Source organism: Tachypleus tridentatus, chromosome 12, assembly GCF_004210375.1.
Source record: "Tachypleus tridentatus isolate NWPU-2018 chromosome 12, ASM421037v1, whole genome shotgun sequence".
Taxonomy (NCBI): Eukaryota; Metazoa; Arthropoda; class Merostomata; order Xiphosura; family Limulidae; genus Tachypleus; species Tachypleus tridentatus.
Genome location: NC_134836.1, coordinates 41,816,780 through 41,960,958, shown reverse-complemented (window position 1 = coordinate 41,960,958; position 144,179 = coordinate 41,816,780). Strand labels below are relative to the sequence as shown.

The window sequence follows — 144,179 nt, the reverse complement described above, 5'->3', positions numbered from 1 at the left end:
TTCTTTCTTTTTATTAGCCTTATGTTTGTGCACCGCAATACTCAATGGAGGACGCACGTAAAGTTGATTGAATTTTATTACTCTTCAAAATCTCTACCCTCAAACTGAAATTACTTTAGGTGGAATTGAAAGAAATTAATCTATGAGATCTCGAGTTTTGTTAAATATATCAGTCCGAGAGGATTGACCTCCTGAGGCCCGGCATGGCCAGGTAGTTAAGGCATTCGACTCGTAATCTGAGGGTCGCGGGTTCGAATCCCCGTCACACCAAACATGCTCACGCTTTCAGCCGTAGGGGCGTTATAATCTTTTGGTCAATCTCACTATTCGCTGGCAAAAGAGTAGTTCAAGAGATGGCGGTGGATGGTGATAACCAGGTGCCTTCCCTCTGGTCTCAGACTTCTAAGTTAGGGACGGCTAGCGCAGATTCCCCTTGTGTACCTTTGCGCGAAATTCAAAACAAACCAAATTTGACCTCCTGAGTCCAAAACTGTAATTAGCTCTCAAATCGGTAACGAGATGAAGGAGCTATAAAGTTTGTACTTGAAAAACTCGGAGTCATTCTGTGAGCTGCTATCCAGTGGCTAAGAAAATATTATAGATACATTGTAAAACAGTCGAGTTTATGGAGTATAACTTCGATTAACATTAGATCTAAAGACGTTTTTGAGTCGAAAAGTCTTTAGAGCACAAGATCTGAAGATCCTGTGACAGTGATATGAAATCTTTTAATCGTTCTGACCGACCAATGGTTTCAGAATGTGAACAAATGTATGAGTAGCTGGGCTGACAGTCGGTTCTGATGAATACTAGGCCCAGCATAGCCAGGTGGTTACGACACTCGACTTGTAATCCGAGGGTCGTGGGTTCGAATCCCCGTCGCACCAAACATGCTCGCCTTTACAGCCGTAGGAGCGTTATAATGTTACGTTCAATCCCACTTTTGGTTGATAAAAAGTAGTTCACGAGTTGGCGGTGGATGGTGATGACTAGCTGCCTTCCAACTAATCTTAAATTGCTAAATTATGGTTGGCTAGTGCAGATAGCCCTCTTGTGGAGCTTTGCGCGAAATTCAGAACAAGCAAACAAACTGATGAATACTCCTACACATTCTCAGGCTCCATTCCAATTTTTAAGTGGCATTTTATTTTACACGAATATTTACACACGATTTAGTTTAGGTAGTTGACGTTTGTATTTAATAACTGTTTAATGTAGAAGTTAGATATACATGCTAGTCTGAGCTGAATTTGAGGGTAAAAGTTTTTTTATTGAAGAAGAAAGCTTCTGTTTTTTTTACTTTTTAATTTTGTGAATCCATAAAAGGAAGGGAGATAATAAAGGGAAATTTGGGAACGGTGTGCACATTAGCTGGTGGTTGAAATTTATTATTAAGAGAAATTGCGGGTAATCTTTGTTTGTAAAATCAGTGGATAACTATTATATAACATTATTGTTATAAAAAAAAAAGAATACCTTACATAGTTTCGTTTTGAGTTTGCTTACTCATTAAGTATATTCTATTATAAGTTACAACTTTTACAGCAAGTACAGTCATGTGAAAAGTTAGTTCACCCTATGAAAGCCTGTGTACTTTTGTAACATTTTTGGATATATAGATATTTAATCTCAATTTTTAAAATACTGAGAGATTATAGGAATATAACTAAACAATTAAAACTGAAGAAAAGACTTTTCAAGATCTTCTGTAAATGTAATTCTACAAAAATGCATATTCTAAGTGAGAAAAAGTTAGGACACCCCCACATTTATTCCCACTTAAAATGGCTCAACTCACACACAGGTGTATCACACCAGGTGCACATGATTAGAAGATCGTTACTCAGCATTTTAAATGAGACTTGCTCTACTTAAATCTCAGACCTTAGTTTGGTGTGCTCTTAACTGTTGAAGTGAGAGTGAGCACCATGGTGAGAGCAAAAGAACTGTCAGAGACCTTTAGAAAAAAATTGTAGTTGCTTTTGAGCCTGGTAAAGGATTTAAAATATCCCAAAAATTTTGAAATCAGCCATTCCATTATTTTGAAAATAGTCAATAAGTGGAGGGCTTTCAAAACAAGTGCCAACATGCCCAGGTCTGGTCGTCCAAGCAAGTTCACCCTGAGAGCAGACCGCAAGATGCTAAAAGAGGTCTCCAAACACTCTAACATGTCATCACGGGACCTACAGCAGGCTCTGGCTACTGTTGATGTGAAAGTGCATGCCTCTACAATCAGAAAGAGACTGCACGAATTTAACTTGCATGGGAGGTGTGCAAGGATGAAACCTTTGCTCTCTAAGAGAAACATCAAGGCCAGACTGAAGTTTGCCAGAGAGAATGTAGACAAAGACCAGGACTTCTGGAATAATTTTCTTTGGACAGATGAGTCCAAAATTGAATTATTTGGACACCAGAACAGAGGACATGTTTGTCGTAAATCAAATACAGCATTCCAGGAAAAGAACCTCATACCAACTGTAAAGCATGGAGGTGGAAGTGTCATGGTTTGGAGCTGCTTTGCTGCAGCAGGACCTGAACAGCTCACAATCATAGAATTCACCATGAATTTTACTGTGTATCAGAGGGTACTTGAGGATCATGTGAGACCATCTGTACGAAAATTAAAGCTGAAGCAGAACTGGACCCTGCAACACAACAATGACCCAAAACATACCAGTAAATCCACCAAGGACTGGCTGAAAACTAAGAAATGGAGAGTCCTGGAATGGCCGAGTCAAAGCCCAGACCTTAATCCCATTGAGATGCTGTGGGGTGACTTAAAACTGGCTGTACATGCAAGAAACGCCTCAAACATTTCACAGCTGAAAGAATTCTGCATTGAGGAGTGGGGCAAACTTTCTTCAGAGCAATGTCAGAGACTGGTAAATGGCTACAAGAAGCATCTGACTGCAGTTATTTCAGCCAAAGGGGGTAACACTAGCTATTAGGGGGTAGGGTGTCCTAACGTTTTCCTCAGTTATAATATGCATTTTTGTAGAATTACATCTACAGAAGATCTTGAAAAGTCTTTTCTTCAGTTTTAATTGTTTAGTTATATTCCTATAATATCTCAGTATTGTTGAAATTGAGATTAAATATCTATATATCCAAAAATGTTACACAAATACACAGGCTTTTATAGGGTGTCCTAACTTTCTCACATGACTGTACGTGGTTTATTATATTATGGCCAAAATGTCATGCAGAACTAACACAAAACACAAAACAAGGTGACTAATTTAAAATGTACAACACATAAAAAATATTAGTCTTACAAACCATGAAATTTAGAAATTATAAAAAAAAATACATTGTGCATTGGGCAGATTGACTAGCTTTGCTACGAAACCCTAAGAATACAGGATGACCTTCAAAATACATCACATATCTTTGGGAAAGAGTCGGTCTTCGTACAAAGTTATTTGACTTCAAGTGAATGAACTTCGTTATTCTAACACTAAATCAAACATAAGGTGGTAATTTTAGCAGAAACACAGATAAATTTGCTTTTTATTTTTACTTTGTTTTTGACAAAACGTGAGATGTGATATGAAGATGACCACAAACAAAAGCAACCAGACGTGATATGCCAGCGAATACACTATGAAGGTTGGACAGTAATATTTCACATTCAACAGTCTTATCTATCAGTCTGCATGAATGATGAATAATAATTGCACGATATTCGCAAATAAGAGCGTATAAAATAAGGAATTACTTATATTCTCATCCATGAAGTGAAAAAAAAAGAAATAAACATTAAAGTAGGAGGTAAATAATTTCTTTAATCTTAAAGCAATAAAAGATAAATTAGATGATATGAAATATCCTCAAGCATGGTGTTCTCTTTATAACATCAGTACTCGAAATATTCTCAAGTTCAAAATGTTTACATGTTTTAAACTTATTTAAATTTCTCATTAAGGTTGCTGACTACATGAATATGACAAAACTTATATTACTCTCCTTCATAAAAATGGAAAATAAAAGCGACAAAAACTTTATACAATAAATAGTTGTGTATATCTGTCTTTAAGTAAGCTTTACGGCATTTTTAACTTGTATTTAGGCAAACAAGTCATTATTGTTACTTTAACTATCCGTTGACTTCCACAAGATACTACTCAAAATTCAAACAAACTATATTTCTCTAAATACCTTTTATCTATGGCTTGTGGAAGTTTCATGTAATTTCTGTGATATATTTCCTGTTTCTAGTGAAAGAGGTCAGTATCATGATGTAACGTTATGGTTTATATATACGTTCAATTTAATTAAACTCTGTGTTGAATCTATTTTACATCAAAATACAAACATATTTTTATTATAAGAGAAAATATAACTTAAAAGATATTATTTATATCATTAAAACAGAAATTAGAAATATTACGTGTATCTTTTTATGTTTGTTTGAAAAATATTAACATTTTCAAGATAAAAAACTATAGAATATTAAAACTATCCCTAGTTGGTGGCAATCAAAGCAGAACTCAATGGCGGTTCCTCTTTCAAGAACTTTATTAAAAGTTTCTTTTTTCTTTCTTTTTTTTTTGTTATTAAGGAGACAAGCAGCTTGAAATATTGGCCTACACTTCAGCTGTTGGATGTCAAAGCGGCATTTTAATGCATAATTTATGATGTGATAAAGTCTGAAAATTTTTTTCTTGTTTTGACGTATAAGATTTCTCTGTAACTACAGGGTTCGATAAGAAATATTCTGTTAATTATTCTGCAATTGAATACATACCGCGTGAACGTTTTTAAATTTATTTTTCAGCTATTTGTTTAGGTTTCAAAGATATATCATATCCATTAATTAAAATCTTACTTTTATTCAGTAATTAAAACTTTTATATAATTAACCAAACATATCAAGTTTTACGAAAATATCTAGTTGAGTATGTATTTCATATAATTGTAAAACCATAAAAGTAACTGGCATTAGTAATGTGTAAATGCTCATTTTTTCCTATATGTTGCATAGAAATTACTCTTAGTTTGTTGTTTAAGCTGAATAAATAGATTTCGATTAAAATCAAAAGGCAAGAATTTCATTTGCATCAAACCACAGAAGTGAAACACATTCAGTTTTGCTTCTCTCATAAGGCAATCTGTCCCTGTAAGATACCAGCTTGGACAAACATGGAGTCTTTCATATATCTGCATAGATTTAACTCCCAATCAAGAATAAACATTTCTAACTCTCAAGTAAATACATATATGACTTTTTCCAGGAATCCACAAGCTTTTAAATATCTTAGATCTTTAAGCTTACACAAATATTTGTTTTGAAGTTGTAGGTTGATGTCTGTACTCCGATAAAGTTTAACAGGTACCGCGTGCTTTTTCCAATTGTTTCTCTAACAAATGCTGTATATATGTATATATATATATATCATTTGGCATGTCTTTTTTTTATTCCGGTTTTCATTATTCTGTGAAAGTCTTTTTCACTGTTTATATCGCTGTATTTTATGCGTGTAAATGTATGCAAATATTTCAATATTTATGCACAGAAACGTAAATAAAAAATATATAGAAATATGACTGAGCTGAATTAAGAATATTATTTTTTACTTTTGTTAGACATCTTCAATATTTAAAAGTAGTCTGTTGTCTGAACTATAAACTTTTATTTGAGCAGATTTTATGCGTGACAACAAGAAATAACATACCTCTCAATGTCCAAACATCTAATATCTTAATATGTCAATTTGCTAAGAGAAAACGAAAACATTTGATAAGAGTTCCATAAATGTTTCCCCGTCTCACCAAACATGCTCGCCCTTTCAGCCGTGTGTGCGTTATAATGTGACGGTCAATCCCACTATTCGTTGGTAAAATAGTAGACTAAGAGTTGGCGGTGGATGGTGATGACTAGCTGCCTTCCCTCTAGTCTTACACTGCTAAATTAGGAACGGCTAGCGCAGATAGCCCTCGTGTAGCTTTGCGCAAAATTCAAAAAACAAACAATCCATATTGTTTAAACCAAAACAAAAAAAAACAAAAAACATTATAATATCGATTTTATGATATTTATGATATTTCAAAATGTACTTGCTCTGGCTTTCAAATTAAATTGAAACATTTGTTTCCTCATATTTGGTTATATTTTATGTTGTTGTTTCAAACACTCCTGTTATAATAATTGTATTTAATAGTGACACTTGAGTACAATAAACTTGAGTTTCTTACTCGACTGTATCAAACTTGGTCACGAGAGGGCACTGATTTCTCTCGAGGCACGTGACCTGTTAAGAGAACTCGTGGCTTTGAAAGGGTGCATCCTAGTGTCGAATAATCCACCTTTTCTGAATAAGGACAAAAGGTTATGAACATTTCGATTTGAGTAATGAATAATCGTCTTTAATCACAAGGGATGAATTTTAAAATTATCTAAATTTATCTTACGCAGTTTTAAGGTGGTATAATCCTTTATCTACACTTCATGTTTTGATGGCCTTTCAAAATAACTTGGGGCTATTCCCTTATCTAAGTGTCTACGAAAACATAATATGTTGCAGCCATATACCTTAATTTACAATCCTAACCAAGAAAAAACAAAACCTAACATGTAATTTCATCAAGCTGTACAATGAACAAAGTCACTAGTAAATCAATCATCGCTTCTTTTGTGTATTTCGTCATTAAACTAACTCTGACAATTTCGTGTTCAGAATTATTATCAAACAAACCAGTAATTTAATATTCAGTCATTTCAACTAAAATAAAAACCGTAATGAGCATTAAAAACTATCTATATTAAACACAAGAAATTATACCTCTCTATTAAGAATATTTTTAAGCACGGATAAAATTTGGTATTTAGAAGTCATCAGGATTATATGCTAGAATTCTGACGAATGTAATATACTTGTGTCGGTATTGGTAGCATATTTAGAAATAGAAAATTAAAACAAAGTTATTTTATCAGTATATAACAAAAGTATATCCTTTCTAATTGTGGCAAAACAAATAATATTGTAAATTAGCTACTCCTGTTTAACTGTTGATTCTTCAGAAGAAAGAACACGATAGTGTGTTGTTTAGTGATGTCTCCCGCTAGTACAGCGGTAAGTCTACGGATTTACAACGCTAAAATCAGGGGTTCGATTTCCTTAGGTGGGATCAGCAGATAGCTTGATGTGGCTTTGCTATAAGAAAACACACAAACTCATGTTTGTTGATTTACTGTATTTCGTGCAAAGCTACTCGAGAACAACCTGTGCTGACCTTCCTTAAGTTAGATGTGAAAGAAAACATGAAAAGCAGTTAGTAAACACCACCCACAGCCAACTCTTGAGCTATTTTAATCAAATAGTGGAATTAGCTGTTAAAGTAAATAAGGTAAACCGATTGAATTTTTGTGAATGATGTTTTTGGAGAAAAACTAAAACGACTGCTTTTATATATAATTCCTCCCCTCAACCATAGACGCCTCGGTTGCAGAAATCGAATGTAAAAAATCCGGGATTTGAACGATTTATTATACGAGAGGATTTTAAAAAATTACACTTTACAGTTTTCAAATCGGAAGTTCATAGTTCAAAGTTGATTATAGTAATTTTTGTGGCTTGCTTTGTTTTTAATTTCGCGCAAAGCTGCACGAGGGCTATCTGCTCTAGTCTTTTCTAATTTAGCAGTGTAAGACTAGAGGGAAGGCAGCTAGTCATCACCACCCACCGCCAGCTCTTGGGCTACTCTTTTACCAATAACAGTGTAACTGACCGTCACAATATATAACGCCCCCTCGACTGAAAGGGTGAGCACATTTGATGTGACTGGGATTCGAACCCGTAATTCTCGGATTACGAGTCGAATGTCTTAACTATCTAGCCATGCCGGGCCTTTTCTTATTGTGTCACCTATGGGTCTACTATGTGAATATTCTTCTTCAAGTGTTGCATCTGTTTATCAGACTTCAACAGGTCTTGAGTGGATGGATAATCTGCCGTATCATGATCAATTACTATAGTTACCTCCATTACTTGTATGTGCAAGACTCCGAAATGTTCAACTTGAAATCAGTGCAGCTACTGTGGATGTGATCATGATGGACGTTTTGACTGCCTTCGTGGTGACATATCTATTTATGAAGACCAAAGATACTATGGTTGTACTCAAGCTGTATAACGAGCAAAGTTACGAGTAAATAATCATTTATTTTGTATATTTCGTCGTTAAACTAACTTTGACACTCTCGTGTTCATAATTATTATCTAACAAACTAGTAATTTAACAATTAGTTGTTTCAACTAACATACAGCCTGTAATAAAATTTTAAACAATTTCCTCTAACGGTACTGTAGATGGCGGTTCTCAAAAATAGGTTTAATGTTAAGAATGTTAATGATAGTAATGGTAGGTTTTATTTTTCGTGATGGTAAATTTCTCTCAACAGTTGCAATCTTCTAGCAGGTCACAAGATCGAGAACCTTGTATCCAACTTGAAAGATAGAGTGAGGAAAGATCGAATAATATGGTAATCAGTTAGTGTGCGACCATTCCTGGTAAAGACGTGCGGCTACACTGAAACCTTTATTATACTCCTAACTAACATATGGTACCAGCACATAGCTTGCATCTTTGGATATCTCAGACGTCAAAATTCTCAACGATATATGCAATAGCTCCAAGAAACAATTCCCGACATTTCTTATTACCTTGTCGTTCAAAAACGTCATTTCGCTTCTGATTAAGCGAAATCCTGAGTTTGAAACGCTTCAGAAATGTTTTTTGAGACTATCTCCACTTTAACTTTTTATTATCACAAATTTCAGATTCATTTATCGACGTAGAATTCTTTTTTCCTGAACAACGACAATAACAACAATATAGAACATTATAAAACATTATAGAAATAAACTAAGTTGTAAATTTAATGATATTGTATTAGCAGTTACAAAAATGGTGAAGAAATAAAAGTTTTAGGTATATAAGTGATAGAACTAACAGCTTTATAAGTAATAGAACTAATAGACCTTTAGTTAATAAAACAACAGACTTATAACACCAAGCGTGTCATGACCTAGTTATTAACGAGCCGGACCGTGATTCAAAGGGTTAAAAATGTACGTTCCGTTGCCACAAAAACACGTTCCGCGATTTGAGGCCTTGAATGCGTTATAAGAGTGACAGTCAATTTGTTTTTCGAGCAGGGCAACCCACGTGTTGATGCTAGGTTCTGTTGACGAGCCGCCTACCCCATAGCTTATCAGTAAGAAAATTGGGATGAGTAAACTTGTGCAAAACTTTAAAAAAAAATGAAGCTTGTGGTGAAAAACACAGATTTTCATCAGTGTAGTGGTTAAGAATGTAAGATACATGCATTACAAGAAAATGATCAAGTACGAATGTAATTATTTTTGAAACACTTTCTATACAACAAAAGTTATATGATTAAATGCGTAAAGAGTTAATACACAAATTAAACGAATGCTCATAATTACTTGCTGAATTTAATATTTACTCTGAGTAGCTCAGCGATCCCACTATTATTAGATTCTAGTATCTCTTTAGCAACACGATGTGACTTTAAACGTCATCGTAAGATAATCATGAACAATTTTATTTATGTTCAAATAGTTCAAACTAAAAACAAGAAGAAGGATTATACATGATTACGAGTTGAAAATCATGGCTGTAAAATCTCACGAATCGGCCTTGTTAGCGCTGATTTTATCTACAAATAAAAAGCAACGGAATCAGGCACAGTGCTGTAACCTGTGTGGTTTACTTGTCGTGAAGACGTTACTTAAAGATTTTCCAGATGAGGTGACGTAATCAGAAAGATAGCGAGTCACTGCCGCTCACGTGCCCTCTCCATTGGCTACAGGCGTGTTGACTTATCATGATAGGTTTCCTTCAATCCCTGCAAACTCCAAGGTCGCTAGACGATGGTTATTGTGCTTACAAACTGTGCGTTTCATTATTTTATACACGACACATGTCTATTAGGAAATAACATAAACGCATAAGTACACTCGCCCATGACCCCTGTAGGCGAAGACTATTTTGCTTAACGAGCCATCAACAAATACATGAAGAAATAATGGGCGTTCGAAAAACAACATAACTTTCAGAGAAATACTTCTGTATATGTATTACAATCAGACTGTTTCTATCGCAGTAGTGTTTTCATAAATCCGTATACAGTCTGAAACACTGAAACCAACACTGAATTAGAATACACTAATTTGTGAATATCATGAGAGATTATTTTACGTCGCACATTATTAATTTTTTCTTTACGAACCAAAATACTATTGAAATCTTTCTTATGTGTTAGTACAAGTTACCATATATTGTGGACATTGAAAAACTACAGGTTTTTCTAATTAATAGAGACATTACGCGCTTGTATATTAAATAAACCAATTCTGTGATTTTCTCTTTTAAAAAGAAACAAATTTATTTGCTATTGTTTCTCAAATGAACTAAATGCAACTGCTATCATACAGCTATGAACCATATGGCTGTACCACTGACATGCTCACGTCAACTAGCAGAAACGGTTCTAGCTTATGCGTTATAGGTAAAGTGTTTTTGTTTGTTTGTTTGCTTTGAATTCTTCTCAAAGTTACATGAGGGCTAATCGTCCCTAATTTAGCAGTATAAGACTAGAGGGAAGGTAGCTAGTCACCAATAACTCTTGGGCTACTCCTTTACCAAAATAGTGGGATTGACCTATCATAATAACGCCCCCATGGTTGGAAGGGCGAGCATGTTTGGTATAACGAAGATTCGTACTCACGGCCCTCAGGTTTTCAGTCAATCACCATAACCACCTAGCCAGACCAGGCATAATCTTAGGTTAATGGAAACCTAAGATATACACTGCTGGTAAAAACCTTAAGGCCAATGAACATAAAGAAAAAATAGGCATTTTGCGTTGTTAGAGTCAACCACTTATTTGAATAGAGCTTTGAAAGATGAAAATAAGAAAACAGAAAATAAAAATAAAAAAACTTTTTTAACATTTAATAGGGAAAATGTGAACACTATGAAATTTGCCTAAATACTAGCTAAATAATAAAGAAAAACAAACTTATTATACAGTAGTTGTTTTCTAAAGTGTAAAATGTAGCAAGCAAACATTTAATCTGTTTAATAAATATAAAAATCAGCTCAGTAAACAATGATTGGATGTATTCAAAATCTAATATAAAAATCGAATCATATTTGTTTTTATTTGTCCACTTTCCAAGTTGCACAATAATAAGACTTTATTCGAAATTCAATACAAAATATGTTAAGTTTGTTTGTTTGAAACTTAGTACAAAGCTACACAAGGGGCTGTCTGTGTTCTGTTCACCATAAATATCAAAACGTGGTTTCTTTTGTTGTCAGTGACAGACACCCACTTGCCACTGGGGAGCATAAAAGACGTTAAAAAATCAAAATTAACAAGGTATACATAAGTTTAGTTAGAGTGTAATATTATGGCTACTAAAGCAATACTACTGTCAATTTTCAAATATGACAGAGTTAGGTAGATATCAATTAACAAAATATTTATTACAAATTCAGGAGTAAATGCGATACCTTATCCCAGAACATAATGCAATTTCTCTGAACCCAGCCCTTTGATCTGTTTAAAGAGCGACTGATATACAAATTAACAAGTTGGCTTCATTGTACTACAAGTGAAATGGATGTAAATCATGCTGAACATGCCTGGTTTAAAACTTGAGCATCACACATGCAAGTTGCATCCTTCAAAAGCTGTAGCAACAATATGTTCCATTTTACTATGTGGTTATTTCGATAATTCATTTTTGTTGTAATATGTAGTTATTATTATTTGAAATTATAGTTACAGTTTCGAAGGTTATTTAGCATTATTGGATTAGTATCGAATTTAGCACCTACCTATGTTTTTTTGCAATGTATTGAACATCTAAAATTATTATTCATGTTAAGATTGAATAATTCTTAAGAATGAAGACATCGGTTTTCATATATTGTTCGATTCATTTAAAACATTAATTATTTCTTTTTTTTTGTTAACGTTATTGTCTTCGTGAAACATACGCTACTTTAAAATTAATGTAGGCTTGATTTACATGGTCAGAAGTTCTTAATAAAGCCATGAACTTTTTTGTACTTTCGATTAGAACTTCTAATGATCACCTGACGATTTTAAGGGCCAGAGGAAAATCAACTTTGAAATGAAAACAGTTGTTTCGCCCGTAATTGATTTAGTCTTCAAGCAAAATTCTACGAATAAAGAGAAATGAAAAAAAGAGAGAGATTTAAAACATTCCCACTTGATTAATTTTTAACTGTGCTGCTACAAGTGAAATATTCTACGAGCCTGTGTGGATAGTAACATATATATTTCTTTAAACACGTCAAAGTTTTCAATATCCCTGAAGATTAAAATTAATTATAACATTGGTCAGTCATATTCTGAAATCAATAGATGCAACCTAATTAAAACAATGTCTAGAGTCAAACGCTCCAATCAACACCTACATTTTTGCAAACAATAAAAAAAAGACAAAACAAACAGATGTTATTGAAAGCGACTTCATTTTGAACACCAAGGAGTTGTACTATTTTCGAACTTGTAAAACAGAATAAACTCTGTCAGGATGTCAAAATGCATTAGGACTCGTTTTCCTTCCAAATTCTCTTGCGTAGTTTTCTACTAGACAGTTCTCCAGACTCAGGCTTATAAAGATTCATTATGCAAAAGAATACAGAATATGGAAATTCCAATTTGTTGCAATTAATGCGAAAAATCCTTCACAAATTGTATTAGCATATATCGTAGAGTGTGTGGCAGCTATAAGTTTAGCCTCTACAAACTACTGTGTACGTTTTATAAAAACATTTTTGGGGCCTCACCAAGTAACTACAGTTCATGTCGCCACGCCTAGACGTGCTCTATCTTATGGTCGCTCCTTTTGACAATAACTTTCCAGAGTAATTTCCAGTATGAAATCCTCCGTTCTAAGGTTGTTTTGTTCAAAAAACACAAATCCTGTCTGCTTGTTTTCTCTAATGTATCTAATGTGGAGATCCCCAGTGGCTTAGCGGTATGTCTGTGGACTTACAACGCTAAAAACCGAGTTTCGATACCCGTGGTGGGCAGAGTACATATAGCCCATTGTGTAGCTTTGTGCTTAATTCAAAAAACAACAACAACAACCTAATGAGGATAGCGGGTTTTTTTTCCACAGTACCTATCTCAACAGCCCTATTATATAGAAATCTAAAAGCTCTGTATCTGATTATGTGACGACTATGTAGATCTTCATACGGAGTAATATGAATGTCTGGTTTCATTCTCTAGCTGCTTGAGTATGCCACAACAGAATAGATATGTTTTGGAAGCAACTTGTGTACATGTGACTTAGGTCAGTATTCCAGATAAAAATTCTGCTTGGTTATATTGCATGCTGTTTCCAGAGGCACATAGATAGCTTTTGCTACTGACTTTTGTGTTTGTGTATTCTCACCTGTTGCACAATGCTGTACTTTGCTTACCACGTCTGGGATAAGACTTACTGCTAGTCTCTTGTGGGTGGTCTATGTTCCCATGTTGATACATATTCCTTTGTTTTCCAACGCTATTATATACAAGGTATAGCCTAATCTTAAATATTCTAAGTCCCAGACCTGAACCATCTTTCTGTCATGATTGTATGAGTATTCTGCTGCAGAAAGTGCTGCTACATACCTTTCCCAAAAGCGATCAGTTTTCACTGTCATTACACTACCTACAAATGCCAACCAATGTCAAATTATAGTTTTGATATATTCCGTTCAATTGCTACTTTATATCGGCTATGGTTGTCTTGTAACTTGTTGATTTTCATATTCAAAATTGTTTCAATAGAACATAAAACCATACCGATTTCACAACTTATAACTGCTTACACCAAACAGTAGTAATTGCTATTATTTGATTTTATGGTGTCATGAAAATAGTAAAAAATAACAACAATGTTTACAGATACTCTGTGAGAGTGGCTTGAATAGAGTACAAAATTATTATTGTAACACACTTTAAAGTTTTAAACCGTGCTCGGCATCCCTTCTGATGTCAAAGAAGTGTTTTGAATAAGCTTCTATTTGTTAGAACCATACGTACGTACGAAACAATAAACTTTTGGGTAATAGTAATAATACATACAAGAAAATCCCCTCGTTTTTAATATTTTTCTTATCAATGTGCTATTTGATAACTATGAGATTAACAAAGGTTTTGTTACTTCAAAAAGTGAAAAGTTAAAAACATAGTCTTATTTAGTTTCCCTCGCTTTTACGATATTAAGTACAACTTTGCTAGTGATTTATCAACACAATACAAACAATAGTAACCGAAGTAAAACGACTGAGTTTTTATACTACGTTTACAAACAACTTAATTTTAAGAAGTTCTAATGCGTCTCTGGAGCATTAAGAGTTTAAAATTCTAATGCTGAAAAATGGAAAGAACAATGAAAAAATCGTATAATTTAACGGTATTTGTCTTCATAATTCTTCATGTATTCTTTCTACTTCATTTGCCCTTTAATTTGTTAGATGTTAAGTTGATGTATCAAGAAGTTGACAGAATGTTAAATTTAAATAATTTTAATGCAAAATACATTAAAACAATAAAGAGGGAACACAAAAGATTTCGTATTTCCTTTACCATTCACACAATAATTTTGACCCGACAAGGTGTAACATTATTTGTTATAGAAGGATAACTGTAAATTCAGATTCAGGTAACACATTTTCATGTGGCATGAGCCCCTTTATCATTTGGGAAAAAAAAACGTATGTCGTAAAATTTATCGTATATAGAAGTGAATAAACACAATAAAGAGAAAATTGTTATCGACATCCAAAAAATAACGACTCGTATTAATACTTTCATTTGCAGATCAATCAAAACTTCCCGAAGGCTTAAGCGTATTTTTGCTAATACAATAACATCTAAAACAATCATTGGATATGTTATAAACTCGTACGTAAGAAAGTTATTTCATAGGAGAATTAGATTTCACAAAAAAATAATTTAATCAAATCTTTAAAATACCTGTTTCTGTTTTAGGGAACTGAAAGAAATCACTTTTTCTTTAATTTTGGAAAAACATTTTATAAACAACTTTCTGCAGTACAACTTGCGTATGACAAAACATGGATATTAAATACACAAATTGAAACACGAGGAATTGTAATTTCGAAATAACTTTTACATATTTTTATAGATCACTGAAAAGAAAGAAATGAAGAAATTGCTAGTATTTGGAAATTAAATCCATGTATTTTATCAAAAATTTTAATTTAAAAAATTCATTCACTGTATTTAATTTTACATCAAATTGTTACGTTCTTTGGAAAAATAATATGTTGGGATCTCTCCAGTTTCCAGGGAAGTAGGATCAGTTGCATTAAAATCTAAAATAAATATCGGATTGCTGATTGGCAAAGCACGTTACGAATGGTAAAAAATACAAGTAAAGATTTAACCAGGAATTACATCTCATTTTCATAGAGATGTCTTTAATTGGTTTGTAAATTTCTATAGCAGTTAAATGTATATAAATGTTTCGAATGCAAAAATGTTTTGGTTTGTTTTGAATTTCGCGCAAAGCTACACGAGGGCTATCTGTGCTAGCCGTCCCTTATTTTACAGTGTAAGACTAAAGGGAAGGCAGCTAGTCATCACCACCCACCGCTAACTCTTGAGAAACTCTTTTACCAATGAATAGTGCGATTGACCGTTACTTTATAACGCCCCCACGGTTGAAAAGGCGAGCATGTTTGGTGTGACGGGGATTCGAACCCGCAACCTTCGGATTGCGAGTCGAGTGCCTTTACCCACCTGGTCATGCCGTACCTGCAAAAATGTGTATATACATTAACAACAGGGCCGGCATGACCAGGGGAGTTAAGGCGTTCGACTCGTAACCTGAAGGTCGCGGGTTCGAATCCTCGTCATACCAAACATGCTCGTCCTTTCAGCCGTGTGTGTGTTATAATGTTACGATCAATCCCATTATTCGTTAGTGAAAAAGTAGCCCAAAAGTTGCCGGTGGGCGGTGATAACTAGCTGCCCTCCCTCTAGTCTTACACTGCAAAATTAAGGACGGTTAGCAAAGATAACCCTCATGTAACTTTGCGCAAAATTCAAAAAACAAACAAACAAACATTGACAACAACACAGTAAATATAATACATTATCAAAGAATTGTATAATTTCAAGAATCACAACAGTATATAGTACAATCAATACAAATAACCTTATGATCGTAAAATTAATAGCACGTGAAAGAACATTAACACAAATGCTATTAACCCCTTTGATCTGGATTATCTTCAAATCGCACACTCGTAATGATAAACTCCAGTTTAACACTATTTTGTTTTAGCTCTTCATTTGGTTTTAAAATGTCAATGGGATATGATCAGCATAAATGACATTAGACTGTTGTGATGAAAGCACATACACAGTGGAATGTTCTAAAGCTAACACTAAAGCCACTTTTAGTGAAAATTACACTTTTTAGAAAAGTTAAAACAGGGTGTTTAATACTTTTTGGTACAAATAAAAGAATGGTACCAGCATAACAATCGCCAGCATCAACAGTTAATGTGAAAGGCTTGTCAAAGTGAAGTGCAATCAATACAGGGTAAGTGCAAAATAAAGATTTGATCCTTTCAAAAGTAGATTGACTCGTTTCTTACAACTTGAACTTTCGATTTTTCTTCAGTAGTTTTGTCAATGATACAGCTTGTTTTGTTTGTTTTTTTGGAATTTCGCACAAAGCTAGTAAGACTAGAATTAAAGTAGCTAGTCATCACCATCCACCGCCAACTCTTGGGCTACTCTTTTACCAACGAATAGTGTGAATGACTGTAACATTATAACGCCCCCACGGCTGAAAGGGCGAGCTTGTTTGGTGCGACTGGGATTCGAAACCGCGACCCTCAAATTAAGTGATGTCAGCAAAATTTTTAAAAACTTTCTGTGATAACCCATCTTTTCCAAAATTCTCATCAAATTTTATTTCTTGGTAAAAGTTGGATATTTCACAATGCAATTAACTTTCATACAACTGACGAGGCTTTTCGAAAGCTGGAATAAGTTTCAAAGGATTAACAGGAATTTTTTGTTTATATTTTCTGACCAGTTGACACGTATTACACATTTCTGAAAAGTGAGGAACATCTTGCCAAATTTGTGATCAAAATAAATATATCATACTTTTGTCACATGTTTTGTTGACACCTAAATGGCTTCTCGTGCGGAGTTTATGTATGAGTAACTCTCAATATTTCATTACAATATGCTTTGGAAACAACGATTTGGTAAACCAGTCCTTTGAAGCTAGCACATCTAGTGGTGTCAATTTTCGTATAAGCTCACAATTTTTGAAAAAAATAACTATTTGGAACTTTCTCCAGCTCATCTTTTGGAAGTTTATATTTAAATAGTGAAGGGATCAACATATTCTTTTCTTGCTCATGGATCAATGTACCTTCAGCAAACGGAACTTCACCATTTAAAACAGAACCCTCATGTCCATCAAAAGTCGTCAGTAGTACAATCATCCACAAGATCCCTGCCAAATGAAAAAATATATCGGTGACAAATCTATAACGTTCTCCTCTGAACACATGTCTATCTTTTTTTTTTACTTAATTTCTTAGCCTCAGCTCGAGTCACATTACAAGGGAAACACGTCCGGATTCTCCCCAACAACAACACCATCCTTGAATCAAACATTGATCAGCTCATTAACCATCTCGAGTTCAGCAACAACTTTTCACCCAGACAAATTATTTTCCAACAATAACGACGTCTCCTTAATTGGCAGATTAGATCTTACATCAACCACAACTGGTTCCGAAACTAGGTCTGATGCTGAATAAATATTATAAAGGGGAACATTAACCAAAGTCACCCTCAATAGCCTGAACAATAACAGAGTCACCAGTGGCAGAACTCGAATCTAAAAGCAATATACACTCTAACAACAATGACTAAGTCGACACAGTATCAGATATAATACGTATGGGTATGAGATTAGGAATGTCATTTGTCCAAGACACAGATCCAACAGACACAAAAAGTTTAAATTCCTCAGTAACTACATCAGCCTTTATATAAATGGCCGAATCAACAACATCATGTGATCTGGTAAAACTACGTCCATATATGGACATGAACCAGCAGGGTGTTGCTTCCTTTTCTTTTTTAAACGAGGCCCGGCATGGCCAAGCGTGTTAAGGCGTGCGACTCGTAATCTGAGGGTCGCAGGTTCGCATCCCCGTCGCGTCAAACATCTTCGCCCTCCCAGCCGTGGGGGCGTTATAATGTTACGGTCAATCCCACTATTCGTTGGTAAAAGAGTAGCCCAAGAGTTGGCGGTGGCTTCATTCTAGTCTTACACTGCTAAATTAGGGACGACTAGCGCAGATAGCTCTCTTGTAGCTTTGCGTGAAATTCAAAACAAACCTGTCCCCTGCTGGTTCAGCGGTAAGTCTACGGATTCACAACGCTAAAATCAGGGGTTCGTTTCCTCTCGGTGATCTCAGTGGATAAGCTAATGGGGAGCTTTGCTATAAGAAAAGCACACACTCAAAACAAACCAAACTTACGCTTAGTTTTATGAAACGTTATTGGTTATATTGTCCAAGTCAATTTTGAAGAGAGTAAAAGTTAAATTGGTTACCACATTTATGAAAATTACTTTTCATTGCTGGCCTAGTATAAGGATTTAGAACTCATTAAAATTTACCAAGTTGACCGAATCTCATGAGTTTTAATTAGGATTATGGCTGAAAATACCATTAGCAACGATGGAATTCAACCGATATTTAATGCATTCTATACCATTATACGTTTGTCTTTTGTATTGGTTTATAACATTAAGTACTTTGCAGTCACGTTGTGATATAAAAGTGGCGTTAATAATTAATTTATAAGTTAATTTTAAATTATAATCTGTACGGATAACTTACTTTTCCTCAGGAGTTCGTATGAGCATAAATGTTATCCTTTTTGACAGTTTCCTCAAGAAAACAAGAAAACAAATTTTATGAAAAATAAAATCACCACCCATTTCGTTGCACGTACGTCTAACTTTTACTTGTTTTATACTAAAGCTATCTGGATTCACCGAGTTATTTTTAATAAAATTACCCTCAGAGCAGTCATATAAAATTCTAAATATTTTTACCATATGCCTAGCATTAAATTCTTCTCCTATATTAATAAAATCCAAAGGTTCGAAAACATTCGGATCAAAAAAGTTTCTTGGTTTTGTCTTTCACTGATTTCAGGTGATTAGAAGTTCATGAAAATATGCTCCAAATAGAAGTTGACAGATTAACTCAGATTTACACCAGGATACAGTACCAAGTGTAATCTTCTCTTCAGCTTACAGCTATGAAGAATTTCTTAAAGATGCCAATGTCCGGGCCAGATCTTCGTAGAACTGTTCTTGAAATTAAACCTTGTTATTTATCAGACGAAATCCACCCTCGATCATTCCTGCTAGCGGGCACGCCCTTATCCCATTTTGCACGTGCATTGTTCCCGCGAGCTGTTCATGGGGCCACCCCTACATCAGCCAACACATCAGCAAAGCCTGAGGGTGCTTTTATTCTTGAAAGCCACCTACAGTTGATGAAAGTAGAATGTAAAGTCCATAACGCTTGAGTACCGGTAGAAAACTGGGTGTGACACTAAAGTCGGTAACCTACGGGCACAGGCTTAGGGGCCATCTTGTAATGCTACTATAATTGATTAAAATCATTAAAAAGTTCAACAAACTAATATTTAATCGAGTTATAATAAAGCAGAAAAATATGTCATAATATATAACAACTGTAAGCAACATTATCAATATTACCACTTCTTTGTTTCTTAACCTGTAAAAGGTGGGGAAAAAATCTAGAGACAAATTTATGACAATGGAAAAAAAAAAAAACGTTATGTTTCCGGGAATCATTTCCATTTCACATTCCTGTATAAAATAAATTCATTTGAGGTTGAAAAACCTCATTAAAATTTTCAAATTAACAAGAATGTAAGGAGCACACTTATATAAGACTATTGTTTCTGATAATAAATTAAAATAATCAAAAGGTAATACCTTCTCCATAGGTCATGTCTCATCACAGGTATTTCGTCTTAGAAACAGCATAATAAAGGAGGAGTAATGATAACACGCTTTATATTAAAATAGTTTAATGCAAGCAGCCAAGAGATGGCGTGTTGGGCAACTTGCGACGCTTTTGAAGACTTCATTCTTAAGCGCAAAGATACACCTACAATAGTTCTCTCACTGTGAATATCGAAACCAGATTTTTAGTGTTCTAGTTATAATAGAAGGCTTTGCTGAGTGGTATGGTATGTATTTATAACCAAAACGAAACACCTCTCGCTACGTTTACCGGTAAATAAAAAGAAAACAAACATAGGTTTAATTCGTACCATAAACTCTCACGATCTATTTTTATTCGGTTGAAAATACATACAATGTTTTGTGAATTGCCACACGTTTGATACGCATCAATAAGCAATATTAACAGCTGAAATCTTTCCTTCTTGAGGCAACAATATTTATGGCAGCATGAAAGGTTATATCTATTATATAACCCTCTTTAAATGTCCAATTATCTCGAGTCATCAAACTTAAATATATCGATTAAGTAAAATAATCTATCAGGTACTTAAATAGATTGCGGTTTTACTGTATGTTACCAAACATATAAAAACTTAATCTAGAATATCAAAACTTTACCTCCAAACGAGTTCCAAAATGATAAATGAAGTCAATTAAAACCTTTCAGATAAAATATACCCCCTTTCAACTAAACTTTCATTTTTTAACAACTGCACTGGTTAGTAATTTGTTTTTTACCTTTTCACGTTCCTCTAGTATGTGACGTTCCTGGTGTTCTTATGTGGTAATGATTATCATACGTGAGTAGCAATGGTTAAGATGAGAGGAATGCCGGTTTTCATTCTCAACAAAATCTGTACACGGCTATTCGTACCTACCTGTTTGAAGTTAATGTGGATAAACCTGAGAAGGTAGCAGGAGCATAATTTCTGTGAAACATGAAAGTAAAAAAGTGATTATGCGACTTACACACAAATATATCAACACAATTCTGTGGTATTCAAGTACACACGGGGAGTTCGCTAAGAGCCAAAGTTTGTTTTGTTTGTTTTTGAAGTTCGCACAAAGCTACACAAGGGCTCTCTGTGCTACCCATCCCTAATTTAGCAGTGTAAGGCTAGAGGAAAGGCAGCTAGCTATCATCACCCACCGCCAACTCTTGAGCTACTCTTTTACCAACGAATAGAGGAATTGACCGTCACATTATAATTATAACGCCACCACTGCTGAAAGGGAGAGCATGTTTGATGTGACAGGAATTCGAACCCGCGACCCTCGGATTAGGAGTCGAGCACCTTAACGACCTGGCCATGCCGGGTCTGAGAACCAAACTAATGTAATGAAAAATATATATGTAAAAACGGCTCGTTTGGGTTGAGAAAATATTTTACATAGAAGAGCGAACAACGTTTCGACCTTCTTCGGTCATCGTCAAGTTCACAAAGAAAGAGGTAACTGACCGGAAGCTAACCACATGTTTGAAAGGGGTTGTGTAACTGTGTGTCGAAATGTAGAGGGCGGTATTAGATGTTTGAATATATAATTTTATTTATTTTATTATATTAATATAGGTATAAAGGCGTTCCTTTATATTGGTTTATTTTGGGTTTAAGTTGTTGCATAAGTAAGGCTTCTTTAATTTTGCGTTTGTTTATGTTTGTTTCTTTATTTAGTATTTGAGTGTTTTCTATGGTTATGTTGTGTTTATTTGACTTGCAGTGTTCGAAAACGTGTAAAGGTGACTTTTTGTGTTCATTGAATCTGGTTTCCATTTTTCTACTTGTTTCTCCAATATAGAAGTCGTGGCAGTTATTACACTGTATTTTATAAATAATGTTGGTGTGGTGTTTGTCAGTGTAGTTTTTACATAGCATAGACCTCAGTTTTGTGCCTGGTTTTTGAATAAATTTGGTATTAACTGGAATGTCATATTTTGTGACTAGTTTTTGCTAAATGTTGGTTATTTTTCTGCTGATGTCGGGAATATATGGTATGCAGCAGTATATGGTTTCGAGATTTTTTGATTCGTGAGATATATTTACTTTTTTTGGTTGATTTTGCTTTCTGTTTAAGTGTGTGTGTACAATGTTTCAAACGGTTTGTTGAGGAAACTTATTGATGAAGTTTTATTATTTTATTCTGTTGTTGTTGTTTTGAGTTAAGCACAAAGCTACACAATGGGCTATCTGTGCTCTGCCCACCACGGGTATCGAAACCCGAATTTTAGCGTGCAAGTCCGCAGACATACCGCTGAGCCACTGGGGGGCTGTTTTATTCTGTCTAATTCATCGTTAATTTTATCTGGTGTGCATAGTTTTATGGCTGTGTTTATTTGTTTTCTTAGTATGCTGAGTTTTTGTTTTGTTTCATGTGCTGAGTCCCAAGAAATGTATAGTCCAGTATGGGTGATTTTTCGGTGGATTTCTGTTTTGAATTGTGTGTCGGTTCTTGTAATTTTGAGGTTAAGAAATGATATTTGATTGCTTTCTTCCTGTTCACATATGAAGTTAATGTTGGGATGTATAGCGTTAATGTATGCAGAGGTTACTTATATAAAAATCACTAATAAATGTTTAGGATATTTCGACAACCGGTTAACTAAACTGTCATAATTACATGCAAAATGCTTGAATGAACATTTATAATTACCCGAATACACCTAACTACAGATATATTCTGGGCTAATTATAAAAGGGAAAAAAAATAGGGATTTCAGCTACGACAAACCTACCTCTTTCTTATCTTAGAGTATTTCAGACTTAAACATTAAAATTAAACACTAGTGGTAGAAACGAAGAATTAATTATTATAATCATCATCCTCAGATGACACGCAGAAAAAAAATGAAACACAAACCCTAACAACCAATTAAATTAAACATATAGAATGCACCTTCAATTGGGCACGGCATGGCGAGGTGATAAAGCCACTCGACTCGCGGGTCGTGGAAGAGTTATAAAGTTGCTGTCAATCCCACTATTCGTTGGCAAAAGAGTAGCCCTAGAGTTGGCGGTTGGTAGTGATGACTAGCTGCTTTCCTTGTAGTGTTACACTGTTAAATTAGGGAGGGTTAGCGCAGATAGTTCTCATCTAGCTTTACGCGAAATTCAAAACAAATAAACACCTCAAAAGAACGAAATCAGGAGGAGGAAGAGGTTCAAGTGAACCTGACCCTCCTAGTTTATAAAACCAAAATCCCAGCAACGAAAAGAAGCTAACGAAATCAGTAAACTGCAAATAATTAAATCAAGGTACAATACACAAAGACCTTAATTTAAGAATTCAAATACAACTTATATGGATTACAACAAAATAAATAAAAACAGAATAAAATCATGGGAGAAAATATAATGGTACAATGAGAATAAACAGCTCAAAATTAGGTCATAAAAACGTAACAATTACACTATGAACAAAATTGGAAAAAGAAGACGTTTTAAATCCAAATAGAACTACAAACCAAAAAAGCACAGATACGTTACTTCAAAAAGTAAATATAATCACAATAATAGCACAATTAACCTAAAAGTGGTAATATTTACAATTCTGCAGTGGTCGCTTTGTATCTTGCCGCGTCTACTTTTTGCAGTCATTGATTTTTAAACTTCATTCTCCAAAAAACTGCATTATAGTGCATAATGGACCATCATCAGTTGATTAGGTATACCCATCAACTATACGTTACTAATGAAATTAGTTAATCTGATGACGCATCTTACTAAAAAGTGACGTCATGCAGGTCACCACAGCCTTCTCACGAGAGAAATAGCTTGTTGAACACTTCGTGATTCCATTAACAGGTCATAGCTGAAAGTTTTAATTATAATGAAACTATGACAAGTCAAAAGTTTAGTAAACAATGCAATTTTAAACATTATGACCATTCAGAATGTGGCCCAACCGTATTTTTAAAAAAGCCAATTAGATCCAAATGCATCACTCTTACATCCAGAATATCAATGTACATGGCAACGTTTATTGTAATAATGCGCTGAGATTCATAAATATTTTTCATGTATAATACTCAACCTCTGTATACATTGGAAAACAACAAGTACTCGCTGAAAGTAGTGTCACCATTCGGCAGCTAAGCCTGATTTCAACATGTAATGTCAGAATCAATCACGCTATTCACGTGCGCGAACTACATGTTGGGATTTAGGTGCCACTTAAAACTTTATCTTGTTCCAACTTGAATGATTTCACGAAAATAAAAGCAAATCATAGACCAAACTAAGCAGAAGTGACCTAATTTGTTGTAAATATTCAATCAGATCATATTTTATGTTGTCAACTGCGAAATACACACAGTATAATTTATTAGATTCACAAAAGAGAACAGCTAAAGTACTTATATAATGAAATTTTAATCAGCATGAGTAACTATGTTCATTCCATTTCTACTTCCGTCTACGGGTAATAAAAATAGCTTACTATGAAAAACATCCAAGACGGCTATGAATAAATCTAGCAAAATGACACACATTTCACTTGATTTATACAGTCTAGTTAATTTTCAAACTGTTTTAAAGCACGGCTTCTTTACCGCACTATGAACTAGCTTATCAGGTGAAATCTTGCATAAGTACCCAGCAGAATCTTAAGCCTATTTATGCTTAAGACTAGGAATATTATTTAACCAACTACTCATAACTTCCACCACAAAACTTAACCTGAAATGTCAGAAGGCAAACATTAGAAAATCCTTTCAATATATTTGTCAGTATCTCTGATCATTATTAGCAACTAAATTCAATTGTATTTTTCTCTATAATTTTCTAAGAACATCAACTGTTTTTAGCTCCTGTGGTCTGCTCTGCAAAAGTTCGATAATAATTCAGCTTCCAATGACATTTGACTAATATCTTCCAACCAAATGTCACCCACTGGCTTGTAAATTAAGAGTTACAGTGTACTTTCAGGTGTCAATTTTCAACCAACCAAATGACTTAACCGTACATTAATTAAGTGGCTATCACATGATGTAATGCGTTTATATCTTATTTTAAAGCATCACTTTATATCTCTGAAACTAGGTATTACTTAGTTGTCACTACATTGCAAGTATACTCTACAACCATTCCCAATCACAAAGCCCTCAAAGTGTCATTTCGTTACTGTTTCGTTGTGACACTTCACCTGTTTGCTGTCATGCAAATTTACGAGTTGCACAATTCAGCCGTTTTACAAATTTATGTGGACACTCTAGAGGTCCATACACAAGATGTATAGAAAGCTGACCTCTTCTGAATATCAGGTGATCCTGAGAATACCAAATTCTGGAGTACACCAAAGGTTACCACCTTTACGATTTTGTTTTTAATGATATACAAACGAACATCATTAGAAGAAAATATTTTTTGCAATTTATAGGTTTACGAACAGTATCAAAATGTAACACATTTTAATGACTGTTAGCAAATTTATGGACATTTGACACTTTTAATACTCCATTCTGACAAATTGTTTGTGCTTATCTCTATACGTTTGGTTAATAATTAAATACTTAGCAAGCATATGCTTCACAGTCCACACCCCGCACGGCCAGGTGGTTAAACCACTCGATTCGTAATCTGAGGCGCGGGTTCGAATCCCCGTCACACCAAGTATGCTCGCCCTTTCATCCTTGGGGGCGTTACAATATGATGTTCAATTCCACTACTCGTTGGTAAAAGAGTATCCCAAGAGTTTGCGGTGGATGATGATGACTAGCTGCCTTTCCTCTAGTTTTACACTGCTAAATAAGGGACGGCTAGAGCAGATAGCCCTCGTGTAGCTTTGCGTTAAATTCAAAAACTAAAAAAACCTATGAAAGTCTTACTATTTTATGTTCTCGTTCCACCGGACTGAAGAAGAAAAATGTACTACCAATGCACGTGCTTAGAAAGTAAATCACGGAAAGTTATATTTATTTATTTATTACGACAACATGATATGAAATTATAATAGGACTATATGATTTTATACACACATGAAATTAAAGAGTAATAACTTTGATTACGATGAAAATTTAAATTATATAATTTATAATTTTAAGTAAATCCGTAACCTTTACTTTTGAATGCACTTTATATTATAACACAGGCATTTAAACAAGATTCACATGTGAAAAAAGTTTAATAGTTTTACTATTGACAATACCAACTCATTATGTACATTATTAAAGAAAGGCACGCCATGAAATATCTCTTCCTGAATTGATTGTTTGTTTGTTTGTATTTGAATTTCGCGCAAAGCTACAGGAGGGCTGTCTGCACTAGCCTAATTTAGCAGTGTAAGGCTAAAGAGAAAGCAGCTAGTCATCACTACCCACTGCCAACTCTTGGGCTACTCTTTTATCAACGAATAGTGCGATTGACCATCACATTATAACGCCCCCACGGCTGAAAGAGCAAGCATATTTGGTGTGACGGGATTCAAACCTGCGACCCTCGGAATAAAAGTCAAGCGCCTTAACTACCTGGCCATGTCAAGCCTTCGTCTTAAATTGAACGTTCTATCGAATGGCAAATGTTATGAATGTATAATAATAGCTAAAAATAAAATAGATTAAATTTTTCAAATATTCTCACAATATAAATTAAACGAATACTCGAGTCGTTTGTTTAGTTTCATTAATTTAAAAAAATAACCAGAAGCAGACAATATAATGTTATTTTAACCGCTCTTCTTTACAAAATTTGTTTCGGTGAACCACGAACATACGCAGATGGGAGTTGGTCGGACCCCATACTTTTGTTACGTAAAAAAACTACTGCCACTAAATTCATGTGAACATTCGGCATCTGCTCTTCTCTGATTGCATAATTACCTGAGGTGCACAAAAACCGAAAAAAAGACTAAGTGCTGTATTTTTAATACATGATCAATACGACGCTGTTATTCGAAACTGTATGTAAGCTACTTATAGAAAAGCACTCAAGAAGAATAGAGTCACCAACACGTTATTTCAGCATTGCATACATGTACGCATACGATAGCCAATGATAAAAATAGCTAATATAGTATTGTTGTATGAGACAGCCAATGATACAAATAGCTAATATACTATTGTTGTAGGGAATTGTTCAAATCAGTAATATAAGTTAACAATTCATAACTACTCTGTATGTAGATAACACAGTAATTTAATACAATAAAACATACATATTTATGTTCATTTAAGTCTAGCTCTCCATGCAGCTTTACAATAGAGTGATGTTTTCATTGGATGTTTGGGATTTTATACGATCAGACACGCAATTATTCAACTATATTTCATGCAACGTTACTTGTAGATTTAATCTCATGATACCTATTTTTTTTATAAATTTCCTGGAGACTCGCCCTATTAGCATATGTATTGGCTTTTGACCTCACAAACAGAATCCCCCTTTTAAACATTCTGCGTGCGTACCTGTAAACATTAGTTTAAATATACTGGGAACAGTATATTGATTGAGTCCATGAAGTTACACAGTTTATTTACGTCAAATGAAGATTCCTCAAAAATACATAAAATAAGAATAACTAGTCATATAAGGAACAAATATAGAGTATGGGAATAAGAAGTCAAATCTTCTAAAGTTCCCCTTCTGGTACAGCAGTAAGTTTACAGATTTACAACGCTAAAATCAGTGGTTCGATTTCCCCCTGTGGACTCAGTAGATAGCCTGATGTGACATTGCAATAAGAAAACACACACGCACACTCAAATCTTCCAAGAATGTTCTTTCGCCATCTAACGGAAATAATCTATCAAATAATTTCTAGTAATAACGTGTTGCTCTTAAAATTGCTTCTTTTATCCTATAGTGTTATCTTAACTGCTTTTCTTCAAAAAATATATTTCAGCAAACAGTAGTTTAAACACAAGAGGCAGCACTAGAAATTACAATGCTGCGAATATCGTTGTTTCGGTACTATTGTTTAGTTTCATTATTATGAAAAGTTTATGAGGTCAAGGCTTTTAAGAAGCGTTCTATCGCTATCTATCGGAAATGGACAATAATCTTGCAAAGAATTTCTTTTTATAAGATGTAGCTCTTAAAACTGCTGGTCTGGCATGTCCACGTGGTTGGGGCACTAGACTCGCAATCTCACTGAGGTCGCGATTTCACGTTTCCCTACCCACTAAACACGCTCGTTCTTTCAGCGATGGGGGCGTTATAAAGTTAATGTCAATCCAATTATTCTTTAGTAAAAGATAACCCAAGAGTTGGAGGTGGGTAGTGATGACTAGCTGCCTTTTACTGCTAAATTAGCGACAGCTAACACAGATTGTCCGCGTGTATTTTGCGCGAAATTCAAAACAATCTTAAAACCGCTTTTAACTGAAAGTAATGAATAATTAAAAGGGTCACGCTAAAACAATTCATTTGTATGCTGAGAACAATTCTATGAAGTAAAAGAAAACAAACTATAATCACGTATATGAACTGTATTATATTTAAAACTGACAAATGTACATTGTTATTAATACGCCTTACGTACATTTAACATTTCTATAAAAAATAACTCAGAGAATAATTACTATACAATTTGTTGAGAAACATATAAGAATGAAAATGAATAAGTTTAAAGTACACATGCTTTAAGTGGACTCATTAATCTTGAAAAGGGTGAAGGCAGCTTATCTTTGTTCTAAAACCATGGGACCACCGTGCAGACGTCAAGCTCGATTTGCTAAAACGCTGCATTTGTTTTTAGCTGTTCTCAAACATATTCAGTTGGATATTAGCAAAAATAATTAACATAGTCATCTTCTAGTTAATAATGAAATGCAAATTTTTAAGGCTATTTAATGACAAAAACCCTTACCTCTGCGACGCAGCGTTGATCTTGGTTTGTTTTGAATTTCGCGGAAAGCTACACGAGGGCTATCTGTGCTAGCAGTTCCTAATTTAGCAGTGTAAGACTAGAATGAAGATAGCTAGTCATTACCACACACCGCCAGTTCTTGGGCTACTCTTTTCTCATCGAATAGTGGGATTGGCCGGACATTATAACGCCCCCATGGCTGAAAGAGCGAGCAGGTTTGGTGTGATGGGAATTCGATCCGGCGACCCTCAGATTACGAGTCCAGTACCTTAACCACCTGGCGACGTTGATCTTACTCGACTGTCAAATAACAAGGAAATATGTCCGTCGTTATCAACAGACACAGACCATTTTCACCTAGACCGTGAGAAATAATATTCCACTTATATCAGCCCAGTTTAATGAAATTCGTATTTGTTTTGACTGAGTTATAGAACAAATATAGTGTGAAAAATCGACCCCCATTTTAAGAAATTGATAGGGATTTATTAGACTTTCGTAAATTTTAGCCTCCAAAAACTAATCATGTATTATGATCCAAACGTATGCCAATTTTTGTCCAAATCCAATCAGATGTTTTCGAGAAACCTCGTTGACAAACACAAGCGTGAAAACACAACCCCTACAGTTTCTGTAGCAAAGGTTATAAGCTAAGAACTGAAATCTTTGAGCTTTTCAGTACTACATTATTTTACCTGTTAACACATTCATTTCGTGACATCACCTTTAGGCCCGATATGGCAAGGTGGTTAAAGCACTGGACTCATAATCGGCGGGTCGCGAGTTTGAATCCCCGTCACACCAAACATGCTCGCCCTTTCATCCGTGGGGGCGTTATAATGTGACGGTCAATCCCACTATTCGTTGGTAAAAGAGTAGTCCAAGAGTTGGCGGTGGGTGGTGATGACTAGCTGCCTTCCCTATAGTCTTACACTGCTAAATTAGGGACGGCTAGCGCAGACAACTCTTATGTAGCTTTGCCTAAAATTGAAAACAAACCAAACAAAGAAACATCACCTTTAGGTTGGTGGAAATAACGTAATTTGTGATGATTATTTCACACGTCATGAAGTTTTAAACTTGGCTATCACATGAATACCTTAATTTACAATATACATTATGATGAAAGCCGAAAGGGTTTCCTGTCAAGTCAATATTTTTTTAGTTCCAAGTAGTGAAATATTAGGTAATTCAACAAGAAATATATATTTTCTTAACCTACATCACTGAAACATGGGAAACATTTGAAGGTCTCAAAACATGCTTACAATACTATATAACAATTTAATAGTTAAATTTCCGAAAATATATTCTCTATATATCATTAATAAAGTCAGTTATTGTTTCCTTCTAACACTAAAACCTAAAATTGACAACATTTATGAACTTTAATACTAAAGACTTAAAGTGATTTATAAAAACGTTTTATTTTCTATGGTATTCGCAATTTCTAAAATTCACTAAATGGAAACTGATTGACTACTAGCGTCTAACCCCACCCGGTGACTCAGCGTAACATCTGAAAGCCTTATAACGCTAAAACTTGAATTTCAATACCCGTGGTGAGCAGAGCACAGACAGCCTACAGCGTAGTTTTGTGCTCAACTACGAATAAATTTGATTTCTAGTTCTTTGAAAAACAACAACATTGTGCAGCAAATATATCGGACATAAATTCGTTGTTTGTCTGGGATGGAAATGTTACTAAAATAAAGTAAAATTTATCTTTTTCCAAACTAGTGTTTGTCTTGCCTGAACAATCCGCCTTAATGGTTTTTTAATTAATAATTGAGGCATTTAGTATTTCATTATTTTTTTGTTAGCCTATATTACCACATAAGTATAATTGTTAATTACTTCATATTCAATCTTATGGCTTCAAATCCACTGACATCTTTGGAAAGTGGATTGTGTTTGTTGTGACAGTGGCCACGATCTTCTTGGTGGAAAGGCTGGCGTTCTATTCATATTGATTAATAAGTAAACTTATGTAATCGTATAGCTAGCTATGAATCGTGACAACAATTAATATCCAACCATTCCAAGCTTAACACGGGTACTTATTTCAGTAACTTGTGAACGTGAACAGGTTATTTCTTTCGTGCACTAAACACCTCACAGTTCAAAAAGTAAAGCAAAAAAACTAATATATCAAACAATATAAAATTAGCAAATTGTTTAATTAAACTTTGTGGAGTTTTGATTTTGGATTCCAATCTGGCAGTACTGAGCCTTGGATATTTGAATCAAGTATTAGGATCTATATCAGTGTGTCAGTAAATTATTTATTTGTCGGTTTTTTAGCGCAGAGCTATAAAGAGTGATTTTTGCCGTGTGTCATCGCTGGTATCGAATTCCAATACTGAGCGTAAAAAGCTCTCAAGCTTATCGTTGAGTCACAGGAAAAAGAGTGCACCAAGAAGAAATGGAATATTTCAGTCTGGTTAAAAATAAATGTTTTATTTCGGTGCAAACCCACAAATTATGAGTACATTTAAAAGGTTGTTTGTATTTGAAGTTCTTACTTAATAAGCGAAGTTTCGACTTGTTTTTAAGGCAAAATTAAATGAGAAAATGGTATTTTTAGAATTCCATTAGTTGTGCATTATTATCCAAAGGCACGATTAAGAAATCGTGAAGAAATGCGTTGTTTGATTGACAGTGAACAAAATGAAAAATTACATACATCTCAAATGTATGCTCCACAAACTTAATAATTCCTGTGAAACACATATAATTTTTATTTGTACAGGTTCGTAAGTCATTGTTGTTGTTTTTTTGTGGTGGTTTTGGTAGTAAACTAAACCCCTGACCTCGAGATGGCGTCAGGTGTTAGAAACGGCCATGTTGCTTAATGTTATAAAACAAAAATATGATCACTTGAAATCATACATTCGACATTACAGTGAGATGCTTGCGGGCAATTAAAGAATAATTTGAAAGTATAATGCTCATCAATGCTAGGATTATAAAAACAGCAAGAGTACGTATTCCTATAATCGTACGAAATTCCAGAGTGTAAGTAGAGCATTATGTTAAAACTTTTAATCACGGAAGGAACAAATAAAAGTGAGTCATGAAATGGAAGAAGATAAAGAAGCATTCTTTAAGGATGGAAATCAAATAGAAACAATTTACTAAAACATATATCTATATATATCTATTTTGAGACTGATGCCTCTGGGAAGACATCCGTTAAGGATTATATTCAGAGTGTACTCTAAAATAAATATCTTTGGTAAAACAGCTGCTTCTGGAGAAAATTGTTATAAAATATAAAATGAGATATCACTGATATCTGAGTGACAACAACTTCAAATACACCGATAGTCCTAATGAACTTTGAAAATACAAATTGTAATTCAAAATTACTTACTGGAGACAACTGGGATCTTACAAAAAATACTCTAATTTGGCATGTGTCTACCAGACACAAGGGTAAAAATATATTAATTAATATGTAAAAGAAAGGCACCGAACAAAGACAAGTGGTTGATTTGTAAATTGAAAAAGAAAAATCAAGTATTTAGAGCATTAGAAAAAACTTAGAGAAAAATATCTGTAAAGAATAACAATCTATCAGTAACTCAGAGATGGTCCCATTCACAAATCCTTCATGTGATCCAATTGGAAATTAGCGGGTTAAAATAGCTATGATGAGCTGAAGTTTCTTTGAAACTTGTGAAAGATAGAACATATATCTATATATATACTGAGTCGGCTGATGGATCGAAAATTCAATTATTGATGATGCATTCATTAAGAAATAAATAATGTAAGAATACAAATATTCTTACATGTTTTATTTCTTAATTTAACACAACAATACAAGTGTGGGTAAATCATTAGCAATTTAGTAGAACTAAAAATATGCACAACAATAACACATCTATAAAATGTACAGTAGGTGTAATGTTTATATGCTGAATGGAGTTAAAGGTGATTGGCATTGATGAGAAACTCGTAGGCTCCACCCTATAGTTCCACTTGAACTTTGATTCTATCTACAAGAAACATTATATTTTTCATATCAAACAAAACAAAAGCTGGTTTACCCAAAAAATGATGCCTTAGTGTGGCTTTCCATTAAGCTCGTGTTGTGGTTACGAAGGAATCATTTTTTACTTTTATAGTGTAGTTGCAACAAATGACTCAGAGAGAACTTTCTTGTTAACAGAAACACCTGCTGTGACTGAACCACGATTTTGTCACTATTTATGTCAATATTTGTTCCAATGATAACAACAATGGCAGAGAAGTTGTCCGAATGCTAACATTATCCATGGTAAGTTATTCTCTGTAATTACTGAATATTATTCATGAAGGAATATGGTAATTCAAATATGACTGTTCAATATCATTAACGAAAAATTTTTCTGGACTCAAAGGGTTATTTCCTACTCTGAATGGATTAGCCATCACACATGCGTTCAGTGCAGCCTGCCATCTGAAGGTCACGCTTCAAATATTAGTACTCTGCTACCAATAACTACTCCTGTTGCCCTCTTTTGATCGTTTTTATTATTATTTTGAGAGATATCAAATAGTCTACTAGTTTCTTAGACATATATTTTGAAGGTTCTAAGCAAACATTATTGAAAAATACTCATCCATCCTCTTTTGGAACTCATTTATCGAATAAGTAAATCGAGACATTTTAGACAAGTGATATAACAGTTGTAAAAACTACCTAATTTTTTGCTTCCAATGAATTTTGTATTAAATGTACCTGATTTTTACCTCCAACAACTAGATTTAGCAAATGTCACTTAGGGTTTATTTTTATCTAATTATATCTTAGTAAACGGTCTTCTTAACCATCTTCTGGTGCTCTTAGAAAGGGTGAGGGTTAACCCAAAAAATAATTATTTTAATGTATGAAGGTTAAATATTTACCTAAGAAATACTTACTTTAACGTATGAAGGTTAAGTGTTTGCTCAAGGAATAATTACTTTAACGTATGAAGGTTAAGTGTTCACCCAAGAAACAAGTGCTATAATGTGACAAGTGCAAGAAAAGTTAAATTAATAAGGATCCACATGCTTGGTATAGATATTTAACTTCTGAAGTGGCATTCTTCAATTTAACATGTAAATCACTTATCAGACATATATGAACAAGTGTTCACATTTAATATTTTACAAAGGTTAATTTCATTTTACTTATTTTGTTGAGTTTTGTTCAACTCCACCCAAGGTTTATCTGTGCTAGCTGTCCCTAATTTAGCAGTGATAGAATAGATAGAAGCCACTGTCAACTCTTGATCTACACTCTCACCAACGAATAGCAGGCTTGACCGCCACATAATAACACCTCCAAGGAGAAGAAAGGGTGTATGTTTGATGACGAGATTCAAACCTTGCACACCGCAGATTGCGAGTCTATTTCCCTACCAATCAGGCCTGAAAAAGGTTGAAAGTTATATATAAATCGCATTTTATATAATTGCTCTTTCTTATACATTACGTTGTATTTTCATTGTGTTCCAAAGTAAAATCTATATAAACACGGTCAATTTTGAGGTATACGTGCATAATTTTAGAATATTGGCAAGTTTTATGCTAGCTGTTCAGAAAGGTGTAATACAGAGATAAGCCGATTGGTCTTCGTAACTATGCACGAGTCTTTAGTTCTACGTAACAATTAAATCATGCGTATATTTTGATTTTGCTGCTGTTGTTTAGATCATATTCGGCTTTAAAAGCAATGAAAATTTAATTGTGATAGCTTTTTATTTTCCTTTTAAACAAATCGTCTAAACTTGGTATTTGGAAAGCCGATAGGCCTAAAGTTGTAATAAAAACAAATTAACTGCCGGTATTTCTTGTTGCCGCTTCTTCACATTTCTTTTAATTTTTTTCCAATAAAGCCCGAAATATAACAGAAATACATATATAAATAACTCCCTTCTAAGACTTTTCTGTTGGCAAAAATCCTTCTGGTTAGACCCCCCATCAGTGGCTCAGCGGTATGTCTGAGGACTTACAACACTAAAAACTGGGTTTCGATACCTATAGTGGGCAGAACACAGATAGCGCATTGTGTAACTTTGTGCTTAATTCAAAAAACAACCTTCTGGTTAGAAATTCACTGAAAGATGAAAGTAAATTTGCAGCGTTGTGGTGTAGTGTTGAAGGGATAAAACATAATACTATCACGTTTAAAATGATAGACGTTCGGCTGAGGAAACTATAATTTATTTGACATGTTATGTAAAGTACTTGACCTTACCTATTAAAACAAAAGTACAGTTGAAAACATTTAAAATACAGAATTATAAGTTAGGTGTTTCGGTGAGATAGCAGTGAGTCTTCAGATTTACAAGGGGCCTGGCATGGCCTAGCGCGTTAAGGCGTGCGCTTCGTAATCTGAGGGTCGCGGGTTCGCGCCCGAGTCGCGCCAAACATGCTCGCCCTCCCAGCCGTGGGGCGTTATAATGTTACGGTCAATCCCACTATTCGTTGGTAAAAGAGTAGCCCAAGAGTTGGCGGTGGGGGGTGATGACTAGCTGCCTTCCCTCTAGTCTTACACTGCTAAATTAGGGACGGCTAGCACAGATAGCCCTCGAGTAGCTTTGTGCAAAATTCCAAAACAAGCAAACAAACAAAATCAGATTTACAACACCAAAATCAGGGATTCCATTCCTGTCGGTGGACACAACAAATATCTCGATGTGGTTTTGCTATAAGAAAATACACACACACACATTCAACACATTAGAAATTAGTTGTATCAGTTACATAAAACACAACAAAGAAAGAAGCATTAGAACGTGCAAAGACAAAATGATAACTACTGGATATATATATGTCTAGGAGACAGAAGATGAACTGTATCAAGCATATAATTATATTTGAAAAGAAAAACGTTGGCAGATATTCTGACACGTAGAACTGAAGAAAACAGGACGAGAGGCGAGCAGAGATTCAATTGGATTGGCAATGAGAAGCTTGAATTATGAAAGTTGCTGTGGATAGTGAGAAATAGAAAACCAGGGTTGTCGACCCTGAGAAATGAGGAGAACACCATGATTGATTAAGGAGAAGTATTTTGATATACTTGCTTGAAATATCACGCATTCTTTTGAGGTCATTAACGTTTACGTAATGCAAGGATTTTTATCGTTTTCTACTAAAACTACTTGAGCCTACGTGTTTTTTTGTTTTTTGGTGTGTTTTTTTTACATTAAATAATACTTGTATGCATTCAAGAGATCACAGCACATTCCTACTTTCTTCTGTTGGATGCCTTAACTAATATGCAATCAGTGCAAAAGTTTTAAGGCATAACAGATATTTTTCTTAATTTAACGCAGTTGTTGTACCTCTTACGTAATACATAAATTTATTATCCCCCCCAAGAAGACTTAAATCGCTTCGTGAAAGGTTAAAACTACTGGAATTTCAAAGCTCCAGTTCTTGTACTCATAAAATACTGCATAAACCTGTATCTTCGAAAAGTGTCCCCAAGTAGATTTCAAGCACTACTTTAAAGGTCAAACTACTGGAAGTTTGGATCTCGTATTTGCCTTCAAGTCTTAAGCGATTTCTCTCACCAAAATTATTAATTTCCGATAATCATATCGGCAGATTTCTGGTCAAACTTAACATCTTGGATTCCATTAGTACATGAACGATAAAAATAAGGTTTTAACAAAAGCCACCTACCATTTTTCTCTGTTTATTTATATATCAGCAATTTTCCCAGACTCTTATATTAATATGACGTCACTGAAAATGTACTTACCCGTGTTTTCGGCTTAAAATACTTGGTTATCAAGTAAATATCTCGGGCAAAATAAACAGCTAGGATATCTGCTAGTTAAGATGTTTATATCTTATCAGAATACTACTCTCTCGACGATTAATAACTGTTCAAGACTGATTTGAAGCTCGAAACTTTATCAGTTTTAGCCTGTCTAGAAAGACTGTAGTCTACATGGTGACGTTCTTTAATAATATAATGTTGGCCCGCCATGGCCAGGTGGTTAAGGCACTCGACTCGCAATTTGAGGGTCGCGGGTCCGAATCCCCGTCCCATCAAACATGCTCGCCCTTTCAGCCGTGGGGACATTATAATGTTACGATCAATCCCACTATTTGTTGATAAAAGAGTAGCTTAAGAGTTGGCGGTGGGTGATGATGACTAGCTACCTTCTCTCTAGTCTTACACTGCTAAATTAGGAAAGGCTGCACAGACAGTCCTCGTGTAGCTTTGCGCGAAATTGAAAACAAAACAAATATAGTGTTATTATGTAGCAATTTGTATTTAAAACTAATCTCAAACTTGTACACAATAAATATTTGCGTTTTATAGTGCAAGATCTTTATCTTATATTACACTGCGATGCAAGAAAAGAGTTCAAACAATGTTGTATGTTTTTTTTTAATCAAGTATTATCATCTTTGGTTACGCTGTTCGCCAAGTATAATGCTATTTTTTAACGTTACCCTTCATCAAAACCCGGCATGGCCACGTGGTTAAGGTACTCTCATCACATCAAACATGCTCGCTCTTTCAGCCATGGAGGCGTTATAAGGTTCGGCCAATCTCACTATTCGATGATAAAAGAGTAGCCCAAGAGTTGGTGGTGTGTGGTGATGACTAGCTGTCTTTCATCCAGTTTTACACTGCTAAATTAGGGATGGCTAATGCAGATAGTTCTCGTGCAGCTTTATGAGAAATTCAGAAAACAAACAAACTTTTCGTCAGTTGAGTAAAGTTAAAACAAATGCTTTATAAAAAGCCCGAGCGATTTTATTTATATTAAAATTCAATCACATTAAATTAAATTACACAAAATTCTTCATTTTTCGTACTTCACCATAGGATTATGTGCTTCCTACTGGCTTCCATACGCTTAGAGTGATGCGAATTTAATAAACAAAACGGCATTAGTCTGTGAAAAGAAAGTTTGAGTTCCAGGCTGTTCAAAGCTCTTTTGTTAGACAAACTACTTAATTAAGTATTGATGAATATCATGGTATATCACAAGTTGTCTTTACTTAAAAATACCTCACATGTTGGAAATAAGCAGCGAGGTAAGAAATTATTTCATTCACAGTTTGTGACTGACTGACAACACAGGATTTATACTTTACACTAATGAAAGTTATCGATACAAGTTTAGTCCTAAATATTTCAAGTATTTAAGATTTATATCTGTGAATATATTTATGGCCAATAGAAATGTGAGTAAGTAACACTATTACTAAGTCAATGATTGTGTGCGGTATTTTTAAATAAAGTGTCGTGGGAAGAAAAACAAACTGATACTACATTTTCACTTTACAATACAGAAAGAAATATTTAGGAAGGTTTCTCTAGCAGAAAATTAAAGTGGCATTTTTCCTTAGAGGGCGTTGAACGAATCTGTTGAGATGAACTCTTTTGAGAATATATACCCTTAAAGACTACATGTGAAGCAGTATGTCCTTACTTTAAAGCAAAAAAATAATCAAACATGAGATTGTATTCTTTACCCATGTCAATTAAAAATAACTGGACATTTAAACTATTAATTTATTCGTCTTTTATTTTTTATCCGTGTCACTTAAATAATAAGTTGGCGTTTAAACTAATATATAGTTTTATTTACCATATATGTATTTTTTATTCATTTCAGCCACATTAATCTTCAGTGTCTAAAATATATCTCTCAAGACTGCATATGTAAAATATCTAAGACCGATCGGATGCAAAGGTTTGAAAAAAATAGAAATTTATGGAATATCTCACTTTATGCTGTATTACATAACAATTATAATTATGCATTTCCATTATAGGGACGAGAAAAACGTAATAGAGTTCATGTAGAATCCTTGTGTAGATGGATTATTTTATTAACTCTTATTTTATTCTTTCTTTAAATTTATGTTCTGCTATTGAGAAGAACAGCATAGCTTCGGATAATGCAAAGACACAAACCTCATACACACACTAAGAATTCAAATAATAATATTTATTTCCTCTGCATGCTAATAAAATTTATTTACATACAGAAATGTAGCTTTATATGATACTACAAAGACGTGACACTGTAGTGTATGGCACTAGATCACGGTTACTGCAGCCGAAGTGACTACCTAGCTATGTCTATATATATATATATTCATTTATTTATATATGAGTTTAAGTATACATATTTATCTAGCACGTATACCTAATCTTACTTTTGTTTTGCAGGTGGAAGGTTATATTTGGATAACTTACAATATTGTCATTCAAACTTCCTCAGAATATTCTCAAATTATAAATGGTCCATATGACAGATGTAATAAAACTTAACACTTCTTTACGCACAAATAAATGGTAAATTAACTTTAAGTGAAACAAGCTCTTTGTGGAGAATTTATTATTTTACTTACGTCAATGTAATAAAAATAATTTTAAAAAATCATAAACATATCTATTGTACTTGATTGTTTTACCATAATTTGTCTTCTGCATTGGTGCCATTAAATAACTATTTGTCATATGAAATGTTCCTAGTTAGTCGAAGATAGCCTTTGGCAGTTTCATCGAAACTTGGATTTTCTGTAAGGTTTTTATACGTTTTTCCCGTCTTCATTTCCATAAATCTTACGAGAGCTATGTAACAAACATAGCTCTCACACTTTACGTAAATATGCATGTAATTTTCAAACAAAACATAAACTAAACCATCAGAATTTTCAATATTAACGAACTTTAGATAAAGCATGCATATTAATTTCAAATATAAAGAATACTTTGTATCTAGATTGATTCTTTATACCATGAAATTTGGACAATTACAATACAAGCTTTACTTGTAATTATTTTTTACGTGCTATTCCAGTTAAAACGGATGTCTGCAGTAAATTAGTATTCACATGTACGGCTTTAGTTCTGAAGACACATTCTGTAAACAGACTGTTGTACATAAGTATTATACAACTCACTCGTACCTGTATTCAAATTTAAGAGATATTTTCCTTAGCAACTTAGTGCGAATTTCTTGTCTGCTTATAAAAAGTCACGAAAAGAAACGGGTTGTTAAATGTTTGCTTTTTTCAAGACAAACCTCAACGTGACGCTCAGGTCAACCGGATATTGGGGCAAGACTGGTCCCAAGGCCCCGCCCGCAGCCGCCATTGAGCGGACAAAGCGGCAAAGGAGCGGCGACGCCCGCAGCGCAAATCCGGGCTATCTTCCCAAGTAATCGGGCTCGTGAATACCCAAAGGCAACACCAAACAGCTTATGCAATTCTTGCTTCGACAGGCTTGTATAATCCAGCCAGCTCTGCTCATTCCTATGTTGGTAAGGGTATCAGCATGTAAGGTTGTGCTTTCACCCTCGGATGACCCATTTTGCCTCCATTTCTAGCTGGGATGTGACCCCCCTCCCTTTTTGTAATACAAAAGAAAAATACTACGTTTAAACACTGAATTAAACATTTTTTTTAATCATAACGTATGCGAATACAGCAAAATATTTTTTTTAATAACTGATATATAGCATATGTTATTATTGGCTGTTATTTCACAGTAGAAATAAAAAGTTGTATAAGAAACGAAAATATCAGAGATTACAAGTGTCATCGTAAAAACCAAAAACAAAATTAAACTACTTAAGTAAACGACAGAACAATAACATATATGCATGAACAAAAATCATGAACAATTTTCGGTCATTCAGACCCAAGTGATTAATTAAACGTTTCTATCATAAAATAGATACAACGTTAATTCATTATGATTACCTCAGCAGTTGATTTGTACCAACTTTTTTAAACGAACTCGCCGTAAATGGGAAGCGTTAATTAAGCTTTCTTAATGCTCTGCCTATAACATTTCCAATCGTATTGCAAAATCTAAGTCCAATAGAACTACTCAAAGTAAGGTTAAATAGCTCGTTAGTACTGATTTTACCGTAACACAAAGTTAGTTTGACAACTGTTAGTTTTTCTAACATAACACAAATGTCGCGAGTTCTGGATATGTTTTTGGCAATTGTTTTTCATCACTGATCAGCGACAAGGTTTTAGTTATCTTTCAGGTTCAAGATTCTTTCGTTCCTCACGCTCATTATTAAGTTTAGTTAGATATCTACTCTCTATAACAAAAAATAATTTCCATTTTCTTAATCATGAACTTTTTCTTTCTAATAAAGTGTGTTTTCACTTAAACACGAAGCTACACAATGGGTTCTCTGTGAACTGCCCACCACGAGTACCGAAACCAGGTTTCTAGTCCACAGGTATAGTGGTTTGTCAGTGAAGGGGACTTCTGGTAAAAAGTAATTAAAAGGTCATATAAAAACCATCTTTTTTTCTTTTTCTTATTGTTAAGCACAAACCTAAATCATCGGCTTGATATTGTATGGAAACCCGATCTTTACATTTACAAGACTGACTCCAGACTTCTCACCGATGGTCTAATACAGACCAAGATTTGCTAAAAGTTTTACTCTCGTTTTTTTGTGAATGTTTTGCCTCCAGCCTTAAACAAATTGATGAAAAATAACAATTAGTTCTGAAAGCTTCAAACTTCGGCTCTTGGAGATTAGCTCGAAATATACAAGAATTCAATCTACTGTCTGTTGAAAACTTCCACGAGGAGTTTATAAGGCAAAAAAAAAGTTCTGCTCAGAATATCTTCCAAGCAATTCAACTGAACCTCGCCAAAGCTACGAAAATTTTACAGAAGTAAATTGGAGTTTTACCATTACTCAAGCAGTGTAAAACCAATATTAAACTATTTAAAAGTAAATAAATAGCATAAAGTACTGACGAACCTTAACAATATTTTGGTCCAATAAATTTCAATTATTACAAATGACTTTAAAATATCTCAAACCTTATTAGAGCAGTGACAGTTGTCTGTTTTAACTACAAAGAGAGAAAATACAATAAATGCATGAATTTAATAACTGATATAATAAAGTTTTCAACTGTAATAAAACAATAAACAAATCTGTGAATAATTTCAAGTTTTTCACATGCCTAATTTTTTTACTTAGTTCATTACCCTCCAATGACTTTAATATTTTCTAAATGCAGACAGCGGTACTATTATAAAACTGTCAGTTACTATATCAGAGTACAATTCATATATCGCTAAATTAGTTTTTATACTCAAATAAAAACAATTTTCCAATAACTGTGGAATGGAATTACTTTTCTATTAAGTGTAAATATGTGTAAATACTAAAATAAATATTAACTTTTAAGAGTAGCTAACACATCTTATTCCTGTAGTTAGGTTTAATATATTGTAGTCAACTTTGTATGTTTCTTGTGGGTGTTACCATAAAATATTTAACTTCTACTAATTTGTTAATTTTTTTTTCTCTTTATGGGTTTGCATAAACTATTGAAATTTACCTTGTTTCAATTTTGAAAACGATTGAACAGGGACTGTTTGTGCACACAAATACGAATTAAAAAATAAGAGCCACAGTGCTATTTAACATGACTAACTTGTGTGTTCCAACCATTTCAAAATCATCGGGTCCGCTGAACAAGAAATAACATTGAAGATCAAGGGAAAAATCTTAAAAAAACATACAAAGATTTGCGTTAAATCATGAATCCGTTTGATAAATTGTCAGAATGTGACATTAAATAAAAATGTAGTATTTTTAGCACACGTTTTAATTTCATTAGAATTTCAAATTCTACCATAATCTAAATTCGTTGTAAGTGCAAATGAGTCAGCTTTGATACTTCATTGTTTGTTTGGTTGAAACTTTATTAATATTTAAACATTAAGACCTCTGGAAAAGGATATATATATATAAAACACTTGATTTATTTCTGCCATACGGTTCCCCTAATACGCGTGTACTGCGAAACTTCGGTAGTAACTTATATCTCTCAATTAAGATGCAGTCCGGCATGGCCAGTTGGTTAGGGTGTTCGACTCGTAATTCGAGGGTCGTGGATTTGAATCCCTATCGCACCAAATATGCTCGCCCTTTCAGCCGTGGGGTGTTTATAAAGTGACGGCCAATCCCATTATTCGTTGATAAAAGAATAGCTCAAGAGTTGGCGGTGGGTGGTGATGACTAGCTGCCTTCCCTCTGGTCTTATACTGCTAAATTAGAAAAGGCTAGCGCAGATAGCCCTCGTGTAATTTTGCACGAAATTCAAAACAAACAAATAATTAAGGTGCATTGAAACATGTTTTTATGTATAACTCACAATATTAGGTTTATAAAATTTCCAACTTCGAATGAAACAGACTTTCGATATTTTGTAAAGTGCAACCTTTTGATTAAGAATTATTGTAACAGGAAAGGTAAAGAGAATTTTCTTTCATTATTCAAATTATCTTATGATAACCAGTTAAAAAGTCTGACATCATCGTTTATATATTCAGAAGGACATGAAGGTACAGAAAGTTGGAACTAAATGGGTAAAAAGAGACAGTAGTTAAAAACGGATCGCCTTATGAAAACTTTCCATATATCTTTAACTGCAGAGATTTTAGTCACAATCTAAAAAAAATCCATGTTTAAATCAAAGTTTTAAACAAACGCCTGTTATCATCAACACCTATTAGTAAGAACATTTCATAAGATACTAATATAAACCTTTATAAGTGTCTATGTAAGAAAAGTAATTTAATTAGCTATGTTCACGGTCAGTCGAATTTTCCAGTGCTACTTTAACTACATAGCTTACTCTGATTGAAAACTATTATCGTTAGAGATAGAGTAAACCTTTCCAGTTCAAAAGATATCTGTCCACAGATTTAAAACTTAACTAAATTAAAAGAGATGTATATATTTCCTGAATTTTCAACAATGAAATATTAATAAGTTGGTAACGTTTAGAGCGAAAGAAAGACATTTACAAGAAACAGTAAAATTATAGATTTTTTTCAGTTACCGGACTGAAAAATATAAACTTGACTGGGTTAATAAGAAACAGAAAATTATATCTTACGTGAGATCTAAAGTTGGTATAAGCTGATATAGTTATCGTATTTCATAAATGTTTGTATAAGTTGATATATTTATAGTATTTCATGAATTGTACTCTCAAACCGTAGTATACAAGCAGTCTCTATAAAATTACAAATACATACACTTAAAATAACAACATCTGTCATGAAACACGTCACATTTTAAAAGAAAATCTAGGAAATATATCAGGTTTTCGCAAACTATATAATTACACCGAATTATATAAATCAGTTCTTACGTAAGATATGCATTGATAAATAATATTATAAACAAACCGAGAAACCTGCCTTTCTACTAAATAGCAATATATGTAGTAAAACGCATCTTAGATAAATAAAAAAGCTTAATATCTTTGTAGGAGCCTCAGTATGGCACAAACGAGATCACGTACACAACCATTTAACAGTGTCTGGTTTTACTCCAATAATAAATGAGTACGAAGTCGATATCATTACACCTATAACTTAAAGTTTATATCAACCTGTTTATGTAACTTTAATAATGTTTATTCATTAAAGAAGGTATCATTTTAAGTTCTTCATTAACACCACAGTTCACACCATTTAAAGAGACAATTCCACTTGCTCTTTTATTTCACAATAAAGATTATTCTGTTTCCATTGAACATCCTGTTTTGATGTATCTTCACACTTAAACAAAAACGGCGAGTTTTTAATAATCAGTTTAAATTTATTTTATGTCATCCCGAAAAAAATAGTGTTATATTAGAATATTTTATCATCGTTTTTATTCAGCAAAGAATTGAAAACTTTGAATAGAAAATAGTTCATAGTAGAGACGGAAATCTTTGTAACTGAAATAATGAATAAAGAAACAGTTGTATATAACACTTTGCGGAAGTAAGCGTGAAACACGTTATTCATCAATAGTAAATGAACTCCAGAGGATGACTCTGTTTTCCAAGACTCGTAAAATACACACACAAAGCTGTTAAGATGTCACTTTGTTGGCAAGTGACCGAAATGTGATGAAGAAGGAACTAGTTTTAAAGTAAAAAATAAAAAAAAGAGTTGAAAATGGCACATCTTGTATAAATACTATGTTGATTAGTAAGGTAACTGAAATAATTTCAAGGTCATGAGTTAAGACCTATCTGATAGCACCATCGAAATCATTTGTAGCTTCGATTACTAGTAACTCCAAGTCCTTTAAATGTATCGACGTAAAATTAATTTCGTATCGAGTTTACAGAATCTCACACTTTTTTAATGTATTTTGCAGGTCAATATCCAGAAGTTTCGAACACCAGTAAACCTTCAAATAGGAAAATGTTTTCGCACGAAAAGATACTCGCTAAATTGCTGACCTTCCACACCGCCTCCGTTGGACGCCATGATCTTGAAACCGTTATTCAAGAGACGTGTAATTGTTTGAAGTGAATTTAGTTTACAGTAACCATTTAACGGAAACCTGATGACGTGTTTAGAGTCTGTGTTCCAGGCTACTCCACTCCGAGCGTCCATTAGCGCCTGACTAATCTCAGGAAAAACTTCTTCCACTACAGACCTTTCCCCACTAATCGTTATTCGTTCTCCAAGGTCAGGACTGACATTAAGAGCCAGACATTCAAATCCTATGTCATTGTTTTTGTCATCGTAATTTGTCGTTCTTCGATCATCGTAATGGTTATCGTTTGAATTGGAATGGCAGTTACTGCTTTGTTTCTTACGATGTCTCTCTTTCTTGAGGCTCTCCAACATTTTAACCAGTGGCGGTATGTCATAGAACCTGGCTTCTTCTAGTAAAAGATCCAATTCTTTGAATTCTTCTGAAACAGGGAGTGTGTTGGTTCGAAGAAAGTTCAATATATGACGAAACGACTTGCCATCTCGATCTATGAAGTAATGCTGCTTCAAGGTGTCCAAGACAATTGGAATACTCCCGTTGAACATCCGTGCAAGACGAGAATCGGGATGTCTGAAAATATTGAAAATATTGGACTGGATTAAAAATATTAAGACCATACAAATATATGAATATATGAATTTAAATAAACGTTTGGCCAAATACTGGCACTACAGTGTAAGAAAAAGTAACAAATGCTTGGTATCAAACATTAGGATTAAAATAAGCCATTTTCTCAGTAAAAGAGCTGACTTTTATTGTTCTATAAGTACATCGAATTTAAGCAATTTATTTTATTTTCTGGAGTTGTCCTGGTCGTTATCGTTTCAACCCTCTAATCTGTCCCGCAAATTTTAAAATTGGTAGTGACAAACTAACTAATAATTCAAACAAACTGCTTTGTTATTAAAACAAAAGTTTGTACCACAATGTAGACCTGAATATCTACATATCAATTGAAATAAAATACGCGAGGTACGTGAAGTGGGAGTAAATTGACCAAACAAAACGTATCTTTACCATTTCGAAGTCACAGATCAGAAAATACTTTCTGTTTTGATGTTACTTCTTTCTTTTATCTCCCAATGTTTTCTCTGTTTTTTATTATTTTAGTTGCTTCATTTTCTATTTATTTTTTTAATTATCCACTCGTCCCTAATTTTAAAAAGGTAGACTAGATAAGCGCAGCTGCCAACAGCATCCATCATCAACTCTTGAACTAATCTTGTCTGGCCCAATGGAGGGACTTGATTTTGTGGCAACGGGTGGTAAAGAATAAACCCTCGGGTTCACAAACTGGGTACGTCCAGTCAATTCCGTGGACACTCGAAACGGAAATGTACGGTGTAGAACAAGACTAAATAGGATATCTTTAAACCATTTTTATATTGACCACAATATGAAATGTCTTGTAGCTTTTATAAAAAAAAAACTCATTATTATTTATTGTATGCAATTTTTATAAAGATAAAATGTTTTTTTACTATATAAGGCATCAATAAGATATATCAAGTAAATTATGTTTCTGGACAATGAAGATAAAAGCACAAAGCTACACAATAGGCCGTCTGTATTCACTCTGTCCACCATGGAAAATGGAATCCCATACTTTAATGTCATAAATCTTTAAATTTCCTGTTGACCTGATCTACCGAGAAAGAAACAAAAAAGGATGCTAGTTTGTTTGTTTGTTTGTTTGAATTTCGCGCAAAGCTACTCGAGGGCTATCTGCGCTAGCCGTCCCTAATTTAGCAGTGTGAGACCAGAGGGAAGGTAGCTAGTCATCACCACCCATCGCCAACTCTTGGGATACTCTTTTACCAACGAATAGTGGGATTGAATGTCACATTATAATGTCCCCACGGTTGGGAGGACGAGAATGTTTGGTGCGATGGGGATGCGAACCCGCGATCCTAAGATTACGAATCACACGCCTTAACCCACCTGGCCATGCCGGGCCGAAACCACAGTTAGAACAGAGTATTACGAGCTTAAACGCATATATTTAATTGTAATATTTAAGTAATTTATGAGCCTTAAAACTTGTTTAGACATACACATATATATTTATAGAAAATTAGCAATTTTTAGGAACAGTACTTCAGGACTTGGTGGAATGATTTAGAATCCAGCTGGAAATTTGTGAAGAGAGAAGTTTGACTGCTACAAACCTCTGATCAGAAAGTCACATTTTAGTAATTCTGATAGTTGTAGAGGACAATCTAACATTCTCAACGTTTGAGAGTTAAAAACACAGTTGTAAACTAATAGAGCAGAAAAGAGTAATTTTGCACATTACTAATATAATATTTAAAAAAAGTCATCTTTCATCATACACTGACATGTTTTTAATCGTTACTTCTCTATGATGGTCATATTTATAAACTCAGCGTAAAGTATTGCAAAAAAGACATCTTACTGGGGCAAGTAAGATGTGGGACAAAGAAATAGACTATTGGATTTTGCTTATCTTGCTACCATTCTGTGTGGAGGAGCCATAACAGTGTCCTCACTCATTACAGAAGTAGCCATTCCTGTTAATAAAAATATTCGACAATGTTCAACAGAATACCTCATTTAAACTGTTAATATTGCTTCATTTTGGTTACAAATCTCTGTTTTGGTCGGTAATATTTCCAGCAAAGCTTTTATTAATTAGTTTGTCCATTTTCAAATCAGGTACTTAATTTAATTCATCGAGCTTTATATAGTATTAGGACTAATGAAACTGTACAGAAGGGAGTTATTGATATGTTTCATTCATAGAAAGCCAAAACGTTTACACAGTCTAGTCCTGCAAGCTTCAAAATAAAGTAACTTGTTACGTGCTATATTCATCGATTTCACTAATCAGATTATAACTAAATACAATTTTTTTAAAAACTTATAAAAGATATTATTTAACAAACAAGGGAATGATAATAAATATATTAAATCAAGTGTTATAAAACAGCTGTCTACAATAACGCTATGATTTATAGTCTGCTTATTTCATTTCAACTAGTAAAAATAATTTGAACAGGGCGTAGTATAGGTTCTGCTGTGCTCGGTTTGTAAATTCGAAGGTTTTCGGTTCGCAACTCGTTACTGCCACAAATGTACTTCACACTTTAGTGGTGTAAACATGATATAAGAGTGATGATTAAATCTCATTATTTGGTAACACGAAAGCAGATCAAGATTTGGAGGTGATTGGTTTGACTGGCTGCCTTACCTCTAGTCAATCAATTGAGGAAGCCTAGTTAAGATGCTCAGTTCACAATCTGCGGTTCGAAAGATCGAAACCCAGCGCACAACAAGCCTCCCTAATACCGTGGGGCATTATAGTGTTGTTGGTAAAGGCAGCACAAGAGATTATGTTAATGCTGCCGGCCAGTTAAGAACAGCGACAGATAACTTTACTAGCTTTGCCAGAAACAGAAGAAAACAATATCATTTCCTGATATCTTAATGTTATCAAACCTTATGATAATTGTTATTGTTTTAAATTAACCACAAAGCTACACAATGGGATATCTGTGCTCTGCTCACCATGGGTATCAAAACTCAGTTTCTAGCGTTCTAAGTTCGTAAACATACCGCTGTCCCACTTAGGAGACCTTTATGATAGACTGAAAATATATTATTGCAACGTTTTGACATATTCAGATAAATACGCTTTTTTTTTTATGGTCATCAGTGAGGTGACAATGAAATCCCAGTGCTTAGCCAGACAAAGAATAGTTAAAGAGTTAGCAGTGGGTGTTATTAACTAGCTATCTTTTCTCTAGTTCAAAAGTAGAAACAACATTGCTCACCTTTGCGAAAATATTCTACTATAAGCAATAATACCTGTTTGATCAAAATTGAAAAAAAAAACTATATAAAAAGTTTAATGAAATCCTTTTCTAAAAGTAATTCACCAATTAATAAACAATGTGTATGTATCAGCTACGTTATCACAGTTGAGTTGTGTTTGTTTTTTTTATAGGTTGGGATTTAAAGTGTAACGTGATTCAAAAGAAGAAACATTCCGAGACTCATATATATGTGAACATCGGAAAGCAAATCATAACAATAGGAGCTTTAATCACATATGAACATGATAACTTAAAAGAAGCTAACAAAACATTTTATTAATACAAAAATACTTAAACTCAACAACATCGTTTATTTAAGTTTGAATTTAAAAGAAGTCCCCACGTGAGTCAGCGTAAGGTTACGAAATGACAACGCTAAAATCCGAGGCTGGATTGTCACGGTGGACAAAGCGCAAATATATTTTCGTGTAGCTTTTCGCTAAAAAACACACGCGAACAAAGAAACCTACACTTATTTGAAAAAAAAAATAAACATGTAGTTTCTTTGTATTTATTGAACTACGACAGTATTTTTCAACTGAGATTTCACAATTAACTAATCCAAGAAAATATACGAAATTATGAGAAAAAAAAGTGTTTGCCTTTATCGTAAATGTGAACAAACGTTTTAAACGATTAAAATTTCGCAATAATGTGACTTTTTTTTTTTCATATAACCCTCTCAAGATAAACCTTTAAATTCTTTTCTCACAGATCTGTTTGGCCCGGCATGGCTACGTGGTAAAGATACTCAACTCTTACTCCAACCGGCGCGGGTTCGAGGCGCCCTCATTCCAAATATGCTGGCTCTTTCAGCCGTTTAGGTGTTATAAAGTTACGGACTAGTTGCCTTCCTTCTAGTCTTACCCTGCTAAACTAGTGACGGCTAGCGTAGTGTAACCTTGCGCAAAATCCAAACGTTTTTATTTTTTCCAAAGTTTGGCCGTAAGATTGGCTATAGAGGCTGTTGACCAGCTGCCTTCTCTCCACCATCACTTTAGACTTTAGAACGGCTATCTCATTCAGCCATTGAGTATCTTTGCGAGAAATCAAACAAATCGACAACATCCTTTAACGTACTAGGTAGTTTTTGGGAGTTGAGTAGCTTTAAGCAAAAATTATAAAACAAACGAGTATTCCAGCGCTTACATAGAACAAATCTTACAGTTACTTAAAGAAAATATATTCCAATGAGTTTGCAATAAATAACGTTAATTCTAGTAACTCTTCTGTACATGCCTATGTTAAATTTAATGTTTTCCCCCTCCATTTACTTTAAATTACACAATTATACTCACTGAATATATATATATTTATGAATAACGTTAATATTTTTAAAATGTATTAAAATAATAGGGAGGTCTTGTCTAAATTATTGTTTTAGAGTAGGTTTTATGAGACGACGGATATTTTCAACCAATTTTAATGTTAATATTACTATTTGATATCGCGCCAAACATGCTCGCCCTCCCAGCCGTGGGGGCGTTATAATGTGACGGTCAATCCCACTTTTCGTTGGTAAAAGAGTAGCCCAAGAGTTGGCGGTGGGTGGTGATGACTAGCTGCCTTCCCTCTGGTCTTACACTGCTAAATTAGGGACGGCTAGCACAGATAGCCCTCGAGTAGCTTTGTGCGAAATTCAAAAACAAACAAACAAACAAACAAACTATTTGATAATTTAAAAAAATTCTTATACAAAGAGAACTAATCTTATATTTACTAAGATAAATATAGCTTAAGAAAGCCGACACCCAGGTGTTTTTTGTTTTTTTTCTAATCAGCGTAAACGATTTTTTAAACGTTACTTTCCAAAAACATAAATTATAAAGCATCATTTACAGGCTTTCCGTTATCCGGGATTAAAAGAAATTACGTTTTTTACGAAAGTGCGTTTGCCACGAACTAGTCATTTGTTATCAGTCACGTGCTACAGTAGTCGATACAAAGAGCCGTACCATTTAAAGCATGAGGACCGTTTTAATTTGACCATTTTGTGCGATAAGTCTCTTCACGAAAAAAGTTTGCGTTCCTGCCGTGACTATAGATTTCTTCGTCGGAAGAAGGGACTCTGATGTATTGTGGCCCTCGCAGGGGAGGGGTTGACAGCCCGGGTCAGAAGGACAAAGCCGCAGGCACGGCTAGCAGACACTATGTCACTGGCTGTTAGGTTACTAACTAAGGTTCGCTGCAAGATTTTCCTACACGAATTCGTGTTGTACTTTCAGCGGGCGTGCCCTGAAATACACAATTGCACTGTTATGTAAGTAGATGGGCTTGTCTTGGTCTAGAACAAAATGTTTCAATGAGGTTACTGTCCCCCATAAAGAAGCATCTGACTTGTTCTTTTCATTCTACAAAATAAAATAAAATCGCCATGATACATCCACCGAAACGTGCGTATCTTTATTTCTAAAATTTTTGGGATAAACCTATAGTTTTATCTGTTTCATTTACTAAATAACTTCTGGTATTTTTTTCTTTCCTTTTCGCTTAAGAATCTGAAAGTAAGACATAATTCTAGTTAACTCATATCAAGATGTATTGATAAGTTCCATGAAATACCGTAGAAATATAAAAGTTCATATTTTCAAATATTACAATTTAGTGAATTTGTTTTGATAAGCAGTTGGACAGTTCACCCCATAAAATACAATAAACAAACTAGGCTTGCGCAATTATTTCCGTATGATAATCATTCGATTCTGTAAATAGAAAATACGGTGTACTTTAAATCACCGCATTTTAAGAACATGTGTACTATTTTAGCTATAAAAGTTATACCTTAAAGGTGCTTTTTAAATGTCACCTATTGCTATAACATTTTAAACGTTTTTCGAAGAGGTAATCAAGTAACAAAGACTGAAGAAGTAATAGTAGGAAATTCAAAATCCTCAAACAAGAAACAGAAAATTTGGTCCGTTTTGACATGAGGGCAAATGTCACGTCTAAACACCAACAAAACTCAATCTTTGACCCCGATTCTTGTTTGTTGGTTTAGAATTAAGCACAAAGCTGCACAATGGGCTATCTGTGCTCTGCCCACCACGGCTATCGATACCCAGATTCTAGCAGTGTGAGTCGGCAAACCTAACGCTGTACGGCCCGGCATGGCCAAGCGTGTTAAGGCGTTCAACTCGTAATCCGAGGGTCGCGGGTTCGAATCCCGGTCGCACCAAACATGTCCGCCCTTTCAACCGTGAGGGCGTTATAATGTTACTGTCAATCCCACTATTCGTTAGTAAAAAGAGTAGCCCAAGAGTTGGCGGTGGGTGGTGATGACTAGCTGCCTTCCCTCTAGTCTTACACTGCTAAATTAGGGACGGCTAGCGCAGATAGCCTTCGAGTAGCTTTGCGCGAAATTAAAAAAACAAAACAAAAACAAACAAACCTAATGCTGTGCCACTGAGGAGCCGGTTCCTCTTCAATAAAACTTATACCATTCTATATGTTACAATTAGTCATTTATCTATAAGTTGTTTTTCGTTTCATATCCATGTGTCAATTGGAGATGGAATCATTACTCTAAAAAATTTTCATTACTATTTTTATTTTCTAGTAAATTGGTGTATAAAAGTTAAAGAAATTCCAATTTCAACAAGCCTAATGAGCATGAATGCTTGATGAGTAACATGTGATTAAATTCGTATTTCTGTTTATTAGAGCAGTATTACGTTTACGGATTCACTGCACCAAAATCCAAGGTTCGATTCACTACGTACATAACTCATTATGTAGGTTTGTGCTAAAACAGAAATATTTGTTTCCCATTATTTGTGTCGCACTACATTATTGCATGAAGTAAACGATTACGAGTTCTTTACACAACAGAATAACTAAAGTACTATAAATTAAATATTAATTTGTATGCACAAACCCAATACTAGTTTGGTCTGATGCCACCTATTGTGCACTGTTTGGGTTTTCTTAAAACATTAACCGTCAATTTTCAAGTTTTCAATATAAATTTTAAAGCTAAAATAATATAATGTACTCACTACGAAAATCAAGTTGTGTTTCAAAAACTAACTCAGATGTGGATATATAGTTCCATTTTAACCAGGCTTGAAGCGATGTTGTTGTTTACAGGTTGTTTAACATGACATAGTGGTGGATTTTGACCTTAACTGCATTTACGTAAAACAATAATAAATGCCTGCATTACTTTCGTTTTCATGAAAACTGTTGCAATTAGTAATAAGCCGATTTATATTTTGACTCTTGCTCAAAATTCTGTTTCACGTCTAATTTTCAAAATTATCTATTGAATGACAATTCACATAATTAGTTCTTTGAAGAAACTAATCTGGAACTATAGCAATCGTAGTCTTGTTCAACGCGTTATAAAATATATTTTTTTAACGTGAAAAATAGCTGCAAACGCCTTGAGACCAATTAACTGGATTATTTTTCTTCTTTCCTTTCAATAAAAAAAATATTCGATCGATTCATCGTTCAAAGTATCGGGTAGATTGAATGTATGTGTAATGTAGGAAGTGTATATGTAATTAAAATTTGGCATATCTTAATGTTTTTTTCGATTTTCTTTATTAATTCTCCCAAACATGTGTTGTCCATTAAACACCACATATGAAACATGCACCTGTTTCGAAGCTTTCATGGTTTTCAAAGTTAATTGCGTATTTACTTCAACACTTTCTTTCGAACTTTGCAAACAATGCAATTCAACAATACTGTTTCTCTGTTTTCTTGTGAGCAAGACCACACCAAATCAGTGTTCAGATACAGTGCAAGTTTAATCAACGCTTACAATTTATAAATATTTTAAAAGATAATTTTATCAGACTTAGTAATTGAATGATTGTGAAGCAAGATTGCTTTGACAAAAATGCAGTATCTTAAATTTTAACTGACCTCTTCTATAAAATGTTTTCCAAGTTCAATATATTTTGTTTTATTTAAATTTCTCAATATTAATATATTAAAATGATAATATATTAAATTTCTCAATATTAATATATTAAAATGATTTGTAATGAGATACCAGATAACAGCATGAATTAAGTGAACAGTTTTGACTTGATTACTTACTCTGACAGAGACTAATTGTACTTTATACATAAAATTATTAAGGATAATAATAATAAAAATTAAGGATACTGTAATAAGTATAAATAGTAAAGAGGAAAAACACTTTTGTTTGCTTTTTGAATTTCGCGCAAAGCTACATGAGTGCTATCTTCGCTACACGTCCCTAATTTAGACTAAAGGGAAGGCAGCTAGTCTTCACTACCCACCACCGACTCTTGGGCTACTCTTTTACCAACGAATAGTGGGATTGACCGCACGTTATAACGCCCCCCACGGCTGAAAGGGCGAGCACGTTTGGTGCAACGGGGATTCGAACCCTCGACTCTCAGATTATGAGTCGAACACCTTAACCCACCTTACCATATCGGGCCCAATTTTCTTTATTATTAGCAAACTTGAAACAATAGAATCCAATTAGAAAGCCTTAGCAGATGTTACCACACGTTCAGTATTTCCTCTCTCTACTCAAAAACAGCATCAAGTAACGACATAATGTTGAAAATGATCGCTACTTGTCCTGAGGAATGTAAGCGGTTTACATCAGATTTTCTTCTTCAGATTGGGTAGTAAGTGAACAGCATCATGGTGAATGAAGGCATGACTTCATTATAAGCAATCTGTATGGTTGATATCTGGCTTCTCTTATAAATTCCCAATAAATACAATCCTTGAAACGACTTCATAACCAATGACCTGTCAGGTTGAGTCTACCTTATCTTGGGAAGTTCTGTTAAACACAAACCTTAAAATGACCTCATAACCAATAAACTGTCAGGTATAGACCTACTTTATCAGATTAAGTCTCGGTAAACACATGTTTTAAATGACTCCCTAACCAATAACACGTCAGGTTGAGACGTGTTTGGTAGAATCATGCTGACGGTTCTTGCAGCCAATTTTCAAGTGACTTCGGCTTTATTTTGATTTTGTTAATTATGCAAATTATGATTCTAACTGCGCTCTCTGGTGGAAATATGACTTATTTTATTTACGTATCTTGTCTCCCATGTGCCGATAAACATGTTACCCAATTTTTCACCTGCAAGTATTGTACTGTTTTCCAGATATGACATCGTAGGGTTTTATAGCATTTCATAAGTAATAATTACAAAAAATACTGAATAACTGATACTACATTGAGTTTTTCAACGAAGAAATCCTTTGAGACGAGGCAAGAACCAGATAAGTGTAAAAAAAAAAAACAGTACAATTTTGGCAAACTTGTTTATTGTCATTTTAAACTTTAAAACAGTCATAATAATGTTTCGTGTCATTCTTTAAATGTATCAAGAAGCAAAAAATACCATTAGTATGTTCAAGGCGAGTGGCTGTGAAAATCGTAACATGTGTCAACCGCATTCAAATTTAAACTATTTCTAAGTTCAGATGTACATCTTATATTTTTAGTTTTATTTTTTATATTTTATTAATAAATACACTTTATTGTTTTATGATAAAACATAGAATGTTGAAGAAGTTACTCTTTTGTCCGTAAATACCATAGAAGATGTTTCTCACATTGTTGTTTCTTTTCAAAATCGCTTACAGGTTGGAAATGACAACAATGACAGTAAAGCGCATCTTATGTGTTGAATTTAAAAAACAGAAAATCAGTTCGCAATAAATATTTTCCATACTAGTATTTACGTTTAATATTGTTAGTCTGATATTTTAACTTACGACTAGCTCAAACATTTTAAGCTAGCAGAAGCTCATGATGTATTGTTGAGGTTACGGCCGAAAATTTCGTTGACAGTGTGTGTGTGTTTACTTATAGCAAAGCCACGTATGGCTATCTTCTGAATCCACCGAGGGGAATCAAACCTCTGATTTTAGCGTTGTAAATCCGTAAACGTACCGCTGTACCAGTGAGGTGAGATGGCACCAAATTGATGAAACAACGCGTTCTACTTTTTGTAATTAGAAACGTAATTAAAATGCATGTAATTAGCTATGCTGATTGACAGGTTTCGCTCTGGGAACATAGCTTGTTTCGACCGGAAGTTAACATTAATCAACTATTCTGTTACAATAGTTTATATATGTTGAAACTTTTTGTACTAAGCCAATTTTCAGATTCGTCCACAATATGTTATTAAGTTACTTAACATTCTGTTAAAAAAAATCAACTTATCTTGTAACCTGTTCTTGAACTCTTACTGGTTCACTGGGATATAAAAGTGAAGAAGCAAATCTGGAAATGCATTTATTTTAGTTCTACCATTTAGTGTATCCTTCTTCAAAAACTGGAGCTATAAATACCGACACCGATGTTCAGGGTCATTATGGGCACATAAAGACATCATGTGCACCGTTAAGACGTCCTTTTAGTCCGCCGTTAGGTCGTTTTTCTTCTTTTAGCCTGAAAAGTCACTGACACTAAGAAGGCGCTGCAAACAATATGAGCAAGTAAGTTTGTAATCCCCAGGGCTATCTTGTCACCTGTGTCCTGGCCCATAGTGTCCTAGTGAGGTTTCTCAGAAACTATCAAGGGTGAGATAAAGGATGGGGTAATCTATTTTGTCACAGCCATTCTTCTGACCTCAACTAATGAAGCCAATGTTAGGTCTTAAGAGTGGGTTGGTGACCAGTTTTGTTGTACTTGAAGTTCAATTTGTCACTGTCGACAGATACATACATCATCTGATAGGAGTATATTCGTTGCATCCTGATAACAAAATATTTCCTGGGCCGTTTCGTTGCGTGATTATTTTACCTGTATTAGTCTCAGGGATTAACCTTTTTGTCAACTCTCTACCAAACTGTAAACCTGTTCATTGTATACTTTCCAGCAATTTTACTGGATCTAACCGCTATATTTCATTAAATTACAGATATTTTTATCCAACTGATGTTTTAAAACATCCTTTACGTATATATCTGTATGAAAGCGACGGCTTCTTGATGAGAAACAAGCATCTCAATGTATCAACTCTAATGCATTAAAATATTAAATCTAAACAAACCTACATCACATTAATCCAAACTATCGTAATCTATGATTGCAATATATTTGTGAGCGCTCAAAATGCTTCAAAAATAATAATAGCTTTATCATAGACAAGTAATATGTAATGATTAATAAAAAGAAATAAATAATTATGTTGGTAGTACGTTAAAAAGTACAAAATTGAAATAAATTACCCTCTTACTATGACTCAATAACGTTCTGTAAAGCTTTGTTAAAGGAAAATTGGTACAGTTCATATATTCTAATTAACTTAACGGTAATACCTAATTTATATCATAAACTATACTTAAAACAACTTGTAGCATTCAGTTATATTCATGAACAGTGTACAAAAGAACGTGGAACACTAGCTAAATATATTAATTATGTGCGGAACTGCCTGTAACTTTTACTGGGAAACATACACGAAGTTTCACTGCATGAAAATTACTTCTCCTTGTAGAAGATCGATTTAACATGTTAACACTTAAGAAGTAAATTTTTACTACAAATGTTAACTTAGGAATTAATACTGCCTGACTTTTTAGATTTACTATATTATTTCAATCCATCGTTGGAAGGTTAGATTTAATATATATAGATGCGTGTATTAACATTTTATTTTTATTGGTCACAAATAATAATTTTTATAATATTCTACTGTCCTGTTAACCCAACTGGCCGTTATTAAGGAAGTGCTGTCTATCATAGCTGTTAACTAATTAGAAAATTGGATGCAAATCACTTTAGTAATTACGAAATATTGTTTAAAGCAATGAGGAAATAGCATTTACTCAAATGTGAGATCATTTTTTAAAGCACGTAAAATAACCTTTGATCTAATTGCAACGGTAATTAACCCTCCCTTCTTTAGCTACACTGCAACTCCTGGAAATTATTGGTTGTGCAAATCCACTTATGGCGTCTGACAGTTATGTTGAGAATAAACCTCTAGGCAGTTTCATCCCCAAAATAGATTATTATCACTTGAGTTCCATAACCTTACCAATTAACATCTTTACATGATATAAGGATCGTATATTTATAACCATATATAGTCTCATATGTACTAATGTTATTTTGTAGAGTTTCAAAGTGAAGTTTTTACGCAAAAAAGACGTGTTCTCTGGTTAAAGACTAGTGTTTTTGTTTCAAATAAATTACGTCTCTTTGAATATTTTTGCAATTCATCATTAAGTTACATCTAATGTACTAAATAAAAAGTGTATTAGCCAATAAAAACAATAAGATGAATCGAACTGCAAATTATTAAAATGATTATTCTATAACAGTTCCAAAGTTCATACAACTGGAATAAGTATTTACTTCCAATGATTTGTTTGTTTGTTTGTTTTTTGAATTTCGCACAAAGCTACTCGAGGGCTATCTGTGCTAGCCGTCTCTGATTAAGCAGTGTAAGACTAGAGGGAAGGCAGCTAGTCATCACCACCCACCGCCAACTCTTGGGCTACTCTTTACCAACGAATAGTGGGATTGACGGTAACATTATAACGCCCCCACGGCTGTAAGGGCGAGCGTATTTGACGCGACGGGGATGCGAACCTGCGACCCTCAGATTACAAGTCGCACGCCTTAACACGCTTGGCCATACCGGGCCTATGTTTGTTTGGAATTAGGCTCAAAGCTACCCAAAGGGCTATCTGTGCTCTGCCCACCAAGGGTATCGAAACCCAGTTTCTAGCGTTGTAACTCCGCTGACACTTTCAATGAATACACCTCTTTAAAGCAATGAAACAAAATAATAATAATGTGTGAGTTATTTTGCAAAGGGGAATATTTGCGTATTTGCTACAATTATGACGAAAATACATCGGAAACTCAGGGTTTCCAGACTCTAGTTTGAGGAACGTATTTGATAGGTTCAATCAAAATAGTCCATAGCCGTCATGCTCATCTGCAGAAATTTGCAAAATACTCTTTCAATAGTTATTAAAATGTACTTCATTAATGCACAACATAATAACTGTTGGAAAGTTCTGTTTAATCAACAATTTTGGAAGAGAGCGGCATGTCGGAGTATGAGTTTGAGGTTACATAGTTCATGTCTCTTTATCATAAGAAAACAGATTGGGTTCTGTCATTAAAGGCCGAGTGTTATAAGAGTGAGTGTCAAATCTCACTATTCAGTTAGCAAGAGTTAACAGTGGGTGGTGTTGACTAGCCTCCTTCCTTCAAGCCAAGTTAGTGTTTGTTTATAATTAAGACAAAGTTGAACGATGGACTACCTCTGCTCCGCCCACCACGAGTATCGAAACCCGGTTTTTAGCGGCGTGCGTCCGCAGACACTCCGGTGTGCCACTGGGAGGGCTCTAGCCTAAGACTATAAAATTAGGAACAGATAAGCAATATCTATTATTTCATCCATCTATGTTTCCCAATAACAACTGTAGCAATCAGAAATTTTATAATTGCAGTCTGTTTTGTACTTTTACATTGATGTGAAACATTATACAAAATATTCATTGTAGATGTTTCTCATAATAACAATGCTTCATAATTTCTTACAAACTCTGAATCAGTTACACTACGTTCATTGGCTTAACCCTCCAGTGATGAATACCCTTTACTGCGCATGTCACGATGTTTTTAGTAAGATACATTCAAAATTTAATTAAACCACTTTGTGTTCGTGTTATACCAATCAGTATAGCATGAAATCGTGGCTAATAATCCAAATTTATATAGATTTTAAGATCTTAATTTTATAAGTCAGTATTAAAAATATCCTGAATTTCGTCTACTGTGAGAAATGCAACTTTTTATTTAGGTATCAACTATTCTCTAATCCGTTCCTCGCTGGTACAGCGGTAAATCTACGGATTTATAACACTAGAATGAGGGGTTCGATTCCCGTCGGTGGATTCAGTAAATAGCAATAAATAAGAAAAATACGCACATTTTCTAATTTACTTATCACCCATCCAAAAAGTAAGATAAATTACTCATTCTGATATTATCATCGCTTAGGCAAAATGTTATCTTCATTGTCTTGAATTTGTTTTGGTTACATGGATATCAAATAGAAAAATCAGACCCCTTTTGACACACCCACCTGTCACATCCTTTCCTTCATGATTTGTCAATAGTTCTCACTGATGTTTTCATATATAGAACGAGGTATTACATTATGTTTTTTTATTTTTAAAAAACAAAATACTAATTTATCTCTCTGTGCTAATCCTGTTCACTTTCCCGTGGGAATGAAGTTTGTACGAAAAGAGAAATGTTTAATAATAACAGTCTAGAAATTTGATGAATACAAAAGTTAGTATTTACTTTTACAATATTAAATATTCACTAAATCATGCAGCGAAAATGAGTATTAGGCCATTGAATTCAAATATGAATACTTTAATTTTACCTAGCAAAGTTTTGGAATACAAGTATGAATACTTCCAAAGCTGGATTCGATACTCGTGTACAAATGTGAAAAACAATGAAGTTTTGTGTTCTCCTGAGTCCCTTGGTTACAGACATAGAAACTATAAAAACTAAACTAATCTTAACAGTGATGGAATGAACATTCTATTTTATGTTATAGAATATTTAACTCAACAATTTGCTTAATATTTATAATAAATTATAGTTATACGTTTATGAGAAAGATATTTTTCCAAATCATGCTTAGTAAGCAAACATTAAATCTATGCACTAAACATATGTTTCGTAGGTTTAGGTTTTCTTGGATTAGATACTCTTCTAGCCGTACGTGAGACCATATTAAAATAAGTCGATCTACACATTTACATAAAGATAAAAAACAAACAATAAAAATATTTACAAGATATATTTCAAAAGATAAAATAAATAATTATAACGTCCCACGGCTGAAAGGACAAGCATGTTTGATGTGACAGGAATACGAGGATTACGAGTGGAGCAGTGTAATCACCTGGCCTTATGGAGCCAACCTAAAATTTTGTAGAAAAATGTTTAGAATATTTGAACACGTGGATACATAGTTTTGTGTGCTCGTGGTGAAGACAATTTTACTGTTCGAAATCGTTCGAGTTTTTCGGACTTCTGTACTAGTTCATCAGAAACCAAAAGGCGACAAAAAAAAACAAACCCGGAACATAAAAGTTGTATTGCCAAATATATTTTACTTCATTAATGGCAAATATGTGTTCTGACGCTACAGGATCAAAAAATGTGTGATATAATTAACTTTAATTGATGCTGCACGTTCTTCTAAAATTGGCCCAGCATGGCCACGTGATTAGGATACTCGACTCGTACTCTGAGGGTCACGAGTTCGAATCCCCATCACACTAAATATGCTCGTCCTTTCAGCCGTGATAGCGTTATAATGCGACCAATCAAACACACCATTCGTTGGTAAAAGAATAACCCAAGAGTTGGTGGTGGGTGGTAATGACTAGCTGCCTTCTTTCTAGTCTTACGCTGCTAAATTATGGATGGCTAGTGCAGATAGCAGTCGTGTATCTTTGCGTGAAAAAAAACAACAAAAAAACACAAATCCTCAACAATTATTGCTGTCAGGCTTAATACTTAAGAATGTAATTACTTGTATTTACTATTTTAAAACGTACAGCCACAGAAAGTGCTGTCTGAAGGATTGAATCTTCAATAATTTTAGTCATCCTGGAATATGAAAGATTCCTCATTATTAATCAGAGAAAACATGGAAACATCTTTTTTTTTTTTTTTGGAACGCATATGAGAAGTGAATTAATATTAAACTACATACAACATATTTTCTGAATTATTCTCACAAAGCATATTCTAGCTTGAGGAACATAATTATGTCACTACGAGTTTAAACTGTTCCTATGAAACTCTTGTATAGTTTCAAAATTCACAATACAACTAATTTTTAAACAGACGATTTTTATTAGTTTGCCCACAAGTACAAGTGATAAAATTTGGTGACAAAAAACTGACATGACTTGCTGCATAATACCTTGGAAAAATCCTGTGTACCTGAGCATATGCTCACCTCTCTATCGGTCACATCGGTCAGTACGAAATTATAACCAGCTCATAAAAAATCCTGATAGGGAAATCAAGAGTGTGAAAGTTCCTGGAAAACTGTTTTCGTAAAGCATTATTGGCTGATGGACCGATAAGTAATGAAGGCCAATTTGTTTTTGTTTTTATTTAATTTATTTGACAGACGTAAAAAAAAACTCGTGTGAAAAACATATGTGAAAAACAATGACGTTTTGTGTCCTTAGTCCAAAAGTTTTAAACATAACTCACAACTGCCCTGCCTATCCAATATACTATGAACCTACTTGGTGAGGGTTTCCAACGAAGAAGTGTATATTGTTCCTCCGACGTCAATGTGGACTGGAGCCGTGTATCTGGATGTAGCAGCTACACAGGGTATACCTCCTATTTTATGGTTGAAATTTGATTCAGTGGAGCTCATTACTAAACTGGGCTCCATCCAAGACCTAGAAATACGAGAAATATTCAGTTAACACACACACATACATACATATATATATACACGCGTGTGTTCTAAAAATGGGCCTGACATGGCCAGGTGGTTAAGGCGTGCGACTCGTAATCTGAGGGTCGCGGGTTCGCATCCCCGTCGCGCCAAACATGCTCGCCCTTTCAGCCGTGGGGGCGATATAATGTGACGGTTAATCCCACTATTCGTTGGTAAAAGAGTAGCCCAAGAGTTGGCGGTGGTTGGTGATGACTAGCTGCCTTCCCTCTAAATTAGGGACGGCTAGCATAAATAGCCCTCGAGTAGCTTTGTGCGAAATTCAAAAACAAACAAAAAAACAAACTTGTGAAAATCTAACATTATAGGAATCAAACAATTTTTAACGCTGCTTTTGTATTATCCTAATGAAGCTGGAACACTATCTAACTAGCATGCTTTTTACAACTTTAATTAAAATAAAGTACAGAATAACGTTTCGACCTTCTTACGTCATCTTCAGAATAACAAAAAGAGTTTGCTCTCTTTAGAATACATTTTTACTTCAAGTGGGTTTCTCGACATCATGAAGTATTTTATCAGTTCTGGAGTTTTTATGGAACTTTATTTTAAATTCGTAGCTGAAACACCATCAGTCTGACAATGTTTCAAATACAATACTTGTTACAACAGCACTAGAATTTTCATGGAAATTTCTTTTCGTAACTGAAACGCAAACAGCCTAACATTAGATGCACTTAGTTTTTCTCAGTTGTTATAGAACTTTCATGCTGTAACTGAAACGTGATTGGTGTAACAGTTTTTCAGATACGTGTAGCGTGAGTGTTATTCTTTTAGCAAAGCGATATCGGGCTATCTACTGTGTCTAACAAGGGAAATTGAACCCCTGATTGTAGTATTATAAATCCGAAGACTTACCGTTGTCTAAGCGGGAGGCAATACGTGTAGCATCAGTTGTGAATTTTTATATAACTTTCATTACGTGACTGAAAGAAATATTACAGACCTAACATAGTTTTAGATGTGATAAGTGTTATCTTAGTTTTCAAGTATTTATATAATTTTCACCCCGTAGATGACACATTATCGGCCTAATAATGTTGCCGCCCCTAGTGGCTAAACGGTATGTCTGCGAACTCACACCCCTAGAAATCGGTTTTCGATATCCGTGGTAGGCAAAGCACAGATGGCCTATTGTGTAGTTTTGTGCTTAATTCCAAACACTCACTCACCCTAAGAGTATTTTAGACACAATATGTAATAACACATCATTTCTGAAATTTTAAGGAACCATTACTAAATAGCTATAACATTACCGGGTTAGTATTGTTTCATTTTTTCCAGTTCTCGAATTTCTATGAAACTTTCAGTCTTTCCTATTATTCATAACATAATCAACTCGATAACTCAAACTGTAGTTTTTGTCAATCTAGACAATTTTAAAAAATATAGTGTTTAAAAATCAGTTTTCTATTTTCTATATTGTTTAGTCAGTCAAATGTACCTATTAAAAATGATTTGAAGTCAACAAAATAGCTGCACAAAGTACAAAAATATTCCATCTGCTATTTTATATTCATGGTCATAATATCAATTGTTCTGAACGAGTAAATATGAAAATTATGTACATATAAATATACGTACGTACATATAAACATACGTTTTATATTATATCAGAAGTTGTGAAACACTTCTTGAAAATATGAAACAATTCATAATGTCGTGAAACATTTCGTAGGGAGATAAAAAAAATTCTTATCAACAAACTTCCTAAATTTCAAAGATATGAAAATAAAACAATAAAATGAATTACGTTTTTAAACCGAATGCGCTATATAGTATTATTGCAAGAACTGAGGTTAATACTCTAGCTAGTACGTTGACGTTTTCTTGAGTACTGCATAATATTTGGTTGATGAAGGGTTGAATCGGGAAGACTTGAGATGTTCCAAGCGGATTGTAAAACTAACAGTTCCCTGGTTAGAATATGTATTCTGTGTTTTTATCTTCAGCCTATAAATACTCATAAAGGAGATAAGTTTAGGAATAGTTCAACTTATTGTTAACCTCGAATGAAAATGTTCATAATTATACATTTTTATTTCAAGTGGGTTTCTCGTCATCAGGAAAATATTCATTAGTTTTCATGAGACCTTGTTGATAATAGATAAAAATACAGGAGCTCTAACTTGTAGAAATTTAGTATTCTTGCCAACAAAATGTTTATATCCAATGTTATAGCCATATGCATTTTTTTTTTTCAATAAACTTCAACAGGGTTTCTTTTGTAGCATGCGTATTGCGTCATCACGTGCTACCGAAAGCTTCAGGATTTATCACATGGTCCATCATTTGGCTTTGCTACAAACAATCGTTAATGTACACACATTCTTTACATTTTTTGCCACGTTGCATTGTTTTCGTTCTTCTGTGTGTGAAATGTATGACTAGAAAAGGTTTTTTATCTGATTTTTAAAATCAAATTTGATACAAAGATTAAGTATCCAACCCCCTCCCAAGGACTGGTTGATTAATGTAACTTAACATAAAAGGTAACACTGAAGGGTGTGTGTGTTTTCCTTATAGCAAAACCACATCGGGCTATCTGCTCAGCCCACCGAGGGGAATCGAACCCCTGAAACACTGAAGATTAATCCATTTCGTTATGATAATAACACTTGGACTTGCGTTTTGAAAATATATTTTTGAGAGTGAGGAATTTTTTGTAAATATTTTCAGTTGGTTAGTGCAAAAAGTCAACAATGTTGCAAAGTGGAGCAGATCTCTTCAGATGTCTTTCTGTTTCTTTATGTTTTTAGTACTTGTGTGTGACGTATAATAAATCATCCTATTGTTCTTTTAACATATCTCGTTTATTTGTTCCCTAGTTTATAAATTTTATATCCCATTTTTTTTTCACTTTATTTCATAATACAACTGCACCGAGAGTGTTCAAGTGGTTACTGTGTTCGAACTGTGAATTAGAGTGTTCTTGATTTGCGACCTGTTGTCGTAAGTCGCGCTTTGTACTTTGTGGCCGTGGATGCTTTAAAAGAACAGCTCAACCAAACAGTTAACTGAGTGCTCTTGACTATCTGTTTTCCCTGTAATCTAGCAGTTCATGGCTGGAAACGCTATGTGCAACACAGCTCTTGTGTAGCTTTGCGCGAAATTATAAATTAAACTTGAATAATATTTGTTCGCTTGTTTGTTTGAAGCTAACCACAAAGCTACACAATAGATTATCTGTGCTCTACCAAAAATTACCCAAATCTAGTTTCTAACGTTGTAGGTCTGCAGACATGCCGCTGTGCTACTGGAGTGGGGCATTGATAATATACATATACCATTCACTATCAATGAAATACAAAATTTAAAGAAGTAAATAACCTAATCAATGGACATGAGTTAAAAAAATAAAATGCTCTAAAATTCGAGCAAAAAACATGGTCCAACAATATGTATACAGCATCAAGGTAAAATCCAAAACACTTTTATTATCTATACTTTAAACTGTTTGTCTCTCAGTATGTCTGCGGACTTAAAACGCTAGAATCCGGATTTCAATACTCGTGAGGGAAGCAGAGCATAGATAGCCCATTGTGTAGCTTTGTGCTTAATTACAAACAAAAGCTCTCTGTAAGGACTTTTTATTCAATTTTCTGACTATTAATCACCATTCAAGGGTTATGGGGTATTATTATGGTTATGGGGTATTATTCCCAAGGACGATTCTGATAAATCTTACTTTATAAATTTCTCATTTGACGGCCATTTCAATAATCCTCCTCTTACTACTGGTTTTAGTCCCTACTTCCAGAACTATGATCCCCTTAAGGTCTGGGTGAGAATCTGAGGTTTTATGATTTGTCTATCGTTGTAACAAAGACAAACTCTACATTAATTTGTTTTCTCAGTGTTATGAGTTCAGTGAGTATTTCAATATTTCAATTTTCCCTTTGCTGCTCCCCGCTAGTACAGCGGTAAGTCTACGGATTTACAACGCTAAAATCAGGCGTTCGATTCCCCTCAGTAGGCTCAGCAGATAACCTCATGTGGCTTTGCTATAAGAAAACAAGCTTTTTCGAAAAATTGAAAATACTGTACACTTTTAAAAATTGTTGCAAAATGTAAAACTTCTTCGATTTTTCGAGAAATTCTATTAACTTAAAAGTTCCCAGATAAGACAGTGATAAGCTAAAATTCTTGGTTCGATTCCTCATAATAGTCGAAGCGTAGATAGCTAGCCTCTTCTGCAATTTTGTCCTAAAATAAACGAGTTACTCAAAAACTGAAACTAATTTTCCAACAACTTTCAAAGCTGACAAAATAAATACGCCGTGGGTCCCTTTACTGTTAACTAATAAACGTGTGTTTTATTAAATTTCACTCGTCAGAAACAAATATGAAAAGGATATCAAATAGAAACGAATGTATCAAGCTTCTTTACATAAAAAGCTTTAATTAATATACAATGCTGTGGTTATACACAAACATTTAACTTACTGTAACTAGAAAATAATATTGCGTAGAACAAGAAGAATTTGAAAGCCATAAATATATACATGTACATAAAGAAATCGAATACAATATTTCGAAATGAAAGTTTTTAAGTTATCCCTGAATACGAAGTGAACTATTTCCAGCACAAAGGAGGCCCGCATGACCTGGTAGTTTAAGGCATTCGACTCGTAATCTGACTGTCGCGAGTTCGAACCCCATCACACTAAACATACTCGTCCTTTCAACCATGGGGGCGTTATAATGTGATGGTCAATCCCACAATTCTTTGGTAAAATAGTAGCCCAAAAGTTGGCGGTGGGTGGCGATGACTAGCTGCCTTTCCTCTCTTCTTACACTGCAAGATTAGGAACGGCTAGCACAGATAGCCCTCGTTTAGTTTTGCGCGAAATTCAAAACAAACCAAACTAGTACAAAGCAGTAGGTCTTACAAGGTTAGATCGTATAACAGAGTTCATACCAAACATTATCTAGCTTCATTAGATCAAGTTTTTGAAACTCAGTTACACCTGCCAGCTCTGTCAGTAAATATAACACTTAGTTTCAAAGGATCAAGGTGTCAAAGTTTGTTAAATATAACATACTACTATTTTCAACAATTGCTTCAATCCGCGGGTTAATTATATCGTTGCTTTTAATACGATTGTCGTAAAACAACAACAACATATATTTGTTCGTAGTTAAGCACAAAGCTACACAATGGACTATCATTATTCTGCCCACCACGAGTATTGAAACCAGAATATCTAACAGTGTAAGTTCACAGATGTCTAGCTGTCCTACTGGGGAAGGTGGAGGTGGTAAAATATGCTACTCACACATAAAAGAATTGTGTTTTTTTCTGCGCTTCACACAATAACAATTCTCTTCGATATTTGTGAAATAAAAACATAACATTTCAATATTACACTGCTGAAACTTGGAAACCGTTGACACTTACATCGAACAAACGCTTCAATGCAAGTGTTTTTTGACATGTGGCTAGTTGTTGGTTAACGTGCTGTGTGTGTGAATCTTTTCTTTTTTTTTCGTGGCTTGCAACACGTTGCTCTAAACAAATTCCCTATAGTCTCTGAGCGGAAAATTAAGGACAGCTAAAAAAATCAAACATATTGTGAAGTTCACAATAGGTTGTTAATGCTGTACTTCACGTACAGAATATAGTAGAATTGTATAGTGAAGTACAGAATACAGTAGAATTGTATAGATAAACTAATTTATAAAATCAAAATATTTTATAGAATAGCGATAAATTCATAACTTATTCTGCATTAAATTCGATTATCCTCACAACAAAACTACTCAGTGTGTGCATTTTAGTTTTGTTTGACGTTAGCAATGTGTAATGGACATTAGTTTTATATTGCACAACAGTATATTACACTTATGCTATGTCATGCTCTTCCTTACAAGTCTTGGTTATCCCGATTATTGCAACGTTAATAGATAAATATCTCGTTTGGACATAGATACTTTTTTTCTCCCATATAAGCCCATCCTTGTTGTGTATCGTATCCAATTAGAGCTTATTTGTTCATTCCACGGCAAACATAGAACACATGGCTGCAAAATAAGGGGCAATTTCCAGCCTTACAAAACTCGGGACATGCTTGTAATGGATATCCTTATAAAGAGACACCTTCATCACGGCGTCAAGACGCACGATTACGTGAAAACATTCACTAGCCCGCCACCGCTACAAACTCGGCCGTCGGGTTAAACAGACCTTGCTACTTCCCGCAGGCGTCAGTGGTCCTTGCGAATTTTAGGCCTCAGGACCAAAAAGGGTTAATAACGATACTGTGGGGTGAGCAAGGCTCACGTAGTCCCTATCGAGAGAACGCGCGAAGGACAAGTTAAAAGAGCTCCTACCCGGAACAGCCCCAGGCAGCAGCGCCCTAGGTGTAACACCATCCTTGTGCTGAGATTACAGACGGGTGAAAGAGATATTACAAAGCTTGTCCGTCGCCCACACTCTCACTATACCACTTCTAAGGCTTTTGAAACCTGTAAATTTAGGTCGGAACAGCGAAAATTACGACGCTATAAAACAAAATTTGGCGAATAATGATGATGAAAATTGGCAACAGAATGATTACAATCGAGCTTCCCTCCAAAGTACGCATATATGAACAGTCACGTTCTAACATTTTCTCTTTCCAATCAACAACAGAACACACGCAAAACAGGTTCAAACTAGTTTATTGTCGTACCTACACTTATTCGTATCATTTACTGGCTTGTCTTTTTTATGAGCTAAGAGAAAAGACACAAAACAGCAAGAACGACCAGTATTATCGTGCAGACATAAAATAGTTGTGAAACCTTTAAAGAAATTTCGTACTTAATTTAATAAACGAGAACAAACAGAAATTACATTCAACATCCGTACAATATGTGGATCAATCAAAACCCGCTGTTATTCACAAACTTATTTGTTCTGCGATTTTTTATTATTATGTTTTGCATTTGTTTTGCCAAAGAGTGAAGCTATAATGATTTTAAAGATACATAAGGTATGTGAATTCTTCTGTTGATTTCACCCATTACAACAGTGGTTTCCAATGCGTATTGAGACAGGTTGTTAGAGGTGTCTGTTTTTTTTTTTGAATTTCCAGCAAAGCTACACAAGGGCTATCTGCGCTAGCCGTCTCAAATTTAGCAGTGTAAGACTACAGGGAAGGCAGCTAGTCATCACTACCCACCGCCAACTCTTGGGCTACTCTTTTATCAACGAATAGTGGGATTGACCATCACATAATAACGCTCCCACGGCTGAAAGGGCGAGCATGTTTGGTGCGACTGGGATTCGAACCCGCGACCCTCAAACGCCTTAACCCATCTGGCCATGCCGGGCCTGCTAGTAGTGTCACAAGAGTTTCACCAAACAAATAAATAAAAAATACTATTTAAAAATAGTTCATAAGGCAGCAGGGCACGCGCAGATCAAGTTGCTGGATTAAGGTGTCTGTCTTCAGAGAAAACGTTTTGAAACTCTACCAATTTTTTCTAAGATCTAGCAATATGACCATCTTCACTTTCCACATATGCTCAGCGGTTATCTTTTGTTAGCATGTATTTCCTACGTAGCTGATCTAATTATTCATTTCAAATGCTTCCAACTGTCGTTTCATCAGACAAGATGTGTTTCCACCCCGTAGAGTAGGACTTACCATACGTTACATTTTAGTATTGCCTTTTTCAGTTCTAGTTTGACACTGAAGACAATCGTTTTGTCTCCTTTTTTTCCACACTTGCCATCATGTTTTACATTCGTCCTAGTGGCAGACGGACAGACAGCTGATCAACATCACCCACTCCCAAATCTTGGGTTGCTCTTATCCGACTAAATTGTGGGATTTATCCATCATTCTTGTAGTGCATCCATGGCCTTAAATCACGCAGCTCGTTTTTACGGAAAAGTTAAGAATTCAGAATCTTCGAACAAGCTAACTACGTCACGCTCTACCTATAGCATGATAAATACTACATTGATGAGATGATAACAGAGAGACACAGTAAGAAAGACAATCTCCACAAACTGTATGCAAAGTAAGTGTATTTAAATTAACTGAAGTAACAACAAACAGTTAGTAGGTCCACTAATATATAGATGTAGGTTGAAGTAGAAACGTATTCACTAAGTTGGAATTAAGAAGTAAGTGTTCAGGAATTTTATGCGAAGTAAATGTTTTTAAATTTTTGAAGTTACTTACGAAAAATTCTTATTGGATTCGCTAGTGGATCCACGAAGAGACAAAACAACGACTGTCCACGTGATCCGCCAAACAAACGTCAAAGCTTGAAAGTCTATTCCCGTTGACAAGATTTACATGTGGAAGCTTCGAGGCTGCAGAACATTCTTTGCCTGGAGCCATTCTGTTACCATGGAAACGACGCCTAAAGTTAAGTGCGTCATTGGTAGAAACGCGATTCCCTGCGGGTTTTTGACTGCTGCAAGTATCTTAATGGGTCAACGCTTACTAGACAATATTCAATAAACTAATTTCGATATTTCTTTCCTTACGGGAACTGCCAGGGACACTCGAGAAGGATTTGCCGGCAAGCTGGGAGAATTACCGTAGCCGATATTTTCCTTTCTTTAGGTTATTATTGATTTCATAACTTCACAGTTCGAATACGAAGGGTAACAGTAGCATTCATCGATAAACACAGAAAAGTGATCAATAAAAGTAAGCATCTCTACCTTCTATTCTGTACATCTCAAGATATGGCCTCCTGGAGGACCACTAGTAACGACCACAGTAGCCTCGAGCGACACCTGGGTGGAATAAAGCATACGGATCCCATGGAAACAAAGTAACATGCTTGAGGATATGGCTCCAGGCGAAGAGCAAGAGAACATGAGAGTGAAGTGCAGATGTCTGTTCTGTTTACACCATCAGATCGGTTTGAACTTATTGTCGTTGATTGGACTTATGACTGATGAGTTAAAACTAGTATTGAAAAACATTATTTTTCTAATATATCCCGCTTTGTATATTTATAATTGTTTCTTGACGTATTAATACACGAATTGTTCTAAACAAAATTACCAAAAGAATACGAAACAATATTTGATGGAATTGGCAAATTACATAAGTGTGTTACAAATGAAATCAGATATATATGTTTTTAAAGCAGCTAAGCCTTATTTATATTTAATTAAACACGTCAAAGTTATGCAATTCTCTGAATAAACAATATAAGTATTGACATCCGTCTATATTAATGTTAGGCTAATTTAAGAACTATTTATCACCTAACAATCACATCAAAACAAAATTTAGGCCCTTTCTGCGGTCGTAAGTACCTGCACCCTTGTGGCTCAGCTGTATGTCTGCGGACTTACAACGCTAAAAACCACGTTTCAATACCTGTGGTGGGCAGAGCACAGATAGCCCATTGTATAGCTTTGTGCTTAATTCAAAACAACATCGTAAGCACTTTAACAAGAAAATATTTATTTATAAACAAATTACAAGCGTAAAGAATTTAATTGTCCATATATTTTCAATCGAAAACCTAAGAAATAAATATATGTTATTCACCCAAAAAACACGACCGAAATTCTTTAATAAAATACGCAGGCGTTTTTGTAAATTCGATCCTTCCCTCACCATAGATGTTTTGATAGTTGGGAGGCTTTATTTTTAGATGGTAACTTTGAGTTTTAAAATGCTGAGTTCCCTTAAAACCGTATCATGTTTAACATACTTATAAAACCAGTCACCAAATAAAATCCATCCACAATCCCAGAAAAAAAAAAGAAATCCATAAAAATGGATCAACCTACAATTTACACTCGATGGGGCAGGCTGTAGCTTTATTATTAGCATGTCTAGACTGTGTTTTCGAGGGTTTATGGTTCACTTCCCGTCGTAAAAAACAAAAACATGCTCCACACTGGATCCGTGAGTGCTATAATAGTGAAGATCATATCAGACAAAAGTAGCCAAAGTTTGACAAAAAATGCAATAAAATAGCTGTCTTCTTTATAATTAAAATTAGGAAACTTATGTTTAAGTACACCATGTGGAGCTCCGCGCAAAATTTCTATTAAAAAACAATTTTAGTGGGTGTTTAATAGTTTTTCTCTAATAAAAACTTTGATTATGTACGTTTATCTTTCACTTCGCATAAGTAAGTTTTAATTATCAAACGCGTTTTTTTTTATTACAAGCTTGCCCCAAAAGTACCAGTACCATTGAAGAATACTATTGTTTTTTGTTTTTTCTTTTCTTCTAGATATTTTAAGTAGTGGCACTGAGCACTGACCCTTTCGACACTTTATCAATTTAGAGGGCGGACATCTTAAGTCAATTTTGTGATCGTATATAGACTTTCAGATGAAAGCAACTGACCTATAGGGCACCCTGTATATGTACTGATCTTCGGAACACCCTGTGCATATGGATATGAAAAATTAGTTGTTTGCCGCCTTCTTTCTTTGATTTGCAAACTGGCGTCCATCATTACGGAATAAGTGATCACATGGCAGTCTTTGTTTAGTTTAATTGTCTTTGTGATTATCTAAGACGTAATATTAATTAATTATTTAATATTACTCACTCTCTTTTTTTCTTCTTCGCTACAACTGGATGATAATTACTGATTTTTACTTCATTTTCCACATTCCTATTGACGATCTACTCCATGTCTTCAAGGAAGCTTTGAAAAAAGGTTTCTAAAAATAAAATTAGGCTTGTTTGTTTTTTGAATTTCGCGCAAAGCTACGCAATGGCCATCTACGCTACCCGTCTCTAAATTAGCAGTGTAAGACTACAGGGAAGGCAGATAGTTATCACCACCCACCTCCAATTCTTGGGTTACTCTTTTACCAACGAATAAAGGGATTGACCGTTACTTTATAACGCCCCTATGGCTGAAAGGGCGAGCATATTTGGTGTGACAAGGATTCGAACAGACTACGAGTGAAATGCCTTAACCCACCTGGCCATGCTGGGCCTACTAGATTACTAACCATGACAACTATCACTGCTTAATTTCTTTAAATTTCACATGCTCAGCGGTAACTTTTAAGGCTTATAACATAAAAATCGGATTTTTATATAGGTAGACACAGCGCAAATAACCTGTTGTGTACCGTTGGGCTTAATAACAAAAAACATTCAATGCAACAAAAATAGCTTAGGCCTTTAGCTCCCCAGTGACACAGCAATACGTTTGCAGACTTACAACACCAGTGCCCCACAGTGGCACAGCAAAATGTCTGCGGACTAACATCGGTAAAAACCGGGTTTCAATAACCGTGGTGGGCAGATCATAGGTAGCCAATTGTGTGGTCTTGTGCTTATTTCCACATAATATCAATTACAACACTAGAATCCTGGTTTCGATATCCATGATGGACAGAGCACAAATAGCCCATTGTGCAACTTTCCGCTTAACTACAAACAAAAACTAGATGTCTAATACGTCGATTATGAACACCCATTATGCAGATGTTTACCACATCAACTGTTTCAACTACCTGCCTACTTTTCATTTATTAACTGTGAATTTCATTTCTGTTATTTTTCATTTCTTGTTTCTTTGTTGTGAAGAACAAAGTTACATAGTGGTCTACCTGTGCGGCGCTTACCTCTTATTTTGTCTAACGAGCGCATGCGTTTACTTTTAATGATTTTTATCATGATCCACCGATGTAGTTCACAATAGGAATCGCAAGGAATTGCACAAAACCTTAATAGAACGTTTAGGCAAAAAAATCACCTTAAATAGTAAAGATTCAATTCAAACAACATTTTAAACCTCTATTATTGATTGCTAATACTGTACATATAATAAAATGCTCCAAAAAGCATACGTGTTAGGCTTACAAGGAATAGAAAATCCTCACAATACGGCTCGTTTGTAATTCTTCTTAAAATTATTCTCTTGCCAGTCTACAACAAAAATACTAAATAAGGTATTCCGAAGGTCATGGGGTTATTGAAAAGTCTATTTGTTAATTGCATACTTAACACAAGCTAAAACCAACATAATTCTAATATAAACGATGTTATCATTACATCTTAAAATCGGTTGTCTATAAAAAACCGGTGTTCTTTTAAAACACTTAGATACACAGGATGTAATAGAAATTAACAGCCAATAATAGACTAACATTAAACGACTGTGACATATAGTTGCTCAATGTTTTGTATACTATACAATCGATATCGTTAGGGGGTCAACCCCTATATTATTTATAAAGTGAAACAGTAAAAAAATCAACACACCTAATATTAAATTTTATTACACACATTCACAGAATAGCTACCCTAAAAAACACGAAAGTTTAGTTAAAGCGTTGTTTTATACGTATATGTTTTATTTCAAAAGGCTGATTTTCTACTAGTAAATTTGCATATTTATTTCCTGCGGTTTTCTTAGTCTGTGCGTAATATTTGCACATTGCTATGTATCATATCAAGAGAATTTAGTTACACAAAAACTATAAATACTTGCTAGATTCTCAAACTAGTGTCCAGCTGCAGCTTAACATTTTACATCTCGAACTAATGCGATCAAATAGTTAATAGTCACAGTCAGTCATTATGAACCGTGTCAGTTAACTACTTGCCGTGTGTATTATCATTACAACGTATAAAGAGTCTGCTTTGCCCTGTAATACGTTGCCTATAGTTGGGCACGAAAAAAACCAGCAAACAAGATGAATAAAAAACTTGAAATTTAAAAACCTGCTATTAAGGATCGTAAAAAAAAAAAAGTGAACAAACGACGTACAGAGTTAAAATATGGACTTGTAGTGACGTGTTAATAATAACAATCATACAGACAATAATAAGTGGGGTGCTATTTACTTTTCATGTTAATAAGTGGGGTGCTATTTACTTTTCATGTTATTAAATTTGCATTGTTACTCTGATCAAGCCATTGGCTTCCAAAACATACAAATATTTTGAATATGTTTAAAAATATTTATACATGAATTTTGAAATATTAAAATAGTGTATGGAAAGCGGTTGAGGGCCCGTGCTCATCCGCGGCTTACGAGCATGACGCTAGTGCGCTTCTCTTTAAAATAATAAACAGAAAAGAATCAGAACTAAGGTATATAGATTAATTATATGTCCTCATGTATTCTGTTAGACATAGACAATGAGTAAAATTTACGCAACAGTTGTTTTCGTTGTCGTTTCGGCGCAGAGCTACATGATTTGCAACCTGCGCGCTTTTCACCGCAAGTAATATAGCCCCAGATTTTAGTGTTGTATTGTTTGTTTTGTTTTTTAATTTAGCTCAAAGCTACACGAGGGATATCTGCACTAGCCCTCCTTAATTTAGCAGTGACAGAGTAGAAGGAAAGCAGCTAGTCATCGTCACCTACCGCCAACTTTGGGTTACTCTTTTATCAACGAATAGTGGGATTGACTGTAACATTATAACACCATTATTGCTGAAAGGGCGAGCATGTTTGGTGTGTCGGAGATTCTAACCTACTCTCTCAGATTACGAGTCGATTTCCCTAACCACCTGGGCGTGCCGGCCCGATTTAGTGTTGTAATTCTTTGAACTAACAACTGATCCATTCGTATATAGTTTTTACCTATTTAGTTAATTCTTTAGCTGTTTAAAACGTTTTAGACAAAAAGGAAGATATAATGTTTTCAACTAGAATACACTTGTCATATCACCTAATCATTCAAGTCTAGACGATAGAATTGGATTGCTAATTTTTGGTTTGGTTTGTTTTCAATTTCGCGCAAAGCTACTCGAGGGCTATCTGCACAAGCCGTACCTAATTTAGTAGTGTAAGATTAGAAGGAAGGCAGATAGTCATCACCACCAACCGCCATCTCTTGGGGTACTCTTTTACCAACAAATAGCGGGATTGACCAAAACATTATAATACCCCCACGGCTGAAGGGCGACGAGCATGTTTGGTGTGACAGAGATTCGAACCCGTGACCCTGAGATTACGAATCGAGAGCCTTAACCACCTGGTCATGCCGGGTCCTTTAATAGTGATGTCTCTCAGTTGTTCAAGAGTGAGTTAGTAGACCTATAACACAAAAACCAGAGTTCAATTCTGCGTGGTAGACAGAGCGCAAATAGACCACTGTGTAACTTTGTTATGAAACAACGCAATCAAAGTTAATAACTCTAAATAATATCTCAAAAACATTTTTCGTCACAAATTGTCGATCGTAAATAAACTGAGTAAAAATTTTTCAAACACCTTCCTTTTAACATTATAGAGCATTTAAAAACAATTTTGTATATTTTAAAAGAAAACTGTTCAAGATAAAAATATGTCTTTGAAGTTTCATCTGGAAGACATACGATGAATTCAGTTGCTTTGAAACGTTATCCTTCTGAGATGAATCATGCCACAAGTATTTAAAGTCTTAAAATAATGATGCACTTTGATGAAAAAGTCACATCTCACTTTTTTTATTTATTTAATTGTGATTATTGTTTCGTTTCTTTCTCGGATTGTTTGAAAAATTGGTTTATCACTATCTTTCTTTCTTAAATTACAACAGTTGTATTGACCTGTTGTTAATTTTGGGATGAGAGATTAGAATACCTAGAGAAAAACCAACTGGTTAGCGGCACCCCTTCCACCCCAATACTTGGGCTACTCTTGTCTAACCCAATAATGGGATGTAAGCATCATTATTTATATCACTTACAGCCTCAAACTACGAAGCACTGATTTTTGTTTTGTTGTTCTTGTTTTTATTTTGCACCATTAGTCCGGAAACCACGGGCACTAATATAAAAGGAAAAATGAAACGATAGACAAATGGAAAAGGAGAGAAACGCACGATTTCATTGCGATATTATAGGAGATTTATTTTGCTTGTTTGTTTGCCTATAATTAAGAACAAAACCACACAGTAAGCTCTGCTCACAGGGAGTACCGAAACCAGAATTTTGATATTGTGAGCTGAACTATCTAGAGACATACTTATAGTGAGAGTTATCTATAAAACAAAAGATAAATATCGGTTGCAAGATATGCCTGCAAAAAAGTGTATTGAACTTCTTTTGGTAAAGATTAACTAGCATATGTATTTATACTGCTGCAACACTTGTATTTATATTTGCATATATTTACATTGAACCTTCTGAGTACCTAACTTGAGAACTGTACGGTTGTTGTCTTGAATTTATCGTAAAATCATCATAAGTGCGTAAATTAAAAGTTACTTTCAGTAGAATTTCTTGCTCATGGTCGTATCGTCAAAAATAAGTTCATGTTACTTTCTACGTTTGCATGTCCAGTTGAAGCCTCTTACTCAGTCGTAGAATTACAAAGTATTTAGAACCCAGTAGCTCATCTAAAATCCGGGTTTCATTACCCGTGATGGGAGTATCACAAATAGCCCCTTGAGTAGCTTTTTTGCTTAACAAGAGACAAGGAAACCTTTACTTTTTAAGTGCAATACATAATGAATGTATTTATATATATATATTGTCGTATCTTATGATTTTTTACTCCAGATGTTTCTCGTAATTTCTTTCGCTGCAGGGAAATTTAACATACCGTGATAAACATGACCTTAATATCTAGAACCTTCAGCCATATATGAAAAACAAATTAGGTTAGAGTGGTGGTTTGATATGTTTAAATTTCGGGCAAAGGCACACAACGGTTATCTGCGCTAACCGTCCCTGATTTAGCAGTGAAAGGCTAGAGATCACCACCAACTCAATAGTGGGATTAAGTGTCAGAAAATGTCCTTACGGCTGAAGGGATGAGCACGTTTGGTGGGACAGAGATATTCAAGCCTGCGACTCTCATATTGCTAATCGAGCGGCTTAACCATTTGGCCCTATTGTTATGGAAAAAGTTAGTTTATCTGTGTTACTATTAGTCACTCCCATTATTTAAATTTAATTCTGTAAATACTGAGTTTATGTCTTGTCGAAGAAATAAAGATACGAAACTACAAGTGAGATATCTGTTATTCGTAACCTATTTATGATCGGCGGTTGCAGATATGTTCAAAATACACCTTTCTCATACTCACGCGCACACATAAATCTGCGTGTGTTATGACGAGAACTCGGTGGCAAATAACTTATGTTAAAATAAACATTAATGCAAGTTTTAACGATGAACCGGTTATTATCTACTTATTACTTAATTGAAGTTTACTTGTACGTCACAATTATATAATATGTAAAGCCTTTTTAATAACTATATTGCACCTTATTGTATAGTATGTGGTAGGCATACTGTCATTCGAAATTCTCAGTTTAAGCACGAATCGCATTAACTAGAGATGTGCAGATGTGAACAAGCAGCCACGGCATTCTGAGGCGCATTTACTTAGCCCAGCGAAAATCAAAATCAAAAATATTTCAACCTGAATAAGATAGACTAATGTTCTGTTAAACACGCAGTATATTTCACTATCAATAAAATTATTCTTTATGATTGTAAGTCGTTGTTTGCCTACATGTTATTAAGGACTTGCTCTGGTAAGACTTGCTCTAGCTAGAATGTGATTTAAATTTTTAAATATGTCGTTTCCCTGGTCTGTACGGTCAGTGTAAAACGGCATGGTACTTGTCTGTCCATTCAATACGTTACGTTTGTACCAAGGATATTGTTATAGAGACTAAACTTGCCATTCTCAAAATACGGATTAAAACTGTTTTCAGGTTTAAAACATCCTCAGTGGTGATATCCGGAAATGAAATGTACATATTTAAAGAATAACACTATATTATAGTTATCGTTGAAGTCACATCTATCAACTGTTTGGTCTTTCAGCTCCAACCTTCATTCTAGCTTTAGGCTGTTTAATCAGGGCTGTGTGAAATGTTTTATTTAGTAACGGTTTTAGTTCTCGATGTGACTTCACAAACAAATGAGCAAACCTATATTTGCAGTAATGCTAAATTTAAACCAAGTAGCAGCTTTTTGGTTTTCAAGTTTACAGAAAAAATAAAAAATCTATAAAATGTCGAAAAACGTTTCCTAGTTTTTTTTTTAGTTTTTTTTAAAGGCTGGACAGATTTTACCAAGTGTATATGTGTCACTTCAATGATTATATTAACATTAAACATATTCATATTTAACAGCTATTTGCGCAGTAGCTACAAGTATATGGAGAAAAGTAAGGAACAATGAAACACGTCTGCTTATCTTAGAATTATCTTATAACAAAATGAACATTATCAAAGAGCTAAATCTAGGTGCAAAGTTAAGTAACTTTAAAACCGTTTTCTTTGTAGAAACATTCACAGTTTTGTTTCTATGTAATTAAAATTTAGACAAAAATAACTTGACGTAGTTTGGCCACTTCTCTGTTAACATGACCAGATGAATTAGGCAGAACACATATCACACAAAGCCACTGTATTAATTTCTGTTTTCATGGTTTGCTCATTGTGCATAAACTATGCACACGTATTACTTTTCTACATAATTAAAAATGACAAATGTTTTATCCTTAATACAGACCTCTAAAACCGGTTTGCAACTTTTCAGTTACCAGCTTTGTCTACTTTTGTGTCTAAAGCCACATGAAGTTTTCCACAAAATATCTACAGTTTCAGTTGTTCCAATCTCAGACCAGCGATAATAATAAAAAAAAATAACGCAAAAAAATTTTTGAATTTCGCACAAAGATACTCGAGGGCTATCTGTGCTAGCCGTCCCTAATTTTGCAGTGTAAGACAAGAGGGAAGGCAGCTAGTCAGCACCCCCCACCGCCAACTCTTGGGCTATTCTTTTACCAACGAATAGTGAGATTGATCGTAACATTATAACGCCCCCACGGGCGAGCATGTTTGACGCGATGGGGATGCGAACCCGCGATCCTCAGATTACGAGTCGCGCGCCTTACGCACTTGGCCATGCCGGGCCTAGAAATAATGCAAGCATTCATTTTTCGTAAGTGTCATGAATGTGGAAAGGAAATGTCAGGTTGCATACTTGGTAAAGTTTAGTTGTAAAATATTTAATGTATGATTTAAAATGGTTTTCAATACAACCTGTACTTCGTTATTATTCACCGCTGATAGAAACAACACTAATAGGTCGTAAGTGTAGAAGCAAACGCTGGAATGAGTGCTTGCAAAGCTAGCACCTAATAACCATGGTCAGCTGATCAGTCGCAAATTTTAAGAAGTATACTAATCCAAAAGATAAAAGGCATGCGACAATTAAGTCAATCTGCGTCTACGAAGCTGGAAGCGTTACCTTCGTCTTTATAAACTGTAAGTAAATATTTGTTCTTGAAGACATGCCACATCACGATGAATGATAAATAAATCAATTAAAAAAAATACAAAATGACCTCCTTCCCCTCATCCGGTCACTAGAGGTCATTTCTTATAGGTCAGCTCAGAATGAGAGTGTCATCCGGTTCTTTCTCGCGCCTTGTCATTTTTAAAGATAATTTCCAGTCACATATAACATACTTACTAATATGTATAGAATTAGCAATATCCCGACTTGCATATTACTTACTTCAAAGGTCTAATTAAATAACGATTATCCTGTAAGTCTCTTGGTTTGTTGTTGCAGATACAAATTCGTGAAATGTCTTTTGTTTACCAGCTATCATGTACTGTTGAAATTAAAGCAGAATTTCATGTTGTTGTTGTCTTCCCAGCTCAATCATTTTTGGAATAGTTGAGTATACCGTTCATCATGGATTTATTCTTATGCCCAAGTGGAAAAATTTTTTGTTTTACGTAGAATATGATAATTTCATTGTTATTTGTTATATTTTACTCACACTTTACTTTATTGTGACTCTGACATCTAAACGATGCTTCCTTTCTGAACAAGTTGGCCCGGCATTGCCAAGCGTGTTAAGGCGTGCGACTCGTAATCTGAGGATCGCGGGTTCGCATCCCTGTCGCGCCAAACATGCTCGCCCTTTCAGCCGTGGGGGCGTTATAATATTATGGTCAATCCCACTATTCGTTGGTAAAAGAGTAACCCAAGAGTTGGCAGTGGGTGGTGATGACTAGCTGCCTTCCCTCTAGTCTTACACTGCTAAATTAGGGACGGCTAGCACAGATAGCCCTCGAGTAGCTTTGTGCAAAATTCCAAAACAAACAAACAAACAAACTGAACAAACAAAGTTATTTCACATTTTCGTGCATAGCTGCGCATGGGCTGTTTACTCTAGTTGCCCCTAATTTTAAACTGTTATTACTGTCGAACATCTCTCCTGTTATTTTGTTATTAAACTCAGTCAATAATCAATATAACTGTGATAAAATTGATTCTGGAACCATATTTGTAAGAATATTATAAAATTTCGCGAAGACTGTACGAGATAATTTAGTTCTTTTTTATATTTTTTAATCTATCCAATAGCAGCAAAAAACAAACAAACAGTTATAATTAAAGGTAAATCTTGAATATCTTATTAAATTTTGAAAAACGAAACAGTGTATAAGCTGGGACTTTCAATAGAAACATATTTCTTGACTTATGGGCTGACCTTTAAACCTAATTTAGAACTGCTGACCCTGGGAAAGTAACTAGTCAGAACCACCAGACGGATCCACTGTCAAAATTGTAATATCTTCACAGCTTAAGATGCAGAAGATTTTTTAAGCAACATATTGCAGCTCGACTCTTGGGCCTTCCTGGATGACTCTAACTATTTAAGAGAAATATGGTTAATGTTTATCAAGAAGGTGAAAATATATAAACCATTGTTCATTTGCATGTGTGTTTCCACGTCTAACTGGCGAACTGCCTGATCTCTTGTCAACAAAGCTGGCAGGTATCTTTCGGGCTTTCCAGGAAGTGATATAGAGGGTCGGTGTTGTGTCTGACCCCCTTCCATTTAATTCCCTGAGGTCTTCATGTCTTTCTATGCTTTAAACAGCTATTATCAAACAAACTTAAAATAATCATTTTCACTAAACAAACGCCCACAGAGCAAACGATATGAGTAAGAAATTAAAATATATGGCATTGAAGTCAATATAACGACAGAAGAAATATAAGATTTGAAAACTTTGGAAATTATGCCAACTCAGTCGAGCAGAGAAGCAAAGATGACGGAGTGTAGACCATATAGTAGCTAAATTAATGAAATCTACTTTTCAACACTCATAAAGAACCTCTTTAATTACATTCATTATCATCTGGAGAAAAACAAACTTTATCTTAGATAAACTCGTTACGTACTTCTATTTATTAACTTCAGATAAAGAGCTTACAAAAAACATCTTTTCCGATCTGAATCCAGAAAATAGATCATTTAAAGATCACTATTAACAGTACACGTTCATACGATCATGAAGAAACTTAGATCATTTAAAGACTTCTTTCTTTACTTTGAGGGCCCTGCATGGCCAGGTGGGTTAAGGCGTTCGACTCGTAATCTGAGGGTCGAAGGTTCGAATCCTGGTCGCACCAAACATGTTCGCCCTTTCAGCCGTGGGGGCGTTATAATGTAACGGCCAATCCCACTATTTGTTGACAAAAGAGTAGCCCAAGAGCTAGCGGTGGGTGGTAGTGACTAGCTGACTAGCTGCCTTCCCTGTAGTCATACATTGCTAAATTAGAGCAGATAGTTCTCGTGTAGCTTTGGGCAAAATTCCAAAGCAAATAAACATATAAAATTCTTTGCTTTGTTATTAATCATAAAGCTGCATATACATGCTTAATATTATAAGCACCGAGTTACCGAAATGTGCACTTTAATGGCTGAGCGAATCAGACACTCTCAGCAGCGTAATTAAAGCAGTACGGATTTATTTGTATTTGGAAATTCGCGCAAAGTATATCCGCACTGCCTTCATACCGATTTATGAACATGAAACTGGGAATGATACACACAGCCAACTCTCGGACAACTCTATTGAAAATAATGAAAATTCACTAACATTCTTATAGCGTACCCACTACCTTAAACTGGAGAACGTATGTTTTGCGACAGCCGGGCACGAACCGTGAACCCCTGACAGTCACAGTTTGGCAAAATAACCAGTGAGACATGTCCGGTAAAAATAATTTAGGATTTTGTTTGTAGTAAAGCGCAAAGCTACGCAGTGAATTTCTAGAGCGATAAGTTCGCAGACATACCGCTGTATCGCTGGGGAGTAAAATTTAGGTGGTATCATTAACTTCACAAAACAGAAATTGTAGGTTTTGCGTTTTCGCAAAAATAAAACAAAACCAAAAATCATTTAGTAAGAAAACATTTCATTCTAGTGTACTATTTTTACAATTGTATTAATACTAATTATAATAACAGTTCTACATCATAAATATCTCAGAAATCTGTGATATAGAAATAAGATTTAATACAAAAATATTCAGAATCAGTGGATACTTGTCGATAGTTACTGATTACAAACAGAACTTGCACTTATAATTACTAATAGCAGCTGAATAAATAAATACCTGGTGCCACGAAACAAACAAAATTTAAATATCGTCCACTTCTTACCAAACGCACAACAATAATTCTCAATACTTACAAGTCCCCCGCTGGTACAGCGGTAAGTCTACGTTTTGGTTTGATTTGTTTTGAATTTCGCGCAAAGCTACACGAGAGCTATCTGCGCTAGCCGTCCCTAATTTAGCAGTGTAAGACTAGAGGGAAGGCAGCTAGTCATCACCACCCACCGCCCACATTTGGGCTACTCTTTTACCAAAGAATAGTGGGATTGACCGTCACATTATAACACCCCCATGGCTGAAAGGGTAAGCATCTTTAGTGTGACCGGGATTCGAATCCGCGACCCTCGGATTACTAGTCGAGAAATCTTTAAAGACTTAACCAGTAATGAACCAGTCCTAGGTGTCTGTGTACCTTTTCAATGATAATAATGACTAAATGATACATAAATATCGAATATTTCGCGAGAAAAAGAACAGACGAGAAGAATGAACGGAAATGTAGGAAGCCATGAACAGTATGATTACTTTCTAACATATCTCCACGTATTCTTAAAAGTAAGGTTAGATTTATACGTGGCTGCTGCAGTCGGTCATACACTTAGTTTCTTGTCCACATTGTTCCCTGGTGGGGTTTTATCAACCAGTGCTTCTATCCTATCTAATTCCTCTAAAAGCCGTGACACACACAAAAGCAAGGATCAAGAGCTGAAAGTACTTTGAAAGCGGCATCCTTGTCACCCGAGGGCTTCTTCTCTTGTGTTTCATCGAAAACCCTTAGCTTTGTTGAACTATCCGATATTGCATAGCGTATAGTGTCTGGTCACAGAATCTGCTCAAAAAAAGGTAGGATGGAGGTTGTTTGATAAAGGCAGAAAAACATAACGCAAAATAAAAGATGATGTGATAATTAATTTACTTAAAAACAATGCACATATTATTCTCAGTCAAAGAATTGTGATTTCTATGATGATTTTTATTTGAACTAGATTATAAAAAATTCCTCTGTCCTAATTTTTTTACATCAATCAAGCCTTTTGAATCTGCCCTTGTCCTGTTCTTGAAAAATTGTTTCATGAATAAAAAAATAAAACAAAGAAATCCAGATCTTCAAGTGCACAAGATTATGCTTTGCTGACAGCAAGTTTCATACAGATTTGTACAATCTTGTTTGTCATATAATCATTCAATTGTATTTCAAAATGTTGTATCAAACATTATTTAGAATACTTTTATTTATCCTTGTCCGCCCTAGACTAGTATGACGTCTTTTTTAAGCTATGCCTATAGGTTTATGCTTGTTATTATATTTTCATAATATAGATCTTATGGATTTGAATTTTGTATTTTATTTATCTATTTCAAAGTTTACATGAAAAAGCGACAAGTTAGTTCCTGACCCGGACCTGAACCCGGAACCCCTAACTAACAGAACAGTGTTCTATCACTCAGCAGTCTAAGATGGCCTGGTGGTTAATACGCTTGGTTCTTAAGCTGAAGGTCGTGGATTCGAATACCCCTCTCCAAGCATGCTCAACCTTTCAGCTGTGTGAATGTTACAACATGACGGTCAGTCCTATTATTCGTTGGTAAAAAAGAGCTAGCGGTGGATGATGGTGATTAACTGTCTTTCTTCTTGTCTGTTACTCCTAAATTAGGGACTAATAGCGCAAATAACTCCTGTGTAGCTTTGCGTAACATTCAAAACAAACTCAACTACCCAAGAGTAGAAGTTACATTCTCAATTTTCACTTATAAAACTTCATTTGACTATTTCCTAACTGATTTATTTGAGAAAAAAAAAATTCTTTGTTGAATACTGGCACCGAGAAAATACGATTATACGTATGGAAAGCATATTCCTTAATAAGGCTTAACGAATTATCGTGTGCATTAAGAAATAGAAATTTTAATACTTACTTTAAGAATAATAAGAAATTAATTGAAACAGAACAAACTTTAATACTTATGGAAGGAGGATTAGGATTTTTAAAACAATTATATTTTTGAAATTTTCATTTCAATTATTTTAATGCATGAAGTGTTTTCTATGGTATTTTTTAATCTGTTATAATATTTTAGCCCTTATAATTGATTCAAAATTAAAGGCCAATTATTTAAGAACAAAGTAAATGTAATAGCTAAAGGTGAGACAAAGACCTGAAGAAAAGACAGTGTTACTGTCGTCAAACCTTTAATAAACACCAATTAAATACATGATGTATGTTATGTTTAACGTATATATCATAATGTTGATATTCATAATCAGAATATTCAAATGATCCGCGTTTATCAGCATACAACTTAAAAGCACGTATGACACCCTCATGATATACATGTGTCACACGTTTTGAAGAAATGTGTCACATAATGTTTACTAGAAAAAAAAACAGTTCATCGTAAACTGCACATCGTTTTTTACGAAATAATCACCCATTAAATACTCACTTTAATCAGCCGTGCCTCTCAGATTTTTGTTTCTTAAGTAAGATAAAAAGAAACTTTTTATGATAACAATTATAATAATAGTATTCATAAAATCACGTATTATTTTTGAGAGATTACTGTGAAAATAAATAAAATATTATTATTTATTGGAGTAGTAATTGGCAGCAAATTTAACGATTTACGATAAAAAAAAATTATATATTAACTGCACCCTCGTCCACTTGTAATACAAATAAGAGTCAGACTTTTTTTTTTTTTTATTACTATTTGGATCTCGCCTTTAATTTGGATCCCTTTTAATGAACAAGACACACCTATACAGCATCAATCACGATTGACTCTGAAAGAAAACTTATAAATAATCAACGTCTATTTTTCTGTTGTAACCTCAAGAAAAATAAACACCATAGCCTCCTCTTTCGCCTCAGTGTACGGTGCGATTTCCGATCGATGCTTGAAACCTTTATCAACGTCGTAGTGTATTTAAATAATATATGAAATATTCTAAATTATAACACTATCCGGCTTTCTATGGTAATCGGTTTCTTTCTTGCATTTTATTCATTAGTATGGTATATTTGCTTCCGGTTAAACATTACCGCTCAGTACCTTACTGACATTTAGTTTAAAAAGTGTTAATCCTAAAACTGCCTACGAAGCCGCATTACTTCTCATTAGCTTCATACTATATAATCAAGAGCAATAATGACAATTAGAAAGAAAAGTCCTCAGGCTAAAGTTAAGAAACACTAATTGTCTGTAGTCATAACAAGTTTAGTTTGGAACTGTAAACATGCTGTTAATAATATATTATCAGCTAGTCACGCTTTCCTTCTTACAGATTCAGTACGTATTATTTAACACGGGGAGACACAACTCTTTAAAGCATCACATTTCGAGGCTGTCACGAGGCCTTCTTTACACGATGTGTCTCATGACCTATTTATCAACAGCCTTTCTCACGCTCTGCCTGCTCCTGAAAACCTCCGCAATCAAATGGTTAAAGGGTCATGAATCCGATTCACAAAATAAAACATATCTAATCAAAAGCGCTAACGTTAAACAATTCTGTCTCTCGTCGTCGTTCGCACGACTAGTTTGAGTCTTAAATGGAAAATCCATCTTAGCAGCATGGCAAATACAATAATTTTTCAACACTCGTTACAAACGAAATTTTAAAACATTCTTCTGGTCGCCCTTTTTAAAACAGAATGTCACTTCTCAGATTGGTTAATTATGTGTCGGAAATGTTATCACTCCATGTAAAATATTTTATCAAGTATTATGTATCTCATGAAAAACGCTCAGTATGATTGTGATGACACTACCAAAAGATTTTGGTTGTGGTGAGCATCAGTACTGACGTACAATAAGGTTATGGTGATCATCAGTACTGACGTACAATAAGATTGTGGTAAACATCTGTACTGACGTACAATAAGGTTGTGGTGAACATCAGTACTGACGTAAAATAAGGCTGTGGTGATCAGATGCGAATCGTCGACATTGGTTTGTATGATGATGTAAGTTTAATTATTACATCATTATATTTTTATTACTAGATAAAATTCTAATTATTAAGTTATATCCTACGTTTAGGCTAATAATCTATGGTCGCTTCTTATGGTAATCCTGGAAAGGACTTTATAATTTGTCAAGAGACCAGACATCGCTGGGTGAATTTGTCAGGTAGCATTTTGAACCTCAACGTTACTATGGGCAAAATATTGTAATGTTCCAATTGAAATATATTTTCAAGGTTCTCAGAAACAAAAATTAAATTAGTATTTGATGCAGAAACGTTTGGTGTATAAAATCATGTAATTTTACACTGGAGAGAAAAATAAAACAAACACATACAAGTGCATCTGTCTTCTAGATTTTTCTTCGTTAATCTCAATGGTGATTTCCTTAAAACCGATGGTGTCAGTATTTCACGTTCACACAGACTATTTTAGATATTTCTAAAATCAAACCCACTCACTCCGGCCCGGCATGGCCAGGTGGTTAAGGCGGTCGATACGTAATCCGCGCCTCGTGGGTTGGAATCCTCGTCGCACTAACCATTCTCGCTCTTTTACCAGTGGGGACGTTATAATGTCACGGTCAATCTCACTATTTGTTGGTTAAAGAATAGCCCAAGAGTTAGAGGTAGGTGGTGATGACTAGCTGTCTTCCCTCTTGTCTTACACTGTCAAATTAGGGATGGCTAGCGCAGATAGCCTTGGTGTAGTTTTGCGCGAAATTCAAACCAAAACTGTTAGACCAATCCACGTTGAAATGTAAGCCCAAAAAGAAAACATAGATGGAGATAAAATATAATAAATATGAAGCGAGAAATACCTTAACTACATATCATCATAAGTCCGACAACATTTTCCGATAAAAATGAAACTTCATAAAATTTAATTTTCTGTATATATATATTTTAATTTTGCGCAACGATACACGTGGGCTATCTGTGATAGTCGTTTTTAATTTAGCAGTGTAAGACTAGAAAGAAGCCAGCTGGTCATCACCACCCATCGCCAAATCTTGGACTACTCTTCTGCCAACGAATAGTGGAGTTAACCATCACATTATGACGCCCTCATGGCTGAAAGGGCGAGCATGTTTGGTGTGACAAGGATTCGAACCTTTGACCCACACATTACGAGTAGAGCATCCTAACCACCTAGTCATGCCGGGCCAGATTTTCTCTGTATATACATATATATAAAAAGAGTGCATTCAAAACCTTAAAATTATTTTGCAAACGAGATAAAAGTAAAACTACAGTTTAAAACGTGGCATTTACTTGTTCTCTATCTCTTTCTCAAGATTATTGTCTTGCATTACTAGTTGAATACATTACGTTACGCGGCTCCCAGTCAAAACTTTGAATCAGGAGCATACCCCTAATGCGTATATAATTTGTTTAGAAGAAAAAAAACAACGTTGAAGTGGTTTATATTAATAACAAGTCCATTGTTGTTAGTTTTCAGTGCAAATCTACACAATGAGCTTTGTGCACTCTCTCCAACGACTAGACTCGACCCTGGATTTTAACCTTCTAAGTGCGGAGATTTACTGCTGGCCCATCGTGAGACAATCAAATGGTAAATTAAAAGAAATTGTTCAAAAATGAACGAAAAATGTGCAACCACAGTGTAGTGGAATGTATTGGTAATTCATACAAACTGATTTATTTTGTCTTATAAAAGTGGAATAAAGTTTTAGAGGCATCAAACATTAGGCGCATTTCGTATTTTTCATGTTATTGTCTTACATAGCATTACATTTCAAGTTGACTTGTTTCATTTAGCAAAACCACACACTCACAATGGGCTACCTCTGCTCTGTCCACCGTGGGAAATAAAGCCCTGGAATTTGATCTGTAAGCTTATCGCAATGAAATAGAACATCGAAAAATATTTTAAATGATTTGACCAACTGAGGTTTTCACTTACACTACATGGCCAAAAGTATGTAGACACCCAACCATCACACCCATATATGCTTGTTGAACATTTCATTCCAAAATCATAGGCATAAATATGGAGTTCTGTGGGTGTGTGTTTTCTTATAGCAAACTTACATCAGACTATCTGTTGAGCCCACCGAGGGGAATCGATCACCTGATTTTAGCGTTGTAAATCCGTAGACTTACCGCTCTACTAGCGGGGGACGAATACGGAGTTGGTCTCCCCTTTGCTGCTATAACAGCCTTTACTCTTCTGGGAAGGCTTTTCACTAGATTTTAGAACATGGCTGCGGGGATTCGCTCCAATTTAGCCACAAGAGCATTAGTTAGGTCAGGCACTGATGTTGAGAGAGAAGGCCTAGCTCGCAGCCGGTTTTCAATTCATCCCAAAGGTGTTCGATGGGATTGAGGTCAGGGCACTGTGCAGACCAGTCAAGTTCTTCCACACCAACCTCAGCAAACCATGCCTTTATGAACCTCGCTTTGTGCACAAACATTGTCATGCTGAAAAAAAAAGGTCTTCCACAAATTCTTGACACAAAGTTGGAAGCACACAATTCCCTAGAACAGGAGTGGGCAACTTATTTCTCAAAGTGGCCACAACTGTGGTTAATGAAAGCAACGTTGGCCACACTATTAAAAAAAAAAAGAAAGATGTTAGTTTAATCAAAATAGTTGCATTTCACCTAATTTTCGATGTGAAACTTGATGGGGATTTTCATCAACAAGTTTTGTGAAATTTGGCTTAATATCTATGCTCAATGAGCATTTTAGCTCTGCTTCTAAATTTATGTCAGTAAGACGAGATGTGTATCTAGACTTGAAAAAATCTAGCGCAGAAAATGTTGAATCGCACACCATGTGGATTTAAACATGGAAAATAATTTTGAAATTGTTATCTTTAAATTTGGAAGATTCTCATTTATAAGAATAGTGAGACACATCTCTTTGATAGAACATTTTTGTTTACCTTTTATGTGTTCTACACTTTGCAGGGTACGCCTCTCGTCTTCAAATCCACATTTATCCAAAAACAAAAAATTTGTAATTTCCCTACTTAAATTTTCTGAGTCAAATTAAAATGGATCAATTAAAATTTCAAATATCAATTTCAAACTTTTAAGTTCGGAGAAACGTAATTCAAATTTTTGAGATAGATTTTTATTCAGTTCACATAGAAATCATGTTTAGCATCAGAGAAATCATAGTCCTTATTATTTTCTAGAAAACTATTCAACTTTGCAAAATCTGTCAAATCATTCTTTTGCAATTGTTCCGCAAGGAGGTTTAGCATTAATTGAAATTTATGAATAGACTGCGATTGCTCGCTTATTATTTACCTCTTCCCTGAAGCTTCGTATTCAACTTATTCAAGTGAACCATCATGTCGCATAGAAAGTGCAAATCACACTGTCATGACAAAGTTTCAATTTCATGGAAATTTTCAGTCTTACCTTTTTCACCAAGATACTCTTTTATTTGAGGAAATAAGGAAGTAAATCGTTCCAAGACTTTTCCTTTATTTAACCATCTTACATTTACAAAACCAGTAAGATCATCAAAAGTACAGTCACTGCTTTTCTTCAAAGACTCAACAAACTGTCGATGGATGAGAGAGTTTCCACTTCTTACATAATTCACAACTTTTACAACCATGTCCATCAAATTTTTCAATTCTTCACTTTTGGACATCTGAGCACATAAATTTTCCTGATGCAAAATGCAACAGAAAAATGGCAGCGTGGACTTTACATTATTTTCAATTAAATACTGCTTCAAAAGAGAAACAAATCCTAATTTCGCCTCGGTCATGGTGGGAGTACCGCCTGTTGTGACAGAAATCAGTTTTTTAAAATACAGATTGAATTTTTTAGACATTTCAAGAAATTTTTCAAAGATGTTTTTTCCACATGTTTTGATCTCGTAATACACAAAGGCCAAGCATTTCTTCCTTTACTTGAAGATCTGAAGTTACATATCGAACCCAAAATTTCAACTGTGTAGTATCACTAACATCTGTTGACTCATCTAATGGTAAAGAAAAATACAAACAGTCTTTTACTTATTCAAGCAACTGATTTTCTATGTCTTTCGCTAACTCTAAGGCCCGGCATGGCCAGGTGGTTAAGGTACTCGACTCGTAATCCGAAGGTCACGGGTTCGAATCCCCATCACATCAAACATGATCGCCCTTTCAGTCTTGGGGGCGTTATAAAGTGACGGTCAATCCCACTATTCGTTGGTAAAAGAGTAGCACAAGAGTTGGCGATGGGTGGTGATGACTAGTTGCCTTCCTTCTAGTCTTACACTGCTAAATTAGGAACAGCTAGCGCAGATAGCCCACGTGTAGCTTTGCACGAAATTCAAAACCGTTAACTAGCTTTCTGCGGACAATTGTTCTTCAACTTAATTGTTGAAGAGTTGGCGATGGGTGGTGATGACTAGTTGCCTTCCTTCTAGTCTTACACTGCTAAATTAGAAACAGCTAAATTAGAAAGAGCGAAAATTCAAAACCGTTAACTAGCTTTCTGCGGACAATTGTTCTTCAACTTAATTGCAAATTATTTACCTTTTGAAGAATACACTATGTAACAAAATTTTTACTTTTTCTTGTTCCTGGGCAAAAAGTGTTATATCCCAATTGCTTATGTCTAAAGTAAATGGAAAAAAAAACAACTATTGTTTTATTCAGACTTTGCTTTTGTTACCTGGGTAATGAAACATTCCAGGTAGATTCAGTGCTGAGTAGCTGATAGAGAATTTTCTCGAACTTACAAGAATTTTCTAGAATGTTGTAGAACTTATAGAACTTACGAGAATTTTCAAGAACCTTTTATAATTTTCTAGAACGTTCTTTAGTAATATATATATATAGGGGCTTACCATTCACTTCAGTTTAGTTCTAGCTGCCTAAGTGAGCACATAGACCGATCTGATTTTATCAGAGATAGCATCAAGAAGCTGCAAGCGTTTTCCAGATGCATTCTGCTACATATGTGGTCAATTTTTCAAGACAAGAGCGAAAAAGTATTCTGTGACAGCATCTGCTAAGATGTGTGAAGCTTACAAGGCATATTTCGGCATGCCTGTCAGGGATCAAGACAAACCCTAGGCACCACATTTTACCTGCGAGCACTGCAAAAAAGCTCTAGAAGGTAAGACGGACAATTTTTGCTTGCTTGAATAGTAAGATTTGACTTTATACAAATTTTAGACCTTTTAAATAACTTTTTTTTTAATTTCCAATAGTATAGAAATAATATCACATATAAAATATTTTGCATGATCCTGTTGCACATAAGTTATGTATGAAATAAATTTATTCTTCATAATAATAATTTTATTTTGCTCTTTTGCAGGATGGTACAGAGGGGAAAAGAGAGCTATGAAGTTCGCTATTCCACGAATTTGGAGTGAACCCACTGACCACTCAAGCAATTGCTACTTTTGCATGGTAGGGCAGGCAAGAATGCATCTGCTATTATGTATCCGGACCTTCCATCATCCATCGCCCCAGTGTCACACTGCCCTGAGCTCCCTGTACCCACTCCGCCAGAGATAAAGCAGCCATCCTCAGAAGAGAGCCGCAAATCAAAGATGAGGTGGATGTTGAAGATCAAGATTACAATTTCAGAGGTGCATCTGTTGAGAGAAACCCATACTACCCCAACAAAGAGACCTCAACGACTCGAATGCCGAGACTATATTTAGGGGCTAATACGTGAAACTGATTTACATTACAGTCGTAAATCTCTGGAAACTACTCACTTCTGAATATTTTTGTTCATTTTTGTTTACCTTTAGTATAAATACATGTAACTCCTGATTCATATGTTGTTTTATTCAGATCTTATGAAAATGAAAATGTGCAAATTTGCCCGTTTTTACATAGAAAATAAGTTAATTTCTAAATTTCATTATCTAAGTCACAAAAGCAGAGTTTGAAGGGAATAATGACAATTTTCTGTACTTTTACAGCATAAGCAATTAGAAGAAATAACAAATACTATCCAGGAACAACTTTTGTGTTACATGGTGATATAATCTTTTATTTTTGAATCATAATTCTCCAACAGAGTTTCAATGGCCACAATCAATATTTCTTTTACTAGTTCAGCATCGGAAAATGACTTCTTTTTTTGAGCTAGAATCCAAGCTACTTTATAGCTAGCTGACATAACTAGTTCCATCTATGATAACATATTTTAAGACTCCCTTTTGTTTATGAAGTTGTGCTATCAGACGGCTAATTTCATTCATAGGGTTTTTGCCATCAACGGGAAATTTTACATCAAGTTCTTTGTGAAAATTGTTAAAGTGTTGCTTAAGGTTGTATACTTTATTATTCCTAAAATCTTTGTTACACAAAAGACACACTGGCTTATTATTTGTTTCAATCACTACAAATTTCAACTCCCAACTTTTATTAAGTTCTTGTTTCACGTTTTTCCAGTCACGTGCTATTCTCTTTTCGACAGTAATGCCAGAATTAATTGAACTGTCTTTATTTTTTGAGTATTCACCATCATCTGGATTATTTCGTTTTTAAATTATCCATTTATCCATATTATGAGATTAAAAACAAAATATATTTAAACACTTGAAAATTGCACAATAAAAATATGTTTGCAAGCGCATGCAAAACAACGCACACTCGATAACAAACATCTAAACCATACTGATGTTACAAAATGGGAGGTGTCTGTGGCAGTGATGAAGCGCGCGACATTAGCGATGACGTGAGACAGTGCAGTTGCTGATTACCAAATTTGCGATAAAACAATAAATGATGGAAAATTTGATTCCTAAACTCGAGGTGGCCACAATTGTGCTACCCACCGGCCACATGTGGCCAGTGGCCATGGAGCTGCCCACCCCTGCTCTATAATCTCATTGTATGCTGTAGCATTAAGATTTCCATTCACTGCAACTTAAGAACCTAGCCCAAACCATGATAAACAGCCCCAGACCATTGTTCCTCCTCCACAAAACTTTACAGTTGGCACTATGCGTTCAGACAGGTAGCGTCATCCTGGCATCCGCCAAACCCAGATTCATCCTTCAAACTGCCAGATAGTGAAGCGTGATTCATCACTCCAGAGAACGCGTTTCCATTGATCCAGAGTCCAATGGTGATGTGCTTTACACCACTGCAACCGACGCTTGGTATTGCGCATGGTGATCGTAGGCTTGTGCATGGCTGCTTGCCCATGGAAACCCATTTCATGAAGTGCCCGACGAACAGAGGCAGTTTGAAACTCGGTAGTGAGTGTTGCAACCCATGGACAGACGATTTTTATACGTTACGCGTTTCAGCGCTCGGCGGTCCCGTTCTATGAGCTTGTGTGGTCTACCGCTTCGTGGCTGAGCTGTTGTTGCTCCTAGACGTTTCCACTTTACAATAATAGCACTTGTAGTTAATCGGGGCGACACTAGCAGGGCAGAAATTTGACGAGCTGACTTGTTGGATAGGTGGCATCCTATGACAGTGCCACGTTGAAAGTTACTGAGCTCTTCAGTACGACCCATTCTACTGCCAATGTTTGTCTATGAAGATTGCATGGCTGTATGCTTGATATCATGCACCTGTTAGCATTGGGTGCGGCTGAAATAGCCAAACCCACTAATTAGGGGTGTCCACATACTATTGGCCATGCAGTGTATCTTCCAAGACAATTGAGGCTGTGTAAATTTATAAGAAAAACAAAAATAGTAGTGATTTTTTGTTATATATTTATCAAATCGAATCTTACGAGAAATTGTGTTCCCTCAGATACATACTATCTTATCAGATAAGTTGATTTTATAAAATAATATTCTCACACTCCTAGAGACCAATCAGGGCAACACAAATAGACAACAGAAGCATCCAACCGTTTCTGACACGCGAATCATCACTGTTCGTTTCGGCGAGAGTTCTTGAAATAGAAAATAGTGGTATTTTATCACACAAGCTATCAAAAAAGTATTGTCTTCCAGAATAAAGTGATCATGATTTAATACTTTCTAAAAACACATCGTTAAAAATTTTATGAAAAGATTCCTTATGGAATTGAGGATGATCAGGCGTGGCCAAGATTTGTTGTGTTCGGACTTTGAATCCGAGGAGTCATGATTCGCATCCGTTGTCATAAAAACATTCTTCGAGTTTGGTGGACTATGGATGCGCTATAAAAGTGACGGTGAAACCCGATTGTTCGATTTGAGTGCCAAAGATTTAATAGTGGATACTGTTGATTGGTTGCCTTTCCTTCTAGTGTGGAAACAGCCATGTAGAAAGTATAGCTTTGCGCGAAAATTCTAAAATAAACAAGCAAACACTGAGCTAAAAAGTTTCGTTTATAATTATTTTACAGCAGGTTTTAAAATTACTGGCTAGCTTTTATTACGAAGACTTGCTTAGCAGAATAGCTTATGGTTTCTAGCAGATGAGAGTCTTGACATAAAATCTTATTAATATCACGCTAAACACCAACTGTTTGAATATTTAAATTATCACAATTAAACAACATAATATCAAAATGTACTTTCGTCATTAATGTAACTATAAGCATGTATAAAGAGCTAAATATACAACTATTATCACAATATAAATGTCAGAACATTTCGTGTAAGTTGAAAGTAATATTTCGAAAATCGAATGTACCTTGCAATCTATGATAACGAGTTTTCATATTTCCACGCCAATAAGCATTTTTGGTGATTTTAACTATGCTCATTTCTATGCACGTTATGGTGAGGTGAGTAAGGAGCTTGACTCGCCATTTAAGGGTTTCGGGTTCGAATCCCCGTTCCCCACCCGAAAAAAATACACGCCCTTTCAGTCCTAAGGGCGTTATTAAATCGGTCAATTCCACTATCCATTCGTAAAAGATTAGCCCCGGAGTTGACGGTGGGTGTTGATCATTAGCTATCTACCCTCTGATCTTTCCGTGCTAAATTAGGAAAGGCTAGTGCAGATAACCCTCGTTTGACTTCTTACGAAATTAAACAAACTCATCTCTATACCCTGAAACAAAGAGATAAAATTGTCATACGTTAAAATTATATAATAAGTAGATAAACTTGTTTGTGAAGCATAAAGCTGAACGTTGGTCTATCTCTGCTGTGCCCACTACGGGTATCGAAGCTCGGTTTTTAGCGCTATAAGGTGTAGACTTACTGTTGAAACGCTGGGAGTGAAGTAGATAAAATATAAGTGTTTAGGCGAAAGCAATACAAATATGTGTTCATTTCAAGAACGGCATACATTGTTTCAAAATATACTGGTTATGTATCAATTGTCTTGTGAAAAAGAAATGCAGTATTATAAGGTACTGACACAAAACAAAGTCCTCATATAAAAACGGGAACTTCCTGATGAACAACGAGTAAAAAGGTGTGGTTTTATAAGGTACTCACGCTAAACAAAGTCCTCATATAAATCTGGGAACTTACTGAGGAACCAGAGAAACGTTTCGCTATAATGATTAGAATTTGGACCGATGATCGCGTAATAATTTTGTCAGTAAGTATCTGCGTTTTACTCTAGTGTTATTAAATCAACTGCCAATTTAAATCAAATCATGGTGTAAAATAAACTGTTTTACACAACTATACAGCCTCAGATAAGACAAGTGTATATTCGTTAAGTTTAGAAAATTACGATCAGAAGTTGTGGTGTATAATTGTTAAACAGAAATTTCGTTGCAATTAAAAACCAAAATACGCTTATTGTTACAGTTTTATTAAACACAACTGCCGAAAAAAGCCAGTTTCAGAAGCTAGGACTTCAAAATTCTTACCGTGCTAAGGCCAATCTGTCCGCGTAGGCAGCGGCAGATTCGAGAACAGCTGCGGCGGAAGGACTTAGACTCGGGCGCGGCGGAACCGGAGAGACCTTCGCGGGTAATGAGCGCGTTTCTGCACCGCGGGCTGCCATAGTTTGTCGTCGACGCACTGCCGAAGAACAAGCCAACACTGACACGGCTGGGTCCGATACAGCTCTCCTTGCTGGTGGAGTCCTTACAAGCTGCTAGGGTTAATCATGACCAGGGGCAGTCTGCGTCATGGCAGGCAGGCAGGGCTGTTAGGATGGTTGGCCGCCAGCCATTAAAGTCCTATTTTTTTTCTTTCTCGCTTTGTTAGCGCCAGTACTCGCCCTGCAGCAAACCAAGGCCGAACCCTGTAAAGTTGGCAGTTAGTTAAGACAGCCCCGAGCTACTGGACGAGGATCGATGGATGCGCGGCAGGCGGTCCTATTTGGCCACAACCGCACGCGCTCAGTATAGCACCTGGTTCACCACGTGCTTATAAAAGGTATAGCCAGCATCTTTTCACGACAGCCCGTTTCTATAAAGTGGCTTTTGTTTTCGAGATTCGCTACTGTAAGAGTACCCCAATCGATACTTGATCGTGTGTGGTTCACACTTTTAAATCCAACCCGCCACAACATCCAACTTTGACGATTTATTTCACTCGGCGGAAGAAGCGCATTGGCTTAGAATTACCAATCCCGAAAATACTATTGGCTTAGAATTACCAAACCAGAATGTATATATACCAGACGCCTACTTTTGATGCTTTTTAACATCCTAACAAACTTTATTGATGCTCCTGAGGTTAAATACCAGCTCAACCAAACCCAGTTTCTTTGCTGAGCCAGAACATGCCTGCAGCAAGTCGAGTTAGTGTACCCTCCGTTGCCCCTGGTGACATTAGAGACGACGCAAACACACATACATACAGGAGCGCATTCGATTCTGGAATTTTAAGGGCGCCAAGTATAGAAGATTGTGAAGTCACACAAAGCTAAAGCCTTCGGCAAAATTTTTCCTTTCAGAATTTCTCTTTTTTTCCAGGTTGCATCTCATTACCGGAGAAGCTGATGAAATGAAAACAGCTGTGTATCCTGGGGTCTTAAACTGTCGATATACCTCGACACTGCAGCTTCTTGGAAATTCTCAAAAAGAACTACGACTGTTAAATAGGAGTGCACATAAAAACATAAAATTATTTACTTAGTGTCACTTTAAAAAATGCTGATAAAAAGAAACTGAGACCAGTTATTTGCAAGACAGAGAATCTCTATGTTGCACTTTCTTGCGTTCTTGCTCCAAATCCGCAACGATTCTCTCTTGAGTCAGAAATGAGAAAAGGAAATCAGTTATTGAAAAACGTAACGCCAATGTAATTTCTGTTTTACATTGATGTACATTGTTCTGAGGAGTACTGAGGTAAAGAGAAATCCCAGTTTGTTCATTTATTTTCCAGGCAGCGCCATTGATGTCGAGAGAAATCCCAGTTAGTTCCGTTATTTTCCAAACAGAGCCACTGATGTCGAGAGAAATTCCTGTTAGTTCCGTTTTTTTCCAGTCAGCACCACTGAGGTAGAGTAAAACCCCAGTTAGTTCAGTTATTTTCCAGACAGCGCCACTGTTGTCAAGAGAAACCCCAATCAATTCACTTATTTTCCAGATAGCGCCACTGAGATAGAGAGAAATCCAAGTTAGTTTCGTTAGTTTCCAAGCAGTGCCACAATCGAATGTGACATTTTATAAACGTCTTTCAGGAATGTACGGACTATGATTTCAATGACGGTACCCATTTTATTTTAAACGTAATTTAGTACGAAGTAGCAAACGCATCAGACTTGACATGACCACAGAAACGAAAATCTATTGAAGAACAAGCTAGGAAACTGTAGAGAATATATTATAGATTTACATGTCATCTTAGAGTTAACGGATCTGTGATTCCAAGGTGTAAAAATATATCTTCGTAAGTTAATATCTTCAAAATCAACTCAGAACGAACGTGGTATAGTTCGTGAGCTTATCACGGAGAGAATGAACTGTGATTTCAAGATTTGAAGACGGTTATAAACGAGAGGAATCAGAACAGAATTAATTATTTTGATGCAAATAACGTTTCCATAATAAGTATGTCTAATACACCAAAAGTTACAAGTAGTTAATAATGTTCTTCGACTCACTGATTTCTTTGATATCCATTTTCTTTTCTTCTTCATAAAACAAAAATTAAAAAACACTTTAAATAATGAAATACATTTTCAAATGATTTGATAATTGTTGCAACACTGACATTGCAGCGCGAAACCTACACTGCTTGTATTAGTGATCTAAAAAAGTAATATTCATCTAATAGAGATCAGTGAGGAAGATGAGTTGGAAGACTAGAAGAGCTTCTTTGAAAACTCACCTTTGAAAGAGTCACCAGAAGTATTAAAAATTAGTTTACATTATTTCAGTCGTGCTATTATTTAGTTGACCCAAAGTTTAAAATATGCACGATATGCCTTTCTTTAGCAAATCAGGATGAGAAATAAAATATGCTCCGAAAAATACATGAAGAGGATATGATGCAAAATATAAGAGATGGCGTTGTAAACTACCTTCAGGTTTTAAATGTGTAATTGTTTGCTTGTTTTGAATTTCGCGCAAAGCTACTCGAGAGCTATCTGCGCTAGCTGTCCCATACTTTAGAAGTGTAAGACTAGAGGGAAGGCAGCTAGTCATCACCACCTACCGCCAACTCTTGGGCTACTCTTTTACCAACGAATAGCGGGACTGACCATTATATTATAACACCCCCACGGCTGAAAGAGTTTCAGTGTGTGTATGTGTATGTGTGTGTGTAATTGCTGCTTTGAGCTGGGCGTGACTTTAGGGTTAGCGTATATGGTCTGTAAATCCGATATTCATGGTTAGCGACCCACTGATATGATACATGTTTGTACTTTGAGGAAGCATGAGTTCACTGCCAGAGTGATGGTCAGTTCCCAGTATTCAATGAAATAAGAGTAGCACAAATGTGGGCAAGGGGCATAATTAGCTAGCTGTCTTCAATCTAGTCTATTAGTTCAAATATCTGCCTACGCAGATGTCAGTATTATGGATGGTCTTGTTATATTATAAGGCATTGTATGTCCAGGTTATATATTTATTTATATATTCACTAACCATACATGTTTACTTATCTAAAATTAAAGAAATATATAATCTAGCACAATATGGTTTATTTGTTTTTTTCTTCTTAACTGTGGATACAAGGACGTATTACGCACTTGCATCAAAGTCAAAAGTAATGATTCTGTGACAAGAAAATCCATAGCATCGTGATTTTGTTGAAACCGAGATTTAATCAGCCGGAGTCTAATCAATTTTTCTAGTAATCAACTTGAACATATTTACTTAAGCTTTAGACTACTTAATTATAATGAACCTAAACATCAAATATATATATTAAAGTAATACACTAATTAAGTTTCACTGAATATGCCGAAAACAGAGAAAGTAATATCGGTGTAACGTAAATATAAAAAAAAAAAAAAATTTATATTAATACAAACCTAAAATAACAATTAATTGTATATAAACATCTTAAATGCAATCTAAAATAATTCAATTAACTTGAATATGATCACTGTTATGTAAATACCTAATGAACTTGAAATCAAAGCGAAGTTATTCGATCCAAAACTCCCAAACCAGTATCTTACCATTGAATGCGTCTTAAAACCAATACAAGGTAAGTATTTATTGGAAAATAACTCAACTGGATATTGTGCACACACGTATAATCAGTGTGATATTTAAATACTTGAGTGCGCAGAAATGTAAGATACCAATATATATATATATATATATATCAGGAAAAACATGGGTGGCTTTATCACAGGGCAGCGTGTCATGCTAGTTTGTAAATTAGTATAAACTGAAACGTTCAGTCGCCTAATATTTGAAATATACTATTAAAACTGTAGGTCTGCAGTATAACTGCTTCCTAACCTGATTTATAATTAGAAAGGAAGTGGCTTATAAAATAATACGATCAGTAGCGTCCTCGCTCGCGCTACATACCGTGTTATTCATTGTTTCAATTGTATTTACATAAATGATAAGCCTACATAACTAGATTGTGTGCTAATTTCTATATTATGTCACGTGTAAGAGTAAGGGTAGTTTGAAGCCACGATCGCAAGGATTACAAAGGTATTGTTTATTTAAACCATCTATATAAATATAATAGTATCGTTTGTTTAAATACTTCGCCCCTTTAGATTAATATTCACCACATTTGGTGTGGGGATTCACGGAGGCAACGAAAACGCCCATAAAAACTGCAAAACACAAAATGCGAGTTTTTTAGGTGTTTTTGTTTGCTTTTTTTTTTTTTTTTTACAAATGCATACAAGGAAAGCAACTTTTCATGTACCAAGATAACCTTTAATTACCCTTGAATTTCAATAGTTTCTGTCCAGTGCTAGTTACTGTATATGTTTTGAAATGTGTTTCTGTAGTTTTAAACATTCGAGGAAAAGCTTCAAGTTGTTTAATCACTTGTTCAAGCTTGCGCCTATGGTTTTAATACAAGGTGGAGACGTTACTTCATTTGTAAATAAAATGCTATAACCACAAGTGATCAGAAGTCAACACATCATACATTTTGATAATATACATAGTAGCAGAATACGAAAGAAGCAATGATGTTTTTGTATGTTCCTGAAGCTTCATATTTAGAAATAACCGTCTTGTTCTATATGACTTGTTAATACGAGAGACCAGCAGATTTTGTGGATATTTTAATTTCATAATCTTCTTGCTGTTATTTATCCAGAAATAATAACATGTAAAACTTAGAGAAACAGTTTTATTTCTTTGATGCCATTACGACAATGAATGTTTATGTTTATATGCAAAAACGGCTCGTTTGGGTTGAGAAAATATTTTACATAGAAGAGCGAACAACGTTTCGACCTTCTTCGGTCATCAATACTTCATCAACATCAATAAGTTTCCTCCACAAACCGTAGAAAACATTATACGCACACACCTAGACAGAAAGCAAAATCAACCAACTAAAGTAAATATATCTCACGAATCAAAAAATCACGAAACCATATACTGCTGTATACCATATATTCCTCACATCAGCAGACAAATAACTAGCATTTGGCAAAAATTAGTAACAAAATATGACATTCCAGTTAATACCAAATTTATTCAAAAACCAGGCACAAAACTGAGGTCTATACTATGTAAAAACTACACTGACAAACACCACACCAACATTATTTATAAAATACAATGTCATAACTGCCACGACTTCTATATTGGAGAAACAAGTAGAGAAATGGAAACCAGATTCAAAGAACATAAAAAGTCACCTTCACACGTTTTCGAACACTGCAAGTCAAATAAACACAACATAACCATAGAAAACACTCAAATACTAAATAAAGAAACAAACATAAACAAACGCAAAATTAAAGAAGCCTTACTTATACAACAACTTAAACCCAAAATAAATCAATGTAAATGAACGCCTTTATACCTATATTAATATAATAAAATAAATAAAATTATATATTCAAACATCTAATACCGCCCTCTACATTTCGACACATAGTTACACAACCCCTTTCAAACAAGTGGCCAGCTTCCGGTCAGTTACCTCTTTCTTTGTGAACCTGACGATGACCGAAGAAGGTCGAAACGTTGTTCGCTCTTCTATGTAAAATATTTTCTCAACCCAAACGAACCGTTTTTGCATATAAATTTCTCAACAAGTGGGTTTCTCGACATCACTGAATGTTTATGTTGTTTTAGACAAGAATCATAATTTACAAAAACAATAAATCTCTTTTAAAAAATAATGAGAAAAATGTTTCACCTTAACAACTACCAATCACATAAAAATGAATTATAACAACTGTTTTGTATTACAGTGTATTTCATGGACAGCACCGTGTTGTTTTGTCATTCGTCTTATCATAAATCGCAAATCGTCAGACACCCGGAAACCAGTATGTTAGAAAGTTGACATTGTTACAAAATATTTAAATATATCACGTAAACAATCTTTGAAGAAGAGTCATGTTTCTATACCTAATCAAAATTCATCCATATCGTCAATATCCCTAACTATCAATGAGTCAGTATTTAAATGCTTTTCTTTTGAGATATTGTCATCTTGTTCATGGATTTGAGAAGGTAAAACATTGCTGTAAGGACTGCATCAAACCTGAATAGTGAAATCACCTTTAAAACATTATGCACATTGTGATAATCGTACTGTGACAAAATGTTTTACTGCACCATCCAGACATGTAAACATGTCCATACATCTATGTGCTGAATTCTATGGATCAAAAATCAACAAGTGTGTTGAACAATTTTTCGAGTAACTGTGGGGTATTAAAAATAAATTTTCAGTGTTTATACACGGATATTTTAGTCTTATATTCAAGTTTCATATCAAAGATATATAAACCTTCAACATGTAACACTTTTATTGTCAAACATGGTCATCTATTCGACATGAATTTATTTAAAATGCAATATTTGATAGGGTAATACATTTTGCTTTTATATACTGTCAACTAATTTGTTTATTTACGCCGTATGATATAGAAACCCATTAATAATTAATGACTCAAGAAGTATCCATATAGCTAGAACAACTAATTTTCCAAAGCTGATTGGCCCGGCATGACCAGGTGGTTAAGGCGTTCGACTCGTAATCTGAGGGTCGCGGGTTCGAATTCCCGTCGCACCAAACATGCTCGCCCTTTCAGCCGCAGATAGCCCTTGTGTAGCTTTGCGCGAAATTCAAAAACAGGCAAACCGTCCTTACTTTATCAAAGAAAGACTAGAGGGAAGGCATCCAGCCATCGCCAACTCTTGGGCTACTCTTTTACCAACGAATAGTGGGATTGACCGTCACATTATAACACCTCCATAGCTGAAAGGGGAGCACGTTTGTTGCGACGGGGATTCGAACCAGCGATTCTCAGATTACGAGTCGAACGCCTAAACCACCTGGCCATGCCGGGCCCAGTTAGGGACGGATAACGCAGATAGCCCTCGTGTAGCTTTGCAAGAAAATTCAAAATAAACCAAACCAAATCTGACTAAAGATATTTACAGCTTATGTCAATGATGCATAATGCATGGGTTCATTTGTTCTTTTTTAAGGCGCAAAACTGTACAGTAAACAATCTATTTTGCGTATATCATAGGAATTAGATAAATAATGTTAATGTTATAAGCCTTGAAGCTTAACATTGAACTGAAGAGATATTTTTTTTTTAAAAAAAGTTATAATTGTTATAAATATTCTTGAAAAGAAACTGAAAAACATTTCCTCACAAACGTAGTTTATATCTATAAGCTGTACCACGGAATAAGTCTAAAATCACATTTTATCAATTTTACAAAAATGATTAAAGTCACTTTTGTTAAGTCATGTGTACTCCGCACAAGAACAGCCTATTTTGAAAAGTTTAATATCTGGTTCTATTATTTCAGTAATTTTAATTCGGACATTGGAGAACTGAAAAGACCGAAAACATATTCCAAATAATTATATTTTTGCCAGACTTTTTTTTTTGCTTTTACAGATTATAAAATTCCACTCTTAAGTTTCTAGCCTTTTTTTTTTTTTTTTGCATAACAAATTCAATTTATAAAGGATAGGCGGATAGCAAATAACAAATAATATATATTTATTTAACTACAAAATTCTCATGAATAAACGTTTAGTTTTCACTTCGATACTTAAAAGATCTTGATAAGCAAAAAAATTGTTCAAACTTCAGTAATTTAATATCCTATACATTAATTTTCAAGTACAACTGAAATCTATTTGAAAATGAATTTCAATCTAACCTAATATTTCTAATAATAATGGTTTATGTATTCAGATGGCTGCTTTTCGCATTTCTTTGATTCATAACATGACTTGAATGTGGCAAAGATTAATTTTTACATAAATAACTTTTCATCACCACATGCTGTACACGGGAGCTGGACTCTGAGTGTACTCATGTTATCCTCGAAAGATTGCAAGTTAAGAATTTGTTCTTGTGCAAGTGTTACATCCAAATATGAGAATGAATGTTCAAGTGGCACTCTAGATAAATTCTGTAATTAACATTTTACAATAAAAAACTTGGGTTTTCACTTTTCTTTGATCAAATTGCAGAAGCAAATTAAACTGCATTTTAAAGACAACTACAAGTTCATATGCTTGAAGTAACCTTCAAGATCATTTTTTCCAGTAGAGCTGACAAGCCTTGGTAGAAATCTGGGATTCGCGTGGCCTCAACTGAGAAACTTCATGCACTTTAGTGTTTTCTTTATGCGTGGCCAAATTTGGGAATTTCTCTTTAGAGCGAAGTCACGTTCATTAAGTCATTAACTATCTATTTGTTTTGTTCTAAAATAAGTCGATGGTTTCATAGGAATACTGTGTTCCAATCGCTCCTAACAACAACAACAAGAATCTTTCAATAGTCCAGTAGAAAAATTCAATGATGTATCCTTCAACATAAAAGGTAAGTAGTTCCATTGAAACTATCGTATTATTTATCAAATTCGACTTACTTAACACAATTATAACTAAAGATGTTGGCAAACTGGTAAACAGTTCAAGTTCTAAATACATTCATCAGTCTGTATTCAAGTAAAGTTATTATTATGCTAGTAGCTTTTGAAAACCAGTGTTTTCAATATTATTTTAATTAAACGTTTCAGGAGTTTTACTGCTTATTTTAATCGGAAATCCTTATAAAGAAATGCTGCTAAACACTTATTATGTTTAATAACACAAATGGCTCAGCATGGCCAGGTGGTTGAGGCACTAGACTCGTAATCCGAGGGTCGTGGTTTCGAATTCCCGTCACACCAAACATTCTCTCCCTTTCAGCGATGGGGGCGTTATAATGTCACGGTCAATCCCACTATTCGTTGGTAAAAGAGTAGCCCAAGAGTTGGCGGTGGGAGAGATGACTAGTTGCCTTTATTCTAGTTTTACACTGCTAAATTAGGGACGGCTAGCGCAGATAGCCATCGAGTAGCCTTGAGCAAAATTCAAAACAAATCAATAACACAAAAGCATTTACAGTGTTTACGTTTATATAAAAAATATACATCTTTGAACTAGTGCATGAAGTTAGTTTCCATAAAAATAGAAAGCTTTATTAACACTCAACTTAAAAAAAAAATACATCAGTGTCTAAATATGTTGAAACAGAACAATTCAACTCAGTTCTTTCAATTACCCAAACATGTGCGTGTGATGAGTTATGGAAATAAAACTACTTTATTTATAACTTTCTCTTAAATTACTGCCTACGTTAAATTATGGTAATATTGTTTTTATTGAAACGTGAATCTGTGCACAACAGTTTCCATGACTGTGTAGCATATGACTGCTAGAAAATGTTACATTGTAACTACTGCAGGCACGCACCAGTTGCCCTTGTCTTTCAATGTGTTTGTTTATAATTAAGAACAAAGCTATGCAATGGGCTATCAGTTTAAAGCTGTAAGTCCGCAGGCATGCCGCTGTGCCACTGATGGGGGTCCTTTTAATGCTCTCTCTTTTAAGAACAATGACATGTTTATAGAGCACGTGATCATAAACTCTTCATGTATTAGTAGATTTGTCCGTCCTTCAAAACCATGTTCACCCTTGGTCATGTCAGTCGCTGTAGATAGACGTTCCTCAAACAGAAATACGATGTCAGATTTGATAATCTTCAGTAATGTCATAGCAAGGCCACTATTAACTTGTCATAGTCCAAATACATTTATAAGCTATTCCTGTTAGAAGTGGGCTGAGACAGGCTACTCTGTTGTCTTTTTCTCAGTCCTGACTTTGAATGGATTTTCATACCTCGCTAAGAAAAAATCCATATCCTCCTTCAGTTCATCAAATTTGGGCAGCCTATGTTGAACCCATTTCCATTTTTGGACATTTCATCTTTCATTTTGGTGAGCTTGGCGATCTTAATGTCTGCTCTTTTCTCTCTCTCTCTCTTTATTCCTAGTCTTTCGTCTTTTTATTAGTTCTCTTCTTGTGCTTTTATTTTCTTCATTTCCAGTTTTCCTTTTCTTTCTTCTCAGTTTATGTTATTATTCTCTCTTTTACGTCGATGCTCTTTTCTCTCTACAGTTTTTTTTCCTGCTCTTTAATGATCTCTCGTGATCGCTATTTTTGAGCCCAAGTCACTTCCTCTTTTTATTCACTTATCAAACTCAGTCAACACGATTATATAGCGTGGTTGTCACTTCTTCAATATTTTTTCCACCATTACAGCTATGCATATATAGGCCTATTACCACTGTTGCTCACTTTTTCTACTACAATTTCTATAATACTGTCAGGTGTTTTATATAAGCATGGGCAAAATTCTTTAGGGCGTTTGTGACTTCTTGGGGATATATTTCAACAATAAACAAACAGCACACAGTCCTCTTGTTTTAAAATAATGCATTAAAATAAGTCAAACATATATATACAAATGCTCATTACAGAGTTAATTACACTGTGCAACAAATTTCAGGTTAAAACAAATACAAGTTAAGTAAGACTTCTTTCTGGGTCAAAAAATTGTCCTGATTCTGAATCTGACCTTTATTCCTCCAGATTAGGCACCGTTTTCCTGTACCATGAACCATATGTTTTAGAATATACTGCAAAATATCGCGTATTGAACACAACATTGCAAATACTGAAAGTTACAAAAAACAAAACAAAAATTTAGTTGGTATAACAAAGCATTTATTGGTTATGAATTAAAAACACACACCTGTCAGTTTAAACAACTTTTGTTCTTCTAAGCCTCTTGTGTGGAGTGTGATCTTCTTTTTTTATACCCCAGCAGTAGTCTGCCAACATGCCAGGGTTCCATTTTCCTTTAAATCGTCGCTCCATCACTGAAATATCCATGGAATCTCTCGCCATGTTCATCACTCACATCACCAAGATTTTCCGCAAAAAAATCCAAATGAGAGTGGAGCAAATGAACTTTTAGAGACATGTTACATCCAATATCATGATAATGACTCAGCAGATCATTCACAACTTGCACATAGTCTTCTGAACGATAGTTCCCCAGGAAGTTATCACAAACTTTCTTGAATAACTCAAAGACAAGCTTCTCTTTTCTCTTGAGATGTGTGATGAAGGTTTCATCAAGTACAATTTTTCGAATTTGGGGACCTATGAAGATACCTTCTTTAATTTTAGCTTGACTCAGGGAAGGGAATTATCTGTAAGATATGCAAATGTGGAGGATTCCTTGTCCAAGGCTTTCACAAATTGCTTAAACAAACCAAGTTTAATATGCAAAGGTGGTAAAAGAATTCTATCACTTTTCACAAGTGGTTTGTGCATGATGTTGTGTTTTCCTTGCTCAGTTTCATCTCGGATCGGCCAATCCTTGCGTACATAATGTTCAGTTCTTGCTCTGGAGTTCCATAAGCACAGGAAGCAGCAAAATCTAGTATAGCCAAGCTGAAGGCCAGTAAGCATGGCCACAACCTTGAAATCTGCACAAATATGCCAGTTATGGTCATCATACTGTATGCTTGTTAGAATTGCTTTCAGCTTTTCATATGATTCTTTCATGGTTGTGCTATAAGCTATGGGAAGAGAAGGCAGAGTGTTACCATTGTGTAGCAGAACAGCTTTGATGCTGTCCTTGGATGCATCTATGCAAAGTCGCCAGTTGGTGTTATCATATGGTATTTCCAGTTGCTCAAAAAGTTCAGTGATGTCATTACAAAAGCACAAGCCATCCTTCATGGTGAATAATGCAAGCAGATTCTCTGTACGTTTCCTGTACAGTGTTATCTTCACTTCTTTCTCAAGAAGATTACGTTCTTGAAGCCTTGATGCCAGAAACTCACTTTTGTCTTTGGTTAAATAGAGATCCCTGCACAAGTCATTTAGAGCCTCTTGAGAAAATGGTATTGGTTTATTCTCGCTTTCTGGATGATTGGGCTCCACATATTCACCACTGGAATGTTCATCTGCACTGCTGGAACTCTGCATTTCTTGATCTGGAGGTTTGGGCACATGTAAATTTTCTGAGTGCTCTACTGGGAGCATTGCTGAATGCAAATTTGGGTAAACAATGTGTTTCTTTTTCTTTGCTGTAGTACAGCCTGTAAAATCTTGCTGACAGAAATAGCAATCATTGGAGTGATATTTTTGCTCACGCCAAATCATTGGCACACCAAACTTCATGTGAACATTTTTTCCTGCATACCAGGCACTCAATGTCTTCACACATGTAAGGCAACACACATGAGGAGCCCATGACTTGTCCTGGTCTCCTAAGTCACAAACGAAGTACGCCTTGTACATTTTCTTGATACGGCGTGTAATACTGCGCTCTTCTTTAGCAAAAGTTAATTTCCCACATGTGTAACAGAATCATTCTTGGTTGGTTTTTGGAATTTCATACAAAGCTACTCGAGGGCTATCTGTGCTAGCCGTCCCTAACTTAGCAGTGTAAGAATAGAGGGAAGGCAGCTAGTCATCACCATCCACCGCCAACTCTTGGGCTACTCTTTTACCAACGAATAGTGGGATTGACCGTCACATTATAACGCCCCCACGGCTGGGAGGGCGAGCATGTTTGGCGCAACTCGGGTGCGAACCCGCGACCCTCATATTACGAAGCGCACGCCTTAACGCGCTAGGCCATGCCAGGCCCTGTAACAGAATCTGTTTGGATCATTTTTGCACTGTCTTGCACTCATTGTTGAAAACAAATAAGATCTGAAAGAAAAAAATAAATAACATTAAACACAAGCTTTGAAGTATAAAGTATTAAGTGATAAACTCAATTAAATATAAGCACACAATAATAAACCAGAAAATATGATTTTAAACTGTACTGTGCTATTTATCATATCACATTGTAGGTGTTACTAAGATTGGTCTCTAGCCCTGGGTTGAAAACCATTTTACAATGCGGTAGAGAATTTTATTTAATAATAATGACAAAAAGGGTATACAGTGACAATTCTTGAAAAAACATGTCTAATTCAACAAAAATAAGGCCAGAAATAGATTTCCCATGCCATTTTGCATATAAGAATGGCCACAGATCTCTTTACTTTTTTAGTGTTGCACAGTGCTATCACTATTTTATCCAGAGTTTTAAACAATTGTTTCTTATCATCAAAATCCACACTGGCTAGTTCAGTTACGTCTTGTTAATTGTGCTGTAAAGTAGATAAACAATCCTGTATGGACTTTTGACGAAAAGAGACAAGTATTTAAAGCTCTTAATACAACTGTGTTAACCAATACCATAGCGTAAGTGAAATTATCACCGATGGTATTGTAACAACAATGTCTCGTCAGTTGTATTCAAACAAACCGGTTATCACTGAAAACAAAACACAGTATCTTGGTTTAGATTTCAACATTACTAACTGAATGTTCCCAGTGGCACAGCAGCATGTTTGTGGACTTACAACGCTAGGAATTGGGTTTCGATACTCGTGATAGGCAGAGCACATATAGTTCATTGAGTGATTTTGTGCTTAATTTCGAAATAACATATACTAACTGAACATTCGTGTCCAAAGTTTTCAATAAAACGGATACTTTTGACTTTGAATTTATAAAGTTTCCTTTTCAAATACGAATATTCCAAATCGGACATATCCTGCAATCTCACCCGCATCATCCACAAATGAGGCTTTTCCTGTTTCATTTAAAATAAAAACTTCATCATTTCTGTTAGAAACTCAGCTACTTATTATGGTATAGAATTTTTGCTGCACATCACGACCTGTTCGAAACTTTTACTTCTACGCATTAATTATTTTCCAAACAATTTAAGGAAATAATGAACTGCTTTAGTGTATTGAGCACTGTTGATTTTTCATCGAATTAGTTTAACCTCTTATTATATATCTTTAAAACTACCTATATAACTGTTCCATATATCATATGACATCACGTTATTAATTACCTTACATTAATCTCGCTAATTAATTTATTTGCCATATTTATTTGTTGTAACTTTCTTTTCTAAATCCTGTTATTGTTACAGAATTTCATTAGGGTTTATCAAGTTTAGCTTTCGGGTTTTACAGATTATTTTACTGCACTTATCATCCCTGTTAACCAGTCTCATCTGTCTTATTAACATTATGTATATATATTACGATTGTTGTTTTACGGCCTTAGATTTCAACTCCATCTAGTCTGTCACTTCAAAGTTATGGGCAGCTTGTACAGACAGATTTCAAGTAACTTTACATTAAATTCAGCAAACAAGCAAATAAATGTTTCGCAGACATAAAGTCTGAATTATCTTAGTTTATTAATTTGTCTAATATTTTATACACTCTTCTAATAAATATTAACTTCTGATTAAAGCAACTTAATATTTAGAGTTAAACTAAGAATCAATCTGGCTATATTTGACTAAAAGTACTTTTTTTCGGTTTTTGCTTTCAAAGAATAGAATAAATTATTACATTATTTTAGTACCCTCGCTGTTAATGATACTATAAATAGTATCTCACTAGGTTCCACCTGTTTAGGAGAATTAGGTTAGTCATAAATACATATATTAAACTAACAATGCCAAATAATCTCCAAAACAAAAGTATGATATCAAATATTAAAATTTATAATAATTAAATTATACATATATATTAAACATCTTAACCAATACTGATAATGAACATAACAGTAAAAACAATAGAGTATGCCTTAAAAAACACAAATACTAGTTGTTCGCTTCGAGTACTGTTATAGATTTAAGGTTCATCAGACAACGTAGCACTAGCATAACCGTTATATAAACAGAATTCCTTTCCCCACAAAAAAAAGTTTCACGCAAAGTTACACGAGGGCTACCTGCTTTAGCTATCCCTAACAGTGAAAGACCCACCACCAAGGCCTGGTATGGCCAGGTGGTTAAGGCACTCTACTCGTGATCTGAGGGTCGCGGATTCCAATCCCCGTCGCATCAAATATGCCCACCCTTTCAGCCGTGGGGGCGTTGTAATGTGACGGTCAAACTCACTATTCGTTGGTAAAAGAGTAGCACAAGAGTTGGCGATGGCTGGTGATGACTAGCTGCCTTCCCCCTAGTCTTACACTGCTAAATTAGGGACAGCTAGCGCAGGTAGCCCTCGTGTGGCTTTGTGTGAAATTCAAAAACAAACTAACAATGCTACATGAGGGCTATCTGCGTTAGTCGTCCCTGATTTAGCAGTTTAAGACTAGATGAAATGCACCTATACTTCACAACCCACCGCCAACTCATGAGCTACTCTTTTACCAATGAATAGTATGGTTCACATTGTAACGCCCTCACTGTTGGAAAGGCGAGCATGTTTATTGTGACGGGGATTCGATTCCACAACACTCAACTTGTAGATCGCGCGCTCCTAACATCTTGGCCATGCCCAGTCCGCTAAATGTAATACAAAGAAAACAGTATGTTGAAAATACTGTTAAATGTGTGTAACACAACTACTCCCTCCCATTTTAAAGAACTTCTATCATTTAAGCAAGTTTTCAATGATTTGCTGCGTGTGATACTTTTGTTATTTTTATTTAGCTTGTTCATGCTGATTCTCGTGTTAAGTTGTGAAGACAGTCAGTCTTATTGACACGCGTTATCACAATCAGGATTACAAAAATAACAACTAAATAATAGAACAGTAACGTAAATGACTTTAACATGAATTTATATGGTACATCATAAACCTTTTATGTTAAGAAAAAACAGTTAAGCATTGACAAAGTACATCGAAACACCTTTCAAAGTGGAAATTATCACATCTAAATCTTATTTATAATCATACATTATATTAACCCTTCAATACAAATTAAATATAAACTATACAAAATTAAAGTATAGAGTGAACTCTTTACAAAGAATTGTCATTTGTAATAAATATCACCAATAGCCTGATAAATAGGCTCTTTAAAACTACAAATTCATAGCGAATTTTACATGTAAATTAAAACCTTCCACAAATAAATCACATCAAAATATACATATATGCATACATACACAAGGTATTTGTTAAAATACACATATACACAAGAAATAATTACACATCACTCAAGAAGAAATACCCAGAAAAACTGTGATAACGTAAATAACAATAATAACAATTAAAATAAATATGTATTTTAGTACTCGAGGAAGCTTTCGAACTCTCCTGAACTAATATAGCAAAAAATGTAGGTAGTACATCTGGCACATGTGTGACTTACTGAATTACATTTTAATTAATCTTTAAGATATAGTTCGTGATTTACCATCATGACTGGCTACACTAACATTTCAAGACTTAATTCCATCTACAAATTGTGCATGAAAATTTTTATTGCTCTTATTTTTCAACGAAAATGTAATCCAATCGAAGTATCCTACCTCAAACTTACCACCCGAAAAAATAAAATTGTGCTTTACTTGAGTATATTTCCTTATCTTATCCTTCATTTAAAATTCTCTATTTACAGAATCTCAATGCGTAACTTGAAACATTCTCTCACCCATACTAATAAAAAAGTAACACTCGGGCCAGCGACCACAGTTAACTCCACATCACAAATTCTTCACATAAAACTCAAATTCCTTATTTCCAGTCACGTGTCGCTTAACAGTTCTCATGTTTTATTAATCAACTCATGTTATATATCATTCGTAAGTAACTTATGTGGCATTCATATATATATTCACTTATATAGATGCCTTCAACAAGTTGAGTTGTACTATGTTGGTAATGTATTGTGTTCTACAACGGTCAAGCTTTTGGGTTTTTCTTTTCAGATATCACAAAGTCAATAACTACTGGTAGAATTAGCCTAAATTAAGATATTTTAGCTGGAATTCTAAAAGTGAAAATTAGCGTGCTATTACTCTGGTATGCGTTTTAATATACGCATAACAGAAACAATCTTCTCAATACATACAGTTAAAGTATACTCACATCAAGCTTAATGTAGTGAAGGTAGTCCTATATGTTATCTGTATCTTTAGCCTCTCAAATATAGAAAGCACGTGACTTTCAAAAACCTTCACATGGAATGTCATCAGAGAACACCATTCAGTAAGTTACAATACAAAGATCACAACATATTTTCATTTGAGTTTTCAAACTTCTAGTCACTATCTTCCTTTGTGCAAACTGTGGAGTACTGGGTATCATATCTTATTACCAACGCTGTCTCAACTCATGATAACTGAGTCATAGTCATGAAAATGCAATTCGTACATTTCGTCAGATTTTACCAGCTGACAGTTCAAAAAACAAGAATTTGGGTTTTTCAGCCTCAGTCGAGCAAACCGTCGCTGTATTTAGCATTGTAACCATTGACTCCAACCATCTTAGCTGTGATAATCAAATGAAAATTGTTATACACTGAAATTCACTTGCTGGTTTCGAGAACAAGAGTCACTACACCCTTTCAGTCGGCAATATTTTGACCAATTGACCTTTCTATCTCATAATAGTCGGTCAGCTGTCTTACAAAACTCTAAGAATTTCTCTCACTGTGAAGCTCTTTTCTATACTTTAGAAAGCAAGATTTGCCAAACCCTTTTGGTCCCCTCAATCTTACGATCACTTACTATCCCATCTTCTAATTATTTAATGAACCTTATCTATTAGAAGACCATTATTAATATTTTAGCCGACACTCATAGTTTCCTTTCTTATCTAGTTCTGGCACTTTCTTGTCGTGAACCTCCAGGTAGGTGTGACGATCTTTTTCATTAATATCCTCATCTTGTTGTGCTCTTAGGGATACATAAGAATGTGAAAGCATTATAAGACTCTCATCCAACACCTGACCGAGATCTAATCAACACCTTCAGGAGATCTTCTTCTCGAACAATCTCCCCCTGATCTAGAGTGAATGACGAACTGCTTTCTATACCTTGTCTCTTGGTTCTGTTAGACTCCAGGTTTACTTTAGTAAAAACTCTCTCAGCTTGAAAAGACTTACTACTAATCCATAGATCACCATTTCACACCTGTTGGTGAGACATGATGTCCAGCGACAGTATCTTCAGTTTTTCTTTACTCTTCTTTCATTGTTTTGACCAGAGGCGGGGGGTGGAGTTGCTTTGCCTGGCAAAGACCAGGAAGTCCTATAGAGACCCCAACCCAACTGGCCTTAGAGTTTCCAGACACCAAATCACTACGATGAATTTTGGTAGTTTGTGCCCCACTCTCACACCGAGATCAATTTTCAGGGGTATAGCATGAATGACAAATATTGACAGCACTCTTTCTTGAGCTGTTGGTTGCAAAGAGAAAGAATTCGTAGATTTTCTGTACAAAAACTCCAATATCCAGGTGAGAAATTTTCCTTTATCCCACATTCTTTTCAGACAACCATCTCTTTTTCAGGGGCTAACTCTCCTTTTTGTCTGTAAGTCTTTTGTGCAGTGTAAGTTGTCATTCCTTTACAACGAAGCTTTTTAAACTTAACAAAAGATAAAGTAAGAGCGGTGACTACTTTAGGACAGAAAACAAACAAACAAAAACTCCGCAATGATATCCCCTGTGGTCACGACACAGAAATTATTTTCTTACCTATCTACTGTGTGGTACTTCAAAATTTGATTGATTATACTCAGAGTGATAAAACAAGTCAGCTTAATAACGGAGATTCGATAAGAAACTTACCGTGAAATAATTATTTTTCTCCGATTATTGAGCTTATGAAAATAATTAAAGAATAAACAAAACTCTACAATTAAAGTGAACTACGTTTATCCAATATGCGCACAATGAAAATGTATATTAACTTGTCACAGTGGACAGTTGCTTTTTATTTGAAGGCTAATATTAAATCTTAGTGATCTCAAATTCAAATTGCAGTTGTCAAGGTCACATTCTGGACTAAATTTCCTGAGATAGTCTAGAGGATGAACGACACTGTACAGTAAGCAAATAAGGTGAAAGGAACTCAAAGACATCCTTGACCAATGTGATGTCAAAACGGCACAGAACAGTAAACGATACAGTTTCACAAATGGTGCTTCAGGAGCTTCGAGAAGATCAACTGAAGAACCCAGATTATTTTGATCATTATTTGTTCTGCAAGAAGGTGAAACAGAATATTTTGCAAATGCATGGATATATATAACTGAAGTATACATATATATATATATATTTATGTGCTGTTATAAATGCAGGAAGAGTTGCAAAAAGTTGTTATATTATGGATTTCAATAAATCATAGAGTTAGTGATCCTCAGATCTCTCACGAAGAAAATATTGCACTTTAGAATTTGTATAACTCAAGGATTAGAAACTACTAAGGTGTTACTTACAAACGATACCCTAGCACAGAGAAAAGTCCGCGATACAGCTCGTTTGCTTCTAGATGCTAAATAAGGAGACTGTTATGTTGTGGGAATTATCAGTCTCCACGAAATGTGCAGAAACTTAACCATTCGTTGGTACGTTAGCACACTTCATAACAAATATATTGGCTGAACAATGGATAGCACATCTTGGAACACCTGGAGAAATTCACATGATATATTTGTTAAGATGTGTAAATAGTCGAGTGTGGTTAAGATGTAAATTTCGCACTATCGTCTTCAATGTGATGGTCAGCAACTATTAACATTCAGTGCTAGAAATATGAATGAGTATTCATATCGTAAGATTTAAGGTATGTATCTTTCAAAAACTATTTTTAATGCACCAAAACATAAAATGGCCATTTGAGAAAAAAATAAAGATAAAAAGTTAAATTTCAGTCTTCGCTACGATTCAAAACAAATTAAAATTCTCTGAACATTTTCCTTTTCAGGATAGGTGAATATAATAAATAACATAAAGTGTTGGGATCTTACCATTAGGCATTGTCTAGTTACGAAGTAGTAACGATAATATCTTATGACCTTATTATCCCAATATGTTTAACGAGCAATCAAATTGTAGAATTCAAAGGTGTTTTCTTGAATTACCTTGCTACTTTAACCAATTCTCCAAACAGTATTGACCTTCGTTCATAAAGACACGTGTAGAATAAATAGTTTTGAGAAACCTACCAGAAATCATTCATAACCATTTTCAATTACTACACCTCATATGTAAGGTAGTGTGCTGTGCAGCCAAAACAACGTAATGCACGACACACTGTGTTTTTAAGAGGCGTGATAGTTTAGCAGTATTCCACCTTATGTAGTTCGAATTGCTATAATCTAAATTCTCACATATTTTCGGTGGATGTGTTCTATTGGAATATTACTTCACATACCAAGTTTAAATTCAATCCATAAAGATATACCTGAGATACAACATTTCAAATTTTGATTTAGTTCCTTTTTTTCCCACCAAAACTATGGAAACTTTTTTGATAGAAGAACATACTTAACTTTTATGGAATTTTTCAAATTTGGAACACCGACAGATCTTTACAGCTTACAAGTAGGTGACAAAATTGACCTAAATGTAAGCCACATGTTCATAGTTATTAACAAAAACCTTTCAAATTTGACGAAAATATTTGCGCACGCCTGCGCAAAAAGTCACAAAAGCTATCGGCCTAACATTTTATACTATAACTTACCCAAAAGTAAAAGTGGAATATTTTTAGTTTTTATCATTCCGATTAAAGACAACTGATTTAAGCAGCTATACTATAAAATGAAGGGGCGTGCAGATATAGAAGTACAGGATAGGCTAAGCAAACTAGATTAGTAGTTTTTAGCTCACTTTTTCAGAAGAATAATAAGGGTGGACAGTTATTACTGATTATTCATCACCAATTTTTCAACCCAAGTTTACTAGCTTTTAAGAAATTACCCTTATTGAAGGGTATTTAACGTCACGTAGTATTAGCTTAAGCATTTAGCACAAACAATGGTGCTCAATATGGCTATACCAATTGTATTAGGGTGATGACGGTAAGCTGTTAACCTAAATTTCATGAAGTTACTATAAATGAAGCTATTAACACTGATTTAGAGAGGAAAAACTCTTCCACCATATATTTTAAAAAGAGCCTGATTGGTTTTGTAAAGTAAATGTCTGTTCCGAATAATAAGGTTGCGATTCCAAAGCCAATGTGACACTTTCTTATTTATTAGGGTTTGTTGACGTGTATTGACAAAAAGTAATATCTGGTCAAAAACACCTTAAGTATGAAAAGTGCGATCAAAAAAGGAGTGAGTGTACGACTTAAAGAAATGAAATCAAAGTCAGCCACCAAACTGGTAGCTACACTTATATCATTGACAATAATTCTACGGCAAATATTAATTCGTTACTTAGCTAGACTTTTGTTTTAATCATCATGTTCGTTTGTTTTTTGAATTTCGCGCAAAGCTACTCGAGAACTATCTGCGCTAGTCGTCCCTAATTTAGCAGTGTATGACTGGAGAGAAGGCAGCTAGTCATCACCACCCACCGCCAACTCTTAGGCTACTCTTTTACCAACGAATAATGGGATTGATCGTCACATTATAACACCCCAAAGCTGAAAGGACGAGCATGTTTGGTGTGACTGAGATTCGAACCCGCGGCCCATTGGATTACGAGTCGAACACCTTCACCCACTTGGCCATGCCGGGCCTTAATCATCATGTCCAAAGTTAAACTAATAACGTGGCCTGGCTAATTAATGAATAATCGCTTTATAATTCTTACTTATGCTGTAAATGTAACAACCAGTTTGGCGGTTAATTTTGACTTCAATCGCTAATAAGTCACCCCCTCACTTCTTTTTTAGTCGCATTTTTTTAATACTTAAGGTGTGTTTGATTAGATATATTTTAACGAACAAATTGACCAGCTGGCTAGTCTTCAAGTATTATCACGAGACTGCTTCTTTACTGTTTCGATTTATCTTCTGTTAATGAGCATCAAACTGAAGTTTCAACTGATACTTTTTCGGCGTAACATGACAAGGGTTTTAATTTTGCTTCAGTTGAATTCAAATCAACCTATATGTATGAAAGTATTTTAAAAAGATAGTTATTGTTTGGAATTTGTCCAGTGGTTAATAGAAAATATGTTTCCTTTTGTCACTTAAACAGTTGTTGATTTTTAGCACAAAGCTACAAAAAGTTGGCTTTGGCTCTGTACAACTAAATTTCATCATTTAAATTCCGGAAATTTACCGTTGGCTCACTGAGGACTTATTAAACAAACTTTCCACAGTAGTTAGTTTAATTAATAATTGCAGAATGGTTTAATGCAGTGGTGTAAAAAAAAAAAAAAAACGATTATATCATATTTAACTCCAGATGCTTCTTTGTGTGCGATAATAGGTACAAAATTCAAAATGATCGTTCCTGACTTCTACACATATACTGAAACTACTTTCCAAAGTAGTTCTGATTTTTTTTCTTAATTCTTGTATCATATCCACCCTAATAATTTTTCTTTTTAAACGACAGGCAGATAGATAGATGGGAACATTTCTTTTAAATGTATTATTAAATGTAAATGGTTTACTGTTGCTAATTACAAAGCTACAAAATCGGCTATATGAGCTCTGCATACTGCATGTATCGAAACCCAAATTTTAACGCTGTAAGTCTTTAACCTTACTGCTGGAGGGGGATAAATATAAGAGAACTAAATACGAATCGGATTCACTTTCACAGAGCAGGTAGAACTCTATGATAACGAACAATATTTCAAATATACTAATTACGTTTCTTGTTTATTTCTTGTTAAGCATAAATTCACTCAATGTGCTATCTGTGCTACGAGTATCTAAACCCAAGTTTTAGCGTTATTAGCATTCAGACTTTACGCTGAGTCAAAGGGAAAAATGTTATTGATTAAGATAAAAAATAACTACCAATACATTTGCTAAATAAACTACTTAAAAATTCTAAGTTATTAAAGCCGAGTTATTTCACTCATAAAGTATAAGTATATTTAACCACCTTTTTCATGTTAACATTCATGTTCACTCATAAAGTATATTTAACACCTTTTTCATGTTAACATCACCTTCACACCATGTTTCATACTCTGAATAAACTTCATTTTATATAAAGCATTACTTGTGAAGGGATATAATATATACTGAAGCAAATAAGCCCAACCAGTGTATACTACAGTTCTGAATGTGCAAGGAGTGTTTTTTTTTTCTATCCTAAATAAATTGCTTCGGACAAAAGAGAAATATTGTATTTACAGCTCATGCGCAATAAATGTCTCGTTTGGATCTCCTGGTACATGAGCTCGTCTACTTCACCTCTTCTCTGAACGAATATATCAAAAATTATTTTAAATATTCCCTGTTAATTTTTTAAAAACTCGCTATACTTCATTTACAAACGTCTTATAACCTCTAAGCATGTTACAACCCTAACAAACCAGACGCGGCCCCAGTACGTTAAATATACGAATATACGAGCTGTGTGGTCATCAGAACAACCATGATTGTCAATGATTAGGTATCACCCAGCTTGATGTAGTCTTCTATTCCACCTATCTTTGTTGGGTCAATCTCGAGGGGAGGGGAATACCTTACGGCCTGCTAGCGAGAGTATCTTCTATTTCTTTTCTTTTGATCGAGTAGACATCTCTCCGGGAAGCAAAGATTGCATCTGTACCCTGGTGTTATCATCCATCGGTTTATTCTATCTAATATCTTGATAGGAAATTGTAATCATTAAAAGCTTCTAGACACAACCTCCAAGAGTGCCAGTTTATCATATGCTGATATTTTACCATACGTTTATCGAACCTACCACAGGACCTTATAAGAGTATTCAAATAATTCCTCTGATAAAAACAAAACAAAAACTATTGACTAAATAAACACTGGGATAAGTGAGAGGGAATTTCATGTTAAAATCAGAGAAAGAACGTGTTCCTGAAGTTGAACGTTTAAAATTTCGATACGTTCGTAAAAAGAACAAGCAAAAAAAAAAAATCTTATTATGTCAAATTAAACTATCAAACATTTAAGGGCGTTATCTTGATTCACCAGCTGTATCAGTTAATGAACCATAATTTTAGTATTACTACATTGACAATATAGCATATGTATAATAATTTGCAATCGTACGGTTATTTCTATTAAATAAGCTTCCAATTCTTACAATTTCGATATCTCTATAAGTATATAATACCTCATATTTTCATGACGAATCACCATTTTCATACAAATTTATTGTCTCACACAGAATGTTAATGCTAGTAAATGCTACTTTTCTGCTTACAAATCTTTGAAGCAATGGATATATTCAAAATCAAAAACAAGACTTCTCTAGAATCAGGTGGTTGCAGTACATTAATATTCATGCGATATTAATTTTTTGTATTGTATTATCTGTACATTGCACGACGTCTTAACAAAATAAACTTGGAAACGGTAACTTCTATTAGTATGTAACTGGCTACCTATATTGGATCAAATTGTATTTACTTTTTGTTTACTTTGCAAAACTGTCTGTTTCTCATATGTTTTGTTAGATTTCTTTATATTTAACTTAGTTTTCTATTTTAAACCTTTCTTCGCTTTTTTTCAGCTAATTGAGCTACATTTCAATCGTTTCAAAATTCATAGAGAAAAACACATTTTAGAGAGACTGGTCGAGTAAGGTGAATAATTTTATCTTGGAGACAGGAACACCGTTAAGATGTTACCAATTTAGACCCATGGTGTCAGCAATTACAAGAATTGGCGGGAGATGTCACGCGCGGTCAGTACTTGCATAATTAGTTTCCGCAAACTCACTCACAACTTTCGGTATTTTCTTTCCTAAACAATTTTATTTAGTACAATTTTATGATTGAATAAGGAGTTTCAGTTGTATTAAAAGATTTCGGTAAATACAAGTTGGTATTTTTCTTTCTTTGCTTCTGAATTATAACATGTTATTCACATTGTATCTTTTCTTATTTAGAATTTGTAAGTAAAAGTAAACCCAAATGAAATTGAGATTTCATAAATTTTTGCTAAGCTTACTTGAATCGGGCGTTGTCTAGTGGATGTGGATCCTATAGTTCCTGGTTTGCGACTCGTCACATTATTTTGAGGCCAGATGTGAGTTACAAGAGCGACGTTCAAATCTGCCTATTTGAAGGAGGTTGATATTTTAACAATTACAAACATGAATAAAAGAGATGTTTTAGTCCCCATTGATGTCCATGCAAGTGTATTATGTATAAGCAAATAATGGATAAAATATAGTGGTTCAGTCCATAGATCACGCGCGCAGGAGATTCCCTCGTCGTAAGTAATTATTTCACGTGCTCATCAATTACTCCTTAATATTTTACACGTGTAATCAATTTGATTTAAGTGTTTCGAGGCTCCACACATCCGCCTACTTTCACCTAGTGAAAAAAAAAGAATGTTGGCTGAAGTGAAAAAAGCACGCGTCGCTTCAAAATTAAAATACGATCTGTACCACTCCCTTCATTGACACAACTAACTAAACGGGATCCACCAATAAACGATTATTTAATTACTGTAGTTCTTTCACTTTTCATCAATTAGCGATTCTTTCTGTTGACCAATTTTTTCTCCTGTGTTTATTATATTGGTGTTTATCTCACTCTGAAACCGATTGTATAATGAGTTGGCATTTAGCATTTAACTGCGTGAATTTTATCAACATTTGCAGCTCAGTAAATTACAATTGCACATTTATATAAGAAACACTGCACACAGTTTTGTTTGTTTGTTTTAATCTCGCTCAATGCTACACGAGGCCCGGCACGGCCAGATGGATTAAGGCGTTCGACTCGTAAGCTGAGGGTCGCGGGTTCGAATCTCCGTCGCACCAAACATGCTTGCCCTTTCAGCCTTGGGGACTTTATGAAGTGACGGTGAATTCCAATATTTGTTGGTAAAAGAGTGGCCCTAGAGTTGACGTTGGGTGGCGATGACTAGCTGCCTTCCCTCTAATCTTACACTGCTAAATTAAGGACAGTTTGCGCAGATAGCCCTCGCGTAGCTTTGCGCAAAATTCAAAACAAACAAGCAAAGTAATTAAAAGGCTGATAATAATATAAAAGTGTTTTTTTAATCACTGTTTTCGATAAAACACTTTGTTTTAAAATATTATTGTATTTTTATATGCGTATTTTTTTGGTGTAAAGAGTACTGGATTCACTTCGGAAAACAACAATGGCTTCTAGAAAGTTATGAATATTATAAGTAAATATTTATGAGGTCTTGAGTATTTTTAACTCACCATATAGTGACCTAAATTAATTTAGTCATGTGAATAATTTTATAACATTCTGTCTATTTTATTATTCGATATTATACAGCGGACTAGCTGTTTAATGATTATAGTACAGATTTATTTTATTTTCACCAAAGATAAAATTCGATTGTTATTGTAAAGTATTGTTTTACGTTAAGTTACTAATATTTCTTATTCTTTTTATTACGGCTTGGCATGGGCAGGTGGCGAGGACACTCGATTCGTAATATGGCGGGTTCGAATTCTCTTCATGCAAAACATGTTTGCCTTTTCGCCGTGAGGATATTATACTGTTCTGTCACTCCCACTATTCATGGGTAAAAAAGTAGTCAGAGGCTTGGCGTTGATACTTGCCTTCCCTTTTGTCTTAGACTGGTAAATTAGTGATAGCTAGCGCACATAGCACTCTCTAGCTTTGCGCGAAATTGAAAACAAACAAATTTCGTTTTCTAATAATCAGAGAAAACTAAGGATCACTCGAAGATTGCGTAAGAGAACATTCTGCATCAGACCAGAAATAAAACCATCAGTTTTTCTGGTTTTAATTACCTTAAACAGTAAAACTTTCAAAGGTATTATTGCATACAAGAACATCGTTAAGACAGAACTAATTCTGAGAAAACACAAACAGTTACTTCGCTGAAAATGTCCTTCAAAATCATCCTTCGGGCTATGTCTTCAAAGCTTTCTGAATAAACACAAAACTAAACAGAAGTATATAAATATATGAGATTGTAGGTTTCAAGGTAACTGTAAGTCCAAACGAACAAGTTTAGCTAAATATAAACTATAAATCAAGTATTTCATAACGTGATGAAATTTAAACAACATATTTAAAAGGTCCGGCATGGGCAGGTGGTTAAGACACTCGTCTCGTAATAGGAGGGCCATGGGTTCGAATCCTCGTCCTTTCAGCCGTGGGGGCGTTATAACGTCACGGTTAATTTCATTATTCGTTGGTAAGAGTGTACCCCTATAGTTGGCAGTGGGTGGTAATAACTAGCTGCCTTCTCTCTAATCTTACGTTGCTAAATTAGGAACGGCTAACGCAGATATCCCTTGTGTAACTTTGCGCGAAATTCAAACCAAACAAACAGTTTTAAAAACAAATTCCCTTTAAATTTATATAACGTGAATATTTTAAACGGATGGATATAATTTAAATTTTAGCATTAACAGCACTCTAGTCTGTTGAATCAAATTCATTATTTCGTTAAAATCTTTTATTTGACTTTAAAGCTTACATACATACACCACCAAGTAACCTCGCTCCAATGGCACAGCGAGATGTTTGCGGAATTACATCGCTAGAAATCGGATTTTGACACACGTAGTGGGCACAGCTCAGATAGCCCTTGTGTATCTATGCGCTTAACTACAAACGAACACTGTTAGACGAGTTTCAGATTTTACGACTTCCAAAATGAATAAAGTCGAATTAGCCTTCTCGACCCCTAACGTGACAAAAAACAAATATTTTAGTACATCTTATTGTTTACACCTGTGTGTTCTTCTTTCCACTCGTGTAATCAGACCTAAACTTTGCTGAAATAAAAGTGTGTGTGTGTTTTCTTATAGCAAAGCCACATCGAGCTATTTGCTGAGTTCACAGAGGACAATCGAACCCCTGATTTTAGAATTGTAACTCCATAGACTTGCCGCTGTACTAGCGGAGAAACGAAATAAAAGTCTTTATTTATTTACATTATTAACATTGTCTTTATAACGGTTTCTGGCAGTCAGAGCTATCAAACAACACTGTAATTGTCATCTTTATTGCTTGCATCCATCACTTTCTTAGAAAAACCAAGCCTCTGACTCAAGCATACATTAACTTCTTACCATAAAATCTACTGTGCAGCTTATACATATAAATTAGGTTAATATTTTTCTCTTTCGGATCTGAAAGCTCGTGTTCGAGCCACCAATTGCCACTCAACACATTCTATACTTCCAGTTTTCTAGAAGTTATAAGTGTCAAATTCAATCCTACTATTAAGTCCAGTAAGCGGCTGGTTCTGTTAACTGGTTGTTCCCCTCTGATCACTAGTTCTAAATGAAGGATTGCTATTACTGTATATTGGTGTTTCTAACCTAATTATTTAGCCCATGTTTCGCATAAAGCGAAACAGGTTCAAAATGCTCATCTCAGTACACTTTCTGAGTATTACAATAAATGTTAACTGACTGTGTGGTAACTCTCTGTTTACCTCATATTATAACAGCATAAATGAAAGAAAATAGAAATTTAAAAACCTGCAAATAGAGATGGTAAGAAAGGCAATGAAACATAGCTTGAGATACTGTTAGCTTTATTTATTCAAACTACAAACCCCTGTTTGGCTTCATGCTATTACCTGGAAATGCATTGGATGGAGTCAAAATATGAATTTATAGTTTGAGTAAATAACGTCTGCAATATTTTTCTTAAATTTTTTTACGATCCCTTTTTGCAGGTTTCTAGTTTGTTTGTTTGTTTATAATTAATCACAAAACTGGAAAATGGGTTATCTGTACTGTACTTATCACGGTATCGAAACCCGGTTTTTAGCGTTGTAAGTCCGTAGACAAGCTGCTGTGCTACTGGAGAGTACAATTTTTTTTTAATTCTCAATTTTTTGTTTATCTTATTTGCTGGTTTGTTTTGGTACCCAACTATGAACAAAGAATTATTTGATATAGCAGTTACTTTATACGTTGTAATGATAATAAACATGGGTAATAACTATCTGATACAGCTCATGATGATTAACTGTAGCTACTGACTATTTGATCGCATTAGTCGAGATGTAAATTGTTAAGACGCAGTCGGAGATTGTCATGGAGATTTGTTTGAGAATACAATGAGCATTTATAGTTTCCGTGTAACTAGATTATTTATATACAATACATAGCAATAGACAAATATACGCATAGACTAAGAAAACCCCAGGAAACAAATATAAAATTTTATCAGTACAAAAGCAGCCTTTTGAAATAAAACATATACGTATAAAAACAATGCTTTAACTAAATCTTCGACTCTTTTAAGGTAACTGTTATACGATTGTGTGTCATAAAAGTTAATATTACCTCTAGCGATTATTTTTTACTCCTTCACTTTATACATAGCATGGAGATTGACTCCAAATAAACACCGATTTTATAGTGTACAAAACATTGAGAATTTACGTGTTACATGTTTATTATAGGTAATTCCTATTTTACCCTGTATTTGAGCTTCTTGAAAGAACAGCAGTTGTTTGTACAAAAGCTACCTTCAAGGGGCAATCACAACATCGATTACACTAGGATTATGATGCTTTTTAGCTTATGGAAAGTATAGACGAAATAAATCGACTTTTCAGTACCCCTACGACCTCCACAGTATCCTATTTAGTATACTACAAAAGTTTTGGGTGCAATATAACAGTCGGCTTTTGTTGTAGGCTGGCAAGAAAATAATTGTAAAAAAAATTACTTATGGAGAGGATTTTCTATGCTCCGTGTAAGCCTAACATGCCCGCGTTTTGGGGCATTTTTGTATATGTACAACATTAGCAATCAATATTCAAGGTTAAGTGCTGTTTGAACTGAATCTTTGCTGTTTAATGTGCTTCTTGCCCTAAAGTACCATTAGGATTTTTTGCAATTCGTTGCGATCCTTATTATGAATCAGTACCGTGGTTCATAATAAGTATGTTAAAAGTAGACTAATGATCATTAATTCGTTAGACAAAATACATCTTACGATACACATTCACAGGTTTGCATATGTAAGTGTATTGCTTAATCGAGTTAGCATCTTGTCAGTGTTTGGGCAGATAGTTCAATGTCTTCTCACGACAACAGCAAAAATACCTTTTTAAAATATTTAAGATTGTAGCAGCCACAAAATTTGCAAACTAGCTTGTAAAAGTGTTTGTTTCAGGATTTTGTGCAGCGATTACGCGAGAGTTTTCTGAGTATAGCCTTCCCAAATTTAGAACTGAGGAGATTTTGGTCAGTCTGTACCAAATGCTGTACTACTATTGACTGATTACGTTGTAGGATTTTATGGTAATTTTGTATTGCATTCACAGAACTCAAGAGGAAGCGCATGCTTTGTGGTAACGAGTTTCGAATAACGAACTCTGGGATTTACAGTCTAAGCACGCTAAACAATAGGCGACGCCTGGCACATATATCTAATTATCATTTGCTGTATTTTTTTAGTTAAAATTTAATAAACTTATCAATATGTATAATGACTCTTTGAAGTGATTTAAGTGAAGTAAACAACTTAAAAAGCTTTACGATGCTAGAACAACGCAGTATTCTTTCGCTGTATAATTACTATAGACTACAAACTTATATAACCTTTTAAAGTGTTTAGCGTACACTGCGACGAGGATTTGTCATGTCATGTTTATTTCCAAAACGGCCTACGTTGCTGTCTATAATTCAGTCACAGTTTTATAGCTCGAATATGATGCGCGTTAATTTTTGTGTGTAAATATTAAGTAAAGTTTGACAGCATGAATAATGATTTGTGTTATGAGACACAGAGAAATCTAATCGTAGCCTTATTGTTATAACAGGTTGTGTTAAAGATAAAGCTGCACAGTGGTCTTTCTGTATTCAGTCACAGCAATGGTCAAACTTCGAATTTTTCTGTTGTAACCTCTCGAGAATACCGCTGAGTCGCTACGGGTTAACGTTCTAAGAGGAAATAGTTTTAAAAAATACTGCATAGATATCAAATGTATTTGATGTGTGAAACCATTTAATTCTATTTAAAAGTAGTTAAACTAGCACAAAACCTGCCAACAACAGGCAACACGGTAAAGGACCAGCACGAAACTTACCACGGAGGAAAATGTTAACAAGGTAAATCTGTTGATATTGTACGCTAGCAAAGGCTTAATATCTTTATAAAGTTGTAATGTGAGCCTCGTGTGAGGCTTTAGAGATATTAATAACATTTTATTGTTATTGTTGATAATTTCGCGCAAAGCTACTCGAGGACTAACAGCGTTATCTGTTCTTGGTTTTATAAACTAAAAAGTAGGACAGCTAGCTAATCAATATCACCCACCGCCAACTCTCGGACTTTGAACTATGTTTTTTCCACCGAATAGTGGGACTGACAGTGACATTATAATGCTCTCACGGCTGAAAGGTCCAGCATGTTTGATGGTGGGACATGAATTCGAAATAAACAGGTTTCTAGTCAAGTTTCTTAACCATCCGGCTTTGCCAGACCGAAAATAATAATACAGCTGCAACTTACGGCCATTAAATAAGTTGAGCCATATTATATTTACATTGATGAGAAGTTTTAAGTGTTAAGTTTTGATTGATTGATTGATTGGAATCAAGCACAAAGCTACACAATGGGCTGTCTGTGCTCTGCCAACCGCAGGGATCGAGACCTGGTTTCTAGCGATGTGTGTCCGCAGACATACCGCTATGTCACTGAGGTGGGTAAGTTTTGATAACACTGCAAACATTGAACATAAAGACAGCTTAATAGAATTAGGGAACAAACTAAAAAAAAAAAAAAAAAGAGCAAAGAAACGGTAGAGTTTACTCTAACAAAAGGGGTGTTTTCCAAAGTAGAACATGTACATACTTTTATGGTGATACTCCCGGATCACGTTAAATCTATATTAGCATGTCTAACATACTAAACTAAGATAGCTCTGAGAATTCAGTTTTACCCAATAAATAAAAAAAAATCAAAGAATGATAATGAAATATGTTATTACGTTATTTTATTAAAAAATAGATTACAGGAGGAATATGAAGAGTTAGCTCCTGAATTTTGCATTCTATAATAACCACGCTCATATGTTAACATCATAATTTACCTCCTGAGAGTTGACATTCTATAATAACGACATTTTGCTATCAACATTATAATTTATATCCTTAAGTTGACATTCTAATTATAATAATCACATTCATATATGAAAATAATAATTTATCTCCTTAAGCTAACCTTCTATCTATAATAATCACACTCATATATTGATATCATAAATTATCTCCTTAAATTGACATTCTGTAACAATCACAGTCATATACTAACATCATAATTTATCTCCTAAAGTTAACATTCTATAATAGTCACATTTCTGTATGAATATTATAATAACCCATAGAATATCTAAGTCAATTTCTCCTACTACTGTCCCCCTAGTGGTACAGCAGTATGTTCTCCTACTACTGTCCCCCTAGTGGTACAGCAGTATGTCTTTGGACTTACAGCCTAGAAACCGGGTGTCTATTCTTGTGGTGGGCAGATGACAGACAGCCCATTGTGCAGTTTTATACTCAATTTCAATAACAAACAAACAAACTACTACTAGTGTTACTAGAAAAACGATTATTGGTATTTATCTCCGAACTAAAATGACAATGATTCGCCTAACTTCCTACTTGACTATTTTGCTATTAAAGAGAGTCTAACGTGTATGAATAACCTTAACTAATTATAATGATTAATATGGCATGGTAAAACTGAGGTTGAGAAAGTAATGGTTGGTATTAGCTCTGGTATAATTAAGTACATTTGCAAGATGTTTCATTCAAAATATACAAATATTCAACTATTAAAAGACACGTTTTACCACTTCGTATTAATTTATATATAAAAGCAACATCAAAAGGCACAGAATGAAGAGATGACTTATATTTTAGCTAGGAAGCACCAACTTATTTAAGTGTGTACTACATTTAAGTATAAAACACATTGCTTTCGATAAGGTAAGAGCTGTATTTTTGTACGCATCCCAAGGTAATTAAGATCCAGGAACCCTATTTACTTATGTAATAATGGGTTAGTCTTTCTTGATTATAAAAACGTGATGGCGTTTGTTATAAATTTTTGGTTATCTAATTCTTGTTTATCAGGAATCTTAGGAAAGGATACAGCAACGGGAACTGTAGGTTGCATGTAAATATCGTTGAATTGACACTCTAACACTTCCAACTGAGCTCACTGGGATGGGAAACATACATAGTGTTAGTATTCTCCAGCAGGAGGAGCTGTAATCAGATTTTAACTGATGTCTTAACTCGTTGGCATTCCTATGTTCCCGATGTTCTTCCTCCTCCATTTATATACCAGAAAACCAAATCTTAAGCTTCAAGATCCCTCTTTTTATTTTTAATAGTTCAACGACTGATGTCACCTAGATCTACATAATACAAACTGCGGGGAGTAATTAATTTCTTTAGTGGCGCCATCATGGCGTTATTCGCAAGAGGTTATGCTTGTTTTTGTTATTCTAAGCTGTTGTGGTTAGACCAGTGCTTTACTGTTAGGAACTATTCTGTAATGTTGAAACAGTTATTGCTTAGTGTTAAAATAAGGTACACACGGTTTAAAACTGGATGCAGAGAAGGAAATATATTCAAACATGTTAATCCTTTTGGCAAGATAAGCATGATAAAAGTGTGTAAAGCGTTTTTAATAAAAAACAATGGCATTTGTTTTGCAATCGTTATTTTCCTTAAATGTTACTACATTAAAAAAATATACTGCACGAAAAAAGTATGGAAAATGAGTTAGAATTACCTTGTCAAAATTATAAGACAATAAGAAAAAACATTATTTTGCATAGGATCTGTAAATCCTGCGTAATTGTTAATTAGAGTAAAGAACTGGATCATTGTTAAGGTTTGTTGTCTGGGAAGGAAAACAGAAATTGATTAATCACTTTTTTTAAAATGGCGTAGCTCGAATAAGTAATTTTTGTTGTACAAGAAAAGTATTTATCTATTTTCTTCTTAATATTACTTTTATTCGTATGTGTGTTATTGGGCTACTTGTTGTGTCCACCCCTGGTTTTAGCGTTGTAAATCCGCAGACATATCGCTGGTTGGAGTACACTTTTGGAAATTGTTTATAGAAATACGTATTACATGAATTCAAATACTTTAATAAATTAATCTATGAAGCAGCCAATAAATAACATCAGTTTAATTTTTAATGATTGTTTTTAATAGTACTTATACATTTTTTATGTGTGGAAAGTGTTGACTTATTAAGAATTGAAATTAGTTCATTCAAATGAACTGTTTAAGCAACAGAGAATATGAAATGTACTACAGTTTTCACAAGAATGCATAGTGCATAATAATGACTTTAATTTTCGTTAATTCTTTACTTTCTTACATTTTTTGCAAATTATTTACGTTTTGCTTCCCCCCGTTGTGGCTCAGCAGTTTGTTGAGGTTTATAATGCTTAAATCCAGGGTTCGATCTCTATAGCAAGCGCAAGATAGCTAATCCACTGTGCAGACATATGTCTAAGTCAAAGAAACAAAACGACTATAAATCAGTTTATTTTGTAGACACGTTTCCTTATTACGGTATTTATGTGAAATGGGAAAATATGTAAGACGGAAATAGTGTTTTTGATGAATAACCGTGCACCCTGGTGGTACAGCAGTAAGTCTACAGATTTGCAACATTAAAATCAGGGGTTCAATTTCTTTCGGTGGACTCAACAGATAACCCGATATGGCTTTGCTATAAGAAAACACACATACACACAACGCTAGAAATTTGGTTTCCATGCCCGTAACGGGCAGAGCATAGGTAGCCCACTGTGTAAGCTTGTGGGTATTTACAGATCAAAAGAAAAATGTAAAGATATTGAAGTAATTTAACGCTGTAATTTGCCATAGGCATTTTAGTGACATAATAATCAATGAGGAGCATAATTATGTCTTCGATTTTTTTTCAAATACTAAATTTATCTTCCCATTTTTAAAGATTACGTAGTAAGGTTCATCATTTTATTTATAATTCGAACCCAGTTTTTGGCTACATACGTACTCCAACAACTAGAGCAGCCAGAAGGGATATTTAAACCGAGTGTTGCTGTTAAACAATCAGAAGATGGTTCGTAATCACTGTGATTATTGTCATTCTTTCTCTAAAACCTAGCAATTCACATGAATGTGATAGAAATGCTAATCTCCCAAATCGTGAGGTAACGCTTGGAAACTAAGACAGGTGGCGCTAACTGTAAATTTTATATAAAAAACAACAGTTGACTGAATAGCAAAACCCCCTAAAGATGGAGCGATTATTTTTTTAATTATGTTATCTTCCTTTGGGTACATACCCATGTAACCAACATTAACTCTAATCTCTCTAATGTTCTCTGGGATAATCCATATATCATTTTAATATCCTTTTTTTTTTTTTAATTTCCCGCAAAGCTACGTGAGGACTATCTACGTTAACCGTCCCTAATTTAGTAGTGTAAGACAGAACAGAGACAGCTAGTCACCAGCACTCACCGTAACTCTTGGGCTTCTTGGGCTAATCTTTTACCTATGAATAATGGAATTAATCGTAACATTATAACGCTCCCAGGGCTGAAAGGAAGAGCATGTTTGGTGTGACGGAGATTCGAACCCGCGACCCTCAGATTGCGAGTCGAATGTCTTAACCACCTGGCCACGCCGAGCCTCGACTGTGTCTGTTTTATATAATAGGAACGCTGGAATAATGGTTTAACTTTCTTTTTTTTGCCGAATGATAATTCAAAACTGGTTAATGATAACATTACATCATTTAACTGTCTCATGACTCATCGACGATCATACTCGACTGCAAAAAAAGGCAGCCGATATTTACGATAAGCTATATTCCATAAATAAACCCGTTAAGCTATAATGTTAAACTAGAACGTCTTGATATTTCGAATATCAAGTACTAGTTTCATATTAATGAACATTTCACGTCTTCTTTAGTCGTTTTACTCATCACTGGCTGAATAATACTAACTCTATAAAAATACCTTAGTGTCCACACATTTACGATAAAAGTTTGAATAGTAGTATTTCACGATGCTGAATGATATTTAAGATTGATTGTTGCATTAGTCAGGTACGGAAATCAGTTAAAGGTCTACAGAAAGAAGATAGAAGCACGGTTGAGTATAAGTCAGTATCTTATTCAGGTTTATGAATGTCGGTACGTTTATTTTCAAAAGCTCAGTTACCAAAGTTTTCTTTTCTCTGAAAGCCTGTAATTGTCATTTAAAGTCAGTGCCTGTAATTAAAAAAAAATTGTATGTATATATATTTATGTGTTCAACGTTGATATCATGCCTACATAAATACCACGAATTTGCGTCGTTTACAATGAGCATATGTTAATAATTTCATCTATTCATTAACTAGGTTATCAATACATTGTGTTAATGGGTGCGTGGGAACTTTGCGAAACTTTGATAGGAACACGTGCTGCTGCAATGTGTATTATTATAAGTTGATTTATTGTTGTTCGAATATATATATATATACACATACGGAGTTGTCAGCAAATTTCCCCATGGTTACCCAAAGCACAGCTGGCAAACAATAACAAGATTCATTAATCATATTAGGGTACTGTAATTAGGCTGAACACGAATACTCTATATACATACTGTTACAATAACCTGGACAAGTGACTCATATCAGTTTATAGTAAATTGCATACACGGTTCAGATATAATAGATGGAGACATTGTTCTTTTTATATCCAGTTAAACAGATATAAGACAGAAATAGGAACTAAGTCTCTAAACTAGATATTTTATTCTCACCATTTGTAATATTTGTTTGCTTTGAATTTTGCGCAAAGCTACAGGAGGTTTATCTGCACTAGCCGTCCCCTAAGTGAAAGGCTAGAGAAAAGGAAGCCATTTTCAATGAAATAACGTTCAAGTGGAACACTGTGTTTTAAATGAGAGAAATACCGTTTATTTGTGCTGGAGTGTGTGTGGCTGCCAGAAACGTGAGAATGAAGTTGGCTGGCTGAATAAATAAGTCGTGGAACTTGGTTTGGTTTGTTTTGAATTTCACGCAAAGCTACTCGAGAGCTATCTGCGCTAGCCGTCCCTAATTTAGCATTGTAAGACTAGAGGGAAGGCAGCTAGTCATCACAACCCACCGCCAACTCTTTTTACTTTTTACCAAAGAATAGCGGGATGGACCATCCCATGATAAAGTCCCCACAGCTGAAAGGGAGAGAATGTTTGGTGCGACGGGTATTCGAAACCGCGACCCTCAGATTACGAGTCGAGTGGCTTATCCACCTGACCATGCCGGGCCCGTGGGAACTTAATGTAAACAGACACTACAGTGGTGAAGAACATTATAGTAAGTGTTTTTTAATAGTTCGTTTTGGTTATTGTTTAACACAAAACTACAGAATGGGCTATCTGTGCTGTGCCCTTCACTAGTATTGAAACTCAAATTCTCTCGTTATATTTCAGAATTACCACTGAGCTGTGCGGTGCGTTTCGTAATACAGTGGTGCGAAGAAATGGCCTCGAAAAAAATAGATTTTTAAACCTCTTCACTGAAAGGGTAGTAGTTTGATAGACCTATTTCACATTAGGCGAAAATTGCATAAAATTACCTCTTTGCCTCTTGTACATAACCAAAGAACGTAAGTCATAAATTTGAGTTTTCTTTTTTTTTTGGGGGGTGGGGTCAAATTATCTGATTCTTCCCTAAATACATATGTCTGTAATATAATACTTTAAGGCAGAAAGGTGTAAACTTGTGTTCCAAATACTTAAACCTGAAACAGATGTGTAACAAACAACCCTTACTTGCCAGGTTTCATAAAAGCAGACATGCAGACATATATTTATCTTATAAACTGAAACTTCAGAATAATGGAAAGGAAACGAATGTCATTTTTTTACATTTACATTTTGAGCACTTCCTGAAAAATGAAAACTTAATAATCTAAATAATGTGATTCAGTACGTTCAAACCGGCTTTAATAAACACTGTTACGAATTTTTATCCAGAAATGCATGACATCTCTGCGTTAAGCTAATAGTAAACATTTACAAATATCCTCATATATATAATGAAGAAAACATATCTGAAGAAAATAAGTATTTTTCTTTATTAAGGAAAGTTCATAGATGTTATGTCGAAGTACCGTGTTGGTTAAAATCCGTTTATAAAAATACGTGTCAGTTTTGTTTCTCGCGACTTTAGTTTCCATCTGTTATTGGGGTTTTCGATAAAGCTTCTTAAAAACGTTAAGTAAACGTAAAAAAAATAATAAAAGTAATTTATAGGATTATATTAACTCATCATCCTTTCAAAAATGCAGATAACAACTGTAAAAAGAGACTATGTTTTGTTTATGAATTGATGATTTGAAATGGTAGAATTGCTTTGAAAGTCCAGTACTTGTCGTTTTTAAGATATTGAATGCGTTAAGTAGCGACATTATTTGAAGTGTTTCTGCAGACTATTAGAGATAAAAGGAGTAACTGCTAGCAACAGCTTCCCACTCCATTGGAGCATTCACCTTTATTCAAACGTCACCTGAAGGCAGTAGCCCCCAAAATCCATTAGAGACATCAGGGTCGTATGTCTGAGTAATACGAGCTTTGTCCTCTGGTGACGGGTCTTACAGATTACCTCTGTAGTGTCAGAGAGAGTGACGAGGTCGGTCACAGACCCGAAACTTCAGCCTGTCATTAAACGAAGTGGCTATTGCGTTAGGTTTATTCGGTTCAAGCTGTAACGTTTTTACACAGCTCTGAACAACCATGAAAGTATGAGCGCCCTAGGGTCCGGGCGAGGCTGTGCTTTACTGGAGACCGCAGGCCGTCACGAAGCACGAGCTTGAGAAGGACGTGGACTTCCTTTTACGTGTCTTCTACGTAACCTGGCCTAGAGCGGTCATAGAACAATTTCATTGTTAAGAAATAATCTCGCCCTGAGCATCTGGGTCGAGGGTGCTTGTCCTGCCCTCTAATGACCCGCCCACAATCTCTGGCATCCAAAAGTGGGGCTCTGACCTTCACGTAGACGACAACAAAGCTGTTCACTGTTTGGTACAAGCCCCAAATATCATCATCAGCATGCAATCGGTACTTGATGCCTCCACAAAAAGGAGCTAAAACCGGGTTTATCCTCGAATCGCCTTCGCCTTTGTCTTCTCGTGTCCCGCTGCTATAGGCCAGTCGAGTGCTTCTCATCTGGCCAGGAGTTTAAATTTACCTAATCTGCTTGTGACTGAATAAAAGTTTTATGACGTTCATCCAATTCCACGGTAAAATGTCTAACAGAACAATTAATAAATTAATTATAAGACATATGTAGATGATGGTCCATCGCAACTGAAATCACTAAAGAAAGATATTAATATATTATTTGAGATATACAATTAACTAGTATTAGTTAAAACACTTTGAACTTGTTTATTTAATCGTATCTTTCCACAAAGTTGATTTCAAGTGTATCCGGTGAGGCAAAACACAACACGAAAGACATCACAGAAACTTGACACGCTTGTGTCTGTACCTCTATGAAGTTAAAAAAAAAAAAATACTTGCACGTGCACTCAAACGTGTTCACTGGTATTTTTCCGAATTAGTTACGGGCATACACTTATGTCACTAATGTATTTCAGACCAAAAACATATTTACAAGCAAGTGACAATTACTGTTTCGATCTTCAATAAAGACATATAAGTTTAGGTCTCCAGATCTTTCTTACGTAAAATTGTTATATCTTAATTCTATATATGTGTTCTAGGGGCATGTTTAGAAGCAGCATTTGTTTGTTTGTTTTTAACTTGACTCTTGTAATATATACGTAATGATCGTAGTTTGAAAACTTTTAGGAAAATGAACTGAAGCTCATCCTTTGGTGATTCTTAGTTTTAATAAAGGCACAACTTTTGAATAAAGACAGAAATATGAGATGAATCACAATCCAAACAATATGTGACGAAAACAAACTAAATATATTTTTTGTTTCGAATCATATCACCGAAAAGACACTTCCTTTTTAACCTTGGGAGAGTTATAAAGTGACGGTAAATTCTGTTGTTCAGTTACAGGATTCCACGAGTTAATCGTGACTAGTTATGCCTTCTTGCTAGTCAGCCATTTCTAAATTAGGTACGGCTATTGTAGATAGACGTCGAGTAGCTTTGTGCGAAATTGAATAAACAATTAGCGTTTAGAAACATCGGGGGTTTAACTGAAATTAGGAAAATAACTCCTATAATTTTAAAAACTTACCTTGGTTAGATTCAAATTAGGTTTTTAAATCAGATCTAGTTAAAACATGTACTTAAAGCTTAGTAGTTTAATTATTTTTCCGACAACTATTGTATGTTTATTAACGAATATTACTTTTACTTGTTTCTTCGTACACTAATTAACTACAACGTCAGTCAAACTTTGCTTTTGTCACAGAAATAGAACAGAAGAAAATAATTATTTTTAAAAGGTGTATGCATAATGCATAATATACTTACAGTTTAAAACTGTAGTGCCTCCGATTTTATGTTATACACTTCATATGTGTTGATTTTAATACAGGGATTAATTCATGTTGTCTTCCAGATGTGGTGAGTTTTGTAGTTTATCTGCCAGAACTGATTAGCGTATTTTCAGAAGTGATAAGTCTTTGTGGTTTATCGTTCAAAAGCGAATATTTCTTGCAACTTATATTGAATGTGAGTGGTGAAGCTTTGTGGTTTATTCGACTGGGTGTTAGTGTATCTTCCGTAATTGAAGTTTGTTATTTATTTACCAAATATGGCAAGATTTTGCAGTCTGTTTTTCAAAAATGATGAAATTATGAAGTTTATATTTCAAGAATGCTGAGACTTTGCCACATTAATGCGAATGTTCCATTCTTTTCACAGTAGTAAAAATAATTGGATGTTTATTTGTTAGCATTTTTGAAGCATTTTAGAATGCCATTCAGAAATAAATTGTTTGAAGTTTATTTTAAAAGCATGACGATATATTCTTCTGTATTCTATTAATATTGATAAAGCTTTCCAGACTCTCTCTCCAGGAACAATGGAACTTTCCATTTTATATATCGCTGATAGGGTGTGCGTGTGTGTTTTCTTCTTATAACAAAGCCACATTGGCCTATCTGCCAAGTCAACTGAGAGGAATCGAACACCTTATTTTAGCGTTGTAAATCCGTAGACTTACCGCTGTATCAGCGGGGGACATCGCTGATAGGTGACACAATTTATTCCCCAAAGATGGTTATCTACAAAAAATGGTCAGGTTTTTAGGCTATTTCAGTTGTTTTTTTTAGTATTTCATAAAAGTATGTAAGACGTACACCTCAGGGTAATCGTTACTAGTATTGAACATTTTTAGAACCTAAGAATGATGAAAAATGTTTATTTTAGGCGATGCAAAATACATTGATGAGTTAGACTTTTCATGTTGAGACAAAAAACACAAGATAAAATTTTAGAATACCTTAATTCCACTATTTTAAATCATTAATTTGTCTTTGAAAGGTAAACTACACCAAATCAAAGCTATGTTTTAGGCCAAAACTATGTAGTATCACTGGTGCTGCAATATGTGGCTTGAAGTTGATATTATTAGTTGAAAGAACTTGTCCCCCGCTGGTACAGCTGTAATTCTTCGGATTTACAACGTTAAAATCAGTAGTTCGATTCTTCTCGTTGGACTCAGCAGATAGTCTAGTGTAGTGTTGGTATAAGAAAATACCCACTCAAAGAATTGTGCAAAATATATTTTTTAATAACCAACTTTCATCAGAACTGGCGATCATATTTAATTAAAATATAAAAGATACACCAGATTTTCAGATAACAGTGTATGTATTACTAAATTTAAAAGATATTTATATCATGTCTTCCTGGGTCATGTACCATGCACTGACTCAGGTATCAGATACAACTTGTTAAACAAAATAACAAAATTAGGCTGAACGAAATAAAGTGTTTAAAGTATATTGGCTGCACAGAAAAATGTGTATCATTCTCTCTGTCTTGCCCCCAGCTAGTACAGCGGTAAGTCCACGGATTTACAACGCTAAAGTCAGGGGCTCGATTCCCCTTGGTGGACTCAGCAGATAGCCCGATGTGGCTTTGCTATAAAAGAAACACACACTCCGTCTTTCGTTACATAGAGTAGTACGGCCCAAATAGAAAGCTTGTAAAAGCGCTGTCAGTATTCAGACTTTTGTGTTCCTGTTTGTTTAAACTCAACGTTTCTGCAGTATTTCAAGAACTAATATTGATGTTGGTAAGAGCATGTTTAATATTTATAACACTATAACTCGCAAAATCCCTTGCCGACGAGGCTGGGACACCACAAATATAGTAGTACTTAAGACTATATTTGTATCAACAGTTTTATGAAGAAACATTGTTTCAGTTTCATTGTGAGCTAGATAAAGTCGACAGGAGCATGTTTAATAACATTTAACACTAGTCTTTGTTCTTTGACTCTTTTTCAAGTGACGTATTTGTTTTATATATATACTATTGTTTTTTTTATTTATTCAGTATTCTGTCGTTCTGCATATTTTGTAGCAATTTTAAAGAATTAAAGTTTCTGTTCCTCTTTTTTGATACATAGGCGTTTTTTTTTTCTTTTACTTTCTCACTGGAAACCATGTCCAGACACAATGTACTAGTTGCAAGATATGGTTGACAAACGTCGTATGTTAGCATTGAACCACGGGAAGCTACTTGTTTATTTGATCATCAGGGTTGGTCCTGATGAAATATAAATATTAGAGTTTATAATAATTCCGCAGTTTTCTACTGCTATACCAACTAGTTGATAATCCATTAAGTACAAGGAAATATACGTCGCATATTCGTTTATCCGTTAAAATATACATGTATATATTTATTTTATAAGATATATTTCATGAACACTTGTTTAAAGCTCACTCATTATGTTACCCTGTGTGCATATTTGTTTAGTCTGGCGCATCCTATCAGACTTTTTACCAGAACTGATGTAAAGTATAAGAAATAAAAATACGGTCAATGATATAATTAGCTAAAGGCAGATGAAGGTTTAAAGTAAGCCGGTTTCAGATGATTTTAAAGAGTTTAAAGCTCCCGCTAGGCTGGCGAAACAGCGCCAAAAATTATTTGGTAACAAGGGTTACCATCCTCAAAATTTTCAAGTATCTTGTTCTTTTCTCGAGGGAAGCCGGGTGAGAAACTAAAACTATGGACGAACGGCGTGCGATAATTGGAGAGTTCTAAATTGCTACAACATTCCATCGGAACATAAGGAGAGCAAGGAGAAGCTTGTGTCGTCGATTGGAGAAAACTTACAGAAGTTCGAAGAAAGAAAGCCCTCTAGGCAGTGAAACTGTCAATAAATTAATGTGCTAAATGTCAATAACAGATTATGTCCATAGGAATTGCCGGCTAGATAGCAAGATGGATATCAGGAAATATAGCTGAAGCAAACGATCGATATGAATTCAAAATAAAAATTAATATCTGATATTACGTGCTTTAGCAATGAATATACATAAAAAATGATATGATAATCCAATAATATAGACGAAGAATAGCAAAATGTTCTCCATCTATGTGGAAATAGGACCGTAAACAAAAATAAATGTGAAAAGACGAAAACATGTATATATATATGTATATATATATATATATATCACGTACGTAAACAAAATTCTTCAACATTATTTGCGAATTTTTTAGCAAACATCACAATCATATGAACTTTTATAATTCAATTTACTTGCATAATGATTTACTCAAAATTTCTAACAATATCAACTTTATTTACGGGGTATTAAGGCACGCCTTCCTCAATGACTTATATTTGTTTGTTTGTTTTTTTATAATTTTGCGCAAAGCTACACGAGAGCTATCTGCTCTAGTCATCCCTAATTTAGTAGTGTAAGATTAGAGAAAAGGCAGCAAGTCATCATCAGCAACTTTTGGGCTAGTCTTACCAACGAATAGTAAGATTGACTATCACATTATAATGCTCCCACGGCTGAAAGGGCGAGCATGTTTGATGAGACAGAGGTTCGAACCTGACCTTCAGATTGTAAGTCAAATGCCCTAACCACCTGGCCATACCGGGGCCGGGTTAGTTTTATGTTTACAGACTTACAACGCTAACATACGAGTATTAATTGCCCTGGGTGGACAGATTGCAAATTTTTCCCTATAAAAAACACGTTATGACAATAAATAAGTAAAATATGTCCTTTTCAACTTCATAAGCATTATTCATTGATCAAAACCAGTAAAGAGTCTGGTTCTTGTTCTCAGTAACATATACGTGTGTGAATTCTATACAGGCTCTTTCAACAGTTTTATAAACGATAGAGACAAACAACTATTAATGATAGCTGTTTGTTTTGGTAGAATATTCGCGCTTAGTTTACATATATGCCCTTCATTTTGAGTTGTTATGTTAGAAGAAAGGCAGCTAGTTAACATCATCTCTGCCAACTCTTGGGCTTGTCTTTATTCGAACAATGGGATTTGACTCTCGTCCTTATAGTGTGGAGAACTATTGTGTTGGACCTTATCTTGGAAGACTGGACATGCTAACCACTTATCACTGTCCGGCCCTAGTGGTAGTTACTGCTTTCGCTACAAGTTTAGAAGAGAACACAAAATTTGCTCGGATATCTGAATCTGTAAGTTCTCAAGTTGCATGAGAAATAAGCAGATGGGACGCGTTTTAAAACAGTATTTGTAAGAAACACAACAAATAATAAGTGTACGTTTCCAGGTAGATGATCACCTCTTCTGGATCAGTGACTACATCTTCAGCGTTTCTTTCTTATAATTAAATCATTGCATAAAGAGTCACGATGAAATCCTAATAGAACTGGCCCCTGGTTTAAGTTTCATCTCATACTAAACTACTAATTTCTTTAGCTTTCTGACATCATTAAGTAACCTCTGTTAACATTCACAGTCTTATATACTTTAATATCCTCTCCACTAACGAAAAGTGTCTTTTACATTTACACAGATTAAGAAGATGAAATCTGATACGTTGTTTTTTCATTAAGCACAAATCTACACAAATGGCTTTATGTGCACTGCCCACCACGGCTATCGAAACCCGGTTTTTAGCGTTATAAGTCCGGGGTGGAGGACAAAATCTGATACGAGAAACAGAGAAAAAGACAAAGAAAACATTGTCACACTTGAACAAAATAATTCTGGTAGTTTCGGACCATTATTTTTACACTATAAACCGCAAAGAACCAAATTACACAAATCTTTCAAAATTTTTAAATTACTATAGTTGGTGAAAAAGTACATAATATTGTTTAGTTAAAACAACGCCGGACTATGCTAATAAAACAGTGAGATTCAAATATCACTATTATAGTGCATCTACTTAGAGCGCGATTTTTTTACTTAATTTTGTGGTAATTGTTGGTACTCTAACTATAGGCTACGTCCAGCCCAACAATTATGAGAACACTAGAATATAGTTTCAAAGAAGTAAACTTGTACCAACAATAGAACATTTTATTATGAAAAGTACAATTACATAACACTTAACACATAAAGTGGATCTCTTTCTGTTAAGATATTTTTAACAGTAGAATTACTAATAAAACTATGAATACCGTCAGTAAGTTAAACAGATTTTTTAAATTATTTATGTACCAACTGTTTGTAGGCCCATTATTATTTTTGTCAGAATGTTTGTGATAACAGGAGTCACACAAAAATGTGTTTAAACATTTATACATTTTGATTGAAGTTAAGAAAAAGCGAATTTTAGACTTCAAATAAATGTAAAATAATATATTTTTATTTAAACCTATATATTTAAAAATATATTATTATATATTTCTCTCTAATGTAATGGTAATTTTTTCTTAACTTTTAGATGCCAGAATAAAAACGAGGAAAACTAATTCAGATAATGTAAAAAGTGGGGCATGAAGTTAAAAAAAATCCGATGTTTACGAAATAAAACAATGGCGTCTTGTAAGTTATATCTTCGAGAAATGAATAAGAAATGCAGATTTGGTTTGGTTTATTTGAAATTCCACGCAAAGCTGCAGCAGAGCTATCTGCGTTAGTCATCTCTAATTTAGCAGTGAAATACTATATATATATATAAAGAAGGCAGCTAGTCATCACCACCCACCGCCAACTCTTGGGGTACATTTTACCAACAAATAATGAGATTGACTGTACATTATAAAGCCCTCACAGCTGAAATGGTAAGGATATTTGTTGGGACGAAAATTCAAACCCGTGAACCTCAGGTTGCGAATCAAGCACCTTAACCACCTGGCCTGGCTGAACCAGAAACGTGGAAATGGAACAGAATAGTACCAGAAGGTTGGTAACTTTATTTGTTTTTTTGTCTTTTACGGTATGCTTTTTATCCCCAATTTACGTTCTATTCTTTCTTAATTTTTACAAAAAATGTTTATAGCTGTATTACGTTAACGATTATCGTGTAGTATCAGAGATCAATATCCAAATATTAAAAGCACTTATATGTTATAAATAGTGTAAGTTTTCATCTATAAAGGAACTGGAAGCCATGTGTACCGTTCTGGTTGTGAAGAGTAAGTTTTTGTTTGTATTTTTT

At 34.7% G+C, this 144,179-nt stretch overlaps 1 protein-coding gene across 2 annotated transcripts; it reads right to left on the bottom strand.

Annotated features, from left to right (window-relative positions):
- Positions 1-38,884: 38,884 nt before the first annotated feature.
- On the bottom strand, positions 38,885-98,165 carry LOC143233132 (BTB/POZ domain-containing protein Tiwaz-like). Of its 2 annotated transcripts, none has more exons than XM_076469064.1 (3): positions 97,597-98,165; positions 62,353-62,514; positions 38,885-45,808 (listed from the first exon to the last, which is right to left on the bottom strand). In XM_076469064.1, the coding sequence occupies exons 1-3, from the start codon at positions 97,731-97,733 to the stop codon at positions 45,148-45,150; spliced, it is 960 nt and encodes a 319-aa protein (XP_076325179.1). In that variant the 5' UTR covers positions 97,734-98,165; the 3' UTR covers positions 38,885-45,147. The 2 variants fall into 2 exon arrangements, with proteins under 2 accessions (XP_076325179.1, XP_076325180.1); XM_076469065.1 differs by lacking the exon at positions 97,597-98,165 and adding an exon at positions 70,751-70,899.
- Between the last annotated feature and the right edge of the window lie 46,014 nt (positions 98,166-144,179).

Coding starts and splice junctions, on each gene's coding strand:
- LOC143233132 (XM_076469064.1), bottom strand. CDS start 97,733: ATGGCAGCCCGCGGTGCAGAAACGCGCTCATTACCCGCGAAGGTCTCT. Junction 62,515..97,596: donor GACAGATTGGCCTTAGCACG/GTAAGAATTTTG, acceptor TCGTATTTCTAG/GTCTTGGATGGAGCCCAGTT. Junction 45,809..62,352: donor TCGTTGGAAACCCTCACCAA/GTAGGTTCATAG, acceptor CAATATTTTCAG/ACATCCCGATTCTCGTCTTG.